At 51.5% G+C, this 140,075-nt stretch overlaps 4 protein-coding genes and 1 pseudogene across 6 annotated transcripts; 2 read left to right on the top strand and 3 right to left on the bottom strand.

The window, feature by feature from the left end:
- Positions 1-1,833: 1,833 nt before the first annotated feature.
- On the top strand, positions 1,834-14,993 carry Uqcc2 (ubiquinol-cytochrome c reductase complex assembly factor 2). Its single transcript, XM_027943750.2, has 4 exons — positions 1,834-2,009; positions 11,404-11,478; positions 12,282-12,351; positions 14,815-14,993. The coding sequence occupies exons 1-4, from the start codon at positions 1,872-1,874 to the stop codon at positions 14,940-14,942; spliced, it is 411 nt and encodes a 136-aa protein (XP_027799551.1). The 5' UTR covers positions 1,834-1,871; the 3' UTR covers positions 14,943-14,993.
- A 900-nt stretch (positions 14,994-15,893) lies between these two features.
- Positions 15,894-78,991, bottom strand: Itpr3 (inositol 1,4,5-trisphosphate receptor type 3). Of its 3 annotated transcripts, none has more exons than XM_027943674.2 (58): positions 78,669-78,980; positions 63,621-63,691; positions 52,343-52,464; positions 50,595-50,681; positions 49,903-50,061; positions 49,638-49,736; positions 49,254-49,337; positions 46,728-46,874; positions 46,448-46,543; positions 45,911-45,961; positions 45,620-45,762; positions 44,520-44,619; positions 44,278-44,438; positions 43,905-44,046; positions 42,615-42,776; positions 41,856-42,028; positions 41,287-41,406; positions 40,787-40,969; positions 39,403-39,654; positions 39,172-39,316; positions 38,674-38,815; positions 38,261-38,460; positions 37,081-37,210; positions 36,588-36,645; positions 35,317-35,482; positions 34,255-34,419; positions 34,099-34,173; positions 33,568-33,693; positions 32,640-32,762; positions 32,360-32,560; positions 31,385-31,636; positions 31,136-31,261; positions 30,919-31,044; positions 30,057-30,177; positions 29,429-29,619; positions 28,836-28,984; positions 28,596-28,704; positions 28,396-28,486; positions 28,117-28,286; positions 27,081-27,255; positions 26,772-26,956; positions 26,354-26,554; positions 26,093-26,203; positions 25,569-25,664; positions 25,384-25,485; positions 25,219-25,305; positions 24,375-24,485; positions 24,106-24,298; positions 23,762-23,887; positions 23,145-23,317; positions 22,332-22,496; positions 21,500-21,692; positions 20,904-21,008; positions 20,693-20,820; positions 19,564-19,729; positions 18,765-18,925; positions 17,264-17,425; positions 15,894-16,729 (listed from the first exon to the last, which is right to left on the bottom strand). In XM_027943674.2, exons 1-58 carry the CDS (start codon positions 78,755-78,757, stop codon positions 16,661-16,663), a joined length of 8,016 nt encoding a protein of 2,671 aa, XP_027799475.2. In that variant the 5' UTR covers positions 78,758-78,980; the 3' UTR covers positions 15,894-16,660. The 3 variants fall into 3 exon arrangements, with proteins under 3 accessions (XP_027799475.2, XP_027799474.2, XP_027799476.2); XM_027943673.2 differs by having other exon boundaries at positions 20,895-21,008; XM_027943675.2 differs by lacking the exons at positions 15,894-16,729; positions 17,264-17,425; positions 18,765-18,925; ... (1 more) ...; positions 20,693-20,820; positions 21,500-21,692 and having other exon boundaries at positions 20,910-21,008; positions 78,669-78,991.
- A 21,058-nt stretch (positions 78,992-100,049) lies between these two features.
- On the bottom strand, positions 100,050-107,321 carry LOC114099306 (gametogenetin-binding protein 1-like). Its single transcript, XM_027943563.2, has 6 exons — positions 106,828-107,321; positions 105,596-105,726; positions 105,141-105,232; positions 104,801-104,918; positions 101,929-102,068; positions 100,050-100,274 (listed from the first exon to the last, which is right to left on the bottom strand). The coding sequence occupies exons 1-6, from the start codon at positions 107,319-107,321 to the stop codon at positions 100,221-100,223; spliced, it is 1,029 nt and encodes a 342-aa protein (XP_027799364.2). The 3' UTR covers positions 100,050-100,220.
- A 1,100-nt stretch (positions 107,322-108,421) lies between these two features.
- Bak1 (BCL2 antagonist/killer 1) lies at positions 108,422-115,626 on the top strand. Its single transcript, XM_027943651.2, has 6 exons — positions 108,422-108,663; positions 110,712-110,806; positions 111,770-111,905; positions 112,216-112,359; positions 113,991-114,171; positions 114,267-115,626. The coding sequence occupies exons 2-6, from the start codon at positions 110,743-110,745 to the stop codon at positions 114,369-114,371; spliced, it is 630 nt and encodes a 209-aa protein (XP_027799452.1). The 5' UTR covers positions 108,422-108,663; positions 110,712-110,742; the 3' UTR covers positions 114,372-115,626.
- An 8,001-nt stretch (positions 115,627-123,627) lies between these two features.
- On the bottom strand, positions 123,628-123,714 carry LOC114099440 (U6 spliceosomal RNA; annotated as a pseudogene).
- Between the last annotated feature and the right edge of the window lie 16,361 nt (positions 123,715-140,075).

The raw sequence follows: 140,075 nt of genomic DNA on the forward strand, positions 1-140,075 counted from the left end.
GCCTATAAACTCAGTTGCTTAGGAGGCTGAGGCAAGAGAATGGTAAGTTTGAGGCTACCCTGGGCAATTAAGTGAGATCCTGTCTCAGACGAAAAAAATAAAATGGGATGGGAATGCAGCTCAGTGATAGAACACCCCTAGATTCCATCTCCAGTACCACAACAAACAAACAAAAAAATGGACAAAGGACTTGAATAGACATTTCTCCAAAGAAGATGCACGAATGACTAATAAGCATATGAAATCATGCTCAATATCACTAATCATTATAGAAATACAAATCAAAGCTACAATAAGATACCAACTCAGGGCTGGGATTGTGGCTCAGTGGTACAGCGCTTGCCTGACATGTGTGAGGCACTGGCTTCGATTCTCAGCACTACATATAAATAAATGAATAAAATATGCATTTATCAACAATCAAAAAATTTTTTAAAAAAAGATACCAACTCATACCCAAAAGGATGGCTACTACCCAAAACAAACAAACAAACCCAAAATAAACAATGTTGGTAAGGATGTGGAGAAATTGGAACCTTTGTGGACTATTGCTGGTGACAATGTAAAAGGGTGAAACCACTGTGGAAAACAACACAGAAGTTTCTCAACAAATAAAAAAATAGAACTACTATATCATCCAGCAAATCCACTTCTGGATATATTCTCAAAAGAAGTGAAAGTAGGAACTCCACAAGATATTCGTAGATCTACATTCACAATAGTATAATTCACAACAGCTAAAATATGAAAGCAATCCAGGTATCTATGGACAAATGAATTATCCAAGCAATATGACAAGCACACACATATCCACATCTACAAATGAAATATTATTCAGCCTTAAAAATGAGGGGAATTCTGACATATGATACATCATAGATGAACTTTGAGGGCATTATGCTAAATGAAATAATCCTGACACACACAAAAAAGACAAATAATACATGATTCCATTTACATAAGGTACCCAGGGTGGTCAGAATCATAGACACAAAATAGAATGGTAGCTGCCAGGGGCCGGGTGGGGTGGGGGGAAGGGAGGAAATATAGAGAGTTATTGTTTAATCAGTATAGGGCTTCAACTCACAAGATAAAGAATTGTGGAGATGGACGGTGTAATGGTTGCACAATATTAGGAATCTACTTAATACCGTTGAACTATATATTTAAAAATGGATAAGATGGTAAATTTTATGTTATAGGTATTTCACCACAATCAAAATAATAGATTATTTAAAAAAAAAAAAAAAAGTTTGTCCAGACCTAAGCAACCTAGCTTACATTGCTCAGTTAGGAAACTTGTTCATTCCAGGAAAAAGCGCCTGGCTTGGGAGATGGGGCTGGCGGCGTTTTACAAAGGATACTAATGGGGCGGTGTGGGGGCGGTAGCTGAGATTCGCAGAAGAAGGAACTATGGCAGAGTTCCAAGTGGTATTGACCGATGAGGGGGCAGTGAGGAGAAGGGAAGGGGGACCAACAGCATGTGTGCGCTACGAGATTAAGTTCAAACACATCTTCATCCAATAACAACCTGTATTTACATGCAAATGTATTCGCTTATGCAAAACAGCAGAGGTCTCTGAGGACAGTTCTTTAGTCTCAAGCTTGTGCAGTCATTGAAAAAGAAAAGAAAAGCTGTCCCTAGGGTACTCCGCGTCTGCCTCGCCCCTGGGAGCTGGGCGAGTTCCAGGAGAACGAAGACTGAATTGGTTGAGTTTGCAGATAACAGGGAAGCAGCGCCCCTTCCCGGAGAGCGGCGGACCACCGCAGAGCTGCGCATGCCCACCGGGGCAGACCGGCGAGTTTTAGTGCGCAAGCGCCAGCCGGCCTGCTGACTCCTCCCCTAGGGGCGGGGACAAGCGGCACCCAAAATGGCGGCTAGCCGCTACCGCCGTTTCCTTAAGCTCTGTGAGGAATGGCCAGTGGACGAGACCAAACGGGGCCGGGACTTGGGCGCTTACCTGCGGCAACGGGTAGCACAGGCCTTTCGGGAGGGAGAAAACACTCAGGTGACCGGTCGGGAGACGGTTGGGGCGAGGGGAGGAAAGGACGAGCCAGGGGCGGGAGAGTGGCGGTCCTGCGCATGCGCGTTCCTCCCACTGAGCACACGTGCGGTCCACTGAAGCCCTGGAATTAGGAGCAAAGCGCCCCCTCTTTCCACTCAGCGCTCCCACCTAGCTGCACTTTGGAATTACCGAGGGAGGATTTTAAAAATTCCGATGCCCTTATTGAATCAGAATAGTTGGGGGTAAGGCCTTGGTATTTTTCAAAAGCCCACCACGTGATTCAAGATGCTATCAGCTTTGAAACTCCATAGCACCTGTCTCAGGTGGTGATGCAGTTTTCATAATATGGTGCGGTTACTTCGTAATGTGTACATTTTTTAGCCGATCCCCAATGATCTCCACTAGACCTTTGCTGCCTTCCTGAGCCCTTGTACACCTGTGCAGCAGGTTTGGGTCCTCTACTCAGGATCTTGTCTGTGAGTAGTAGGCCTTCTTGCTCTCATCCAGGTTGGTGCTGTGCTCTGGATTTCATTCATTCGTTCATTAATACAGCATTGAGCACCTACCATGTGCCAGAAACTATCCTGAGTGCTGGGGAGACAACAGTGAATTAGGTAGGATCTTACCCTCATGATTTTACAATCTAGTTCAGCACACAGTGAACAAGTAGACCTAAATAAAACAGTTCAGACAAGTACTGTGATGGATATAAAATAGGGTAGCATGATAAAGGTAATATTAGCCTCCATAGGCCTTTCTGAGGAGGTGGCACACGGGTGAGACCTAAGGAAGGAGGATGAGCCATGGTGTGCACTTGGGAGGGAATGCCGTTCTAGGCACTGGGAAGAAGGAAAGATTAGACGGACATGTTAACAGAAAGAAAGCCCAGATGACTGGAGAGTGGTGAGTGAGGTGGACTTTGGTAAAATTTTGAGGTCCAAAGTGATCAGGAGCCAGGCACTAGAGCTACTTAAAGGCTCTGATTAGGAGTTAGGTCTTATCACAGGGAAGAGAAAATCATTGGGGACATTTAGTCTGGAATTGATTTGACCTAATTTACTTTTTTTTCTTCCAGTACTGGGGATTGAACCAGGGGTGCTCTACCACCAAGCTACATACATCCCCTAGTCCAGCGCCCCCCGCCCTGCTTTTTTTTTTTTTTTTTTTTTTTTTGTAATCTTTTGAGCCATGCCCTGGCTAACTTGATGAATCTGACCTTGAATTTGGCAGTATTCCTGCCTCAGTCTCCCAAGTTGCTGGATTGTGGACGTATACCACCATACCTGGATCTTAATTTACTCATTTTTTTAAAAGGTCGATTTGGTTGTATGGGATTATAGAGAGCAAGGACTGAAACACTGAGGCTGGAGGGAAACCCACTTTGGGACTCTAGGCAAGAGATGGAGGTGGCTTAGATGAAGATGGCAGCCCAGGAAATGGAAGTAGGAGGATTCGGGTTGTAATGTGCAAATCATGTCAATGGGACTTATTCACTTGTTTATCTTATCCCATGTGAGGTAAAAGGAAAGAGAGGACAAGGGTCAACACCTAGATGATTTTTTTTTTTTTTTGGACTGAGCATCTGGGTGTCGTTTACTAAAGTGGGAAAGACTAGAAGAGGAACATGTGGGGTGTGGCAAGAACATCACCAGTTTGACGTTAGAACATAAAACTTGAGATGCCAAGTGGATTGACTTCCAATTGGAAATGTCAAGTAGGCCATGGGATACTTGAGCCTGGACTCAGGCAAGAGGTCAGAGGTATGAAGTGAGATATATAACACATATAATTGGAAGAAATGACTTGTGGAGCTTGGCCTGTCAAAACAGGACATGATTTTCTGCACCTTAGACCTATACAGATCCAAACCAGCCACCTAATGAAGCAAGAGCACACTGATTGAATTGTGGCATGGATGGAACATTTAGCCCAGGACTTCTGGGAGGTGGGGAGGGTCATGCTACACTCAGGATCCTTACACCATCTAGGTTTCACTGGCTCCCTATATATTTTTTGTTTGAACTTCCTGAGAATAGAAAGGATGCCATTTTTTTTAATGTTTGTTTTTTAGTTTTGGGTGTACCCAATATCTTTATTTTTATGTGGTGCTGAGGATCAAACCCGGTGCCTCACACATACCAGGCCAGCGCGCTACCACTTGAGCCACATCCCGAGCCCCAGGATGCCATTTTTATCTCCCTTACCCTCAATGGTTTGGTTTTTGGTACATTAAAAAAAAAATCATTAAATGTCTGAATAAATAAATAATTGATTATGGCTCAAAACTAGATGGAAAGAAATAGTGAAGAGTGAGAAGGAATATTTATTTCTATGTCATGAGTATTAAGAATCAGTTTGGGCTGGGTGTGGTGGTGCACACCTGTGATCCCAGTAGCAGGGGAGGGTGAGGTAAGAGGATTGTGAGTTCAAAGCCAGCCTCAGCAAAAGCAAGGCAACTCAGTGAGACCCTGTCGTTAAATAAAATACAAAATAGTGCTGGGGATGTGGCTCAGTGCTTGAGTGCCCCTGAGTTCAATTCCTGTTACACCCCCCCCCCCAAAAAAAAAAGAATCAGTTTGGAACTTTCATGTGGAACTGCAGGAACTACATAAGAGGGACAGCCTAATCCTTAGGAACAAAGATCTTATAGATGGGCAGTCAGAGGCTAGATTCCTGGGGAAGCAAGAGTATAACAGTCGTCTGTTTGATTGTTAGTGTAAGAGCAGCCAGCAAGGAGGGGAGAGCTTTCTCTTCAGGAGTTAAACATCACCCAGGAAGACAGTTCCTGATCAGTTGAAGGCCCACACAGATTTGAGTCATAGCTCCAGATGCAAGTCATGGCTCCGCTGATAGTTCCTTAGCAGTTGATGGATGCGTTCCTGGTAGAGTGAACCAGTGCATCATGATGGCAGCAGGCACATTACTCAGAACTGCTGTCATAGTACCTCATCCTGATGTCACCTGAAAAATGCGCCTGGGCTTAGTAAATCTTTGTGATCATTTTTGGAGAAAACAGCCCCTTGCTGGAGTTGAGAACAGTACTGTGAGACACACTCACTGACACCCCCCAGGTCGTATATAAAGACCTTGAGAAAGAAAGGTGGTTCTGGTTGACTCTTCATGAAACTGGCAGGAAGTGGAGGTATGTGTCCCCCCCACCTTGGTTATGCCACTTGCCAGGAAGAAGGCTTCAGCTGGGAGGGCAGCTCTGTTGAAGCAATCTTTTTGAGGAAAGAATCAGGCAGGCCTCTTCTTGGTGCCCTGACTTCCTGCGTAACTCAGAGGTGCAGACATGGAAAGAGATTTAATTTAATCCTTCGTGTAGCCATCTGAGGTAGCTACTACTATTCCCATTCTATAGAGAAGGGAACAAAATCAGAAAAATAAACCACTTGGGGTCCCCCTGTAGCTGGTCAAATAAGAAACGGGCCAGGTGTCCTAGCACTGGTCTGGCAGTGTCTCCGTTGAGCTTGGCCATTCTTCAGCTGCCACTTCTCCTGAGTTATATCTTACTAGAACAGTCTCTTGTTCCATGAGCAGCAGGCCTCTGCCTTCCCCTCATTCCCTGCTCAAATCATTTTGGTCCACGGTTAGTTTAGACAAAAAAAATTCAACATCTCCCTGCTCTTGCCCACCTGCTTTTCTTTACCACACCTACTACCTCCCCAATGTGGATGAGAAGAAAGATGGACCTCAGTGGGACACCAGTGAAGAAAAGACAGGCCTACTAGAATACAATAATTCACGAATACCACTGCCTCCATTTATTCCACCTCAGATTGCCCTTTGGGGAGTCTCATGGTCCACCCTGACCCACCAGGAAGGGAGGTAGCAGTGGGAAGCAGGAGCACATGTAACACCTCTTACACCCTTTATCTTATTGTTCAGTTTTTAAAGTGCATGCTTATGGGTTTTGCCCCCTTTAAATACAATTTCCTTAAGATAATACATGTTCCCTGTAGCACTGAGAGCATCATAAAAGAATCACAACATGGGGGAAGGTGGCAGAACAACTGTGATTGTTGACTTAACAACAGGGAAAGGAGCAGATCTTTCTAATGAGTTTATTATGTGCACAAGCAGCTTCCTGAAAGATCTTGACTGCACACCAACCTCAGCACGGGCCAGCTCTGGGGACAGCCCGGAAATACTGCTGTCCAGAGAGGGTGTGCCTGCTAGGTGAGCCATTGCAGTTGTATTGTATCCAGGATTAAATAATTGGTGCTGTTTGAAAGAAGTTAAACTTTGTCTTGAGTTTCTAGCAAAATAAATGATACTTCCACCTTTTCAAAGGAGAATTTAAAGGTTTTTCTGTAACTATCCAATGGAAGCCCAGTCTTTGACATCTCAAAGTGGCAGGGAACTTATCCCCCAGCTGCTTGGCACGTGCTGGCTGTAGTGAAGCCATCTCAGTGTTGCTCACTCCTATATATTGGCCCCTGAAGTCAGGTTTTTGAGGAGTGGCCTAAGAACAGGTTATGCTGTTTGTAGTTAGATCTTGAGCCCACTACAAAGTAGGATTGTGAGAAGAATCATCTCTAGGAATGAATGGAACCATTTCCGTCATTTTTCTCTTCCAACTCTGGGGGCAGAATGAGTAAGATAATATTCAGACCAAGAAGCTCTGTTCATCTGTGCATCTTTAAAGATGCAGGTGCTCCTCCTAAAGGGGTGAATTCTTGACCGCTTCTAGTGGTCACTGCTTTACTCAAAAGAGCTTTAGAATCTGCTTGCTGCCTCCCAGACAAGTGGCAGGCAACTTTGTGAGCCTTCAGTGCCCTCTGATCCTTAATGTCCAAGGGTCCAGACTGTTTCCAGCCCTGCTTCTCACCACCCCACCAGAAGCCCCAACAAAGGTGTCCTCATTGTCTCCTAAACTGGCTGTAACACAAGTGGTTCTTAACCTTGGAGACTCGTACCTGTGAGCCACTCTACCCCACACGCCAAAAACCCAAACACACAAAGTTTAAGAAGAATTTTGTGGCATCTCAGGCCCTTGAAGTCCTCCCTGGATTCCACTTAAGAGCCCTGCTTACCTTGGCCCTTGTCCTGAGCCTCTTTGTGCCTTGTCTTCCCAGTCACTTCTCTGATCCACAGGTCACTCAGGCTGAAGTCCAGAGATAAGGACTGCATACCCCTTATTCTATGCTGTGATCAAACTCCATCCCTCCCACCCACCTGCCCAGTCAGTCTGGCCTGGCGACAGCTCCTGTCCCACCCCCAGATATGCAGTGCCAGTGTTGTATAGCTGTACCACTTAGTTCCACATAACCAGGGCATGGCTGATTTTTTTATGTATATGCATCTTCTATCCTCAACTTGACTCTCAGCTTTCTCTAGAGCCAAGGCTAGGTCTTTTTTGTGTCCCCTACAGTCCCCAAGCAGAATATTTTCTCCATAGTAGGTACTCAAGAAATAGATAATACAATTGAATTGAAAGGAGTAAGCTCCATAACAGAATGAACTCATTTCAGAAGTTCATTACCAAGTCATGAAAACCTTTTTTTCATAGATCCTCCTGGACCAAATCCAGCTCTACCTTAATTAGCAAAGCAATTTGCAACACCCTTTCCCAAAAGTGCTTATGTGTCCCTTTGTGTGACTAGAATAGGGTCTGCTGTACCAATTGCTGTCACCACCCAAAATTCAATTTTGAAAATCGAAATCAGTGCCTGCGGCACTGATGTAGATTTGTATGTATAAAAGTTTAATATGGTAAAGAGAAATTTACTGACGACTGAGCAGGGGAAATGCAAAAGGAGCAAAAATAGAGCTATAAAGGACACTTTGTCAGTTGAACATCTATTTTATTCACATTTAGGGAGCAGTGCTGAATTTTTCATAATGTTCCTACTGCTGCCTTTTTCAGACCCAGCACTGCTATTAGTCCTAAAAATGTCTGTAATCTCATTAGGTGTGAATGCAAAACCAGGTAATTTAAACCTTGTCAATAAGACTACTTCTAAGAGTACAGAATATATCAGAAAACTGTATATTTCGAAATTCAGGAGTGTTTGTGCTAGAGTCTGAATAAAGTGTAAAATGTGTGTGTGTGGCAAGGCTTCTGGAATCTGGTGTCTCCATTGATAGCCTTTTAAGTAGGAAACGAGACTTGTTTAGTTGCTGACCTGGGGCTAGTGTGACTGTGGACCCATGGCCATGGCTCCATCTCTCCTTAGGCAACAAGAACTTCTAGAAATTGGTATACCTCAAAGTCCCATCATCTCCTCTGAGCATCTTTTAAAGCTTCATGTAGGCACTTTCTGACCTCAAATGGTACATTGGATGACAAGTCCATTTTTAGGACTCGGAGGTGTTTAGCTCCTTCTCAGATAATGAGTTGAGCTCCAGGCATTATGTCAACTGTCAAGAAGATACTGATGGCCTTTAAGAGGTTGAGGGAGTCCAGAGGGTCTTCTATTTTTGCACTTAGGCCTTGCAGTTTTCTCTCACAGGAACAGCTATCTGTAAGGGTGCACCCCCTCCCCCCTTGCGTCCCTCTTGTCTGCACTGCCACCAGTTAGAAGTGGGAAGGATGACACCTTCTTCAGCATCCTGAAAGTGTGGAGGGAAGGAGCTAGGCAGCCCTCTGGCACCTCACCAGCAGAGCAGTTGAAGGAGGAGCAGAGGGGCACCTCCGCGGTCAAGATTGCTGAGGCACAGATCTGGTGGAACATGAGTTTGATCAGGAAGCGGGGGATGGGAACCCCGGAAGTGCTGGAAGAAGGCAGGCAGCGAGGGATGCCTTTCCTGAGTGCTGGGCTGGGACAGTGATAGGAAGGTGCATATGAGTAGCCATCAGAGAGCAGCTGACAGTTGCTCATTCAGACAACAGGGGTCATGAGCCTCTCGGGTCTGACCATGGAGTACCCAGTGGCCCACCAGGAGTTGTCTGGGTCAGGTCCAGACGAGGCCTCCATGGTTCCTCCATCTTCACTCCCTCCTCCAGCGCAGTACTCTAGTGTGCACCAGCCACTCTGACCCACGCCCTGCTGCCTTGACCCATGACTGCTGCCTCCTGTTTCACCTGGTCCCTGCCTGGAGTGCACCCTTTCTTCTTGGTACCTTTTGGCCATTCTCTAGTACCTCTCCCTTGGCTCTCCAGCAGGATTGGTGCCCCCCTGCACAGGCTCACGGCACCCCATACACCCCCCTTTATGCACCACCACCAGGGTTGTTCTGAACAGCCTCTTTCCCCTTTTAGTTTGTGAGGTAGGGACCTGTGTCTGCTACTACAGCTGTTTACTGCTAATGATGGTAACAAACACTACCCCATCACCAGTGTTCCAGGCCTGGAATTCGGAACAGTCCAGGCATTACCTCATTTACCCTCACACCACCCTGGAAAGAAGGTGCTATTATTATCTTTTCTTTAAAAAGAAAGGTTAAGTCAACCAGCCTACCTCAAAAATGGCAACGTATGGGGACAAAGGAGGACTGAGGACCTGTCCCAGATGAAAGGAGGCTGGAGGCGCATGACAGTGGAATGCAGTAGGGGGCCCTCTGCTCTGCAAGAGGTGGATGGAGTTGTTGGCCACAATTGGAATGTGGACAGAGGATTAGATAATAGTGTCAGGTGTCCTCAGTATGATCATCCAGCTGTGGTCACATAAGAGAATGTCCTTGTTCTTAGAAGATATCATGGGGCCAATTGGCCTTATGCTTTTACTCTTAATGGATTTGCCAAAGAAAAATACATGTATTCAGATAGAGAGCAATAAAGGAAATGTGGCAATTATTATTTTTAAAGTACGTGTTGGTGTTGAGGAAGTGGTGCTAGTGATTGAACCCAGGTCCTGCCATGCCAGGCAAGCGCGTTCCACTGAGCTACAGTACCAGCGCTGTTTTAAATTTTGAGACAGGGCTGTTAAATTGCCCTGTCTAGCCTCAAACTTGCAACCTCGTCTGCTTGTACTTCCCAAGCAGCTGGCTACAGGTGTGCACCAAACCTGGAGTTCTGTTGTCTGTAGAGGCCCTTGGCTGTGTGTGCTTCCTGAAGAATTAATGTGCCAAAGGTGTTCCTCCAAGGTGTGGCTGCCCACTTCTGTCTTCTTGGCCCTTCCCACCCAGATGCCTACTGGCAGACACTGGCCTCACACCTCGCAAAGTTTTGTACACCCAGATCCTGCCTTTGATTGTTATTCAATAGACACTGTCCAGTGCGCAGCCATCATCCTTCTTCTTGTCATGCAACTTCCTGGGCTTTCTCCTGACTGAGTAGCCTGAACCAAGGGTGGGTCGGGCGGAACGAAATGATGGGCTGTCTTTATTTGCTGTAAAGTGGAACCTCATTTGACATGCACACAGAGGCAGAAGCAGAGCGGCCTTATTAAAACACTTAATTCCTGACTTATTCATATACTGTCTTCTTCAAGAAAGAATGCAAGTTAGGAAAAATCCATCATTTGAATTCTGGGAAAAAATATAAAAGAAAGTTTTATTTTAGGGAGTTTTCACAATTCTTGACCAAAAAAAAAAAAATGTAAGGAACTATATAGATAAATAGGAGCAAAGATAGAGGAATGGGAAGATTAAAAGAGGTATGAGGGGAGAACCCTCTTTTTCCTGAGTACATTGCCTATCTTTCCAGGAATTTCCAGCAGGGGCACCGCTGCCTCAGGCACCCAGAGGACCTGTAATTTCTCCCCTCTGTCCTCAAGGCCTTTGTCCTGGACCATCTCCTTTCTGGCAGGGCCCAGCTGGAGTCTCCATCTTGGGCCCCCTCAGCTCAACTGTCCCATCTGAAATCCTGCCTCCTGCAGGTTTCCCTCATAGTTTCAGGAGCTCCACTTACCACCAATGGAAGTGAAGGTGATTTTTTTTTTGTCTTTCATTAAAGAATCTCTATTTTCTTTATTAAAGAATCTCTGTTTACTACATTTCATATTGAAGGTTTAATGCAAAAAGCTTTCTTTTTTCAGCCTAGACCTCAGGTAGACTGGACTGGTCTGCGGTATACCCAGCATCCTGCCTCCCTAACCTCCTCCCCTCCATCAATGAGGCCTCCCTCATTCCTGCTAGGCTCTCTTCAGGATTCCCGGAGTCCACACTGCCCCTGGCATTCCCTTTGTTAAGTTTGTCTTTCCAAGCCTAGGGTTTTTGTTGTGCTGGCCTAGGGGGTCACTAGCCACAGATGTTCAGCACATGTTTGTTTGCTGGTCGATTGATGGGGGTCTTCTGAGGTTGGGAAGTTGATGAGGTGGAGCCCTTCTTCCAGAAAGGTGACTCCAAACAACAGGAGCTATAGGCCAGGTGTGCTCCCCACAGAGCAGAGAGGCTGTGCCGACTGCAAGCAGCTTCCTATGAATACCTCATTACCTATGGCCCTCCTTCCAGGTACGGACCTGTGTGGGGCTGGACTCCTGTGCTCACTTCTCTGGGCCTCTTTGTCTTTCAGATTGCAGAGCCTGAGGCCTGTGATCAGATGTACGAGAGCTTAGCACGACTCCATTCAAACTACTACAAACACAAGGTGAGTAGGCTGCGGGCTTTTACATCCCAGCCTCTGTTGGTGGGCCAAGAACATTGAAAATCTGATTATACAATGTTTTGTAAAGAATGGTGGTTTCCCTACTTTCAAATGTAACCAGCAATTTCAACCAGGCTAACAAAGGTGCCTAGTAGAGGTTTTAGGTCACCTAAATAAAAGCTTTTTAAAATTATGAATAACAGCCATATATTTTATATGCCATTGTGTGCTCCTGGGAGTGTGTGACAGCCATTGGATCTCTTACGTATTTTCCCATCCACGTTGATGGAACTGATACTTCACACTCTATGATGAAGATGGGGTGGCTGGGAAAGCCCCAGCAGACAGAGCTGTGCTTTTGCTCAGCCCTGATGTGACTACTGTCGAATTCTACTTAGTACGGTTTTCCCAGACTTGAAAAATATGTTCAGTAACTCCACAAATAGACATGGCCAAATGGAAAGCCTACATTCTTCTCTAAATCCTCTCTACTCAAAATGTGATCCGTGAGCAGCAACTTGAGCATCACCTGGGAATGAGTTAGAAAAGCAGATTCAGGGGCCCCACCCAGAACCCTGGGCCTCACCCAAGGAGTTGAATGCATTTTCTAGGGGATTTGTTTGTACATTCAAGCTGCCTGCTCAGGACCCTGCTGGTTCTAGCAAGAACTAGTGTTGACCTCAAGATGGCGCTGCTCTTCTTGCCTCTGGATGTCCAGGGCCCTGATGAACTGTGGTCAGAGAGCAAAGCTGGTGTGCTGCAGAACTAATCTTCTCCCTCCATTCTTTCTCCTGCCCCTGTGCCAGTACCCCCGCCCCAGAGACACTACCTTCAGTGGCCTGTCCGTGGAAGAGTACAAACTGATCCTGTCCACAGGTATTGAAAGCACAGTTACCCTTTTTGGTTGGTTTATAAGTGATTCTTTTGAGTTTGAGACGCCTAGAGGAATTATTTATAAGACAAAGCCAAGGTGATGGAAAGCCTTTGTGGAATAGCCCAGAGGAAATTCTGAAGCTACAGGGCCCACGCTTTTTGGCTATAGAATGTAAAGAAGGTCAAAGACATGATTTGGAAAAGAAAATCTATCTTTAGTGCTGTTAATTTCAAAGCTGGGCAGCAGAGAGCAGGGGAATACTTATTTGCCAAATGGAAGTCATTGAAATCAGGATGGAAGGAAAATAATTTTATTTTTATGGTCCTAAGGGGGTCTTATAAACAATGAGGGTTTTAATTAAAACAAAAAGCCATTCAATAAACGTGTATGGGGATATCCGCTTATGAGTTATCTGACCCAGGGGACACAATCTGTGGGTTAGATAGGGGTCTGACTATATGTTTTGGAGTTATTGATAGACCCCAGTTAACAAGAAAGGAAACCCCCTGCCCAGCCCAGCCCCTCCCTACTTCCCCATATCCATTGTCACTGAAAGGAGGTGGGGGCGGGGGAGCCAGGGTCAAAGTAGGCAGGTACTGGGAAATTACTATTTTTATTGCCAAGGGTATTATATACAAAAATAGGCTAACCTTTTCTGGGAGGGCATGGCCCTGAAACATTTGCCATCTGGTACTCCAGAAATTTCTTTTTCCTTCTCTTCTGGCAGCTTTCAGAAACTAAGTTTTGGGGATTTGACCTTCTAGAAAACTCTTACCCTTTGCAGCAGATTAAAATTTGGCGGTGTCACCTGCTGTTTGTTGTGTGTTGACTCTCAGAAAAATCAGGATAATTTTGACCAGGCAGAATCTCTTTATTGGCGTTTTTTCCCCTAATTTCTAAATTTACTTCTATGTGTCTGTCCATATAATTACCAGGTGCCCACTGTCACTGTGAAGGCCCGGAGAGCTTAAGCAAAGTTTGAGCTTGAAATTAGGATGGGAATAAGTTCCAGAGGCCCTGCCTCTGCCCCTTAGCCTTCAGGAGGCCTCCGAGTGGGTCACAGGCAGAAACAAGGCCTGGGAGATGCCGCTTGCCGCTGAGCTACAGCCTTTTCTGGCAGGGAATTCGGCCCTAGGAAATTTGCTGATAATTTGTTTTCAGGCAAGCCTCATATTTTTGTTGCAACTTTTTAGAGTAAGCTTATCAGATGTTTCTTCTGATGGGACAAGAAGAGACCTGTAGCACCAAATAGTGATAGACTTTGAGGGCCCAGCAGCCATGTAGGTGGACAGGGATCCTGCAGTGTCACCAAAAGTCCCCGGGGGAGAGGCTGTACTCACAGCTGAAGTATAGTGCATGTCCCAAGTATAGTGCATGTCCCAAGAGCCCACTGACCACAAATGGTAATGAATATTTATGTTGCCTCTTTTGTTCAAAAAAGAAATTATTCTTCTCTGGAAGCTTTGTTAACAGATGAAAATTTGGACTATGAGAGTCAAAGCATACTATGGGAATTAGGTTACCTAAATCTAAAATACAGGTGAAACTAGTTATCATGAAACAGTCCTGAAGACACCATAGACCAGGGACCTTCTGCTGGGGGAGAATAGTTGTCACAGCTGGTGAGAGCAGGGATACAATGGCGTCTAGTGAGTAGAGGTCAGGATGCTGCTACACATCTTACAACATACAGGACAGCCAGCCACAAAAAAAAATTACCTGGTTCAAAAAGTCAACAGTGTGAAGGCCGAGACCCTGCTAGGTGTGAGTGTGGGGGTGTCTTCTCAAACAAGGGTCCCCCCAGCTCTCGCCAGCCCTCCTGCTTTTAGAATCGTTGCCTCCAGTATTTCTTTAATCCTTACAACTTTTGATGTTTGTGCTTTGTCCTCATTTTATAGATCAGGAACCCGAGCCTCAGAGGGTTCAGGAATTTGCTTGAGGGCAGTGACAGTCAGGGATTCGGGTCCAAGTCCACTTCCCTCCCCATGTTGCTCACTCCGCAGCATGCAGTGGACCCACACCTCCAGGGCTGGATTCAGCTGCCCAACTTCCTAGCTGTGTGACCTGAACGAGTTACTTATCCTCCCTCTGCCTCAGTTTCCAATCTGAAGTATGGCGATAGCAAGGTCTATGTGGAGTGGGCAGGTGTGGCAATAAAGTCACGGGCTGCATAGCTGACACTACGGTACCATTTCTTTGCCTTCTGTGGAACAGGCATGCCCTGCTTAGATTCTGAGGGTGAAGAGGCACAGGTGGCCACTGTGTGTGCTATGCTCAGTCACCATGAGCAGTCATTTCCTTATTAATCCCATGTAACCTGGCCTTCAGAGGCTGGTCCACACTTCTCTTTTTAGGAACACACTCTGGAAACAGTGTGTGCTTGTCGGGGAAAGCACGAGGGGCCATCCACATAGTCAAGTTGTAGATTTCAGCATCTCTCTCTCTCTCTTTGCCTCCTTGTGCAGACACTTTGGAAGAGTTTAAGGAGATGAATAAGGGCATGTGGAAGAAACTGCAGGAGAAGTTTGCCCCCAAGAGTCCTGAGGAGAAGCACAAGACCTGGGCCCGGGTCTTATCTCGCCCACGTACCTAAGTGGAGTTTCATATGTCGCCATTGTTAATAAAACCACCCGACTTCCCCCGACCCACAATTTGGAAATCTCACTCAGCTGTCACGAAAAGGAAGACCCCTCCATAGTAAGGCAGGTTTCTGCCCAAGCAGAGATGCTGTGTGAGTGTCCACCAGAAGGGGACGGGGAGGGAGGGCTCCTGGGGAGAGGAAGTGCAGGTCCCTCGTGGGCCTGGGAGGGGGTTGGCAAGGCCTCCACATAGGTGCTTCTTGACAGCCCTGGGAGCTGCACCTTGCCAGCAGAGTCTGGTGGCCCCAGTGGGGTTCTCAGTTTCCCTGTTGTTATAGGAGCTGCTGGGAGGAAGCCAAAACCAGCAGCAAATATCTAAAAGGGCATCGTGCTGCAGACACAGCAGCTGGGAGAGGGACAGCCAAGAGATGTGAATCCTGTGTGTACCCGCTGCTGTGTGTACGCACTGGCTCAGAGAAGGACGGAGCACAAACCTCTGCCCCTGGCCCGCATACTCAGTCGTCATAAGGGACAGCAAAGTCTCGACACGCCGTGGCCAGGTGGAGCCTCAGGTTGTGATTCAGTATAGGACAGGTTCCGTGGAAGGCCACAGGAAGAGGCCCTGCAGGCTGTGGACAGAAGGCTGTACTACCCCAGGGTATCTTGGCTTGTACTAGTAGACATTCTCATTCCCACTGCTAAGAGGAGGGGCGAGGCAGGGAGTAGCACCCCTCTAGGTACAAAACAGGACTGGGCTCCTAGAGACCTTGGGGTGTTTTGAAATATACAGAGTAAGTTACAAAGAATCCCAGTGGAAACCAGAAATATAGTTTTGTCCAGGGAGCCCTTTTAGAAATCACAGATGTCGCTCAGAGCATCTCCTAGAAGCCCAAGAGAACAGATCATGTTCCTGTCCTCTGCCAGTTAATCCCCATAGTCCCCAAGTGAGTACAACAAACACATCCTTTTCAATGGACTAGATTTCTATTAATTTATTTAAGGAAATTAACATATTAGTTCTTGGGATAAAGGCTTTGTAAAACATTACACCAAAAGGAGAAAAAACAAGCAGTCAAAAAACAGCGACTCTCACACAGGTCCGACCTTGTCCCCTGCACACAACTTCCCCAGGAAGCTCAGGGTGAGGCCCAGGAGGAAGGCCGTCCATTCTTGAGTCATCAGGCCGCCCAGACAGGGTTGTGAGGTCTGCACACTGTCCCAGCAAATCAAGGCACAGGGGGAGCCGTGCAGCCACTTGGGCTGGACACACACCTGGAATAAGTTAAATAACAAAGCCCTAAAATTGCTAGGAACAGCATTGCTACCACCGCCCGCTCAGGCAGGCAGCAACCAAAATGTAGTGCTTGGAGATAAAGAGGTGACCCCACTGCTAACCCGCAAAGAAGACTACAAAGGAATGTCAGTTATTGCTTTGAGGAACAGAGGTCTCAAGGACTTCCCCTAAGGCATTAAGGTAAACTGAGTCCCGGTGAATTTCCGAGTCTCTTATGGGCTCTAGGCAGGACTGTCAGCTCTAGGCTCCCCTCCTGCTGGTCAAAGCCTGGGCTAGAGAGGGGGCAACTGGCGGAGAAGGAGCAGGAGGCTGGGTGGGCACCTCGCCTTGAGAGGCTGGCGGGCCCATCAGGCACCTGACCCAAGGGAAGGGGCAGTGTTGTTCCCAGTCACAGTCTCCAGTGACAAAGATCCCCTGTTGGGGCTTCCATGGCTTTCCTCAGCGGCTCATGCAGTTCTGGACGTCCACGAAGCCCAGGCGCTGCCTGCGTTTCCGCTGCTCTGTCATCTGGGGTTAAACAGATGCCTGGTCAGGCCGCCCAGCGCCCCTCCCACTGTGGGCCCAGCTGCTGTTCAACACTGGTGACAGGCCAGGGCCGCTCAGGGTGCTGCACAGATGTCAGCTTTCAAACCCTCGTTCTCAATTAGTGTGTCACAAACCCCTGATTTGGTGCAGCTGGGAGACCACCCCACACTGGAGGAGGCGTTGCCTTATCGTGCAGTCACTGCCAGGTGCAGAGGAGAAAGCTCTGGGCGAGGGGACATCTAAGGTGCTTCAGACCCCTTCACCAGCTGACCCTGGGAGGAACTGGCTGCTGGAGGAGGAGGACGGACCAGGAAGGGCCCCAAGCTTCCACTTGGCTTTGTCTTCCAGGGGCGTGGGGCAGGGGTGATCCCAAGCCAATTCACAAAGGAATATTTGGGATCTACCTTCACATCCCAAGTTGGGGAGGCGCTGCGACACTTCGCTTCCCACCCACTTTATAGCTGGGCTTCCATCAGACCCCAGAGCTGGGCAGGGCAGGGCAGGGCAGATACACACCTGCTCCTTGAGCTCATTGAGCTGGGCTGTGAGGTGGGACACCAGTTTCATGGTGGAGGTGAGCTTGTCCTGGAGAATCCGGATCTCATTCTGCTCCCCCTCACCCTCATTGCTCACCAAGGACATGGCCCGCATCCGTGGGAACCAGTCCAAGTTCTTGTTCTGGAAGAGACCACCAGTGGGGTGAGCAGGCTTGAGCCTGGTGCCGAGGCCTCGCCTAGGAAAACAGTGTTTCCACAGGAGGCTTTTGCCACACCCTGGACAAATTGTTTGCCAGGGATGTGTCACGGGAAAATATGAATTGACCTCGGTCCTCCCCAGCCAGAGGGAGCCAGCAGTGAACCTCTGCCACCATGACAGTCGGCCTTCCATTAGCCTTGTTGACAGTCTGAGTCCTTTGCTGATATCAGTGCCATCTGTTACCCGAGGGTACAGCAAAGGCCTCTGCACCCAGAGCCCGAATCTCCTTCCTTCCTTCCTGACATACACACCCCAGGCCCCAGGAAGACTCGAGTCAGACAAATGGCCAACTAAGGGAGCAAACGGCTCTGCTGAGGAGGGCTGGCATCAGACACGTGCCAGGCAAAGCCACATTTCCAGGACAGGAGAAAGGGGAGGGAGGGGAGCAAGCCAGTTTTCTGGCTCTTGTTGCGAGCTGTGAATTCTCAGCCTAACAAATAAACCTGTACTCCAAGCCCCCTTCAAACCATGGACGCAAGAGACAAATAGAACTCCCATCTTTGCTGTCTGCACTCCCCCGTGACTGTGGAAATTGAACAATATTGGATTCCTCCAAGCCTGCTATTTTGAGCTTTTCCCCTACTCCTTCATGACCTGGGGCCAAGGAAGCTGCCCTCCCTCTTGCCAAGCTAGAAAAGGCCCACTCATAATCCCAGCAACTCCCAATGGCTGAAGCAGAATCACAAATTTGAGGCCAGCCTAGGCAACTTAGCAAAATCCTATCTCAAAAAAGAAAAAAAGGGCTGGGGATGAATCTCAGTGATAGAGCACCTCTGGGTTCAGCCTCCAGGACCACCCATAAAAAAAAGAAAAAAGTCCCCCTCAGAGTGACCCACAAAGCAGCAGCCCCAGGAAGTCTTCCCACTCCCACAGCTGCTCAATATCACCAAACCCCGGGCCTAGGGCAACACTTGTCCTTGTTTGGGTGGACAGGTTTGCCATGGAGTGCTTTCTCCTGACACCAGAGAGTGAGAAGGTCCCTCACAGCAGTGGGCAGCTGGCAGGGCTCTGTGCAGCCAAGGGCTGGCTCCAGCTGCTCCTTGCTCCCTGCTGGCCTTCCAACAAGTGTCTACAGCTGTCACCCTCCAGGCCTCCCAGCACAGTGCAATCAGATGTGGCCACTCCTCTCCAGGGCCTGGGGGCCATGGGAAGCCGTGCGTGGCCAGGAGGGCCTCTGGTGCACAGCCATTTTGACTCTAGAAAGCCTGGCTTGGAGCCCTGGGACAGAGACCCCTCGGCCCCACACAGCCTTCCTTCTCACCTTGATCATCTGGGCCACATAGCTCTCAGGGCCCGTGTAGTCCGTCCTGTTCTTCACACGGACCAGCACGATGAAGTACAGGTAGTTCCACATGTTGTGCTCCAGCTTGATGTGCTCCTCAAAGGACACTGTCTTATTGTCAAACTTGTCCCTCTCCAGACCTGAGGGAGGGTGCAGAGAGTGAGAATGAAGCCATCATCCTCCAAGAGCCATGGTGGGGCCACCTTGTGGAGGGGACAGGGCCTCTCGAGGTAGTGGGGACATTAGTTCTTTCGATAAACACTTCCAGCAGCCCACTCTGGACTATTTAGGTCACTCTATTTAAAGCACGAGCCACTTATCCATGGAGATCCTCTCCTGCCCAGCTGCAGCCCTCCAGCAGTGGCCGCTGGAGATTCAGAGCCAATGCCAGAATCCCTGAGCCCAGGGGAAGCAGAAATAGCTGGGTAAGGGATGTGTCCTGCAGGTGTTTTGCCCCTCAGTCTCAGGTGGCTGGTGAGGGGAAAAGCACTGGACTGAAATCAGAAGCTCAAGGTCACTGATGGCTTCAGGTTCCTCATCTGTTAACTAAGGTTTAAAGCAATGGCTCCTGGGGCCCCTTTTCATTCCTGTCTGACTCCTAATGCAGACAAGGCCAGCTCTCAGTTTCAGGATTAGCAGGCAGCCTCAGGCCATCCGCTCGTGATAAGCTCTCCAGTGGATACAGGAGGGGTAGAACTGAGGCTGCCAGCAGCCTTAGAAGACAACCCAGCCCCTGGGCCACCAGCTGCGCAACACCGCAGCAGGAAGCAGGCCTCACCACAGATGAAGCATGTGGTCTTGAGAATCTCCTCCTTCTTCTGTTTCTCGCTGCGCAGGTCAGCAAATGTGTCAATGATCACCCCAAAGATGAGGTTCAGCACGATGATGATGACAATGAAGAAAAACAGGAGGTCGTACACCACCCGGGCTGGGAAGAGAGACTCCTGCAGAGGCGAGACAGCGAGGCTGGGGCAGTAGTCCCCAAGTTCACCAGGTCAGGGCTGTGGTAGTGGGGGACCGACAGGGGAAATGAAGGCCTCTGGCTCCAGAGGCTGGACGGATGGCAGTGGACCCCCATCCTGCTCTGTGGAGTGAGAACTGCAAGTAGAAGCCCTGAGTTTGGAGTTGGGAAGAGCGGGCCCAGACAGGACAGCAGGAGGGAGCCCTGCAGAAGGAGGCTGGCATAGGGAGCGGGGGCTGCAGGTCTAGGCTTGTTTCTGCCCCTAACTTTTAGTGAGGGGAAGAAGCAGCTCCGCAGGGCTGGGGCTGGGGCTGGGGCTGGGGCTCAGTGATAAAGTGCTTGCCTACATGTGCAGGGCCCTGGGTTCCATCCCCAGCACTGCAAAAAAGAAAAATATCAGCTCTGCACTTCTCTGCCCCACCCTCAGGATGCATGGCCTCACACATTCTAGAAAGCTCTTTCTGGCTGGGAGGTAGCTTCTCACTCCCAAGCAGCTGGGGGTGGACTGCATTCAGGGCTGACTGCCTGAGCCAAATCATGAGGCCTCCTGATGAAGCCGACTCAGCTTCCCTGTGTCCCCACCCGCCCCCACCCCAGCTGCTGGCCTGCAGTGTGCCCAGCAGAGGCCACAGCCTGACTCACACCTTCCCTAGCCCTGGGGCGAAGTTTGTTTGCCAAGGTCTTTCCTTGTGGCATCTACAGTGAGCTGGGGGCGGGGCAGAGGTGGGAACTGGACAGCTCAGGAACAGCGTAGCTGGAGTTGGCGGCCACAGAAAGCAGAGAAACTGGCACAGAACTGGGCGGGGTTGGGGGGCAGCCACCACTGGCGGTTCCAGCAGAGCCGGGCTGCTGACTGGCTGTAACCCAAAGGCAGGACTCTTCACAGATGCTGATCTGGACAGGATTTGGGCCTCATGGATTCTGGAGTGGGGCAGAGGGTACTCACATCTTTGGAGGGCTTGCGGAGAATGTCACCCACGCCACCACCATTGCGTAGCCCGTGGTTCATGACAGTGACAATGCACATCAGCAGAGTGTCACAGGCCCGCTCCGTGCTATCCAGCTCCTCATCCTCTGTGAGTGGAGAGCATGCTCAGACCCAGGCCACCTGCCTCTGCCCAGCCCCCACCCAGACTCCACAAACATACCTCCCTCACCTTTGAGGGCCTCAGGCATTGCCACCCCAGAGACACAGTCCACCTGGTCCGCATGACACGTGCCCATAAATGCAGCCGCTCCATGTGGCATCCCTAGGGGACTGGCTATAGGGGATAAGGACAACGTCATAAGGAAGTCCAAATGCCCAGCCTTATCAGCCCCTTGGGTCTGTCCCCAGCATTACTTCCTCCAGAAGACCTCCCTTGTTTCTGTGTGCTCCCTACTGTGTCTGGCCACGCTGCAGGGTCCTCATGCCTCTGCCCCGACTGGGCTGTTCACTAAGGGCAGGGAGGCATCTCTGTACCCCTGAGCCTGGCACACAGGGAGCCCCTGCATACAGGCCTAACACAAATGACAGGTCATAAGGGGCTTCAGCACTCAACCAAGTGCCTCCCAAGGCTATCCCCCGCCTCCATCGATCAGATTGGTGTGAGCTAGACCAGTTGGGAGGCTGACTGGTGTGAGCTAGACCTTCCCAGAATCCATCAGCAGGAAAAGGCAGGGAGCCTGGTGGGCATAAGCACCTCAGGTCTGTCCTTCCCTGGATGGCCCAGTCCCTTCACACATCCCTGCCCTCAGAGGAAGCCCCTGAGACCTCTGGAGTGGTTGCCTGGCAGCCGGTCCACCTCGAGGATGAAGTCATCCTTGAGGAAGAGGAAGCCCACAATGGAGAAGAGGTAGACAAGGATGAGGGCCAGCAGGGCAGTCAACAGGATGGAGCGGCCATTACGGGTCACACTCTTGATGACGTTGAACAGTGTCTCCTCTCGGTAGATGAGGTCAAAGAGCTGCAGGGCAGGGAGAATCTCCCTGGGGACCTTGCCAGACCCCCAAGGGCTGCCTGGGCTCTGGATGATTTCCCACTGGCTCTGCCAGTGGGGCCTGGGCTCAGGCAGGAGTAACTGAGCTGAGTGGCCTTGTCAGGGGAGACTTCTGGAAGGAACCTGGAGTCCTAAGACCATGAAAGTATAGTGGCCCAAGGACACTGTGAAGGTGGCACAGGCAGGCAGATGCCAGCCAGAGAGGGAGAAGGACAGCCACACAGAATACATTCGCCATGCACCAGGAAATACTCTAAGTGCTTTTCAAGGATTAATTTGTTTCCGTGCATTCTCACAGTAATTCTAGAAAGTAGAGGCTGTCACCTCCATTTTACAGATAGGGAAACTGAGCTATGGGCAGATAAGAAACTGGCATGCAGACACATGGTCTGGCTCCCAAGTCCAGGCTTGACCCTCCTTGTCCAGGAGAGTGGGGGCAGATGGGGGCCAGGCTGGAGTCGGGTGCAGAAGACTCTGAAAATCCTCCCAGCCCAGAAGCAAAACGGCTGACAGAGAGATGAGTGCTGGGGACCCCCTAGCAGCTCATGAGAAGCCCCTCAACTGCTCCCCACCGCTGTCCAGCTCCCGCCCACCCAGCAGGCTCACCAGGATGCTATAGAAGAGCTCATGGGCGAAGAGGCCAAGGACACTAGTCAGGATGTAGCCCACGTGGTAGAGGAACTCCATGTCCATGACCATGGCCTTATAGCCCCGGATGAAGGTGCCACGGTTGCCCACGAAGCTCACCACAAACACGATCTTGTTGGTCAGCTGGGGACAAGTGCAGGGGACAAAGATCAGTGCCCACCACCTACCTGAACTCTCTACCCCTGCCTCCAGCTCACCCCATGCTCAAATCAAAGGCTGGGCCTCCAGCGTGGTGAACGGGAGCTGACCCTGCTCAGCATGGGAGGCGTGGCATTAATGGAACTGTTTCCAAAAATGCATGGGATCCTGGGACTCAGAGCAGAAGACAAGCCCCTGGGTGCTCCAGCTCCAGGAAGAAACTGAGGTTCAGGTAAAGGAGGACAGGGGCAGAGAAGATCTCCCTGGCCTTTACAGGGACTGGGTTAGTGCCTTGCTTAAGACACTTTATTTATTTATTTATGTCAAGAAATTGACATAATATATAAATTTTGATGGCTATCTGTGAGCAGTGGCTTTGGGCTGTGCAGAGCCAGCACAATGCATGACAGCCCTGAAGCCACTGCTCCAAAGTGCTTCCTGTCTGTCTGTCTGTCTCTGAGTACCAGATTCCCCCAGCTGCAGAGGGAGAGAGAAAAGGTACAGAATGGACCTAACCACTGGTCTGCAGTGAGCCTGGGACTCCAACAGAGAAGGGATGTGGAGCAGAGCAGGCCTGGGAACAGCAAGCCAGCCCCGGGTCTGACTGAGGGAGGGGCTCCCTCGGGCACTCACGTTGAGGGCACCCAGGATGTTGAGCGTGGGCCCAATGCCCAGATAGTAGATGGAGCGCAGGATGAGCGCCACAATCAGGGGACGGACGCTGTAGCGCTTGGTGAACAGAGCCGCGATGGAGAAGCAGATGAGGATCCAGAAGAGCAGCGAGATGAGCGGGGAACCCAGCACACCTGGGGGCGCAGCAGGGGTGAACAGGGCTCGTGCACCCCCACCCCGGCCCGACGCAGGTCCCAGGAACCCAAGGCTCTCCCGGTTCTGAAAACCTTTCCTTTTAAGTTCCCGTTGCCTGGTTTTAGCCTCCTTTACTCCTGCATCTCTGGGCCCAGGGGAGGTGCCCTATCCAGCTGCAGCCTCCACATCAGGCTCTGGCTCACATGGTTGTGTGTATGCCTGCATGTCCATGTGCCACCTCCCAGGAGACCAAAGATGCTGCCTGTCCCTCGGGCCACACCTGACTCCCCAGGATGGCCCACGAGCCCAGAGGGCAGTGCAGGGCGTTTCCTCCCGGTCTGCACCTGGTCCCCTCAGAGCCTGGCTGGCCCTGAGGCTCTGGCCTAGCCCGAGGAGGGCCACAGTGGACTCCCAGGCCCTGCTGACTGACCCCTGGTCCTCACCTGTGGATGCCCCCTCCACATAAGGGTAGAAGAAGGCGATGATGATGTTGATGAACACCGCCAGGTTAAAGGAAATGCTGCCCCACAGGGTCATGCGGCGGGAGAACCAGTAGATCAGCGGCATGCCTGGGGAGGGTGTAGCACGCTGGTGGAAGGGGGTCTCTCGCTGACACCTGCCCACCCCACTCCACGGGGGGCCCTCCAAGCTCCAGACCCCACTCTGGAGAGAGCTGTGATTGGAAGAGCCCCTCTCCAGGGTGGGGGTGGGGTGCCAGGGGGGCCTAGGGAGCCTCAGCGAGGGGCGCGGGGGCCGCCTGCCCTGCTCTGCCCCGCCAGGTCCTTACTGCGGAGTTTGCGCTGCCACTCCATCTCGTTGTGCAGGAAGGAGGACTGGTCGAAGAAGTCGCTCACTTTGCTGCCCTGCTCGTCCTGCTCCGTAGTGGTGAAGAGCCGATGCTTGGTCTCCTCCGTCAGGAACTGGCAGATGCCGGGCACTGGGAACACGATCTGCTCCATGCTGCGGTCCTGTCTCACGATCTGGGTGCACACAGGCCCCGAGTCACACCTGGGCGAGGCCCTCCCTCAGCCCAGCCCCAGTGCCCTCTGGGCTCACCTCAATCTGTGAGGTATGGTTCTCGTAATAGGCCAGGGGGTCCTCCTCCTCCTCCTGAGCAGGCGCTGAGGACTTGAGCATCTGTGACAGCTGCTTGTTGTTGAGGCTGAGCTGAGGTCAGGGAGGGTGCCCTGGTCAGGCCCCACAGCTCCCACAGCCAGGCCTGGCACCGACCCCAACCTGCTAGGCCTGAGTCCCAGTTCCAACTAAACCCCAAGGAATGCCCCCTGCCCCTGCAGCAGCCCAGACCAGGCCTTCCCAACTAGGATCCAGCTCAGAGCATCTAGAGGTAAAAGAACCACAGCCAGAGACTCCTACAGGACAATGGGCACCTTCAGTCATGTCCAGGTGTGACCAGACCCACCCCAGATCCACCCTGGTATTACGTGCAAATTTTTTTTTCCAGCTCTGGGATTGAACCTAGGGGTGCTATTCCACTGAGCTACATCTCCAGACATTTCTATTTTTTATTTATAAATTTCTGAGGCTGGCCTTGATCTTGCAATCCTCCTGCCTCAGCCTTCCAAGTCACTGGATTACACTGGTGCTCCACAGTGTCAGCTTGCTTCTACTTTTAAATCCAGGTTTTATCTGGCCAACTCCCATCCCAAGCCTTGACCCCAAGTTGTAGCCCAACTCGGCTCCAAGCTCCTCCCTAGTACCAAGCCTCTCCTCTTGGTTCCAGGCCCTATACCTTGCTCTTCCCAAATTCCCACCTCAGCCCTCACCCCAACCAGGCCCCCAGATAGAGGCCATCCAATCTCCCGCCAGGCCAACCTGCTAGGCCTGAGTCCCAGTTCCTAGGTCTAAGCCCCACCCACCCCTACTTTCCCAGTACACCCACCATTGAAGAGATGCCCTCAGCCTCCTCCTCTTGGATGCGCCTCACGGGTCTCAGCAGGTGCTGCAGCTGTTTGTTGTGCCTGGAAAGCTAAGAAGAGGGCAGCGTGGTTATTGGCAGGGTCTATGGGGGCATAGCCGCAGGGGTGGGGCCAGGTGGGGTCAGTACCTGTAGGGCCAGGATGTAGATGTTGTGGCCCACTTCACGCGGGCTCACCTCCGAATTCTCCCGCTCCTCTTCCTGCAGGTAGGCCTTCTTGATGACGTCCACCTGGAGGGGCAGCGCCTGCTTGAAGGCCCTCCTCCTGCCCAGCACACCCTGCCCAGGGCTGTCATCCCACCTGCCCCCCTCACCAGCTCCTGGGGCCGCAGGCTGATGAGGATGCGCTCGGCATTTTCACTGTCATGGCGGCTCTCCATCAGAGCCAGGAGCAGCTTGGACGCATTGTCCTGGGTGGGAAAGGCCAGGGAAGCAGGCCCCAGTCTGAGAGCACCCTCCACACCCCCAACAACCTTTCCTCACACTAGCCAGTCCCCAAGATGTGCCATGCCCTTCCCATCCCCCACCCAGGCCTGTGCTCACCCCACCCTGTGAAAAATGCACACCAACCCCCAAACAGCCAGCACACAGGAAGTCCTTGGGTGAACCCAGAATGCACCTGCCTCTTCAGTGTGAACCCAGCATGTTTGCTCACATGTACTCTTGAGGAATGTAAATGTGCACATATTATAGGCATGTGTGTGCACATCATGACACACTCACACACACACACAATGCCCCCACTCCACTCCACTATGCACACTCAATGCTAAGCCACACACACATGTGCACAGGCATCCGCCTGGGCATGCTCACGTGAGCCTGCCACGGGCCTCACCTTGAGTTGCAGCACCAGATCCATCCGGTACTTGCACAGGGGGCTGATGTCATTGAGAATCAGTGCTGTGATGATGTCTATGCCATTGGACTCGTGCGTCACGATGCAGGTCTAAAGGAAGCAGTGGGAGACACAGGGTCCAGACCCCTAGGAACTGTGGTGGCTTCAGCGGCCTCAGCCTCTTTCCCTACCCCACCGGCTCCGCCCACCTACACGGTCACCTGCCACCCCAACTGCCGCCCACCCGGCCAGGCAGCTCACTTGGTTCTCGTGGCAGGGGCCCTGGCAGTACTCAGTGAGGGTCTCCAAGGTCTGGATGACAAGGCCCACATTGTCCTCATTGATGTAGAGCCCCAGCAGCCCCAGGCCCCCAGTGGTGCTGCCGCACATGATGTCCAGGAACTGCAGCGTCTCGCACACCAGGTTGTAGTTGGTCTTGTTGTTCTGACAGCGCAGGAAATTCTGCAGAACACAGATGGGCACGGCGGGGCTCCAGCTGCTGGGGGAGGCCCATCTGAGGACCATGGTCCTGTGTGCCACAGGGGCAGGGGAATTGCCAGCATAGAGCATGGTGGCCAGCCAGACGATGGGCACCAGCCACAGGGCACGGCCAGGGAGCAGGCAGGGCCCAGGGGCTGGCTGGACAGAGGGCCGGGGCAGGTGTAGGTCAGGTGCTCACCTGCAGGTCGCGGTTGTGGTTCTCGCACAGCAGCTGCAGAAAGCGCAGGATGGGCTGCATGATGAGCACAGACAGGCCCATCTCGCTGCTCTGCACGCGCTCACCCGCCTCGTGCCCCCGGCCCAGGCTGGGGCCCAGGGAATAGCGGTACGAGGAGCCAGGCATGGAGAAGGAGGCCACTCGGCCTGCGGGGGAGACCAGGTGGGGCTGGGCCTCTGGGAGCTGCCAACCCCTCACCCTCACCTTGCCTGTCCCTTGCCTGAGCCCCCCGCCACCATGTACCCTGTGCCCCTGCTTTGCACCCCTGACCTTTGGCAGTGGGGTCTGTCGGCTCACGGTCCTCACGGGACTGGCTGCCCAGGTCATTCATGTTGACGGCTACTGTGGATTTGGTCTCCTGCTGGGCCCGCTTCATGCGGTCATGCAGGACCTTGAAGAAGCGCTCTGATTTCTTGTCGCTTGTCATCAGGTTGTAGAAGGACTTCTGGAGGTGGACAGTGGAGGGGAACAGCCTCAGCACTGGGCCTGGCTCTCAGAGGCCAGACCCAGGGCCACTGAGAGCCAGGCCCAGTTCCAGCACACTGAAGCGGGGGAAGCAGAGACACTCCTGCCCTGGGACTGAGGCCCGCAGAGCAGGTAGGGGCATCAGAGGGGGACAGGGAAGGCCCCTAAGAAAAGTCATGGCCTCCCCCATGTGATGGCCCCACCCTCCTCCTCCTCTTCCACCCTTGCACAGGTGCCCATTCACCCAGAGTCTCCCCAGGTATTCCCAGGCTCACCTCAGGTCCCCATTCCTGTGCCCTCTGGGGCCTGGCCTGCCACTCCCTTTAACATAACCCCATGCCTGCACCCCAGAGCCCCTGGCCTGAGCCACGCCCTCCATCCTGCATGCAGTTAACTCATCACCCGTGTCCTCTCTAGGACTTGAGCACCAAGAGAATGCAGATTTTGTCTCTTGCTGGTAAACCCTCATTGTCTAGACCACTGTCAGGCACACAGATGGCGCTCACCAGTTATTTATCAAATGGTGAGTGTTGGGATGGTGAGGCTAAGTGGGGAGGGCCTGTGGAGGAGCCAGACCTGGAGGCTGTGGGAGAGGAGGGAGGCAAGGAGGCCTGGGAGAGGCTGAGAGGCCAGGATGGGGGGACACCGTGGGGGTGGGCAGTGAGGAGAGTGCTCAGGCCTGGTTCAGGGAGAAAGGGGTGCACATGGGGGAGGTGGAGACATCCTGGGTGGCCACCAGCACCCAGGCCTGCAGCCAAGCCCCCAAGCCTCAGTGACCCGCCTCCTCAATTGCACATGCCACCCAGAGGAGGTAGAGGTGCGGTCCCCGCCCACTGCACACCTGGATCTCGGTGTTGCCCCCATCCAGCAGGCGGATGGCCAGACCAATGCTCTCCTGGAAGATCTTCTCATTCTTGGTGCTGGTGATGAGGTCACACACCAGCTTGGTGGCCCCCTCCTTGTCCAGCCGGCACTGGGTGGCAGCGATTGCTGACCAGTCTTGGTCCAGACCTGGGGTGGGGACTCACTTGAGGGAAAGCTGGTGGGCAGGGGTGTGGGGGGAAGGGCCCAGGACTGGGAGAACAGGCCACCCAGAGACACAGGAGAAGGCAGCACTGACCAGTGCCCATGGGGTCTGGAAGGTCCCCCCGAGAGCTGGACTTCCGGTTCTGGAGGTAGTTTTGTAGCAGCATCTTGCGTAGCTGGTTGCCCTGGGGGAGGACGGGAGTGAGGTTGCCCGAGGGTCCTCCCGCACCCCTGCACCCTGGGCCTGGCCTGCCGGTGTCCAGCCCCCCTGGTGCGCCCCAGCCCAGCACTCACCCGGTCCCCGTACTTGCTCTTCTTGAGCAGCATCTGCTGCAGGGTCCGCAGCACCTTGATGCACAGCTTCTCCTCGGGCTCCATGAGGTCCTTCGTGTGCTGGATCAGCCTGGACCAGTGAGGGCGGCTCAGGGGGCCTCCCTCTCTCCAGCCACCTCCCCAACCAGGGCCCATCCGGTCCCCACCAGACCCTCCCCTGGCCCAGGCCACCATGCCACGGTGTCCCAGAGTCCCACTCACTTGGACAGGAAGCCCCCGCTCTCACAGCGCTGATAGGCCTCACTGCCCTCCAGGAAGAGCAGCTCGGGCCAGTGCAGGACGTCGACCAGCACAGACAGCTCTGCCTGCACCAGCGGCTTCAGCCTCTCCTCCAGGGCCGTGATGATGTCCTGGAAGGGCCAGGCAGGGTCACCGTCGCTCAAGAGAGGGTCAGGGCCTGACCACCCCTCCCCCACCTAAACACCAAACAGCCCTGCAGACGGGCCTGCGCCTGTCGGAGGGCCCTGCACCTCCAGACTCCCTGAGAGCCTGGCTGAGATCCCCAAGACCCGACTTATCTCCTTCTAGTTCCGTGTGGCCTTGCATCAACTCCTTGCCCTCTCTGAGCCTCAGTCTCCCTCCATGTGGAAACAATAGCCACCCCCACCCCACTCCCCATGCTCCCTCCACAGACAACAAGAGAGAACCGTGGACACACAGGAAGGTGCTGTTGAGAGGTGGTCCCGACCCTCCAGGAGCTCCGGCCCTACCCACTCGCCTCTGGGCTCTGCTGACACCTCAGTCCCTGGCCACAGGGTGCGGCCCTTCATAGGAGGCCAGGCACCCACTCCCACCTGCAGCTTCTCGATGATGTTCTTGTAGTCCCACTGGTTGGCGGTGGGGGTGACCCGGGGGAAGGCCCGTGTGGCCGACTTGTAGTTGGAGGCGTTCCGCTGGGCGGCGGCGGCACAGCTGGCTCCGCTGCTGAGCAGGGAGCTGATGTGGGCGTCCAGGTCCATGGGCAGCAAGATGGCCCGGCCCTTAGCTGGGGGAGGGGAGGGACTGGAGGCCAGGCTCAGGCTGCCAGGAGCTGCCACATGGTGGGACAGGACAAACCAAACCAAGGTGCGAGGATCCCGCCCTGGCTCCCACCCGAGTGTCTCTGATTCTGCCCACTACTGCCTCTTCTCCACCTATTCCTAACCACAGACTGGCTCCCTCTGCCTGAGATCATTTGCACATGCGCACACACACACAACTCGAGTTGGGGAATGTCACTGCGCTGTTCCTCTGGGGAGCTGACTCAAGGAGAAAACAGCTTCTCTTAATTGCTGGGATGCCAGGTAGACATCCAGAAGGACTTACAGAATCACCTGGGAGCAGGTGATGGGAGTGGTTAGGGTGAGGTGCTGTGAGGCAGGTGCCCCTGTGGTGAAAGGAGGGAACAGTGGCCTGGAGCTGGCCCGCGCCTGGCACACTCACCCACCATGGCGAGGGTGCGGATGCAGGCCTCCACGGAGCCTTTGTGTTGCTGCTGCAGCCATGGGCACTCAAGCAGCCGCGTGGTGGACTGCAGCAGCTGCACCACGATCGTCTGGTGTGTCTACAAGAGGCCACACGACCCCTCGCTCAGCCACCCTCCCCTGGGAAGGCCCCGGCCCAGTGGCCAGGGTCCAAGGACTGAGCCTTCATTAGCCACCACCTACATCTGCACCCAACAGAGTCATCCCCAATTCCCAAACCCCAATCCCTAAATGTTCTGGCCAACGTACACAGCAGCTGAGTTACTCCATAAGGTCCAAATCTGGGCTCACAGTCACATCACTTACTCTTTTGTACCTTTTTTTTTTTTACTAATTTTTACTAACTTAACTTCTTTTTTGGTGGTGCTGAGGACTGAACTCAGGGCTTTGCACATGTTAGGCAAGCACTGTACCACTGAGCTATATCCCCAGCCCCACCCCAAAATTCTTAAATAAGTTAATTAAAGGGGAAAAATGATGTATTTACATAGTTCAAAAGCCAAAAGTCGTTAGAAGGTACACTTTCTTTTTCTTTTTTTCTTTTCTTTTTTGTTTTTCTTTTTTGGTACTGGGGATTGAACCCAAGGGCACTAAACCACTGAGCCACATCCCCAGCCGTATTTTATATTTTATTTGGAAACAGGGTCTCCCTGAGTTGCTTAAGGCCTCACTAAGTTGCTGAGGCTGGCTTTGAACTCGGGATCCTCCTGCCTCAGCCTCCCGAGTCACGAGGATTACAGGCCTGTGCTCCAAACCCTCCATTCTCATCCCCACTTCCCTACACCCCAGCCAGCCCCGTCCACTGGCACTAAGAGGCTCACCTGCAGCGAGGTGCTGTTCTCCGAGAACGGGGAGCTGAAGAAGGCGTTGATGGTATCCAGCACCACGGTCAGCACGTACTTCTCCAGGGTGGGGTCTGCCAGGCGCTTCTCACGCTTGCTGCAGACCTGGGAGAGGAGAGAGGGGTCCCAGCGGTCCTCACGGGGATCCCTTCACTCCCTGGTGGGAGGCTGCCCCGGCCCCCCAGCCCCCACTCACCCGTGCCATGTCCAGGGTGAAGCTCTCAAAGAGTGTCCAGATGTGGTTGCTGGTATAGATCTCCTTCATCTCCACCTCCGTGTCCACATAGCAGTGGTTCACGAAGTTCACATAGGCCATCTTCACCTGGGCAGTGGGTGGGCAAGGGTCAGGAGCCAGTGGGGCTGGGCCCAGGACCTCCCGCTTATGCGATGCCCACTCCACCCCTGGCCTCGTGGTGGCTGTCTACCTCACCCCCTTCCTCCCCACCTCGGTGATGCAGTCCTCATGGGTCACCACGGACACCACGTCCTCCAGCGGCAGCAAGGAGGTGCACTTGATCTCAGTGTAGACGTTCTTGCCCTCGGCGCAGGCGGCCAGCAGGTCCACCAGGGAGATGTGGTACATGAGGGGGCTGTGGTCCTCCACGCCATCTCGGGCGGCCTTCATCATGTCCAGCAGGTGGGCCAGTGAGGCCTTGTCATTGTAGAACACGACCACGTCGTCGCCTGCATTCGTCAGCTGCAGGTGGGAGGTGGGCAGGCATCAGACCCCTCAGTCCAGCAGGCCCTGGCCCTGCCCCGCTCTGCGCTTTCCAGGGAGAAAACCCAGCGGTTTTCCAGGGACCCAGACCCAGCGTTTGCCCAGCACCAGGAAAACCCTCCCCTGCCTGCATTCTGGAAGCTCTGACTGACAGCTCAGGCCCTCGGTCATCAGAAACACTCACCAGGACCCGGAAAGCCCCCCTCCCCACTGTGGGAAAGATGCCCCACCCATGCTGGTCTCAGAGACCACCCCTCTACTCTCACCCTGGGCTGACCCCTCCCTCCCCTGGGCTCCCACAGCGGGTAATCAAAACCCTCACAGAGCACACACTGTGTCCCTCTGTGGCAGCAATTATGTGAAATAGTAATGGCAATTAGCAGTTAGCACTGCAAACACTTCCAGCCCCCCAGCCTCATTTCTGACGTCTCTACTCTTGCTGCGGTGACTCCCTTCTTCCCTGTCCCACACTGCAAGATGCTCCAGGGCAGAGACCACGGCTGTCCCAGATGTAGACTCAGCCCCGCAGGCTGCAAGCCTTCAGTGAGCAGGTATTTGTTGAGTACCCACTGTGCATCAAACGCCTGAGTTCTACCAGACACGCAGCCTTAGTTCTCCCTCCAGCGCCTCCCAACCCTGTCGGACTCCTAACTCTGCAGCCCGCCGCCCCATTTCCCGGCACCTCCCCGCGCCCGCCCTCACCTCGGTCATGATCATGTCCTGGCACTTCTTGACGTACTTGCCCTCGGCCTTGATGACGGTGTGCAGGAAGTCCAGGTACTGCACGTGGCGCCCGTGGGTGGCCAGTAGGTGCACGAAGTGCTGCAGCACGGGCTCGCTGATCTCAGAGCACAGCTGGTAGTTGTTGAGGAAGATGTGCTGCATGGTCTCCGCCTCCAGGAGCTGTGCCAGGATGGTCAGGGGTCAGGAAGGGTCTGGACACCGTGCCCCACCTGCCCCCGTGCTCCCCCCGTGCCCTCACCCCCGGCGTGAGGAAGAGGTGCAGGTTCTTGTGCAGCAGGGCCTGGTTGCCGGGGTTCCCCGCGCAGAACTTCTGCAGGAACTGGTGTGTGTAGCGCAGGATCTCCAGCATCTTGGTGTCGCTCTGGGCGTGGGAAGGGGAGAGCGTGCTGGGCCCACCAAGGAGCAAGGGAGCCTGGGCCCAAGCTGGACAGGCACGGTGTGGTCAGGGTTTGGGATGGGGCTCACGAGGAGGCCAGAGTGGGAGCTGGGCCTCGAGGCCAGGATGGAAAAGAGTGAGGGGCTGAGGAACAGAGGGGGAGGTGCCGCTGGAGGGCAGGGAGAGGGCAAAGGGGTCAGGGTCAAGAAGAGCCGGTGATGTCACACTCAGAGTCAGGATGGATCTAGGAACCTATCAAGATCAACAGCAGCTAAGGTGAGGGTCAGAACTCAGGATGAGGCTAAGACTGGGGTCAGGGGCCCAGTGGGCCTGGGGACAGATCAGGGGAAGATGTCCAGATGATGCTGGGGTAGGAAATCAAAAGCAGGGTTTGGGACAAGATCAGAGCTGATATCACAGGTCAAGGAGAGGATGGGTCAAACCAGGGTCAATATAGTGAAGTTAAGGAGCTAAAGGTCAAAGGTTGAGATGGAACTGTGATAATCAGGGTTAGCCTAGAAGAGGGGAAGGAAATCGGGGTCAGATTATGAAGTGGGATGAGGCTGGGTCAAATCAACATCAAGGTGGATCAGGATGAGGGGTGGAAGGGCAAAGGTGAGAGGATACTAAGAGTGGACTCAGGGTCAAGGTAAGTCGGGGCACAGGACAGAGTCAAAGGTCAGGGTGAGGCTGAGTTAGGTCAGCAGTGGGGACCAGTGCACAACTTGGACTGGGTCAGGGTTCAGGATGGAGCTGGGCCCTGGAGCCAGAGGTCAGAGGTCAGGGTCACCTTGTCATAGGGGATCTGCAGCAGGTCCAGCATGACCTTGTGGGCATCCATGTTCTTGAGGAGCCGCTGCTGCTTCTTCCTCATCTGCTCCCCGACCCCACACATCTTGTTCAGCCTCTCCAGGATCTGGGGTAGGGGGAGACAAGTGGGCCCAAAGCCCTTCTCCCCTCCCCAGGACCCGTCTGCCCAGGCCTCCATGACCAAGTCCCAGCCTCATCCAGGACAGGAAGGGGGAAGGAGGTCACAGCTGTTGAATCAGTCCATCACAACAAGCCAGGGAAGCACTAAAAACCCCAATTCCACCCATAAAATAAATAGAACAATATGACTGTGAAATGGAATTTCATTAAATTCCTTCGGCTTTAAAATAATTCCATCTGGACCTTGGCAGGGTTGTTTTGAACATGCCAGAAAAGCTGGAAGCTATCTATCTGGAGGGCCAGGAGGGCGAGGCTGAAGAGCCAACCAGCTGAAGCCTTGGGGCACAGAGGTCTGCAGAGCCCAGATCCTCAGGGACCCTCTGCCACTCACGCCCTTGACGATCCGATAGTTCTCACTGCTCTTCTCCCCTGGTGGATGCAGAAAGCCCTCCTCGTCCGTGGGCCGCTGGGGACACAGACAGGATCGGGGTCAGCCAGGCCCGGCTCTCCCGGGCTCCCCACCCCAGCTTCCCGCCACCAGGCTCACCTCCTTCTTGTCCTTGGCGGTGCCTGCCTCCCCCTCCTCGCCCTTGCCACTGCCCTTCTTGTCCACCCATAGCTCCGATTTCTCCACCATCGTCCGCAGCCGGTCCAGCTCTGATTTGATCACCTTGTAGTTCTCCACGTCCTGGGCCGAGATCAGCAGCTGCACCTGAAGGTGGGGGATGGTCTTGGCTGGTGGATGGGCACCTCCAGGTCCACCTGGAGAACCCCAGGGCCTTCCCTAGTGTCACCCACCTAGTGATGCCTCTCCCAGTGCCACCCACCACCACCTGTTCTTCTCCATCAAGCCAAATCCTGCTCCCATTTGCCATCCTGCCACAAGCCCACCACCTCCAGGAAGCCTTCTCTGGAGCCAAGGGCACTCTGCCTGCACTGCCACGTCACCTGGCTTCAGCTGCTCTGACTCATGTCACTATTACTGTGGCCTGTCATTAGCTCACCAGACCTTCCACAGGCCCGGCAAAGTGTATCCGTATCGATGATCACTGGCTGAAAGAGGGGGGCCTGCGTCTAACTCCCGCCCCTCTCACTCTGGGCCAGGAGGCCAGGATGAAAGACTCCCTGAGCCTCGACTTCCACCCCCCTCAAAAAAAGGAATGACAGTGGTGCCATACTGTCAGGCTACTGTGAGAATTCCAGGACAGAATGAGACGTCAAGTGAGCGCTTGTCAACCACCAACCCCACCTGGCACAGGTCTCTCACAGGGAGCTGTCAAGGGGCCGTGACGTCAGTCACAAACACCAGGCACTCGGCTAGGGCTGCCTGCGAGCCAGGCAGGGTTCGGCATCAGCACTGATGTGCGTAATAGAGTTTGCACACTATCAAGGGCTGCCCGCAGCATAAGAAGGGGCAGGCACTGAGCCAGGCCGGGAGGGACAAAGGTGGCCACAACTCAGTCCTTGTGTTGAAGGAGCTCAGCAAGGCTGGAAACCCAAATATGTACCCCAAGTTCCCCTGAGCTGTGAGCTCCTTAATCACTGAACCCCCAGTTGCCCAGGTAGGCCCAGGACGCAGTGCAGGCAGGGCCAGGGGATCCTCCGTCACCTGCTTAAAGGTGTGCATGGCCTCCTGTCGCTGGCTGAAGTGCTTGAAGAGCAGCTGGAGGGCTCCCGAGACCAGCGGTGCGTAGTCGTGCATGGTCAGGTGGATGAGCACACGCAGGAACATGCGGCCACCCTCGTCGTCCACCTCCAGCATGCTGCTGGTCTTCCTGCGGACACCAGGGTGCCGGGGCGTCGGTGTGCTGGCACACACCTGCCTCCCGAGGGACCCAGGCCTGGCACAAGCACGCTTTCTACCCCCATTCAGCAGACGCAGCACCCAGTGTGACATTTGTTCAAGATACTGATGTTTTTCCCACCTGTGTGCAAACAGCCCCTGGCCTGAGGCCCTCGAGGGATCTGTGTCCCCTGGGCTCCCTCAGGACCTCCCTGGATTAAGCAGGGAACCCTTCTAATGGGACCCACAGACCTCACCACCCCACCCAAGAGGATTTAGATGGAACAGAAGTGGGAAAACATGATCTTTATTTTTACCAATCTCTAACCAAAATGGAACACTTCCTTCCATGAGGAAATACTAGCCGTATTTCATGAGTTTGTCACCAATGAAAATCAACAGATGTTTTCACATCACCTCAGAGTTGTTAACAGAAATTGTGAAATATTGTTTACATTCACCACTGCTTCGAAGTGACGGCGCTAATTACACCCACCGGCGCAGCGTGCTATTTAATGTGTTAATAAAGAGGCCCATATATAACTGTCACTTCAACTTGGTTTGCTTCAATATTTTGATAACTGCTTCTCAACTGCCATAGGTTTCCTTTGTAATTTAATGTGCTTTATTTTATGAATGTAAAACACTGTCCTGAGAAGGGGCCCGCGGGCTACACTAGACCTCAAGGAGGGTAGAGCTCACAAATGGCAGGAGCTCCCCGTGTCCCGGCCCATCCCAGACCACCAGCATGGGGGTGGGGCAGGTTGCAAAACCCCCAGAGGCCCTCCCTGCTAAGGGACAGGAGGACATTTGCCAGTCACCCGACCCAATTCCTGATGCACAAGTAGAGGCACAGCAGCCCTGATGGGAGGCAGGGGAATGACCAGGATGACTGAGACCCAGGTGGTCCCTACATGGCTGGGGCTGGGCAGGCAGGGGAGGGTCAGAGGGTGCACACTGGTGAGGGTCTGCAAAGGAAGAGGGAGCAGCCAGCACCCAGCCCCAGAAACCCTGACTGCCCCAGGAGCAGGCATCAGGCCTGAGTCCTCATCACCCACCCAACTCCCACCCAGCCCCCCACTCAACCCTCGCCTCACCCTACTCCAAACATGGCCTCCGCCTGCTCCCCAATGCGGTCCAGGTTCATGTTGGCAGCTGAGGGGAGTAAGAGGAGCAGGTGGGGCACAAGTCACAGGGGTGGGGAGCAGAATCACCCCCTGGCTGCACTGGCTGGCTGGCGGCCCCCCGCCTGCCCCTTCCCAGGCCAGGTGCAGTTCCAGGGTTGGAAATCACGCAGGGGAGGACCACAGCAGCTTGTCACCCAGGGAGTGAGGAGACTGGGATCTGACCGGGCTCAGTCCGATCGGCTGTGACTTTAGGCAAATCCTGCCCCCCACAGCCCTCGTTTCCCCACCTAGGAGTAGGGAAGGATCCCTGCCCTTCCCCTCATGTGGCAATCAAATGGGACAATGGAGAGGAACCACCTGTTTAGGCTGGGAAAGGGCGGGGAAGGGAAGCTTCCCAGTGTCTGCGCTACCCCGTGTGTCCCTGGGCCACTGCCTGCAGGTGGGGCGGAAGCCAGGTACGCACTGGTGGAGTCGAAGGCTGGTGCTGTGCCATCGGCGCCACTGTCCTGCATGGGAAATACCTCCACGAACTCCTTCTTGAAGACCGACAGCAGGTAGGAGATGCGGTAATCCAGGCGCACGTTGAGGATGAACTGGAGAAGGGCAGAGGACGGAGGGAGGGCCGGCCTGGGGTCAGGAGGCCTGCCTGCTCCGTGAGGGGTGAGGGCGACCCTGACTGGCTTCTAGCACTCCAGGGCTTCTCGGATGTCACAACAAAAAAATCAAGATCCCTCTCCCAGGGATGCTCTTGCCCAAGTGCACAGGCATGTGAGACGGTTGGTGCCTCCCCAGCACGAGGCAGTGAGTGCCCGACCAGCCCACCCAGGCCCTCCTGCCAGGCTGGACACTGATGGGAAAGCGAATGAAGCTCCCCAAGTCCAGGGCCGACTCCTGCACTCCCATCCTGCTCAGCCAAGCAGACCTGGGGCTCCCTAGCAGAGGAGAAACTGAGGCACGAAGACAAGATTTGAAGGTTCACCTGACTGGACTCTATCCCCAAGATGAAGAGTCTCTGGCCACACCCCTGATACAGACAGCCCCAGCTTCCAGAATGAGTCAGAAGCCCCTCCTCTGACTCCCCCAGTCAGATCCTGGCCAGAATAGGTCCCCCATGCCGATGACTGCATTACCCTCCTGTCCTCTGGGGGCCACAAGACCTCAGAAACCCATAAGCCCCTTCCCCTGGGGTGGTTAGGGAGTCTCAGGCAAGACCCAGAATAGACATGACCATATCTACCTCACAGAGAAATGGGCTCTCCCACCTCTACTCTGCTCCAAAAATCCCTGTGACCTTGGGAAGGTCGCCTTCCCCTTTACTTTCCTCATCCATAAAATGGGAGGATTGACCTAGATTTAGGCCCATTGGAGTCGCCTGAAGGGCTTTTCACAATAGACCAGGGCCACACCTCCAGTGTCCCTGATTCAGTAGGTCTGGAGTGGAGCCTAAGAACGTGCACTTCTAGCAAGTCCCCTGCTGATGGTGATGCTGCTGGTCCAGGGCACTAACCCTGAGGACCACTAGGCTAGACAGCAATCACTGTAGAACCTTCCAGCATGAAATACTGAGATCAAAAGGGTTCCTCTGCATCTCCTTGCATCTGTCCTATTCCCAACACCTCCCACCATGGTCTTGGCTCAGCCACCTGCAGGATTTCCAGAATCTTCAGCTTGGTCTCCATCACCACAATGTCTTCATTCTCCTCAAACTTGCTTCTGTCCAGAGGTTCAGTGGCTCCGGCCCCAGCAGGCAGGTTGGGAGTGCCAAAGACAGACTGCTTCCGGCTCAGCACCATGGTGGACATCATGTGTCCCACGCCCTGAATGGACCTCCGCACATTCTTGCCTGTGGGTTACAGAGGGTGCCCAGGAGGGAGTCACAGGGTGTGCACAGCAGGGTCCCCATGTGACAGGAGAGGCAGAGCACACACACTGTTTATGACACCCCTCGAAAAGACAGGAAGCAGGTGGCAGCTGAGGGTGATTGGAGAGAACTTCCCACGCTCAGAGGGGGCTGAGGAACCCAAGGGCAGCGGGTAGCCCGCAGGCAAAGCCTCACCGCCTGAGTCCTCGTAGGCCTGCAGCATGGCCGGGGGCCCCTGCACACAGTCGATGATGCCGAGCAGCGTGCGCGTGAGCCTCAGCAGCTCGCTGAAGCTATAGAAGCCGAAGTAGATGAGATTGTGCGCCAGGCTGACCACCTGTGAAGGGGCGGGGCTGAGGTGAGGGTGGGTGGGGCCAATGCATGCAGAGGCGTGGTTTCACGGAGGGTGTGGCCAAGACAGAAAAAGGGTATAATGAGGATGGGGTTCCCAGGAGAATGGGTTCTTGGGAAAGGCAGACCCTAAGCTGATGAGGTGAGTGGACCAGGAAGAGACAGCCCTCCCCCAGGCATCAGAGCGGAAGGCTCCCGCTGTGGGAGTCCCAGCCATCTACTGGGGCACTGAGGAAAGTGGGATCAAAGATTCTACAACCCACCTCTGGGTGCAGACTGAGACCCAGTGAGGATGCAAGCCAGAGCCCCAGTAACCCCCAACCCTGGGCGCCCCCAGCGCACCTCATAGGTCAGCTTGTTCTTCTCCTCGTTGGCAAAGGGCACAGCCTCGCTGACCACATTGTTGAGGTAGTCCTCCACGAACTCCATGGTGCTGGCGAACTTGTTCTTCTTGTCGTCCCGGGAAGCGTTGAGGTTGGAATCATAGCTGGGGATGGAGGGGCAGAGGCATCAGGATCCCTGACCCACCCACCCCAGCCTCTGCCCTTGTCTGCCCCAACCACTCTCTCTCACTCCTTGATGGTGATGGCTGTGGGGATCTCGGTCCAGAGGCGAGCGAACTTGACAGGCGTGACCAGCTCCTGGGGGTCCCGGTCCACGTGCACGTGCAGCATCAGATGACAGAAGGAGGCACGCAGGTCGAAGGGCAGCATCTCATCAGCCATGCACAGGAAGATCAGGTCCACACCCAGCTGCTGGGAGATCTCGTCAATGGCCAGGTACTGCCGGTCCAGGCACATGCGAGCAAAGAGCTTCAGCTGGTACCTACAGGACAAAGAGATGGTGAGGACAGCGGGGACCAGGGCTGCTAGCACTTGGGCTTGGTGAGGACTCCGTAAAGTGGCTAAGGGACATTGGCCACTGTATAGAAAGGACACAACTTAAGATGGAAGGAACCCCATCTGTGATGATGAGGATTGCAATTCCTTCTTGGCTAAGGAGGAAAAGGACTTTCTGGCTCAGCCAGGAGAGGTGCTTACAGGAAGTGAGTGGCTGAGAGATGGGGGAAGGCTGGAGAGCGTGGGGAAGTGCGGTGGGAGGAACCAGCTGGGGAGAGATCAGGGCAGCACTGTAGGAGGCTTGGCTCTGCCCTGCAGTGGGTGAGGTCATGGCCTCTGCATCCTCCTCAGAGACCACACTGCCTCCCATGGAGGCAGCAGCCTGGTGTGAACCGAGGCTCCCCACTTAACATCTATGTAAGCTCTGGAGAGTTCCTTTACCTCTCCGCTCTTTCATTTCCCCATTGTACACTGAGCACAATGACGGCACCTACTTCCTGTGCTGTGAGGCATAAATGTGTGCTCAGGGAAGTGCTCAGAACAGTGCCTGGGCTACAAACAGCCACTCAGAGGGCCACCAGCACCATGCCTTAAAGTCCATATGTATGGGCTGGGGATGTGGCTCAGTGGCAGAGCAACTGCCTAGCATGTGTGAGGCACTGGGTTTGATAAAATAAATAAAAGAAAGGTATTGTGTCCATCTACAACTAAAAATATTTTTAAAAAATAATGAAGTACATGGGCCGGGGCTGTAGCTGGGTGGTAGAGCGCTTGCCTAGCGTGAACGTGAGGCACTGGTTTCGATCCTCAGCACAAATAAAATAAAGGCATGCTGTCCATCTACAACTACAAAAAAAATTATAAATAATAATAATGAAGTGCATATGTTTGGAGACAGATGTGGTTTCCCTGAAGTCTGGCCGCTGTGCCAAGCCTGGCCTCGAGGCCACCCAGGGCTACTCAAGAAGACAGCGGTCCTTCTGTCACCATCCTGGGAAGAAGGCTGTGTGCAGGGCAGGGGCGTGAGGGTAGGGAGGCACTGCTGTGGAGGCAGGAGAACCCCACCACCTCCCGCAGCCATCGCCCACGGGTGCAGGACAAGCAGAGGGGCAGAGCACCTGTAGTAACTGAGCACGTTCTCGTCGTGGGCGTTGCCGGCCCGCGCCTCCTGCGCCAGCTGCCTCACGCTCTTCTCGTGGTGCTCGTTGTTCTTGTCGGTCCACGTGAGCCACACTTCCTCCTCAGAGTACTCGATGCTCAGGTACTCGTGCGACTGGGCCATCTCCTTCACCGGCCGGAGCCTGCAGACCAACAGCACCGTCATGCGGAGCCAAGCGGGGCTCCTGAGCCACACGGAGCTCTCTCCCCTGAGTACCAGCTCAGGCGCCCATTGCCACCTCCGTGCCCAGCACAGCCTGTGAGCTCCTCGAGGGCAGGGACTGTGGCTCGTTCGCCTCTGTGCCCGAATTCTACCTCCCACAGTGCCAGGCACAGAGCTGGGTGTGGCAGAGCCACAGAGAGCAAGGGGCCAGCTCTCGCCTGCACCCCAGCGGGGCCCAAGCTCTAAGGCCGCTGGGTGGGCTGCAAGGGCTGTGGACAGGGCAGCGCAGCCACTCACTCAGTCTGGATGAGAATGTCGCTGTTCTTGGGGTCCAGCACGCACTTACAGATGAGCTCCTGGGTGACGGGGATAGCGATGTGGTTGGACACACACAGGTCTGAGAGGTAGTCCAGGAACCTGGGGTGGTGACATCAGGGCGAGGGAGGGGGCTCAGTGGCCACAGAGAGAAAACCTTCCCCTTCCCCAGCTGGAAGCAGCAGCCTCTTTGGAGCCAGCTGACCACAGCCCATGAGCATCACCCTGGGGCAGAGGGAAGATGACATGGGGGTCTAGAGGGGCAGGGGGAAGCACAAAGGCAGTGGCAATATTCAAAATGTTTAAGCATTAGCTCAGTATAGGCACTGGTGTCACTGGAGAAGGTATGGGGCCTCCTGCTGCACCAGGAGGCACTCCTCCTGTGGCTAGATTGGGCCAAATTTGGGAGGATCCCAGAGAGGGGCTGGGGAGGTCATGATTTACCAACAGTGCAGGAGTGTTTCAGTATTTTAACAACCAGCACCAGCCGACTTTCCACACTGGGCGGGGAAGGGAGAGAGGGCAGCAGGGGTGGAGGGGAGGAGTCCCACCTGGGCTCCCGGTTCTTCCGCACAAGGCTGACAAAGGTCTCCACCTCGGTCTTGGTGATGTGCTTCTCCAGCAGCTTGCGGTTGTTGTGCAGCAGGGCCGTGATGGTGTCCTCCGCCAGGATGTCATAGCCAATCTGGGACTGCATCATCCCAAACTGCTTGGCGATGTGCTCCTGGGGACAGATGAGCTAGGGGTCATGGGGAGCCACCAACAAGGCATGGGGTAAGAACACTGCCTGGACCCAGAGATAGGGACCCAACAGGCAGGGGGCCTGTACCTTAGAAGGGGGAGGTGTGACAGAAATAGCCAGCCCAGGCAGAAGGGTGGCTTTCTACTATATCATTATTCAGCTCATCGTCTGTCTCCCAGCCAGAGGGAAACCTCCGGGAGGGCAGGACCAGCACACAATTTGTGGAGCCCAGTGCAAAATGAAATAGTAAATACTCTGTTCAAAAATTAAGAATCTCAAGATGGGAGTTGTAGCTCAGTGGTAGAGTGCTTGCCTGGCATGCATGAGGCCCTGGGTTCAATCCTCAGCGATGCATATAAATAAGTGAACAAAATAAGAGAGCCACTGGCAACTTAAAAATTTTTTTAAAAAAGAAGAAGAATTTCAAGGCAACATATCACTAAAGCCAGAGCAAGGCCCTTTGATCACCTGCCAAGTCATATGCCCATGAAGCCAGCCCTGCCTGGCACACAAGTGTGCACCAGGTGAACACAGAGTGAATGAGCACCCAGGTGGGGGCAGGGCGCACCTGGTTCTTGCGGTAGTCCTCCTGGGAGTGCCGCAGCACGCGGTAGCAGAGGCGGAACATGTGCTGGTAGGGGGCATTCTTCTGGTCTGACAGCTCCTCCAGCCGCACCAGGGGGCCCTCACCCCCCTTGTCCCGGAAAGGGGCCTTCAGGATGCCAAAGATCTGGGGGACACAGAAGATGAGGAAGGATTCTCCCACATGGGCTCACACCCCTAGTCACCCCAAGAACGCCGAACCCCAACAGACAGTCCTCAAAGGCACCCTTGACGTTAACCCCAAATGATTCCAAGCTGAACCACAATCCCAAACCCTCTCCATCACCCCCATTTTCACCCTAACTCTCCCTACTCCTGGCCAGATCCCACTGCCAACCTCAGCCCCCCCGCCTCCTTGCCAAAAAGAAAACTAATGCAATTATTTAAAAATTTAAAAGTTGGGGGCTGGGTGGATGAAAACCATTTCTAGAAGAGAAATGAAGGAGACAACGCAGCTAAAGGGAATGCAAAAGGCCATAGTTGGATCCTGGGTAAAACAACACGCTTTCGAGGAAAGACAAGACATTTGATGTGGACTAGAAATCGTTGCTAACTGTCTCAGGAGTGATGATGGTTCTGTGATAGAGAACCAAGTCCTCATCAGGAGATGCACGGTGCGCAATTTTGGGGTAAAGAGCAATCTATCTGGAAATGCATGGATGGAAAGGGGGCAGGATGCACAGCAGAGGCACATAAAGTCAAACTGGAAATGCAACGAGAGCCAGGAGTGGACGTACCGTGCTCATAGTACTATGTACTATATACTCATTATATTGTACGTTGTACTATACTTCCTCAGTATTTAAAAATTCTCATAGTAAAAATTTAGAAAAATATTTTAAAGCACAAGTTCTGGATCCAACATCCATTAAGTTCAAATCCTGGCCCTGCTGCCAAGCTGTGTGCTCAGATCAAGTTACAGCCTGTGTGCTTCAAGTTCCTTATCAGTAAAATGGGGGTAATGAAAATAGCGCCTCCTCCAGGCAGGGAGGACCAAGTGAGTCCATACAGGAGGGCACTTGGGGAAGCACCTGGCATGTGCCTGGTGCCTCCTGCAGGCCCCAAGCCTTGTGCATGTCAGGCAAGTGCTCCACCACTGAGCCACATCTCCGGCCTGATAATCAGTTTTAAAAGTGGGTGCTGAGAAACCACAGGTGGAAACAGGAAAAGGCACACTCAGCATGTGTGAAGGCATGAAGCAGGCATCCTGTCCCCACCACCCAGCCCCTCCCTGTCGGTCGCATGCACACAGCACCTGTTTGAGGATGTTCTGCTCTCTCATCAGCTTCTGCCGTTCCCGGTTGGGCTTGGTGACCATGATGTCCAGGACATTCTGCCCATTGTTGGGGACGTCGCTAACAAAAAACACCAGGTCCTCCAGCAGCTGGATGACAAACCTGGTGAGAGACAAGAGGGATGACAAGTGCTGTGGAGAGTCTAGGCAGCTTTCCCAGGGCCCACCTGCAGGCAACCAGCCCTGCCCAAGGCCTGCAGTCACCTGCCAGCCCTGCTGCCCCAAGTACAGAGCCCTCACCAGCCTGCAGCCCCTCTCCCCGGCTCTCCCCAACACCCCAGGCCCCACACACCCTGGACTCCCAGCTGCTCCCAGACCCTTCCCTGCAGCCCACCTGCGGTCGTTCTGGCTGATGAAGCCCTCGTTGAGCTTCTCCACGGCGCTGGCCAGCATGGAGCTGGCGTCATTGGCAAAGTCCAGGTCTCGGATCTCAGAAACGGGCACTGACACGATGGCAAAAGCCTCCTTGTCCTCCTTGGTGGGGCAGGTGCCAAGCTGCAAGAACAGGGATCAGCAGGGCAGCTGGGGACAAGCTCCAGCCCTGTCCCCATCCCCCCAGCCCCGGGCGGCCCACACCATGAGCCTGATGGGCCGCTCCTCCTCGATGTCAATGGGCACGTTGGTGCTCTGGATCCACGTGTTGGTGCAGAGGTGCCGCAGGCGCACGTAGGAGTTCCTGCAGGCAGGGGGGAGGGCGGGAGTGTGTGACAGTCACCTCCCACCTCACTCCACACCTCAACAGCCATGGGGCAGGGCCCACCAGTGACACTGGGGGCGCCTGAGGCCCAGGGAGAGAGGAGCAGGCTGACAGCCCCTCCTGCCCCTGTCCACCCCCAGGCCCACAGGCCTCACTGCACTCCCCAACCAAAGCCTTCTGGTAAACCTGGGACTGGAACTCACTTGGACAAATGAGGCTATTGAGACTATTTATCCCATTTATTGTAAGATGCATTTGATTCATATAACTACTCATGTCTCTGATTATGAAATGTAAGGTCATGCTTCTGAGATGAAAAATAATTTGAATTTCAAAATGCACCAAGCCCCAAAAGTTTCAGGTAAAGGATGTGAGTCTACTTAATTGTGACTTGATTAATTAAGTGATTAATTAATTAATTAATCACTTAATTAATTAAGTGACTTAATTAATTCTCTCAGCAGCCTGGTTGACAGGTAGACCTGATAGTCCCACTTCACAGATGAGAAGACTGAGGCAGAGTGATGTGTCAGCTGCCTGGGGGCATAGAGCTAGGAAATACTAAGGCCTGAACTGGTGCTCTGGAAGTTTCTTAATGTTATGTCCTGTCATCTCAGGGGTGGCAGAATCTTGCAGGTCGGAAGCCTGACCTCCCCAGACAGTGTTTGGGTTTCCAGTGCTTCTGGGCCTCGGATGAACTATGGTGCAGCCTGTGATTGATCACCCAGACTGGCTGGAGCAGGCCATGGATAAGTGACACTGGAGAGGAGGCTTGGTGATAATGGAACCAGCCCAGGGCAGCACCCACTGTGTGCAGAGCCATAGGGTTGGGCACATGGCAAGCAATGGCGGTCAGAGCTGCACCCCCAGAGAGGCACGACCTGCCGGGACCCCAGAGGCCCCAAAGACCTCAGGACATTCAGAGAGTCCTAGGGACAGGATGGCCCAGCCAGCCCCCAAGCACATGGCGGGCACCCACCGGGGCACAAAGGAGTCAGTTTTCTGCAACGTGGTGGGGTCCAGCTCAAAGAGCGAGGCGATGTCGTTGCCGTGGGGGACAGCTACCAGGCGGTACTTGATCTTCTCCCCCGCATTCCTGCGGCCTGCACGACCCTGGGGCCCCTGGGGTGAGAACTCCGTGTCACCTGGGAACCCAGCTGAGAGACCTCCCTGCAGCCTGTCGCCCAGGCTCCATGGCCTCTCCTGCCCCCGTCCACCCCCAGGACAGGCTCACGCTTGCCGGGCTCGGCAGCCCCGTCTTGGTCCTCACCATTCCTGCTGCCTTGGGGTCTGAGGCATCGCCTTTGTAGCTGGGGTTCTCCTGGACACAAGTACAAGATCGGGGAGCTACTGGTCACCAGGCTATACTCCCAGGACCTCACCCAAAACAAGGTCATCCCCAGAGGGCAGACAATGCCCACCGCAGCCCCAAAGCCCATGTCACTCCCGAGGAGCCACCCTGGGATCTCTTCATGGCCCCTCTCCACAGACACATGTGAAAACACACACAGACAACCAGCACACACCAGTGTCCCCTACACACAAGCATATGGACAGACAGTTACTTTTGCTCCCTGCAGTAGCCCCAGGGTCTAGAATGGTGCCTGGTTCGTGGCCGGCATACACCGGCTCACCTGTAGTTGTACATCTCTTTGATCATATTTGATAAATAAATGCATGATGCAGCCAAGCCAGGACCCACAGGCACAGGCGTCTGGGCACACAGAGGTGTGCACATGCACTCCCGCATGCACCCGGGGCACACACACAGCCAGAGCTCCCAGAATGCCCCTGCCTCCCCGCTCACCTCAGCAGCCAGGTAGTTGCCCGTGGCCAGATGCTTGAAGCGATACAGGCCGTTCCAGTGGCCAGCTCCTCCTCGGCAGGGGTCGTGGTGGACCACCTGGGGACATGCAGGGATGAGAGGCTGACCAGGGAGCGGAGCCCAGACCCCAGGAGGCCTGGAGGTTGCTGGGCAAGTGGGTGCCTCTTGCTCCAGAGGGGCTCAGAGGAGGGGTGGGGTGAGCAGCCCAGCCTCCAGCATGCGGAGGGGAGGGGAGGGGAGGGTCCGGGTGCAGGGCTCTGACCTCCACCTCCCAGAGGGCGTTGGAGCTGGTGGCCGAGGTGGCGGACTGGCGCAGGGTGGTGCGCAGGAACACCTGTAGCTTGCCCTTGTACTCGTCACACGTCAGGAACTTCTCCTGCTCTGCGTGGAACAGCCGCACCACGTCTCCCTGCAGGCGGAGCGGTGTGGCTTTAGGATAGACACTGTCCCTGCCTTCTCAGTGACTCAGGGCCCTTCTTCCTGCTTCCAGGGCCAGCGTCAGACCGCCCGAGCCCAGCGCCACACAGCCAGCACTGTCCACAGCCCCCACAGACCCCCAAGCCATGTTCAAACTCACCCCTGACCACATCCCTCCCTATCTGTCCCCCTAGACGCTCTGGCTCGCCTCTAACAGCCATCTCCAGTCACCTCTCCAAGAAGGCAGGCGGAATCCCACCCCCTGGTGACCCCAGGCCATGGCTGCCCTCTCCTAGGGACTTTGCTGCCCTAGGAGAGGGCAGCCATGTCATCAGAGAGGCTCTGGGGAGAGGGGGGCAGGGGACGGGCTCTGACTGAAGTGTGGACTGTGTGCAGACTCAAGGGAGGGAGAGAGGGAAGGAGGGAGGCGGCATCTGGGCAGTTCATGCCCATTGTTTCCTCCTCCCCTGAGCAGCTAGAAGGCAGGGGGTGTGGCCTGTCCATCTCAATAGCTTTGGAAAGAGACCAAAGCTTAGATCCTGGCTCTGTTTTTATAAAAGCTGTGTGACCTCCTTAAACCTCTCTGTTTTGGTTTTTTTTGTTTGTTTGTTTGTTTTTCCTAAGTACTGAGGATTGAACCCAGGGTGCTCTATCTCTGAGCTACATCCCCAATACTTTTTATTTTTTATTTTGAGACAGGGTCTCACTAAGTTGCCCAGGCTGGCCTCAAACTTGTGATCCTCCTGCCTCAGCCTCCCTGAGTTGCTGGGATTTCACGCGTGTACCAACTGTACCCAGCAGCTTAACCTCTCTGAACCTCACCTGCCTCTTGTGTAAAATGGGATTATTCTGCTCTCCTTGCAGAAATTGTGAGGATTAGATGTTTAATGAAATAGTACTGTCCCTTACCATGCAGTCCCTGTGCAAACACTGTTGAGGACTTCCGTGCCTGAGTCTATACAACTACTGGGTAGTAGGACATCATTCTCCCCATTTTATGGGTAGGGAAATTCGGTTCAGAGAAGATAAATGCCCTGCCAAGGGCCCCCTAGCTAGTGGCAAATGAGACATGATTTTCCCTCCTGGGTTCCCGGGCTCACATCTCCATCCTCCTGCACACTTCCTCTTCCCGTGAGCCTGCCACCCAAGGTTCTGGATGATGGCCACCATGGCATTAGCAGCCTCCCCTCCACTGAAGGTGGCACTAAACACAAAATACTCAGTAAAACCCTGTGAGTGGCCACGGGAGGGTGGGGTGAGTGAATGGTGACAGTCACTGGGGCAGAATCTAGTGACCCTTGCCCAGGCAGTGCAGGGTGAGTGCAGGGGCGGGAAAGTCTCTGAGTTGCCTGGAATCTAGTCACAGGGTCCTGACGAGACTCCCCGCCCAAAGCTGCTCGGGAGGAGCCGCCTGGTGAGGCTGAGCGCTGCTCCACCTCCTGAGGCTATGGTCAGGGCTGGCGCTGGCGGGGTCAGTAGAGGGGCTCTGGGGAGAGGGGTGCAGGGGGCGGGCTCTGAAGGGCAGACTGTGTACAGACTCAAGGGAGGGAGGGAGGGAGGCGGCATCTGGGCAGACCACAGGTGGACAGGGACAGCCTGGGAGGGTGAGGAGAGCGGGCAAGTGGCTGCAGTGCCAGGAAGTCCAAAAGAGCATCCCGGCCGAGGAGGGCGAGGGGAGCCACCATGGGCATGCTCTCAAGACTGTCACTTGTCCCTTTAACAGGTGTCAGCCAGGAGTACCTGCCTGATTCCCTAGCTGGGCCCCCACACCCTGCTGTTCCCCAAATCAGCTCCTCCCATCTGCCGCCCACAGGTTGGCTGCACCCCTGCAGTTACTGAGACCCTGTGCACTCCCCTCCTTCCCCAAGTCTCATTTTCAGGGTTTCTCCGCCCTCAGAGCTGGCCTTTGTATGCTGAATGTCCCAGGTCGCCCTGACCCTGCAGGCCCATCCCCCTTGGGCCTGGCAAGCCCCTCCTCTCCTAGAGCCCAACCAGCCTGTCTGGGACCAGGGGACCAGCAGCCCCTCCTCCTTGCCAAAGAGGGACACAGGTGGGAACCCGAAGGAATAGTGGAGCAAGGAAAGAGGAGGGGACAAAGATCTGGGCTGCCCCAAGGTGGGGGAGAGAGACTGCAGTCCACTGACTCAGCCTTAACGGAAGACTGAGGTCAGCCAGGGAGGAGAGGAGGGGAGGAGAGCTGTGGCCAGAGACCAGGGAAGGGATTCAGCTAGGCGCTGTGTGGGTGCAGGGAGGCTGGAGGGGTGCAGAGTCAGGGTGGCCAGGGGCCTGGGGCCTGGGGGTACAGGAAGAAGGAAGAAGAGGACAGACAGGGAGGGGCCGGGCAGCAGGATGTGGGGGTCCGCATCCTTACCCCCTTCAACACCTCCTCCAGGTGGTCCCGGAACTGCATAAACAGGTTGATCTTCCAGCTGGTGTTGCAGTTCACAGAGTTGACCTGGGGAGCACAGAGGCGCATGACAGCAGGCCGGACCCCGCCGCCAGCAGTGGCCAATGCTGAGGACCCAGCCAGGCTGCAGGGAGGAACAAGCCAGCCCCCTCTACAGCACAAGGACAGGTGGCTTCTCCAGCCAGAGTCCCCCAGGGCCCAGCCTGTGGTGTAGAGGACAGAGCCAAGACTGGGAGACAGGTGGGGGCGCAGTGAGGCCCCTCCAGCGGCCAGCCAGGAGGCAGAGTGGAGGTGGGAGGGGTGGATAGCCCAGGGTTGTGGGGTCCCTCCCCGCTCTGCCCCACTCACCTCCTTGCAGCCTGCATTGTCACTGAGCTCATAATTGCTGGCGTGCAGAGGTTGCCCGGCGTTGACAGGATTCAGGATCACCTTATCCCCCACGACCACCTTGGGGGACAGGCAGAGGGTGAGGGTGGAAAGGGCAGGGGCATCTCTCAATGCCAGGCCCCCAGACCTCCCTCGGGACTTCAGTCTGTCCGTCTAAGAAATGGGCACAGCCTCCTCAGCCTCTCTGGGGTGGCCCAGGATCCTGCTGTCCCAGCCCTATGCTCACATTGTCCCCATTGCTCCGCAGCTTCCAGAAGGGCTGGATGAAGAGCCAGGAGCCCTCGTTGCCCGTGGCGTCCAGGGTCACGCGCATGGCATTCTTCTCCAGCAGGGCGGGCAGCCGCTTGTTCACGGTCAGGTACTTGTTGCTCTTCATGTGCAGGAGCTGGGGGCAGGTGAGGCAGCAGTGAGGCCACCAGGCCCCAGGAGGCCAGCCCCTCAGAAAGGAGGGCGCTGGGGGGCCACTGGACCCTGGGTCACAGCCTCAATGCATGTAGAGTCAGACACACTGTCACTAACACAGACCGAGGCCAGAAACGTGCGCATCCCGCAGGGCAGCCAGGTGTGCACAGAAAAGCCGCTGTTCTGGAAAGCCGACAGGCAATAGCACATGCAGTCTTACGGCAGCCCCAGGCAGACGGGGAAACAGAGGCACCAGGAGGGTAAGCCACTTGCATGAGGTCACACCATTAAGGTGGCAGAGCCAAGATTTGAGAGCAGACAAGGGAGCCCCAGATGTGTTCCCTGGGCACAGAGCTCAGGCCACACACAGCCTCAGGTGCAGTCCCGGAGCCACCCACTAGGGCACACACACACCCAGAGGACACTGTCTGCTGGCTGGCACCAGTCCCCAGCCCCAGCCCTGCCTCTTGAGCTCGGAGGGAGGGAGGGAGGAGGGAGGCCCCCCCGCAGCCGCACCTGGATCACGCTGCCGTACTTCACCACGTCCCCGTGCACCTTCTTGTTCTCAGTGTCGTTTTGCTTCTGCTCCATCTGGGCCGCGTGCTGGACAGACACACAGGGAGGTGAAGGGGGCACGTTCACCCAGGTCCCGGGGCCCCTTGAGACTCCTCCCCTAACTCGCAGTTGATGAGGACTTGGGCTCAGAGGGCAGAGGGGCAGCCCGAGGCCCCAGAGCACACCCAGCTCAAGGAGCCACAGCCCTCACCTGCGCCAGCCCTGAAGGGGTCACGCCAGCAGGCCCTTGATCCCCTGATGTCCCCTAACACCCCCAGCAACTTAAACTATACCTCACCACCACCCCCATCTCACCAGACTTGACCCTGGCAGGGGCATGTTTGGTGCCATTTCCTGCCCCCCCCCATTTCCACTCCACCAAGGCCCTGAAGGCTGAGTGGCTCCCAGGCCATTGCCTCTAGGGAGAGTCCTGGACTGGCCACATGCAACTCCAATGCGTTCAGCTCTGGTGGCCGGAGGGATTTGTCTGGCCTTCCATTAGAGATGCCTTTTTTGTTCTTTTTTTCTTTTTTCTTTCTTTCTTTCTTTCTTTTTTTTTTTTTTTCTTCTTTGTGGTGCCTGGAGTGAACCCAGCCCTGTGCATGGGAGGGAGCTCTCTACCAGCTGAGCCGTGTCCCCAGCCCTAGGGATGCCTTTTTAAGCACTTCTATCCCATTAAAGGGAAAGCTGCCTGAGGATAGGTGCTCGTCTCCATCAGACTGGCACTCTCTGAGAGCAGAGTCCCTCTGTCCCCTCCTCCCATCAGTGGGAGCCACGCCACACACCCTGTGACATTGCACATAGCCGCAGTGTGTCTGCGAGCACGTGTGACTGAGTATGTGGCTGTGCAGGTTTAAATGCCCTGCCCTGGCCAGACCCCGGGGCCAGCCCCAGCCTGCACCAGCGTCTGTGACAGTCCTGCTCCCAGAAGAGAGATGGGTCACTTGGGCCAGAGCTCAGGCAGCCCCTCTATGGCCCTCTTGCCAGCCCAGGTCACAGAAGGGCTGCTTGAGGAGCCAGGAGCAGGGGCCTCAGGAGAAGGGGACAGAGGAAAACAAGGTGTACGTGACGCCAGGCCAAGGGAGGGTCTCAGGAGAGCCACAAAGCTCCAATCACAGCCATCAGCACTTGGGGGACTGGGGACTGAGCACTGTCCCAAGAAGCCTGCCCAGGGTGTGAACTGAGCCCATCAGGACCCAGCAGCACGCTGATACTGTCCATGCGTCCAAGAAACCCAAGGTGAGTCAGAGACCTGGAGACACTCTTGGATCTACTGAAAATTCATAGATGGCTGAGGACAGACAGGTCCCATCTAAGGGCCAGGATCCAGCTCTATAAAACATAGTGGGAGGTTAAGACCAGACACAGGATTCTCTGGAACTACATCTCCAGGAGCCACTGATAAGTCCATGTACAGCTGTACACGTTGCTCACTGCGCTGTGGTCTCCGCACCCACTACCTGAGCCATGTGCCCTGGCATAGGACTACACCAGCCCAGAGGAAAGGGCACCTTCTAATTGGTACAAAGGAGCTATACACACTACTGGTCACCAGAAGGGCACTCCGCTCCCCAGCCTTCCCTCATTCACACCAGTCTCTTTCACTGGGGTTTTAAAAGCCACTCTGCATCCCGGGGCCCCCACTGGCTCTGACAATCAAAGGCCCTACGTGCGCACCCAGACTCCTGGTGCCACAGGGGCGCACACACCTGCAGCTTCTGCAGCAACACCACGTCGGCGATCTTCTCCTTGTCCTGCTTGGTCTGCTTGGCCTTCCAGTACTGCTTCTGGGCCGAGTAGCGGTTCATGGGGCACACCTTGAAGAGGCAGTCTGCGGGGATGGGGGGTCACTGGGTTCATCTGGGGCTCCAAGCCTCCCTGAAGAACCCACAGCCTGAAGCCCTGTTCTCCCAGCCCTTCCCACCCTCCTGCCCCCTGGGACTAGAGAAGTGGTTGGGAGAATCCCATAGAATATGGAGCATCCTGGATTCTGCTGAATATAACAGCCCAGCCCCTGGAGGGGACTCTCTGAAGGACAGGTCACACTCCAGAGCTCCCTGTGGCGTCAGGCTGGGCTTGTCCTCCCCTGAAACCAGATCCCGGCCTGAGCCTACATGAGGGAGTAAGACGCTTCCCACTCTGGTCTCCAGACCCCGCAGCAACTCAGCTTCTTTGGCTCTTGACCACAGCAGGGCAAATCAAAATTCCATAAACTCATTCACTCTGACAACTTTTATTTTGGCCAAGAGATGAAATGCATATCATTTTCATAATCCCAACCTCCAGAAAGGATGTCAGATTTTCCTGCTCATCAAAAGGAAGCACAGTTGGACAATCCCCAAGTGTGGTGGGAGAGAGGAAAGACTCTGGGTGCTGGTGACGAGCTGGCCCAGGCCATACGCAGACCTGACGAAGCCCGGCTCGGCTGTGAGCAGATCCCTGGTACTTGTGCAGAGGAATTTTGGTTGTCCTAACAATGATCACAGCTGGCACCTTACGGGCAGGACAAGGATGCTGGACACCTACGCCACGAGGTTGTCCTGCCTGTGAATGTCCTGCCCCAGACACCTGCAGGCGGGTACCAGTGGGCGAGGCTCTGGGCTGGAGTGATACACAGAAACAAACACTGAATTTTCCAGGAAGGTGGCTTGGCTATAAACGAGGGGAGACTGTCCTTTGCGTTGTTTGAACTTTACCAGTCGTTTTTTGCTGTTTAGAACATTTTTACACATGTGCATTTGTGGGTGCCACCCACATTCATGACTCAGGCAGGGGTGTAACTGCTTCGCTGGGGCTTCTAGTTGTGCCCAACATTTACTTCTTTGGTTTTGTTTCCCCTCCAATGATGGGGATTGAACCCAGGGCTCTCACCCATGCCAGGCAAGCCACTGTGCAGTAGCCCTAGCCCTTCAACATTTATTTTTTAAATAAATATTATCCTACCAGGCACCATGGCAGGAAGATGGCAAGTTCAAGGTCAGCCTGGGCAAGGTCAGCCTGAGCAACTTAGCCAGACCCTCGGCAACTTAGTGAAACCCTGGGAATGTGGTAGAGTGCCCCTGGGTTCAATCCCCAGTACCTGGGATGGGGGGAATGTTATCTTATTATAAATTGCTTTTTCTTTATTTTATTTTTCCTCCTCTTTTGTCACATCTAGGGCATTATTCTGGCCTCATTTCTCCTCTGGCTCTAAGCTCACTGGCCCTGGGCTGATATCATTTCATATTACATAAGCATGGACATCTTTTATCGTTTATGAATTCCACTCCATGATTTTAAAGGGAGCTCTGGTTCTGACAGGCTGATCTGTGTTCTTTGATGCCCTCACCAGACTCAGGGGCAGCCAGACAGGTCCTTACTGAACTGCTGAGCCTGGGGCTCAGTAAATGTCTGCCAGATTAAATAGATAAATCTAGAAACGATGCCCTCATATGGATGAGGCAAGCCTGAAGTAAGCTTTTTTTTTTTTTTTTTTTTTTTTTGTACTGGGAATTGAACCAAGGGGCACTTAACCACTGAGCCACATCCCCAGCCCTTTTTTTTTTTTACATTTTATTTAGAGACAGGGTCTTGCTTAGTTGCTTAGGGCCTCATTAAGTAGCTGAGGCTAGGTTTGAACTCGAGATCTTCCTGCCTCACCTCCCAAGGTGCTGGGATTACAGATGTGTACACTGGACCTGGCTTGAAGTTAGCTTTTAAGAGAGAAAGATGGGTTGGGCACAGTGGTACATGCCTGTAATCCCAGAAGCTGAGGAGGCTGAGACAGGAGGATTGTCAAAGCCAGACTCAGCAAGTTAGCAAGGTCCTAAACAACTCAGTGAGACCCTGTCTCTAAATAAAATATACAAAAGGGCCGGGCATGTGGCTCAGCAGTCAAGTGCCACTGGGTTCAATCCCCGGTACTAAAAAAAAAAAAAAAGAGAGAGAGAGAGAGAGAGAGGCAGGAAGAGGGATGGATTCTACAACTGGAATAAGGGCCAAAGGTAGGGAAGAACATGGCGTGTCTAGGAACAGGACAGGGCCCTCCTGGCAGGAACGGGAGCACATATGGGAACAGGGGTCAGGCAGGGGAAGTGGCAGAAACTGTAAACCTCCTTCTGGTCATCCATCAGATTGATGACCTGGGCTAAGGCGGTGGGAGAGGTCCAGGCCCTGAGTCTGGGAGAACCTGGAGCCAGGGGAAGGCAGAGCCAGGAGCCCAAGGCCTTGACCATCAATCATCCCTCCTTGGTCTGCACACATGCATCCTCCCATCACCTCTGATCCAGAGAGGAGAGAAGGGGCAGAGACAGGTGAGGCTCCACAGCAGGGGTCTCAAGCTCTTTGACTTTGTCCCACCTAAGAAACACACTTAAGATCACTGTGCCACAGAACAGCGTGCAGATTCCCTGTCCTGGTTGCATGGGGTCCGAGTCTGAAAGGGCTAAGATCCATGTTCACGATCTGTCTGGACCAACCCAACCAGATCACTAAAACCACTGGATTTTTCAAATATATGTTATCTTAAGAATTCCTGGATTGACAAGTTAGTGGGGAACTCTCCAGACAGAAGTGATGATCAAAAGGGAACCAAAACTAGGAGCAGTGGCGCACACCCAAATCCAGCCACTCCAGAGCTGAGGCAGGAGAATTCCAAGTCCAAGGCCAGCCTGGAAAACTTAGCAAGACCCTGTCTCAAAATAAAAGTAAAAAGGGCTGGGGATGTAGCTCAGTGGGGGGGCGCCCCTGGGTTCAATCCTCAGTATGGAGGGCAGTGGGTGGAAGTAGGAAACCAGACAGAGAAAACACCCTGAGGATACTTGCAGATTCCAGAAAACATACTTTTTTTTTGGTACCAGGGATTGAACTCAGGGGCACTCAACCACTGAGCCACATCCCCAGCCCTATTTTGTATTTTATTTAGAGACAGGGTCTCACTGAGTTGCTTAGCGCCTCACCCTTGCTGATCATGATCCTCCTGCCTCAGCCTCCCAGGACCCTGCCAGAAAACATACATTTTGACAGCTTTCCTCAGGGAGAAGGACCAGGTTCTAACAGGAGACCGAGACCCTAGGGGGCTGTGCTCACAAGCAAGGCTGAACCCAGAGTCCAACAGCCTCTACCAGCCCAGGTGGAATCTCCTGGATGGCTCAAGAAACCCCACACTGGAGCTGGGTTTCAGGTGGGCTTAGATCCGTGATGCCTCCAGGTGTGTGGCAGTGGGCGGCCTGACAGACCTCTCTGGAGGACAGCTCCCTTGTCCTGGTCCACCACCACCCACAGCCGACTTCAAATGCAATAACAACAATCAGACAACCAGAGCCCCTGGAAGCCGACTCCATCAGGGAGACAATCCGCAAAGTAGACCCAGAAACAGACGTGCAGAGACTTCAGACAAGACGTCCTGTAGAGCAGAGAGGCCTTCTCCACTCCATCAATAAATGAAGAGCTTGAAGATCCCTGCAGAGCACAGGGCACTGTAAAAGCAACACCACAGACTAAAAAAGAACCAAATGGAGTTTCTAGAAATAAAAAAGCTCCAATAACCAAGATTGAAAACTCACTGGACATATTTAAGGAGAATAGCCAGAGATGAAGAGAACAATTAATGAAGCAACAGCAACGAACGCCGAGTATGATCTGCACATTCTAAATCCATCCTACCCGATTCTTTAAAGGCCAGTTGAGCCCCGTTAAAGGGACTTTATAAGCCACTGAAGGGTCAGAGCCTGTATTTGCACGCAGAGACTTGCCCCACAGCATGCCAGGGAGAGGGCTGAGGCCAGAAGGGACCCCTCCTGCTCCCCACCTCTCTGCACTCGCATGGAAATTCACTGCCTGAAAGCTGTCAGCTCCATCTTGGCCTCTGCACAGGTCCTCGCTCAGAGCCCTGCCCACCCACGGTACATGTCAGAAGATGCTTATGGAATAAATAAGCAAACGAATATCTCCACTCTTCTACTGGGCTGTGTGCTTTGCCCACAGGCAGCTCTGTCAGAACCCCAGAAGCTTCTTTCTCATCAAACTGCAGGGCTGAAGGGCAGACAGAGGAAAGGGGGAAGGGAAGCCAGGAGACTGGGCAGGCAGGAGCCGCAGCATCAGGCCAAGAGAAACGGCTGAGGACTGCATGTGCCTGTGAGTGAGAGGCACAGCTTGTGAGGCTGCGGCAGGATCCACAATCACCCGAAACTGAACAAGACGCGTTCTACCCCAAAAGCCCATGCCTACCACACAGAACCATCCCTGGGCTGGGGAGCAGCAAACAACACAAACTCCCTAGTCTGAGGGACAGGCTAGGGGTAGCTGAGGGGTGGCTAGGCATGTACTTCTCTCTTCCTGTGCTGGGATTGAAGCCAGGGCCTTGGGCATGCCACAGGCACTCGAACACAGAGCTACATTCCCAGCCTTTGGGAACGGGCCATTTTAAAGGGGGGTAAATGGGATACTTGGATTTATAAAGGTGATAAGGACGAATCAGGATACTTTTGAGAGGATGCAGGAGTGGGGACGGAGAAGTGGGCCACACAAGCTAAATCTTCATCTGTCTTAGAAGGACACAAACAGGCCAGGCATGCTGGTGCACACCTGTAATCCCAGCCACTCAGAAGGCTGAGGCAGGACGATCGAGAGTTCAAAGCCAGCCTCAGGCTCTTAGCAAGGCCCTAAGCAACTTAGTGAGACCGTGATTCAAATATATATATATTGGGGCCTGCTGGAGATGTAGTTAAGCACTCCTGGGTTCAATTCCTGGTACCAAAAAAAAAAAAAAAAAAAAGACAAGAATGGATGGATGCTATTTAAAATTGATAAATCAAGAAATAGTGGAATGAGTGTAACATTTGAAGATATGGGGTTAGCTAGCAGAACAATGAAAAGAGTTCAGAGGGGTTGTTCTGTTGCAAAGCTGTCAGGGGATAAGATGGCACAACTCTTTAGGCGGAGGTGGGGGCAGCTAGTGGTGGTACTGATGGGAATCTTGAATCTCCGCTCCCACCCTCTAGCCATAGTATGACAGACAAAGGAAAAGCAGTGAAGAACCGGACAGTGATACAGAACAGGGCCTTTGTGCGAGAAAGAGAAGAAATGTGAAATACGGAAGCGGGGCACGGTGGCACGAAGCTGTAATCCCAGCAACTCGGGAGGCTGAGGCAAGAAGATTGCAAGTTCAAGACCAGCCTCCACAATTTATCAAGGCCCTAAACAACTTAGTGAAACCCTGTTTCAAAATTTAAAAAGAAATAAAAAAGGGTTGGGGATGTAGCTCAGTGGAAGCACCTCTGTTTTCAATCCCCAGTACCAAAAAGGGAAAATAAACACTAGAAGACACATAAGAAACTAAAATAATTCCCTGAAGGGGCAGTGGGGGTGGGCAGGGACAGAGCGGGAACAAGATTTTCAATGTATATTTATATAAATGCTTTTGTTCTTTTGTGGTATTGGGGATTGGAACTAGGACCTCACATATGCAGGGCAAGTACTCTACCATGAAGCCACATCCCCAGCCATTTTTATTTTTTTATTGTTTTATTTCAAGACAAGAGCTCACTAAGTTTCCCAGGCTGGCCTTGAACCTGTGATCCTCCTGCCTCAGCTTCCTGAGTCGCTGGAATTATAGGCATGCACCACTATGCCTGGCTGCATAACATTTTGATGTTTTAATCATATAAATAAATTACCTAGTCACATTTTCTAATAGGGGGCCCCTGAGGATGGGAACAGGTTGAGGTTGGGGACAATGCTTTCATCTTGATCTTACAGCATATGTTAATATGGTTTTTATAAAATAAATCAAAATAGGGCTTTTGTTTTGTTTTTCTGTTTTTGTCTTGCAGAGCTGGGATCACATATGCAAAGCATATGCTCTACCACTGAGCCTACAATCCCAACCAGAGAACAAAAATTTAAGTGGCCAGTACCCGTGTAAAAAGATGCTCAACCTCACTATTGGCCTCATAAATTCAAATTAAACCACAACAGGAATTATATTTGACTGGGCACCATGGCGCACACCTGTAATCCCAGCAACTTGAAGTCTGAGGCAGGAGAATCCAAAGTTGGAAGCCAGCCTTAGCAACTTAGCAGGACCCTGTATTAAAATGAAAACAGCTGGGGCTGGGGCTAGAACTGGGGCTCAGTGGTAAAGCACTTGCCTAGCATGTGTGAGGCACTGGGTTCTATCCTCAGCACTGCAAATAAATAAATTAAATAAAGGTCCATTGACAATATATATATATATTAATATATATATATTAATATATATATATATAATTTTTTTAAGGGGAAGGGCTGGAGATATAGCTCAGTGGTAAAGTGCCCCTGGGTTCAATCTCCAGCAACAACAATAACAAAAAAGAATGCACTATCAGACCGGAGGTGTGGCCCAGTGGTAGAGTTCTTGCTTAGCAAGTGTGAAGCCCTGGGTTCAATTCCCAATACACACACAAAAATTCACTATGATGGGAAATATTTCATTCTCAAAAAATTAACAAATTCTCTTCTTGCTCTTCTTGATAGTTCTGAACATTAGATTAATAGCCCCCCACCCCCCGCCACTCCATGGAGCCTAAAGATACCTAAATGTATGATGTGAGTGAACAAATCAGTGACAGAAAACAGGTATTGGCGGGGACTGGGGTTGCAGCCCAGTGGTAGAGCACTCGCCTTGCACGTGCAAGGCCCTAGGTTCAATCCTCAGCACCACATAAAAATTTAAAAAAGAAAATAAATAAATCTATTGTGTCCAACTACAACTGAAAAATAAATATTTTTTAAAATTCAGGTGTTGGCATTTTTTCCATTTTCATTCATGGGTGAATTTTTTTTGGGGGGTGGGGTAGGGGTGAGACAGGTCTCACTGTATTGCCCAGGCTGTCCTCAAACTCCTGGGCTCAAATGATCCTCCTGCCTCAAAGTAGCTTGGAGCACAGGCCACTACCACCCCCCTGGACGACCACATGTGAATTTTTAAAAACTATAAATGCAGGGATATAAACCATTCATGCAAGCCAAAATGTTTCCATGAACAAGTTTCAGCAGTTCAACTTTATAACAACTGTAAATTAATCTGTTAGATTTTTCTGGACAATGCCAGTGCCTGGATTTTTTTTTTTTTTAAACAAGTAAATTTCTTATTGATGGCAACTGGAGGGCATCTGCAGCACTTTTACCCCACAGGAGATTCCATCCACGCTACAGATTTTTCTGCCTTGTCTTAAGGACAAGTACTTGTTTTGTCTGATTTCTGGGTTATTCCCATAAGTTAGCCATTAAAACTAACTTATGGGAAACTTCCATCCCCAACACTGAAAAAAAATTAAACTATTTTTTAAAAAACCCACAATAAGATGCCATTTCACACCCAGCAGGTTGAAAGAAAGTCAGGTGGGACGAAAGCAATCCTGCCGAGGATGCAGGTGGAGCCTGGGAGCTGCACCCACGGCCTGCGGGGTGTGAAGGTGACAGCCCCTGCAGAAGGCAATGGGGTCATTTCTCACTAGATGGAGGGGCCTTCCTCCCACCCAGCACGACCCTCATGGGAACATACCAGAGAAACAAGCCTAAGGAGCCTCGTACAAGAACACTCCATGCAGCAATGTGGGTGATTGCCAAGAACTGGAAATGTGCTAAATGTCCATCATCACCAGGAGCACCTATCCATGGACTGAAGTTGACTCACCCAGTGGAGAGTCACCCAGCAATTAAACAGATGAACCACAGCTGCATGTATCAACATGATAAATCTCAAAAACCAGTGTAGAAAGAAGACTATCTTTAACAGGCAGAGTTCGAAAAACGGAAACTACCCTACATTGTTCATGGGTATTTCCCTCTGTGCTGATGGCAAATGCCTTGAAACAGGCCCACGATCCCTGAGCATTACTTTCCTCTGGAGAGGGTGGGGGAGAAGGGGAAGGAGGAAGGCACGGTGCACTTCCACTATAGCTATGTTATTTCTTTAAAAGTAAAAAGATCTGAAATAAATGTGGCAAAAAAAAGGTTTACGTGGCTCAGTAGTGGGGCCATGGGGTGTGTGTTATTTTTCTCTTTACTTTTTTTTTTCAAATATTTTTTAGTTGTAGATGGACACGATACCTTTATTTCATCTATTTATTTTTATGTGGTGCTCAGGATCGAACCCAATGCTTCCCACATGCTAGGCAAGTGCTCTAGCATTGAGCTACAACCCCAGTCCCTCTTTACTTTTGTATGCAGTTGGAATGTGTCTTAATAATAATTATAACAGCAATAAGCTGGGTTTGGAAGATGCTCTGTTAAGCAGAGGAGGAGGCTGGAGAAGAGGTGCCCATTTGTACAAACAGAGGGAGGCCACCTCATCACCTTCCCCAAGGTACATTTGGAGGTGAGGGCTGCCAAGTCCCTCCACACTGGGTCTCCCCTTGCCCCAGCATGGAGGGAAGAGAAAGGGCCAAGGAAGGCAGTGTGCCCCCACCCCAGGCCCAGTCAGCATGCAGGACTCATAGCAGCCATACCCCAAAACCTGCAGCAGAGCAGAGTTAGGAGGCTGGGCTGGCATGGGGTGCCACACACTCAGGTACCAGCAGCCTGGGCTTCCCAGGGCCTTGCCAGGTCTGGAAAGAACTCCCTGAACATGCTGGGGCTTGGGGTGGCATCAGAAGGGGACAGAACTGAAACCACATGCCAGAAACTAAATAGGAGCTGATGGAGGCTTTGCCAGCCCTGCTGGGGACCTCCAGGGACATCAGGTACAGGGGGAGCTGGCAGAGCATTGAATGGTGAGCTGTGGAGTCCCCTGCAATGGCAGACTTACCCCCAAGACAGCAGGGACAGAACTTCTGGGGGGGGTCTCAGGGCAAGGCCATCTTTGATGACCACCAGCCAACTTCTAAAATTCCTGGCCCAGCCCCCTCAATCTTTCTGGGTCCTCCCCTCCAAGTCAGGGTGTTTATGGGAAAGACGCGCAAACAATGAAAGTGAGGCCTCCAGGCTCGGAACAGGAGGTTGGGATCCGTGTCTCTCTCTGGCCCCAAGTTCAGGCACTAGAACTTGTACCCACCAGCTGCAAGGGCTAGGACAGGAACCTGCCCAACCTCAGCTCCTCTCAGGACCAAAGGGGACCACAGGGAGTCTGGAGTGGCCACTGCACCTCATCAAAACACCAAAGCCTGGGGCAGACAAGAGGGAAGCGGGGACAGTGTAAATCCATCTCGTCTACCTTACTCTGAGGGATGGGCCCCCAGAGGCCACGGAGACCTTGACACGGCCCAGGGATCCTTGGCAGGGGCTGGGCGTGGGGAGAACCTCACAGGCTTTGAGAAAATGGAGAGGAAGAGACAGGGGGTGTGGGAAGAAGCAATAAGGGAGGAAAGCAAGAAATCAAAGGAGCATTTGTTCTGCTAAGTGGCTTTTTGTTGTCAAAAATTGGCCCCAAACTCTGCCCACTGGAAGCCTAGGGCAAATCTTCCCCTGCCACACCCACCTCCCTGCCGCCAGCCTGTCACTCCTCAACTCATGCACCACCTGCCCCTCTCAGCCCCATTCCCCTCCAGACTGGCAGAGGCCCCCTGGGGACCCTCACCACACAGCCTCTGAGTTCTTCAGAGAGAACGAGGCAGCAGCCCCTGAATGAAACTGGGAACAAGAAAAGCACAGAGAGATCCCTGCCCCATGGAGCTCCACTCCAGCGAGGAAGACCCCTGACTTAAAAATTAGTCAAATACATGCAGCATGTCAGACTCAAGCTATGGACCAAAACAAAGGAGGTGAAAAAGACAGGTTGGGGCGCAGCCTCCTGCGGCTGGTCGGGGAAGGCCTCGCTGAAGCCATGAGACCTGAGGAGGCTGACAGAGCCCGTGGGAGAGGTGGGGAACGGAGTGCAAGGCTGCAGGAGGCTGGCACAGCTGGAGGGACAGGGGGAGGTGCAGGGGGTGAGGCAGAAGGCAGTGGAGCCAGATGTGGGGGGCAGTGGGGCCGGATGGTGAGGACTGAGCCGAGCCCGCAGCAATTCCCACATTCCCAGTCCAGCCACATCTCGACCCAGGACCCCACCCCGAGGCACAGCCCCCCCGCTCAGAATCCCATGATAGTAGGAACAGAAGAGCAGATATGGGGGCCCACTGCAAGCTGGAGGAACCCCTCCATCTGTCCGTACACCCCAACAGAAAGGCAAAGCCCCCAGCAGACGCCAGCCAAGGCTGCAGCACGACTGTCTCACCCCTGTCCCCTCCATCCCCTGCAGTCCCCTTGAAGGCATCCCAGCTAGCCTCCCCCAAGGGGAGAGGAGCAACCACATGGCAGACTGGTGGCAGCAATCGGCAGGCGTGTTCTTGCCTGCTCCCACCCTGCCCAACACGCCCAGGATTTGTCTGTCTGTCTCTCTGTCTGTCCCAACTCACAGGTAATCACAACAATAAGAATTTGGCACGAGGACAGCCAGGACCTCCTTCCATCTTCACAAAGCCCTGAGGCCTGCTGGGCTGGCCTGAGAAGACCACTGAGGGTGAAGGACATGGAGGCCCCAGGCAGTCACAGCACTGAGCCAGGTCTGGGTTCTGGAGGCCCCTCCAGCAGGAGTCACCCACAGAGCTCAGGGCCAAGGCCCGAGGATACAATCAGGGTCAGAATTTCCTGGAAACCATCAGGTCTAATCCCTTTACCACACAGATGGGAAACTGAGGCACAGGGAAGGGCTGTCTCCCGGATCTCCTACTGCCTGAGGCGACTCTCTTCCACCTCTAATCCCTCAGAAAAAGTTCACTCACATAGACAAAGAAAGCCCTGTGGCTGGCAGGGACTTAGGGAAAGAATGGGCCCCTGTCCAGAAGTGGGTGTGCCTGAGAAGGGGGCGTGGCCGCAGAAACGGAGAAGGTACTGGGCCAAGCTGGCAGCACGCAGGCCGAGGGGGACTCCCCAGAGCAAAGGGTCCAGTCTAATCTGGCCACTGAGGCCAAATAAGGCTGAATAAATTCAAACCCAGGTCCAGGACTCAGGAGCCTGGAGGGACAAGGACAGTGGGAAAGGTGGTCTTACCTCGGAACTTCTTAGGGGGGTTGTCCAGGTCCCCAGCTGCAGGTTCCACCACACAGCGGTCATCCACCAGCCTGGGGGACAAGGCAGCTCAGTCAGTGGGAAAGAAGAGGTTCCATAGCACCCTTCCCTTGGGAATGGGGGATTCCAGGGCAACAGTGAGGGCTCCTTGAAACTCCCTCCACCCCTGACAAGCCTTGTCCCTGCACCACGTCATTCCCTGTCTGGAACCACTGTAAAAGGCAAGATCCCCTGGGTTGGAACAGAGACCCTCCAGGAAGCACTCAGAGACCCCAGCCCACCCCAACTCCCTGACTGGCACTGGAGCTTTCCTGTGAGGATCTGCCACCTGTCTGGGCTGTCACACACTGCAGACCTTATCCCTGAGACCCTACTGCCCTGATAGAAAGGCAGGGAGACAAAGGCGAAGGGAGACAAAGAGAGACAGGAAGGAAAATTAGAGCAAGACAGAGAGAAACAGAGACAAGACCCAGGAGCTGCAAGGGACCGGAGACAACCAATGAGAGAAGTCTAGGAGACTCCAAGCCAGGGGCGTGAGCCTTGCAGTCTCCAAGACACGACAAGAAGCCTCATGCCTCCCCAGCCCAGGGTCCCATTCCAGACTGTCCTCTTCTATCTACCCTAAGGCCAGAAATTTCCCCCTTACAGCTGTGGCTGGGGTTAATCCCACAGCCCCTGAGGGCACCCATCCATCTAAGAACTTATCCATCCCTCTATCCGTCCATCCACGCACCCACCTCTGCATCCTTCTATCCATCCTTCCCTCCATCTACCCATTCATCTACTCCACTTCTGCATTTAAAATTCTTCAATGCATCTCCAGGATAATAAGATAGTCATCTCCAAGGCCCACTCTATCTCAGCACTTCATATCCATTGCCCCTACATTCTCAGCAACTTCCCAGCAAGGGGCTAGTCATTAGCACCATTTTACTTAAAGGCCTTGTAGGGTGCCAGGACGGCCTGTATTGGGTTCAATCCCCAGTACCAAAAAAAAAAATTATATATATATATAAAATAATTTGCCTGAAATCACAGAGCTGAGACCAGGCTGATAGCCCATGTTCCTCCCACACCTCCCCCCTTGGGCTGGCTAACAAGGTCTTTTCTGATCTAACCTCCTTCCACTTCTTAGCTGGTCTTATTAGCTCTACTTCCTGAGGCAGCTGTACTAAACCTTCAGGTCATCCCAAGTCCCCTTCCTGGGAGCTCTCATGTCTCCACAGGCAGTTCTGACAGCCTACAAAGCCTTCATGCCCACCTCAACCCTCTAACCCCAGAGACTAAGCCTAGAAGATCTCCTTCCTTCCCCCTCAATTCCTCCCTCCTACTATGTGAAGGTGTCCTTTCCCCTCCCGGGGGGCACCACTCGCTCCCCTGTTCCCTCGGCACTTGGTCCTGGCCTCTCTACTTTTCTACACTGGCTACTGAGTTCCATGCAGCTGGGACCACTGTATTTTTCCATCTGGAATCTTTTGCACAATACAGTCCTGGGGAATAATGATACAATAAAAAATAGACATTTGGGCTTCATCCCAGCTCCTGGCCACAGCTCCTAAGACCCTTTTAACTTCTTAAGTGATAAGTCAGATAAGATTATCTTTTGTTATAATATTTGGATTTTCTGTTTCCCATTCTTGGAATAGTTCTAGAGCAGTAAGGGTGAAATGGTATGAATTTTGTTCATCTCAAGTGCCTTTCAACTACACCTAAATTTATGTTAATGAGGGGCCTTTTGGAAAGCCCCTAAGGATGGGGGTGAGGTGCTGACTGCCAGTGGAACTAACCACATGATTGGAGAGGTGGAAACTTTAGCCCCACCAGCCATCACAACCTCCTCTGAAGTGGAAGAAGGAGCTGGAGATTGACAGGAGGTTGACTTCATCACCAACGGGCAATGAAGCTCCAGGAAAATCCAAAAGACAAGTTCAGAGCACTTCCCAATGACCACAGAGAGATGCTAGAGGGTGGTAAGGCCCAGAAGGGGTGGAAGCTCTACCCTGCCCCTTGCCTCATCCTAGGCACCTCCTCCATCTGGCTGACCTGAGTGGCATCCTGGGATGCAGTTGGGATCTGGCACCAACTCCTGGCAGACAGTGTCAGAATTAAATTGAATGTGGAACATCCAGTTGGTGTCTGCAGAGAACTGGAAAGTTACCTAATGTTTTCATATATTGCTGTTTAATTTTCCAAATCTACTTAGTTATTACCTACATTTTAAAGGCAGGGAAAGTAGAGCATGGAGAGGTGAAAGGATAGACTGCAGAGCTGGGCTCTGAAGCCAGGCCAGCCGGCGACAGCAGGTACTGTGGGGACCTCATGATGAGGGGTGGGAGGTGAGGGTCCTCAACCTCCTTTCCCCTTCCAGCACTCTTCCCTTCATCTGCACTCACATTCCAGCACATTTGGCCACACTCATGGGCTCAGAAGTATTACTAATATTCCCATTGATGACTCCCAAGTCCATCGTCCCCTAAACTGCCTACTGGACATCTCTGCTCAGGAATCCACTAGCAGCTCAAAACCAAACTCCTAATCTTCCACCTAAAAGTGTTTCTCCTGAAGATGCCCCCATCTCTGTCTGGCAACTCCATCCCTCCAAGGGCTTGGGTCAGAAACCTCAGACCAATCCTCTACCACCCACACCTCACGTTCAACTTGCTGGGAAACCCTGTGGGCTCTGGCTTCAAAATACATGAGAACAACTTCTCGTCACTTCCACCACCCTCCTGGGCCAGGCCCCACACTCTCACCTGCACTGCAGTAACTGCCTCCTCACTGGTCTCTGGGCTTCCTCTTTGCCCTCTAACCCTGAACCCTACAAAGTAACACAAGGATCCCTTTAAAAGGCAAATTTTTAAGTGGCACACGCCTGTAATCCCAGCAATTCAGGAGGCTGAGGCAGGAGGATCACAAAATCAAGAACAGTCTCAGTAATGTAGTGAGGCCCTAAACAAATTAGTGAGACCCTGTCTCAAAATAAAAATAAATAAATAAAAAGGGCTGGGGATGTAGCTCAGTGTTAAAGAACCCCTGGGTTTAATTCCCAGGACCAAAAAATAAAAATAAAAAATGATAAGTCATAGTAAGCACTCGGTGGTGAAGCACTTGCCTAACAAGTGCAAAGACTGGGATTTGATCCCCAGCTCCAAAAAATAAAAATAAAAATAAATAAGGACAGCACTCTGCTCAGAATCCACCCATCTGAGAGTGACACCAAAGATGGCACATGATCCTCCCACTCATCTCAGTGACCTCATCTCCTCCCCTCCCCAGTCCACCGTGCCCTAGCCCCACAGCTTCCCCCAGGCTCCTCAAACCTCCCAGGTGGCTTGGACTGGCTCTTTCCTCTGCTTGGAACCTCTTCCTCTAGACCCCCTCACTTCCTGCACATCTCAGCTCAGATACCCCTACCCATGTGGACACTCCCTCTCCATCCCTTTTAAAATTGTGCTCTCCTTCCTCCACACTCCTCAGGCCCCTCTTGCTCTCTTGTTCTCCCACCGCATCTACATCACCACTCAGCCAGCTCGATAGAATTGTCCTTATTTTGCTTACTGTCCCTCACTCCCGCCCCATGGGATGTAAGTTCCACAAGGACAGGGATGTGTGTTTTGCTTCCTGCTGTATCCACAGCACCCAGACCAGCAGAGCCGAGCGGCCAACACGAAATACATATTGAGTGAGTAAATTAATTCATTTTATTAGCTGTGGAGGGAAGTACATGAGAAGCAAAAGATAAGGTCCCTGCCTCAGGGAGCCGAAAATCTCATTGGGAAGACAAGTCACATACTCAGAAGAATAATGATATCAGGAATATGCATTGGTGCCAACTGGCAGTACCGCTGTAGGTTTTGTCCAGATTTGGGGATGGGAGAGGTCAGAGTATGACCAATCAGACAAGGCACAGAGGCAGCAGCAGCTCAGGGCCTTGAATAATGCATAGAATTTCCTGTAAGACATTAGTGAATCAGTTTTCTCTTGGCAAAATCTAAGAGGAGAGGACACAAGATGAATCCATCTTGGTGGGGAGGAAAGAAAGCACTGACCAGGGTCTGGGACTGAGTCCTGCCAGGGGTGGAAATCCTGTCTCTGAGGGGAGACGGGGGTAACCCCACAAGCCCCCCACCTGGCCAGTGCACTAGGTCTTGTGGAGGAGGAAAGAGAAAGAGGCCGTAGTCCTCTTCCACAGAGATGTTCTGTCTTTGGAAAACCCATCCTAATCCAGGACCCCTCCATGCCTGCTCCTGTTGCCCTTTGTCTGGATCACTCCTCCTGGGAAAAAAGACATGCAAATGTGGATATTCACCTGCTTTTCCTACCTCCCTGGCACAAACCCACCTGGTGGTTAGGTGGATGTTCATCAGCCACTGCCCAGATTGGCAGAGCTTCTGAAGTCCCCCTCTTCTATATCCAGTGCCAGAGTGCAAAGTGAACTCACTTAGAGAAGGGGAAGGTGTGGAAAGAGGAGTGAGGCCTCCAGAGTGTGCAGACAAGGCTTGGAAGAAAAATGCCAAGCTTGCAGCTGCAAGAGTCAGGCATGGCTGTATGAGGGAGCAGGGTCAAAAAGCAAAGCAAGCTGCAAGCAATGCGCAGGGGTAGATAGGACCCCGAGAGTATGGAGGTCAGTAGTGAAGACTTGATTTCTTGATTCTTTTTTTTTTTTTTCTTCTTCTTCTTCTTTGCAGTGCCAGGGCTGGAACCCAGGGTCTCATACATGCTGGGAAAGCATTCTACCCTGAGCCCAGAAGTGAAGACTTGAGAGGCCAGAGAAAGGACCACCTAACCATCAGAGCTGCCTTCTGAGCAAAGTCACTACCACCTGGCCACACGGGGCTCCAATCTGTACTCCTCCCAAGACCCTCTCAGAGTGGCACCTTGCCTTCCTATTTTTATTCTCCACGTGGGACTTGGCACAGTCCTCCTACCCCCACCTAGTTGTGGCCAAAGAAGGTGGCCATTCAAGAGATGCTTGCAGGGTCCCAGAGTGGCCCTCCACAAGCCTTGCACCCATTCTTCTGTGCACTCATTAAGACCAATGCATACCCTGTAGGTGCGCCCTGGTGAGCGAGGGTGGAAAGGGACTAGCATAAAGCCAAAGGCAGATAAACAGGGAAGCCCCCATCAGTTGGGCTGCCAGACCCCGGACCAGGAGGCCCGAAGACTCCAGATAGGTGAGTTCTGATGCAGGGGAGCCTGGGAGGACAAGGTCGCGGTCAGAGCGGCCAGGGACCCGCCGGTGGCGGAGCCCTAATCGGGCCGGGCGTCCCTCCCGCCCGCGCCCCGGCGCTGCCCTCGCGCGCTCTTCCCGGCCCGCCCTCGCCCCCGCGGCGGAGCGAAACTCGCCGCCCCACGTGTAGCCGCCGCCGAGGGAGGGCAAGCGCGGCCTCGCCCCGGCCTGCCTCTGACTGCCAGCAGCCGCCGGGACGCTGCGCCTCCGCCAGGCGCGCCCCGGGAGGGGCGGTGTCAAGCTGCCCGCGCCCGCGCTTTCCTCGGATACCCGGATACTCGCGGAGGGAGGCCCCAGGGGACCCCTCCCCACGGGGTGGCACAACCCCTCCCGTCGTAATCCCCCCGACATTTCGCCTCCTAGGGAGCATCTGTGTTTATTAAAATAGCCCTGCCACAGGCGCGCACCTGGCGCTGGGGCTGTAACCAGAGCCGAGATCTCCAGGGTGAAGTGGCACATGCTTTATTCACTCCTGCAGGGTCCCTAGGCTCAAAGTCCCAGAGAAGGCCAACGCCCATCAGTCTCACCCTCTGCCTCTCGCCTTTCACTCATGCTGGGAACCCCAGATGCATCCTGCTCTCTTCAAGGACTCCCGCTAGGTTCCTGCAGGGTTTTCTGGCCATTCCCTCCACAGGTATGCTCCTGTTTACTGGCCACAGGCACCCCACCAAGATCGCTTAGGAAAAACCCACGCCCTTATGTGTGGAACCCTATAAATCAATTTTACATCCAATATCTCATTCTATTCTTACTATAGTCCCATGTGAATCCCACAAAGTGGAAGGATCCACCTAGGCCACACAGAGGTCTGGATGATGACACTTAAACAACCCAGACTCCATCTATTCAATAAAACCTTATTCCAAGTCAGCGATCCTGGGGCGCTGGGTGAGGTTCCCATCCTCAGAAAGCTAATGCCCACCAGGCTGAGTGCTCAGAGAACATGAGCCACAGGTCTATATCTGTGCATCAGGTTTTCCCAACTCGGGAACATCAGCCACTCAGAATCCTGAGGATAGTCCCTATTGTGAGTCCTTCATCTACTGGGAGGCACAAGACCAGTTGGAGTCTGACCTGTCCAGGCCCTGCTAGGGCATGGAGGTGGGGTGTGAGTGAGGTCCTGGAAGATCACCTGGGAGCAGGACCAGTCTAATGGTAAGGAGAGGAGCTGGCTGATAGCATGCTCTAGAAGGATGTGGAAGAGGGTGCTGTCCCTGAAATGGTCCACTCCCCAAGACCTTGATCTGAAGGAAGAAAGGAAGACAAATGCATCCCAGAACCTGGGCGGCCCCATTCCACCCAGGGTGGACTTTGATATCCAGGTAAAAGCCTGGGAAAGGAAGTGGGGCAGGTCAGTGTGTCTGGAAAGATTAGATAAGGAGGAGGAAGAAGGGAGCCATATAGAAGTGGGATAGGTGACTATAACAGAGCCTGACTCAAAACCTGCACCTACCAGCTTGGCCACCATCACAGCAGCCAAGGGAGGGGAAATCACAGACTGGGGAAATCCAGAGGGACCCTGAAAAGCCCCCTCCTCCATCTAGCTGTAGAAACTGGGACACGGAGGTACTGACCAGCTGTGGTCCTATGGGTTGATGGAATAGCTATTCCAGATCCAGGTCTCCTGACTACCAGCCTGGGCCACTGGCCACTTCCCAGAGATACCAGCCACCTCCCACACATCTAGACCAGCCCTGAGGAAGGCCACTTCCAACAGAAGTGCACTAATGGGCTGGTGGTAGATAGGGGGGGCCCAAGGGACTCTCTCCAGATACTCAGAATATTGGGAAAAGGAAACATACGCACTGGCTGGTGTCTCTCTCTGGATCACAAGAGAAAAGAAATTAATTTCTACATCCCAATAAAAGCACCCTTTACCTCTACAAATCTTTACCCATCATCCACCCTGTGCCACCAGAGGGAATATATGGAATTTAAACAAAGGCATGGCTCATGCTTTCAGAAAGCTTAAAGCTCAGAAGGGCCAGGCATGGTGGTGCATGCTGTAATCCCAGCGACTCAGGAGGCTGAGGCAGGGGGAATCACAAGTTCAAAGACTACCTCAGCAACTTAGTAAGCCCTAAGCAACTCAGTGAGCCCTGTCTCTAAATAAAATACAAAAAGGACTGGGGACGTGGCTCAGTGGTTAAGCACCCCATTGGTTCATTCCCTGGTACTGAAAAAAAAAAAAAGAAAGAAAAAGAAAAATGCTTAAAGCCCAGAAGATACAGTAAAATGCATACCAGAGAACCCCAAGAGTCTCTCCAGAAGGACAGCAACAACAACCAAATTTGGCCCAACAGAAATAAAGGTCCCCAGCAAGTGTATCAGCCAAGTATGGGCCTCTGGCTCAGGTGGGCTATGGCAACTCCTAGGGTTTCCACAGTGCTGCTAGGGGCACAGGAAGACATATCCATAAGGGCAAAGGAGAAGGAACAGGAGGCAAGAGGGAATGCTGAGAAGAGACAGGAAAAAGAAGTGACCATGGGCCACTCAGCCTGCCCTTGCCTCACATACTGGCCTACGAGGCCCAGGTCTCTCCACCCAGAACTGGACACTCAACCTGTGCCACTTGATGGATGAACCAAGACTGTATGAGCCTCAGCAGGGCAGACCCTCTGGCCCAGGCCACCTGGCTCTAGACCTCCACAGAGCTCTCTGGGAAGCAGAGCAGCAAAGTGACCTGACAGATCCAGAGAGTGAAGCAGCCTGGGTAGTTCCCACCTCATCAGGAACTCAGAATCATGGTGGGGGAGCTGGTGGGGGGAGCTGTTTTATATGAAAGGAGACTCTAGAGGTTTTAAGTGTCAAATGTAACAAATGGACCTTGACAGGGCGCTGATTTAAAGAAACCAGTGATCAAAAACAGGCTGGGGACAATTTTACCATGGATTGTGCACCAGATGCTATTAGGAAATGACTGGTATGGTCACAGCACTGTGGTTACATAGGAGCATACCTTTGAATGAAATATTTGGAGGTGAAAAAATGGAACGTATATAATTTACTATAAAATACTTCAGCAAAAAAAAGTATAACAATCACGGTGGTGCACGCATAGTGCCAAAAGGATCACAAGTCTGAGCAACTTAGCAACTGATTTTGTCTCAAAATTGAAAATATAAAGGGCTAGTGATAAAGCTCAGTGGTAGAATATTCTGGGTTCAATCCCCAGTACTACAAAAAAAAAAATGTAGCAACTATGGGGAAATGGGGAAAATTATTAAGACTAGGTGGTGGAAAAATGAGTGTTCTAAATGGTTCTCCGTCCTTTTCCTGAATTACACTTAGGCCTCAGCTGGTGGTAAGAAGTCCAAGGGACAGCATAGGTGAAGGCCAGAGCCACCTGTAAATGATCTGTAAACTCCAACGGCAGTCACCATCATCATCATTGTCATCTTCTCTGAGATGGACTTAATTCTCCTTGCCATGACCCATATCACTCCTGTCATCAAGGTCTGGACTCAGATGCTGGAGACTCAGATGCTGGCTCTCCTGCAGGCTGGAGGAAGGGCCATGGGCTGGCTGACGGAGGCTAGGAAAGGTATTTGCTAACCAAATATGCACAGGTGTCTGCCTCCAGCACCTGCAGCTGGTCCTGAGCTGAGATTTGTGTTTGCTGCCCATTCTGGCTCTGCCCACCTGCTGGCCAAAAAAAAAAAAAAGCACCGTGCTCCCTGTGACCATCTGATTTCCTCAATGAAGCACCTGCAATGAGTTCTTCCTGCCTGTCTCCCCAAAGAGAAACCCCTCTGCAATGTGGTACCACCTGATCCCATCCCCACCCCACATCTGGGGCTAGCTGTGGTGAAGCCCAGTCTCATTTCTGCTCAGACCATTTCTCTCCCACCTGCCCTGATCTGAAAGACCCTACAACCTCCTCTCCCTGAACCCCTGCTGTGTAACCCCAGGGGTCCTGACTGCAGGGAAGTGTGACTTCAAGCACTGATGCTGGGTACCATTGACCCCAGAAAGCTTAAAGCTCAGAAGGGCCAGGCATGGTGGTGCATGCTGTAATCCCAGCAACTCAGGAGGCTGAGGCAGGAGGAATCACGAGTTCAAAGACAGCCTCAGCAACTTAATAAGACCCTAAGCAACTCAGTGAGCCCCTGTCTCTAAATAAAATACAAAAAAGGGCTGAGTATATGGCTCAGTGGTTAAGCATCCCTGGGTGCTTAATCAGCCTGATACTGGGGGCTGGCGGGAGGGAGGGGGGCTCAGAGCTCCATATTCAGAGGCTTGAGATGAACTTAGTGAAGAGTCGGGCTTTGCTCTGCTCCCTTCCCCAGGACTCCTCCCCTCCCCTCTCAGCCCCACTCCCACCCTAACCCTAACCTGCGATAAGGTATAGAGAGCATGGCTGGAGGTGGCCATGCAAGGATTCCAGAGTGTGCAAGAGCACTGTGAAACCCAGAAACCTCCCCTCAAGCTGAGCGCCAAAAGCTGGTGTGTCCCCACCCTAACCCAGCATGTTTCTCCCCACCCCCAACCCAAGCCACAGCCCCATGGGCCAAACCAGGGAAGGGATGTGGGGTCAGGAATGTAGGGCAGGGCAGAGTGTGGGCAAGTGACTAGAACAGGATTCTTTAAGGCAAGGAGTCCAAGGTGGAAGCTTGGGACCATTTTTATCCTCAGCCAACCCCATGCCCTCCTTCTCCCCATCTCTCCATCCTGCTGTCTGGAACCTCCACCACACCCAACCCCTAGGGCGAAGGCTGGTCTCTCTCCCCACCCCCTAGTGCAACACTCATAAACGCTGACATGAAATGGGTCAGACCCTCAGTGGCAAGAGTTCCTTCTCCGCCCCCCACCACCACCAGAGAAACACGCAGCTTGGGAGCCTGTGAGGCAAAAGATGTGCCTCCTCCTTGATCTCCATCCTGAGATGTTACCCTCAGAGGATAACTGAACAGTGTCTAGACACATGTGCACCAGGATGTTCAGGGCGAATTGTCTACAACAACGCAAACCTACTCTGAATGCGAGAGTTGCTTAAATCAATTAAGGAACGCCATATCATGGATGCTACCTATGCAGCCATACAATGGTGAGTTGGCATGGGAAGAGACAGATTGCCGTATCCAAAAAAAGCCAGGATACGAAGCCGTATGTGCAGCTTGATATGTTTGCAAATGTTTATTTGGGTATATAAAAGACTAGAAGATCTATATAGGATATTAATTACTGTAAGTCACAGTGGTATTCTAGGTAATTTTTTTTATTTGAGCTTTTCAAGTTTTCTCCATGAAACATGAATTATTTTTTTAACCAGAAAATAAATACATATTTTCATAAAACGAGTTGCATGGATCAGGCTAGCCAAGGCCAAGCCCCTGCCTCGAGCTATAGAACAGAAGTCTAACATCTTGTTCCAGTGAAATCACAATTAAATGAAAGCCAAGGCAGGTCTGAAATCTGCCTGGGGGATGCGGTCAGCTTGGGAGGGGCAGTCTCTCCTCGTGGAATTAGATGTGTCTCAGAGACTTTAGGCTCAAAGACCCTTGTGAATCCTCTAACTCTCCCCACTGCACTGAATGCAACAATCTGGCACTCAGGTTGATTACTACTGATTCCCCAGTGCCTAAAACAATGTCTGGCAATAGTAGGTGCTCCATAACTGATCACTGAATAGCTTAATGAAGTCTGATGAGGACAGAAGTGGCTCTCTGGACTCAAAGGGCAGGAGACCCAGCAGGCTGGCTTCGTCATAGCCTGTCAGTCTGGGAAGACTTTCCATTCAGGGATCCAAGACCTGGGTACACATTAAAATCACCTGGGGAATTTTTAAAGAATCCAACACCCAGATCCTACCCCTAGAGATGCTGATACAGCTGATATGGCATGGGACTTGGAAGCTAAAATTTTCTGAAAGATCCCCAGCAGTTTCTCAGGTACAGCCGGAGCACCTTAGAGGATATACAGGATGACAGAAACATACTCTGAGGAGGCAGGGCCTTGTCAAAAACATCCAGCAAGTTAGTGATAGAACTGAAATAGACCCCCTTGCTGAGAGCCAAGCCCTGGGGCCCCCTATGTGAGTATCCTAACCCTGGGGACCCTGGGGCTTCTCCACATTTACTCCCACATTTCTTGGGTCCTGATCTCCAGCACCCACCTTCGTAGGAAGCAGGTCAGGATGGAAGAGGGACAGGGAACCCCATGGAGGAGGCAGGGACCCTTCTGACCCTACGCATTAGTCTCCCAGTCTAGGTGATCCAGGTCCAGAGGCCCTGAGAGTGCCCCAGTGGTGCTCCAGGCCAGCCCTGGGTGGGCAGAAGCTCCTTGATAAGTGCTGGGCACTTACCTTCAAGACCAAGTTCACCTGCACTCCCCCAGCTCACTCCTTGAGGGTCTGGGGCTACCCCTCTAGCCACTCAACAGAGATCTTCAGGGGACTGGACATGAGATACTGAAGGGTCCACTCTATATTCCTATGACCAGTTCTCCTTAGCTGCTGGCCTGGAGCCACATCAAATCCTCCACCACTTGCTGGACCTGATTAGCTGTTCCAGCCCTGCCTCCACTGCCTCCACCTAGGTGAGGGACGAGGCAGAGCCCTGACCACACGTTCCTGCCAAGAACAGGTGTGGGCCTGCTTTCCCTGCCGGCCAGCAGTATCAGCCCACTGAAGGATCCACTCCCCAGACTCCTCCCATCCTCCCTCCAGAGTTAATGTACAATCTTCACGGAGCTCAAATTATCCAGGAGAATGTAACTAGTCACCTTCACTTTGCCCTGAAGAGTTCTGGTGGGAATCTGAAGGCTGCCTCAGCCTCCCTACCCCACCGAAGGTCACCAATTGACCCAGCCCTCTACCCACTAAGGTCACCCTTGTCCTCAACAAATCCATCTCACCTAACTCTTATGCAGTCTCCCAGACAGCAGGCACTGGGCACTGCACCAGCCCAAGACCTCAGTCATATCAGTCTCCCGGGTTCAAGACCCATGAATAGCCCCAGAAAAGGCAGCAGGGACCAGAGTTAGGAATGGAGGCAGAAAGATTGTGGAGAGAACGGAGCAAAGAATCATCTACAGCATGCTCCTCACACTTTGGCCTACCAGTCCCCTGGGAATCTTATTAAAATGCAGGCTTTGATTCAGTAGGACTGAGCGCAGGGTCTGAGATTCAGTATTTCCCCCAAGTTTCTCAGTGATGGTAAAACTGCAAGGTATCCATGATTTACACCACTTACAAACCATTCCTTCATTGACTCTAAGTTTGAAAAAGGTGGGAAGCACAGCTTCCTATTCACCACCAAGTCTCTGGCACCCAGTACTCTGCCTGTCCCATAACAGGTGCCAAATGGATGGTATAATTAATAAGTTAATTCTGGCAAAGTGCCCATCATTAGATGAGCCTACAGGGAACCCTCAGACAAAATCTGAATAACACCAGAGAATAGTTTGTACAGAACAGTTTGAAAACATAGAGGAAAAAGGGTTAATTCTTCCCTGGAATGGGTGAGGAAGCTGATCTTTCAAGAGGCCACTTTGCAGTAGGTCTTAGAGGGTGGGACAGACTTACTCAGGTGGAAACTAGCAGCTGAATGGCATGGCAGAGCATCACAGGAGCAAAGGTAAAGAGAAGAGTACAGGGACAGGTTCCAGGATCTTCACCTGGACTCTCAGGTATATGCAGAGGGAGAAGAGGAAAAACCCAGAGTAAGTTGGGGCCTGCACGTTCTGGTGATAGAGGGCCAGGCTGGTAGAGTGGATGTCCATCAATGTTGGAGGTGTTTGCAGAGGGAGGGGTCCTGGGGTAGAAGGGCTCTCAGGTCACAGTACCTGCCTTGGGATAGAGGCGGACTGGAAAAAGCTGTTCCTGGTGCATGAAGGGTCACGGTAGGAGGAAGTTAAATCAGGAGGTAACAGAGGGTAAGAGAGATAACAGAGGGAACCCCATATTAGAGGAAAATAAGATGTTTTCTTGGTCTCTGTTAAGTCTCATGGGTATTGGGCTCAGTGGTGCACAGGTAATCCCTCAGGAGGCTGAGGCAAGAGGATTGTGAATTCACGCCCAACCTGAACAACTTGGTGAGACCCTGTCTCAAAATAAAAAGAGTTGGGGAATGTAGCTCAATGGTAGAGCTCCTACCCAGCATGCATGAGCCTGTGGATTCATGTACTGTTCATGCAGGCCCCAGTACTGCAAAATACATAAGGGGAGGGTATCCTCAAGAAACTTAAAAAACACCCACTGTGTGGGTCCGCCCTGAGTCAGGCACTAAGCAACAGAAGAGACAGTGAATTCCCAAAAGTCTCCAGAGGTCCCCAGAGTCCTTCAGATGCTAGGAGGGGGGAGTCTTCCACCTCTGGCGACCACTCTCCCCCTCACCTCCCATGCACTGTCCTTCCCTCAGCATTCTCTGAGGTGTTGACTCTGTACCTAATATGTGTAGGCCCTGGCCTAGGGGCAGCCAGGGCCTGGTCATGCTCTTTGGGGGAGGCCTGCACAAATGCTGGCCCAGATGTGGCTCCACCCCTATTCTCCATGGAATTGAACAGGAGGAATCCAACTGAGTGGGAAGTGGGTAGATCACACCTGACCCAGGAGGGGACTAGGAGAGCCTGGGTAATGCAGAGATAAAGGAGCAGGATGTGCTGGAATTCTCAGTCGGAATTCACTGCGGGCAGAGCAGGCCCTGGAGGATTCCCTTTCCAGCAGCTAAAGCTAAACTCCCAACAACCCTGGAAAATACCAAGGGAGCTAGGTGCAACCCACCTCCCAACATCAGGTTGACCCAACCCAGTCCAGAGCCAGCCCTGGACTGAGGGTGCCAGCACTGACTTCAAAGCCCCCAAAGAGGAGGCACCTCCTGGGAGGCTGGCTGGTGTCCAGCAGAGTGGGGTCAGCAGAGTAGAATGGGTTGACTGTAAAGGATAGGTGGGTGTGGCTGGTAGGATGAGAGAATTGAACACAGGTCCCCAGACTGCAAATGGGACAAAAGAAGCAGGCCCTGCCCTGGAGCCTGGCAGGAGAGGGGGACAAACTGCTCTACCCCACCCAAGGCTACAGTGGACCAACTGCTCTAAAGATAAACCCATTCTCTCTGCCTAATTCTGCCCCTGCATCATCCCTGCTACAGGTCTCCAGGGGCAAGAATTGATTCCCTGTTTATCCGGGACCCTAGGGGGTGTTGACCAGAATTAATTAATGTTTGTAAAGCGCTCTAGAGAACCTGGGATCAGGGACCCAGGGGCGCCAGATGAGCCGAACAGGAAATTGACGAGTAGAGGCGGGGAGAAGGTGGGCAGCCGGCCAGAACCTGGGTCGCCTGGAAGGGGAGGGCTGAGAACGGTCCTACAGAAAGAGGCGGGACGGGAGAGCGCGGGGAGGAGAAGGTGCGACCCCTCAAAGGCGCCACTGGATGGGTAGCTAGAGGATTCCGGTTTCCAGGGGGAGCCTGCGCACCCCCCACAGCTTGGCCCCACCCCCGAGCCGAGCACTCCAGGCCCGATGCCTTCCCCACCTCCCGTCCCAGCCACCCACCTGCTCGCCAGCGGGTCCACCTGAGAGCAAACCTTGGCCCCTCGGAAGAAAGGCGTGCGCCCGCGGGTGGAAGCTCCGCCGACCGGCCGCCTCCTGCCAACTCCCGCCGGGCGCCCGACTCCTACCTGAACAAACATTTCACTTCCTTTCTGTAAAAGGAGGCGAGCCCTTCCCTCGCTCCTTAAGGCTGGAGGAGTCCAGGTCCTCTGTTGAGAGGTAGCGGGCCGCGGCGGCAGGACACTCGCAGCTGGCACCCGGGCCCTCGGCGTCCCCTCCCTGCCCGCGCCCCACTTCAGCTCAGCTCACTCACCCCAAAGTGCTGATGAAGCCATTGACCGAGCCCTCGGCGTACAGAGAGACGATGTCCCCGATGTGGAGAAAGCTGGACATTTCGCTCATGGCTGCGGCCCTCCGGGGCCCGGGGCAGCAGGACTGCCCAGGGGCGTGCGGCCAGACTGGGTGCCGAGGACGGAGGCGTCCGGGGAGCTACCAGGGGCGCACTCCCACCTCAGAGCCCGGCACTCCGGGCGGCCGGGGCGGGCTGGGGGCCACGGGAGCGGGAGGAGGCGCCGCGCGGCCCCGGGTCCGGGTGAGGAGGTGCCCGCGTCTTGGCGCGCCCGCCGCCCGCCAGCCCGGCCCGGCCCGCTCGTACCTGCGGCGTAGAAGGAGCAGGAAGTCTAGGGCCGTCACACACACATGCAAATCCCGCCCGGGAGGCGGGGAGGCCACACCCCGGCCCCCCCGCGCCCCGCCGCGGCCCGCCCGCCAGCACCCATGTGCACCGGCCCGCCTCCCGGGCTCCGCGTCCCTCGCGCGTCCGGGCCCGGCCTCCAGGACCGCACCGCCTGCCTCCTGACCCCCAAAGACGCTCCAGAGACTCTGGGGAGTCCCGGAGCTCCTGCTGGCTCGAGGAACGTCCGTCCCCGGGAAGCCCAGCAGTTGTAGGGGGCTCTCCGCCCTCGGAGTTTCCCGAACTGACTACTCTTCGGCCCGCGGGTCGCGGAGAACCCGTGCAGGCGCCCCCAGGAGGGGGAGTTCAGCGCCCCCGCGGGCGCTGCCACGAGCGGCTCGCAGAGGACGCGCCGCAGAGCGCCCAGCTGAGGGGCTCTAGCGCCTACGGGTGCGCTCATCCCTTTGCAGCGCAAATCGGGATTCGTTTTTCTCAACGTGAAAAGACTTTTCATTGCACAATAGAAAGTGCTCGGACTTGGAGGGGAAATGAAGCAATGGGGTGGGTTTTGTTTTTTTCTCTCCGCATTCCTGTGTACAAAGGGATCCAACTTCCGAATCAGTTCAGCCGCTCCCTCTCCAGGAGTTGGCTCCAAAACTGTTGGCTTCTTCTGTCTTTCCTTTAAAAAAAAAAAAAAAAAATGGAGTTGAGGGGGAGAAAATTACCTTGGCTAGTTAATAGCGCACCCAAGCGCTGAACTGACAAGTCCGGCTGCCGGCCCTCTGGAAGTGACCGGCTGCGGCGCCTCCACCAGAGGTCCTGCCCTCAAACTGTCGTCCCCAGCTCGCCTACTTTCTGTTCTGTGGTGCGGATGCTGGGGTGTTTGCTTCCTAGTGCTTTTATCTGAACTCCCAAGATAGAGTGCCCACTGCCACCCCCATTCGATCACATTTACTCTCTTCCGACCCCCCCCCATTTCCTGAGGGGGGGGGGCGTTTGTCCCTGGGAGAAAGGGAGGTGGGAACTCGAGACTGAAGCAGGAAGAACTGAGACCCAGGGAGGGGTGGAGACAACTCTGAGCCAAGAGCCCGCTGCTGACCCCGGCTGGAGGAGAAAAGCCCCTTGGGTGTGTATTTTTTCTAATAAAAAACTTAAAATGTAGGCAGGCAGCACACCTCCAGAATCGCTGAGTCCGGTGTTTCATAGCTTTTCCACCAGGGCCCACAATAACAAATCTATGTATATGAAAAACAATAGTTTCACAAAACAATAGTTACCCTTATGACCTGTGATGCAGTCCGATATTTTCTACTCTTTTTCGATTGTTTTAAATGTTGGTTGTAATCCGCTAAATTGCTTTTTTTTAAAAAAAATGTATCAAAGAAGCAGGCCAAGTGTCCCAGGCCTGTAATCCCAATGATTCTGGAGGCTGAGTAAGGAGAACAGCAGGTTTGAGGCCAGCCTGAGCAACTTAGGGAGACCCTGTCTCAACATGAAAAATAAAAAGTGCTGGGGATAAGACTCAGTGGTAGAGCACCACTGGGTTCAATCCCCAATAGGGCAAAAACTTACTTAGAAAATAAAATGTTTCAAAGAGCTGCAAACTGCAGTTTGAAAAACTTTACACATTCTACTCTACCAAAAAGGGATGACCAAAGCCCAGAGAAGGAGTGTCAACTATGGAGTTCACAGAAGGTTCCTCCCAACTGGAGGCAGAAGCCAAGTTCCTCTCTTGGCCCAGGACTCTCCACTACCCAACACTGATTGAGCTGCCTCACCTGCCCCTATTCATCTTTGGAGCCTCACTGAGAAGGTGGTTTCCCTTGCTCCCAGGATTCAAGCCATCCCTTCTTTCCCTGGGGTTAGAAAGGGAAGGTATGCATTCACTCCTGTCAGCATCTATTGAAGGCCTTCCACGTGTCAGACCTCTCTTGGGCACCAGGCTCTAATCAAGCTGCCAGCCTGGGCCTAACTGCCTTTTCTCCTTCACAGTGAGATGAAGAGAGATGAGTCAAAAATACTCTATTCAGTGGCCATACTCAGACTTGTGCCACCTTTGTGTCCCCATGTCTCCTGGGTCCATGTCCTTTCTCTCCTGAGATTCAAGTAGATGTTTCCATATTCAGCCAAGGTCTCAAGCCAGGAAGCAGAGGTCACTCCACTCTGGGTGTATGTGCCCCAAGCACCTCCCCTGGTTCTTCCCACCCCAGCCTCTGTGTTTGTGCCCACCAGGCCCATCAGAAGGACTCAGAGATGGAGAGCATGGCTTCCCTCCTCCCCGACTGAGAAGCCAGCCTCCTTCTTCTAGGAATTTTTCAGAAACACAAGAAGCCACCCCTGTGTTCTAGGCCCCAGTCACCTACTTCTGCCAAGTCAACTCCACTGTAAGCTCTTTATATATCTGGGTTCTGAGTTAGAGTTTGTTTAAAGAAAAGTTTAGTTGTTTAAAAGAAAAAAAGTTTAAGAAACAGATGGTAAGTCTGGGGGTGTAGTGTGTGCTTAGCATGTGTGAAGCCCTAGGTTCAATCCCAAAACCAAAAGGATTTTTAAAAGAAACAGATGGTACAACTCTAGTGAGTTCATTCTCTTGCTCTGCTACTTGAAGATCTCCTGCATCTCCTTGCTGCCCACAGAAGGAGTCTCCAGGCCCTACCCCAGCAGGCCAGACCCTCACAGTCTGCCTGTCTGTCCCCACCCCTCCCACCCCTCTCCCCTCTGCAGATAATAAGTCTTTCCCTCAGGAGAAACCATGCTGTGGGCAGATCAAGAGTGCAGGCATGAAGCCAGGCGCAGTGGCACACGCCTGTAATCCCAGCTCTTCAGGAAGCTGAAGCGAGGATCTCAAGTTCAAGGCCAACCCGTACAACTTAGTAAGAGTCTGTTTCAAAATAAAAAGGGCTGGACATGTAGCTCAGTGGTGGAGTGCCCTGGGTTTGATCCCCAATAATGCACAGTTAAAAAAGCAAAACAAAAAAGTGCAGGCAAGTCCTGCTGTGTTCTAGTGGTAGTTCTTTGAACCCAGGCTTCCCCCCCTGTTGAATGGGGAGAGCATCACACCAACACTTAGGAGGTTCTAGAGATCAGCACAACAGCCCCAGGAAGGAACAGCTCAAGTTGCACACATACCTCTGCCCTGGAGCTCCTGTTCACTCTCTACCATCACCCCTTTCTACTCCCCATGGTCAGAACAAAGCCTCCTTTCCTGAAGCGCTGGACACCAATCTGTAAGTATTATCATGAATATTTTAAGATACAATACATTGGGGGCTGGGAATGTACCTCAGTGGCAGAGCACTTGCCTAGCATCTATGACATCTTGGGTCCAGTCCCCAGGATGGGTACAGTAGGAAAAAAAAAAAAATATATATATATATATATATGTATGTATATATATATATTGGGCTGAAGGTGTAACTCACCGGTAGAGCACTTGCCTAATATGTGTGAGACCCCGGGTTCAACTCCCCAAAACCTCAAAAATAAATAAATAAATAAATATTATATATATGTATAGCCATATATGTAAATATGTATGTGCATATGTATATGTGTTGCATGAATATATATTCTTGTACCTTTCCTCCAACTTTGTCCAAATGCTTGCATTTTGCAGAATTTAGTTCCAATGTTTTGTTTTTTTTTTTAAGAACTAAACCTTTGCAGTTCAGCTGCAGTTCCTTGCGTACCCTTCTCCAGCTACATTCCCTCCCCTCCGTCTTCCCCCAGAGATAGCCATTGTCCTGATTTGGCTGAGTAGCAGTTGGTGTAGGTTTTTATGCTTGTCCCGCATACCAATGTACTAGAAACAATGCTTGCTATCACTTGTAGAGGCTACATTTCACATAAACACTATCACCCTGTGTACGGCCTTTGATACGTGTCTCTCCATGTGATAGTCCCTTTCCTGACCACATTACTGTTTATTAGTTCCACTGGTGATAAAGACTTATTTAAGGGCTGCAGATGTATCTCAGTGGTAGAGCATTTGCCCAGCATGCTCAAGGCCCTGGGTTCAGTCCTCAGCACCCCAAAAGAAAAAAGACCTATTCAAGTTTTTGCTACTCAACAATGTTGGAGTAAACATTCTTTTGTCCTTGTGTACATTCATAAGTGTCCCAAGGGTCCTTTTGTTCAAATTGTGGACTGAAGCCTAGTTTATGAGTTATGAAATTAATTGAGTGGGTGAAGATCAGCATTTTTAAAACTCAAAATTGATTAGAAAATATCAGCATATGTCAGGCATTGTTAGAGTCACTATTAAGGTGAAAGTTGTCTGTCGTGGGTGTATTGTGTGTATATTCTGGGTCACAGTTATTATATCTTACCGAGGATACCTGTCAAAAAGTTCAAAAGCCCCTAATCTAGAGTAAAATCTTAGAGAACGGAACTGTTGGGTCATAAGGACAGAGTATTGTCAACTACCTTGATGGCAAATTTGAAGCTGGCCTCAAACTTGCAATCCTCCTTCTCAGCCTTCCTAGTTTCTGGGATGACAGTGTCCACCACTGTACCTGGATATTTTCCAATTTTTGAACATGCAATTTCTTTTTTTCTTTTTATGTTTTTTCCCCTGGTACCAGAGATTTGAATCCACTTAACCACTGAGCCACATCCCCAGCCCTTTTTATATTTTATTTAGAGACAGGGTCTTGCTAAATTGCTGGGGCTGGCTTTGAACTTAAGATCCTCCTGTTTCAGCCTCCTGAGCCACTGGGGTTATAGACATGTGCCACTGTGACCAGCTGAACATGCAATTTCTTTATTCCCCCACTATTAGAGTACAAGTCGTGGATCATCATGATCTATCTTCTTTCACACACTTCGGTTGACGGTGAGCTCCTGGATGAAGGAGGTTGAGTCTACTTCACTGTATCCCCAGGCCAGGCCAGGCACATAGTAAGTGTTTAGTAAATCTATGTGAAATTAAACTGTGGAGAAGAAAGAGTGGGAAAGTATATACATTCCACCAGGAAATAAATACACAGGGAGACTGCGGGAGCCCCAGCTTGAGGTGTCAGGTGCCTGAGTCCCCCAGGTAGGAAGTGAAGAGCTTCTGAGGATGCTCTAAGGAGTTGGAAGGGGAACCAATAGGACCCACCTCTCCTGAGTGGCTTGAATGGGACACTGTTAGGCTGAGGCCAAGTTCAGGCCCAGGAAGGAGGTCACCACCCTTCCTGTAGCAACTGGTGTGCCTGGCCCAGGCCCTAACCTCAATGGGTGGGTGTATCCTAGCACCCACTAACCCCATCTCCAGGGAAGCCTCTCCCAGAGAGAGAACAGAGAGGATGGAAAGCTCAGACCAGAAACCCCCAACTCAAGATCCCCCACAAAACAGAGGCTTCAGGGACTTCTCAGTAGCGGAACTGAGGAGCAGTGACTGGGTGAGGAGATTACTGTTCACTCTCTCTCTCTCCTTCTCACTCAATCCTAGGGGTTAAACCCAAGGATTTCCACATGCTAGGCAAGCAGTCTAGACTAACCAGCCCTTTTTATTTCGAGACACTCAATTTCCCAGGCTAGCCTCCAAGTCAGAATCCTCCTGCCTCAGCCTCCCAAGTAGCTAGGATAACTGGTGTGGGTCACCATGCCCAGCTCACCATATCTTTATTCAAATTTTGAATTCAGACAATGTGATATATAACTATAAAAATAAAGATGTTCAAAGCATCAACCCCAAGCTCTAAATACCATCAGAAAGACCCCCAAGAAACCAGCCCCTGCACTCTGCACCCAGCCTAGGCCTGGGGAGGCAAGGGAAGGAGGAGTGGTGGTGCTCAGACTTCTCCCTGGACTTGGAAGGGTACACGGGGATGGAAGGGGATATATGTAGAAGGGCCACCAGCTCTGAACCCTAGGCTTCCTCTACTGCCTCAGCCTCAACCTGGGGACAGGTCTGCTGTGTGACTTGCACAAAGCACAGACCTCTCTGGGTCTCAGGGTCCTCCTTATAAGTGGGGTTCACATCACAGTCCTAGTTCACCATTGGCTCTGAGTGTTCTTTAGGCTCTGACTGACCCTCTTCACGGACCCTCTCGGACTGGGACTGGGGAGGGCAGGAACACTTCCTCATGATAGCTGTGACAGTCTGTGCTTGGGGGCTGAGGAGAGAGAGAGAGTTCCCAAGGGCTTCCTCTGCCCCTCACTCCTGATGACAACAGGGCCAGGATGGGTGGGGTGGAGTCAGGCAGAAAGGCTGACTCAGTGCCACCGCCACCCAGCCGGGTCACTACTGTGGGTGGGGTGCCAGCCCAGGCCCGCTGGGGTTCCCAGTGAATTCCTTCCCCATGCCATCAGCTGCCCTGGGCGGGCACCCCAGCCCACAGCAGCCACTTAGCCTCAGCCAGGAAGGCTGCAGGGATGCCTGGCCCAGGAGCCCTCTCACACCCTCCTCACACACACACGCCCGGCTCAACGCAGACACTTTCCCTCATCCTCTTACCACACACTGAGACGCCCTCTCAGCCTCTGGGAAGCCTAAAAAGGAGCCGGAACTGCCATGTTTTCTTTGAGGCCCGCACCCACACCCACCCATCGGCGATGCCGTATCTATCTATTTCAGACATTTGTTGACCACCTACCATATGCAAGGAGGGGAAACAGACTGTTGGAAAGCAGCCAGACAACCAGACCACATGGTCCTGGTCTAGTAAAGCAAGAGATGAAAGCAATCTGCCACTGAGATTCCATGGCTCACAGAAAAAGGCCTGGCTTCCTCGCCTTCAAACGTGGGCCTTCTTGGAGTGAAGCCCCTGGTTCTGGAAACAAGGGGCTTGAAACCAAGGGGACTCTACCCCGGGGCTTCTCCAGATGACATCCCATCACCTCCTCCCCTCCGCTGAGGTGCTGGTGGGTACCCTGTGACTTTTCCCACCCAGAACACCTTCTCAAGTCCCGGAGCAGAACCTCTGGAGACCCGGCTCTGACCACTTACTGATTGGATGGAAAAGCTCCCAACCTCTCTGGGTCTCAGTTTTATTATGTGTGAAATGAGAATACAGAGCAGCCCTGTCAGGTCCTGGCAGGAAACTGGCCACACCTCCCTAGTGAGTGACTGAAGAGGGGCAGGCCAAGGACCGGCCCAAATTGGAGTGGTGTGGGCAGGGTCAGAACTAGCAAGGATGATGCAGTGCCCAGAGCTGGCAACTGTAGGGAGATGTCCCCACTCAGGCCTGGAAAGGTCAAAAAGGGCAGTAAGGTCTCCAAAGAGCAAGCCCCACCCACTGCCACCCTGGTGAGGACACTCATGGAACCAACATCACTACCTCTCTCCTCCAGCCCTCTGGTTTCTTGCCAGTGCCTCTGGTTGGCAAAATCTAATGGGAAACCCATGGCAAAGGAGCTCTGTGACTCAGGCCACACAGGCCAGCCTCCTGAGGTACAGAGCAAGAACAGAAGAGGGCAGTGGGTCTGCAGGGCAGAATGGAAACATGTAGCCTAAGGAACTACTTTGCAAAGCACTTGGCTCGGTCAGTAAATATTCTCCATGATTGTCCTTATTGCCTGGTCCTGAGTACTTCTGAAAAAGTACTAAGTACTTCTGAAAAAGTACTAAGTACTAGTAGATCTGAAGAAATGGCAATCTAATGGTGGGATTTTGGTTTATATGGATGACCAAGGATAGGGCATGTATAACAAGATTTTTTTTTAAGATGGGGTCTCGAGATATTACTCATTCTGGCCTTGAACCCTTGGGCTCAAGCAATCCGCCCAGGCAGAAGATTATCAAGTTTTTCCACAAATCAGTCCTCCAAGTCCCCTCCCCACCATCAGTTCCTGAGAGGCTTTCCCATCACTGGCTGGGAGGATGGGTTGAGCTGAATCCCTGCCCCCAATATCCAGAGGCGGAGGGGCATAGGCTGCAGTGAAGGCTGAATGCTGTTCTGTCCCCCTCTGAGGTCACCTCAGCCAGATGCCCAGGTCAGCAGCTTGGCAGGAGCTGCAGGACAGGGGGTTCCCGACAAAGGGAGGCCTTGCCCCTGGAGGAAAGCTGTGCAGGCCTCTGCGTGTGTGCCCAGGCCGGTGCCTCACCCATTAACAAGAAGGATGGGTTAGAAGGTGGGGAGCACAACCCCACAATTTTGTGGGAAAGAGGGAGAGTGTGAAAAACCTCCCCGGGGCAGGGCCAGGCGGGAGCCGGCTGTCTGATGGGAGATGAAGAGGATGACGTCAAGTCTACCTGGGTGGGACCTTGGCCTCCAGTCACACCCACACCCACCTTGGCAGGCCTGAAGCCTGGTCAGCCAGTCCTTGCCCAGGCTGCCTGGCCGGAGCTTGGAACAGCTAAAACATGGGGGTTCACCCACCAAGCGTGACCGGCTCTCACGCTGGGTGGGTCAGGCTGTTTCTGGATCATTCAGAAGGAAGAGGTTGTGCATGGATGGGTGTGCCATGCCCTTCTAAGGGGGCAGGACGGGGTCACAGCTAAGGCACTCTGGAGCAGGGAGGGAGAGAAAGGACTGCTGTTTGCACAGGAGTGGAGCAGACACTGGGGCCCTTGTCCTGGGGCAGCGGGGGAGGCTGCTGGCCAGATGGAGAGCAGCCGGCCTGGATTGAGAGTCTGCTTCTTCCTCCCACACCCCCACCGGCTCTTGGGACAATCTAAGAGGAACAGAGGGGGCCTTCCTGAGGCCTGGTGGAGCGCAGCCCCCACCTCAGCCTACCAGGACGGCTGGGGCAGCCAGGTGCTCAGGCATCTATCTCTATGTGCTCAGCCAAGTGCTGCCTTGCTGAGGCCCAGACACTGCAAAACCTCTCCAGGTCTGCACCAGCTTTTTTTTAGAAGGTACTGTCTGGCCTCAGACTTTGGGGGCTGGGCATGGTGGTGCAAACCTGTAACCCCAGTTACTTGGGAGACTGAGGCAGGAAGATGGGAAGTCGAGGCCAACCTGGGCAACTTAGCAAGACCCTGTCTCAAAATAAAATAAACAGGGCCTGGGATATAGTTCAGTGATAGACGGATTTGCCTAGAACATGTGAGGCATTGATCCCTAGCACTACAAAAAAGAAAAGAAGAAAGAGAAGAAACAAGACACCGTTGAGGGCTTTCCCTGGGAGGGCTAGCTGACTGACTGGCACCTGGGTTTTGAAACCCACCGCTCAGCATCTGAATGCAGCACTGCTTACAGGAGCTGCAGTGGGGTCCAGGCAGGAGGTGCTGGGCGCTGGGTGGGAGGGAGGGAAACAGGAGTAGAGAGAAACAGCAGCAAGAGTCCAGAGCAAGTGACAGCTATCCTTGGAGATAACAAGATGTGGAAGATGAGGATGACTTCTCTGCTCTCAGGGTCCCCCAACCTGAGGGTGTTGCGGGACATGTCACAACATGGGAGCTGACAACCAGACAGGCTATTGTGAGTGGGGGAGGGAGCTTCCATCCCCTTCCACATTCGCTTTCCCTCCTCCAGCCTCCAGGGGCCTGGGATCTCACAGGGTGTCCACCTGCTTCACAGGAAGATTCTAAGCTTCTGGGTCCCTGTTTTGGCCCAACTGGACTCTTCTGGAATCCTGAGCCCCGGGGGTGGGGAGAGTCCAGGGGTTGAATCATTGCCCTGCTGACGTCCTCTCAGTCCTGACCTCATCCCACGGTGGGTGGAGCCCTGGGCGGGCAATTCCACAGAAAGTTCCAGCTCTGCTTTCTAGCCCATAGGTTGCTCCTTTTCTTTTTCCACTAATGGACTTCATTTTGGGAGAACGGTTTGTTTATAGAATAATTGAGCAGATAATGTATATACCTCAGCTCTTGGTTTTCCCTATTGTTGTTATCCTGCATGTGTGTGGCACATTGGTTACAGTGATGAACCAATACTGATAGATTACTAACTCACTGAAGCTCATAATTTACATCAGGTGCTCCTCTTTTTTTTTTTCAGGATTAGAGTTTTATTCCATTACATGCATGGGAAAAGTCAATTGCTTATTATATATATTACTTCTACAGATTACCCTTGCTTTGGGGCTGGGATTGTGGCTCAGCGGTAGAGCACTCACCTAGCACAGGCAGGACCTGGGTTCGATCCTCAGCACCACATAAAAATAAAGGCATTGTGTAGATTACTCTTGCTTTAAATTTTTAAATTCTTATTTTTTAGTTGTTGATGGACCTTTGTTTTATTTATTTATATGTGGTGCTGAGAATCGAAGCCAGTGCCTCGCACAGGCTAGGCAAGCACTCTGCCACTGAGCCACAACCCCAGCCCCTCTTGTCTTAATTTTTTGAAAATAAAATAAAACTAAAATCCTAGATTTGGACTTCATCCATCCTCAGGCTCCCCTCTGAATGGTGCACATTTCCAGGGGTGGGGACGAATGCTGAAGGCCATGCGTTCCGCCATCACAGTGTCCCACAGAAGGCTTTCACCACCCTGGGAGAGCGACTCCAAATCAAGTTCCAGCCAGTGCTCTCCAGCCCCCAGAGCGCTCTTCACCTCTTGGGAGATGTCATCCTCACCACCATTGAGAATGGTCACCATGGAGACGCTTGATGGATGAGGAAATCAAGTCTCAGAGAGATTAGTCATTTAATCTGCTCAAGGTCACATGACGGTAGTGACCAAGCTGAGACCCTGGCTTCCTTTGGGTTTCCTTAAAGCAGACCCTGAGGCCAGGGCTTAGGGGAAGATCCCAGCAAGTGAAAGCCCCACGGGTACCTGTGACTTACCTGCTGGCGACACTCTGTGGGGAGCAGGTATTTACCCACTAACTCCTGACCATCCTAGGGATTTTACTCCCAGTCTGTTTATCTCCCTGTGGAGAGTGAGGAGGCCCAGAGCACAGAACGCTGGAAGGGCCTGTAGAAGTCAGAGGTAGGCTGAGGGCAGCCTAGGTCCTCTGCTTTTTCCTCGAGGTGTCTCCTATCAGTCATTCATCCTTCAAACCCTTTTGGGTGCTTGCTGGGTGCCAGCCCAGTGTGTGACAGGCAACATGCTGTTACAGAAAACTCTAGAGCATGGAACCCCAGGGTCCCCAGAAGGAGAGTCCTGAGGCTGGGAGGACCTGTGATCTGCCTCCTCGAGGCCCAAGGGGTATGTTCCTGGAGGTGGATTGCCACGAGTACTGCCCTGCTCAGCCTATGACCAGGGATGAACCAATCCCTAAAGGACATTGGGACCCTCTTGCCACATCTCCCCACTTCTTCCCAGCTAAAGCAAAGGCGTGAAGATGAGGTCTTCCCAAGGACCTACGTGCCCCTGGTTGCTTGGACCCCAGTCCCCACTCAGTTCCTGACCCCCTGAAGGCCTTTCACAGACCTGGGGTGGGCACCCAGTGAACCTCAGTGGCTCCTTCCTTTGGGTGGCACTGCCCTGGTCCTGTGCTCTATTGCTAAGCATAGCTACTCCCAGGAGTGGACCCAGGCACATCAGTGGGCCCTCTGGAGTTGTCCAGGGTTGCCTGGGGAGCAGAGGGAGGCTGCCCAAGGCCAGGTGCCTGCAGGGATTCAGAAAGGAGGAACCACCCATGGCCAACCCTGTGGCCACTCCTATGGCTATGTTAGAGCACCAGTCTTCACTCACCCTAGTCCCATTTTACAGATGAGGAAACTGAGGCACTCAGAGTCACTCGGAATTGCAAGCAAACCAGCTAATGAATCATTACATTCCATAGATGGGGGTGGGAACTCAGATACTTAACGGGTTGGTGAAGTTTGGGCAGCTCGTAAGGTGTTCTTGCTTTTCACATAAGGAAAGCTCACTGAGGTAAAGGGATTCATTCAATGTTTCAAATTAATTAGTGACAGAAGTGGGAATCAAACTTGGATCCGCCTGATGGCGGAGCCCGCAGGTTTCACCTCCACATTGCAGAAGGGTGGCAGACAGGAAATCAAGGAGACAGTCTCACACACTCAGGGGTTATACCCAAAGACAAGGCAGAGCATGGTTCTCCTGCCCTTCAAGATCCTGCTCCAAACACCTCCTTAGCAGTGGCTGGGAGGAGCCCCAAAGTTGGGACAGGGATTCAGTCAAGGCCTGTGTCTCTACCCTCCAGCTACAGCCATCTAGATTTTTCCTTGGGCTCCACCTCCTAGCGGGGTGCCTGGCACACTCCCTCCGTCTTGGCCTCTGCACTCGGCGGTGGGCTCTCTGGGCACAGTCTGGGAACCACACACAGGTTCTACCTGCACGATTCCAGCAGATTCCAACACCAATCCCTGCAGTTTATATCTCTTCTTTTATCCCCAGAGACAAAATGCACAGCAGTAGGAAAGGAGGTTAGACAGCAAGAAGTTCTTTCAAGTTGTCAGAAACGGAGATGAAGGCTTGGGTGGCAGAAGTTGTGCAGTTCTTTAAAAGAGGACTATGCCCAGCTGCCTGTGTAAAATCCCAAATTTAGGGGCTCCAGACTGTAACTTTTGCTTTTTCCAGATCTCTGCTTTCAGAGCCTTGGTGTGGGAACACAAGCTGCAAGGTCACCTGTAGAACTTGTTTAGACCTCCAATCAGGACCACACCCCACAGCTCATGCTGTTCCCATTCAAGGTCAATAACAATTACTTTGTTTTGTTTTTGGTTTCTTTTTTTTTTAGAGATCAGTTCTAAATTACCCAGGCTGGCCTTAACTCACAATCCAAGTTGCTGGGAATATAGATGCACCACCATGCCCAGCAACAATGAGCATTTATTGAACACTCACCACAGGCTCTTTATGTCTGTATCAACTCAGTTACTCCCCAAAAGCCCTATGGGAAGGGTGCTGTTATACCCACTTCACAGATGAGAAAACTGAGGCCCAAGAGTCTTCCAAGACTCTCCATCTCCCTGATGTTTGTTCATTCTTCAAGGCTTGGCTTAATGCCCCACATCCTGAGAGGTCAAGGACCTCTGGCCTACCTCTTTTCTGTTCCCCACAAGATGGTTAGCACATGGACCAACAGGCCACCCTGCCACTTCCTACCTCCTAATCTTGAACACACAACTTCCCTAAACCTCAGCTTCCTTATCTACCAAGTGGGGAGAGGAAGTAGCAAGTGTGGAGATGTGGTGCATATTCAGTGAGACAGCAGACATCAAACCCCACCATTGCACAGGGCTGGCCCTTAACAGAGGGTCATCACTGCTAATTTCTTACATATATTCTTTTTTAAAAAAATATTTTTTTATTTATACATGGGCCTAGTATCTTTATTTATTTTTATGCAAGGCAAGTGCTCTGTCTCTAAGCCTCAGCCCCAGCCCCTTACATATACTTTCATGGGTCCTTCCTTATCATAGCTGCATGGATTTCCCCTCCCCACTTGATTATAAGTGCACTGAAGACTTAACCTCATTAGCTTGGTCTTGGTTTAAGTTTCCCCAGATGCAAAGGTGGAGGACTCGGAGGGAAGACACCAGAACAGGCTTGCTGTCTAAGCTGTCATCATGGTGGTCAAGAAAGCCCGCTTCTCTGGGACCTGGTAGCAGGGTTACGACAGCCAGCCAGCCCAGGTGTTTGTTCACCAACTCCTGGTGACCAGTCACTGCTCGAGGGCTGCTTCTAGAGATTTAACTCATCCCTCGTCCCTCATCAAGGCTAATGGCTGTGACCAATGGACTAGCCATAGCCAGATCAAAGGCCTTCAGGCAGAGATTGCCAAACATCTTGGCAAACAGCCTTCCTGGTGGCTTAGAGAACACTAAGAGACCTTAGGTCTCCCTCCAAGGTCCTTCCAGTTTCCAATTTGGGTGCCAGAGCACACAGGGCCAAGCCTGGCCCCAGCACCTGTCCCTGCCCTGCCCTACCTGTTGGGGACAGTGAGGGCCATGGAGAATCGGAAGTGAGGGGAGGGACTGGGACTCTGCACCTGGTCTCGGGTTCAAGAGAGGCCAAGCCACAGCCAATCTTCAGGAACACTGGCAGCTTCCTGGCAGCCCGTGGTGGGCATGGAAGCACCCTCAGAGACTTCCCGTGGGGGACTTGGAGGACCAGAAAGGCCTGGTAACACATGGTCTGCAGTCCCCTCCTTGAGGTCCGGGGGCATTTTGCAAGCCCTTCACAGAATTCAGCCTGCCCAGCTGTCTCCCAACTGCTCTAACCTCCCAGCCAGCCCAACCCCCAACCACATTAGCCCAGGGCCAAAGAGCCCAAGGCAGGCCAGTGTCCCAGTTAGCGGCAGCCAGTCACTCCTGACCCTCCAGCCCTCCCACAAGCAGTGACCTGTTCAGGTACACACAAGAGCTCTCAAAAAAGATTTGTTTATGAATGGGGGGCGGGGGCAGGATGTGTTCCAGCCCCTGCCCCTGGCTTCCCTGTGACTGGCCTCCATACAGAGTAGCTGCCAAGGTGACAAATGCCCAGGTCCAAGCCCATGCCCGAGGCCCGCCCAGGCCCTCTGGGTACTTCCTGAGCAGCAGAACACATCCTGTCCTTCAAGCCCCTGAAAGGAGCAACTTATCAAAGAGAAAAGGACACTTTGTTCAGGCCCGGCCACTGCCTCTGGTGGAGGTGCCATGTCCAGGCCCTGGCAAGGGAACCCCAGGGAACAGAGCCCCTGGGGGGGGGGGAGATGAGAAAGGCTGTGCCCCAGGCCACATGAGGACCCTGCCCCTCCTTTCTACAATCCCACCTTCTCCGTCCCCCTCCCACCTGGGACTCCTGGTGGAGCTTCTCAAGACACATAAACATGCATTATCCCAAACTTGTCATCCTCCTGCCTCAACCTCCTGACTAGGCGGGTTTACAGGCATGCCCCACTATGCGCAGCCATTCAAGCAATATTTAAGGAATGCCTTGTAGGTGCCAGGTAAAGCTCTTGGCTCTGGGCCCACGGTAGCAAACAAAGCAGGGCACAACACTTGCCCCCAGGAAGCTTTTGTTCCAGTTGAGAGAGACAGAAAGAAAGCACATGAGTAACAAACACCATGTGAGATAACAAAAGTGATCCAAGGAACAATAAAGCAGGGGAAGAAAATACAAAAATAAAAATTGCAGGGCACAGTGGAGCTCCTCTGGTTACCCCAGGAACTCAGGAGGCCAAGGCAGGAGGATGGCAAGTTCGAGGCCAGCCTGGGCAACTTAGTGAGACCCTGTCTCAAAAAAAAAAAAAAATTTAAAGGGCTTGGGATCTAACTCATCGGTAGAGTGCCCCTGGATTCCAAAATGAATCGCCAATACCTCAAAAATAAATTAATTAAAATTAAATTAAAAATAGAGCAGAAAAAACAGGTGCTTGCTTGCTTTCCTTCCTCAAAAGTGATTAAGAAATATCCTAGCTGGGCGTGGTGAGCACACCTGTAATCCCAGCAATTGAGGAGGCTAAGGCAAGGGAATCGCAGGTTCCAGGTCAGCCCCAGCAACATAGCAAGACCCTGTCTCAAAATAAAAAACAACAAGGGCTGGCAATATAGCTCAGTGATAAAGCACCCCTGGGATCAATCCTCAGTACCAAAAAAAAAGGAAAGAAAGAATAAAGAAAAGAAATATCCTCCTGAGAAGGTGACAGTGAGAAGTCCAGGGGGGTGGTAGTGGGTGACACTGATTCCTACAGGAAGAGTCTCCAAGGCAGAGGGAAGAGCAAGTGCAAAGGCCCAGAGGCAGGAGTGAGCGAAGTATGCCCAGAGGACAGCCCAGAAACCAGGGTGCACAGAGCACGTGGAGTAAGAAGGAGTGCAACAGGAGACAGGGTTGAAGGGGTAGGGAGAGTCAGAGGACCAGGTTTCCTCCAGGGCGGCATGTCTCAGCACTGTTGACATGTTGAGCTAGATGACCCTTTGTGGGGGGGTGGGGGGACTGTCCTGTGCATTGTAGGATGGTGAGCCACATCCCAGGCCTCTACCAGTAAATGTCAGCAGGACTCTCCCAGCTGTGACCCCAAACATGTCCCTAGACAATGATAAATGTTTCCCAAGAGACAAAGTGTCCCTCCCCCACCATTTGAAAACCACTGCTCAAGTGTCCTGTCCACCCCATCTGCCACTGTCCCAAGTCAGGCTCCTCCGTCCTCCACTGTACACCTTACTCTGCCATGCTCCGATTGACAGCCCTCTGTGGCTCCCACTGCCCCAAGGGTAACTGCCAAGCCACTTAGATGGGCGGAAGTGGCCCCATGAAATCCAGTCCCTGCCTAATTCTCACCACTCGCCCTTTTCCTTGAGCCCCCTCCTCCTGCTAGCCACTCTGCTCACTCATTCTAGTACCATCCATTGGACCTGCCACTGCGCTGGACAGGGCTATGCACTATGGAGCAAACCTGCCTTCCTGCTGTTTGTCCACACCGGGGGAGAGCAAGTAAACACATGCTGTGGGTCCTGTTAGCCCTGGTGCCAGGGAGCTTAAGGACACCCAGGGTGTCCTGAGCTGCACAGGATGGGGTGATGGAGGGGGAGCCCGGAAGAGAGCAAAGGGCATCCTGGCACCGGGCAGGGCGGATGTATGGGAGGACAGGGAAGCTCTGCAGGTGATTTAAGGCCCCAGCGAGGGCACGGAGTGGGGTGTGGAGCAGGATTGGTAAACATAAATAGGTGGACCAAGAAGGAGGCCCGGGTTGAGAGCCGACTCAGGGCTGGCTCTGCCTTGGCCAAGAAGGTGCGAAGTGGGGTCCTGGTGCAGCCTGGGCGCTTTCTCCTAACATACGGCTCCCCTGGCAGGCAGGCCCTGCTGCCCTGGGCTTCGCCTGTCAAAGGTTCTGCTGCAAGTCCTCATGGCAAAGGCGCCTCCTCCTGGAAGCCGTCTGGATTCCCCCCTGCTCCCTCCTCTGCGCTCCCCCAACTTGGGCTCTAGCAATATCCCCGGCTGGTGTCCCCTGCACGGTCCCTCCCGGATCTCCTCCTTGGGATCCCGGCAGGTTCCATTAAGCCGCGGAGGCGCGGAGTCCCGCCACGGGCAGAGAGCGAGGCCGGGGGAGCGGAAACTGCGCACAGTTCAGCGAGTCCCAGGTGCGCACGCTCCGTGGGAGCCTCGTGGCCCGACTGGAGTGGCCAGGACTCATTTGCTGCGCTTGGGCGCACACATACCCAGCCCGCCTGCGGGTGCCAACAGCCTGGTCCCGGCCTCCCACCGCGGGCACCCACGCGTGACCCGGCAGCCCACAGGCCTTGAACCAGTCCTTCCTGGACTCCACGCTCCGGACCTCCCCGCCCCACCCTCTGGGTGGGAGGTACCACCACGAGGGGACCAGATCGTCACTTGAGAGGTGCGGACCCAGGGCTGCCCCCTAGCGATGAAGACCTCAGGGACAGCCCTGCACCCCCAACCCCTTTCCATACAGTAGCAACCACAAAGGAGCGGGCCAGCCATGCCACCCTAACTGGCTTCCCTATCCAGGCCCCGCCTCTGGCAAGGGAGGCTTTCAAAGTGTAAACCACATCGCCCTACTCTGATAAAATAAACCCCCAAATCACTGATTAGCAAAGTACATCAATCATCTCCTCACTTTCCTTCCAACCTCACCCCTGATTCCTCCCTCTCCCATTCACTCCCTTTTAGCCACAGGGATCTCCTTCAGGCTTCTCAAAGACATCCATTCCCCCCTCCTGCCTCAGGGCATTTGCACTTGCTTTCCCCCCCCCCCCCTTTACCTGTAATGCCCTTCTCCTGGATATTCCCAGGGCTCCCTCCATTGCTTCCTGCAGATCCCTCCCTATATACAACCTCCTCCAAGAGACCCTCTCATCCCATCACCCTCTCTAAAACACCATCTCTAAAGTCCTATCCCACTACCCCACCTCATCTTTCCTCCTAGTCACCTGTCTTTCCTCCTAGTCACCCCCTGACATATTAGTTTATTGTTTGTCCCACCAGCAATAACTGAAGGCCCTGAAAAGTGGAGGTTCCCCCCACCACAGGGCTGGGGACCCAACTCAGGGGTGCTAGGCAAGCTTTTTGCCACGAAGCTAAATCTCCAACCTCAAAAGTAGAGTTTTCTTATGCTTTGTTTAGTGCCCAGAATAAGATCAGATATAGCAGACGCTTAAGGAAAAACATTTTTTTTTTTTTTTTTTTTGGTTCCATGGATTCTTTGGGAACATTCTGAGCCAAGCAGCAATTTTTGTTTGTTTTGTTTTTGATTTGTTTGGTTTTGGTGCTGGGGGATTAAAGAGCCAAGAACTCTTCATTCAGCCCACATGAGAAGCCTGTGATTCACCCATTTCACAGATGTGGAAACAGATTCAGTGACTGGTCTAGAGCCTCCACTGAGTCTCTCCCCTGCCTTTCTACTCTCCATCTAACTCATTGTCCAGCTGTGGAATAGTGCAAGTGGCTTTGCCCTCCCTCACTCCAGGACAGGCAAGGCTGACCGTTGGCTGGGCTCCCACACAGGGCAGGAGGCACCGTCTCCCTTGTAGATCCTGGGTCCACAAAGAGAGGTCTCAGGCATCTCCTGGGGTGAACAGGCCCACCTTTGATCCCACCCATATTTCCCCAGTAAGACCCACCCTGGCCCTCGCTTCCAAATGCGTTCCAAAATATCCTTTCAGCCTTTCTTTCAGCTTCCACTGAGTCCCAAAAATATCCTCTGAGCAGACTGGGGTGGGGGGCGGCTTTTCTGCCCTCATTCCATAATATGTCAGGGGGGGTGAGGCAGTGAGAGAGGGCGACATTTGGCAACAGAGAGAAACAGACAGGAACACACAGATTCACGTAGACCAACAGAGAGAGGTGGGGGACGATGGGAGAGAAGGGAGGAACCAGGAGAGCGAGGAGGACACTCCTGTCCTCATGGACCTGACCAGGGCCACTGCCAACCCAGTTGGCCCTGGTGAGCAAATCAGAAAGGCACCACTCTGGAGGACACAGCCCTGTGCCAGGGAGCAGGACGTGGTGAGCTGAGCCTGGTGGACTGGGTTTCAGAGCCCCCTGGACCTTCAGCCAAGACCCTGGCACAGGGCCCAACCTACATGGTGTGCCTGGAAGACATCCCTGCTATCTGCACACCGGGGGAAGGCAACTTTGAAACTGACCTTGAACCTCTGCACTCACCCATGGGGTCTTCCCCCAGAGTAAGTCCTTGCACCAGGTCACCCCTGCCATGGTCCCCACGAGTGCCAAGCCAGGTCATTCACAGAAAACTGCCCAGGACCTGTGGGGCTGGGAGGAGGCCCTCGTTCCTGCACCAGCACACAGATCCTTGTCCTGCAGCAGAGACAGCACCAGCGTGCCACAAGGCCCAGCCCACAGCTGGGAATCCCAGGAACTGAGAGGACGTGCCACAGTCTGCACCACAGACTGGGAGACAAGGAGCAGAGAGGAAAAGGGCTTCAAGGTTCCAGAGGACCCACCATCTGCCCTCCAGGCCCCCACCCTTCCCGAGAGCCTACACTCTGGGAGGAAATGATTAGCAGGGCCATTAGGGCACAGGTGAGTCATCTGGTCACAAGGCAGCCTCCTGGCTGACTCAGAGGCTGCAGATGCCCTTCCACCAGCCCTGCTCCACTCTGAGTCAAGGGCTCCAGGGTTCCTGGCCAGGAAGCCCAGGAGAAAGACCCCCACACACTGCAACCCATGAGAAACTAACCCTGGCTAACATCCCCAGCCCCCTGCAGGCTGCGGATGGGAAGTGGGATTTTGGACCCTCAGCAGGCTGGGTTGGGCCAGGACATCAGCTGCTGCAGTTTCCTTCCCTCCACCCTAACATGTGGCCACAGGGCCAGTCACCTAACAGCTGTTGTTCTCAATCACAGTGATTATTAAGGGTGGCCTGAAGCAGTGGCACAGGCCTATAATCCCAGCAACTCAGGAGGCTGAGTCAGGAGGATGACAAATTCAAGGCCAGCCACAGCAATTTAGTGAATGCGGTCCCCAAAATAAAAAGGACTGGGGATACAGCTCGGTGGTAGAACATCCCTGGACTCAATCTCCAGTACAAAAAAAAAAAAAGAATGGTCACCTCGTTCTGTGTTGAACTTCAGTTCCACACCAGGCCCCAGATTGGACACAGAGGGGACACACGGGAAACATCAGACCAGCTTCCTTGGATAACTGTAACTCTGGGAAGAATGGAGGCAACTGAGCTTTCTTATACATATATTGGGGTTGCTCAGAGCCTGGGACTGTGGAAAAGGAAGAGTTGGGGCCCCTCTGGGATCAGCAAGACCTCCTGGAGAACAGCACCCCCTGGTGTCCAAAAAAGGCCTGGCCTTCCTGCCCATGGGATCCTGGGAAGCCAGCCTGACCCTTCCATAGACCATTAGGACGCATGATTATGCACCCTCATCCCAAGCCTCCCCTCACTTCTGGAATCAGACAGCACTGGACCCTCCAGCAATCTGGACCTCTCCTGAGGCCATGCCACACCCCTTTGACCTGTCCTGCCTGGAATACCCAGAGGTGCCCAGCCGTGAGCATGGCACAGCGTGGGCCCTGCCCTAACCCCATACCATGGGCTTGCAGGGGATGGGTATCCCAGCCTGAGGAGTCACCCCTCCTACATCAAACCCAGGGACTAGCCAGGTGCAGTGGGGGCACGCCTGTAATCCCAGAAGCTCACGAGGTGGAGGCAGGAGGATCGCGAGTTCAAAGCCAACCTTGGCAACTTAGCGAGGCCCTAAGCAACTCAGTGAGACCTTGTCTGTAAATGAAACACAAAAAGGGGCTGCAGACATGGCTCAGTGGTTAAGTGCCCCTGGGTTCAATCCCCAGGACAAAAAAAAAAAAACCCAAAAAAATAAACCCAGGGACCCCCTCCCTCGCCTGCCCCCCAGCCCAGTCCTCCTAAGGCTGGTCCCCACAGTTCCAGGGCCCCTTTCCTGGCTTTGTCCCTGAGCTGGCTGGGCAGGAACTTCCTGTTGGAGAATTCCCGGATCCTCCCTGTGAGGCCACAGCATGGCTGGGAGCAGCGAGGGAGGGAATTCAGAGATGTTCCTCCTAACCGGGCAGAACTTGCAGGCAGCGGGGAGCCCAGGGCTAGGGGTCCTTCCCCACCCCGGGTCAGGCCTCCCTGCTCTCCCCACTCAGATGCTCTGCAGCCAGCACTGTGCTAGCATCTCTGGGCACAGACTGGGGACTCAAGTGAGACCCCAATAGACTGGTCAGGGATGAGGGGGCAAGGTCCAAAGACAAAAGCCACGGAGGCCAAAGGCAAACCAGGTTTTTATTAATAACATCATAGGCCCGAGTCTTATGGGTGGGGACAGTATGTTGGGCCACCCTCCAGATGCGTGGACACTGTTCATTCCAAAGCCCCCCCAGGCTCTAGGGGCTTCTTGGATGTGTCCTGGAAGAGCAACGTGTTCCTACTACAAGTGGGCCCAGGGGTGTGGGACAGGACAGACTCTGGCCAGCAGGGGCCTCACTCCGGAGGAGGCCAGTTTCCCATCTCATCCATCTCCTCAAGGAGCAGAAGCTGAGGGGCAGAAACGGAGAAAAGGAGATGCCTCCGCACCTGTGGGCTCCTTCCCTTCCCTGCTCTGCACACCAAGACCCTCCCCTGCTCAGGAAAGAAGCACCCCAGAGCCACCTGTTCCAGAATCCCAAGGCTGGCTGGGTGCCACCAACCCGAGCTATACCTCCTTGCCATAAAATGGAGACTCCATTCTCTCTTCAACTTGGGGGGGAGGGGTTCCCTGCAAATCCCAGGACCCAGGTACTCCAGCCAACCCCTTCCCTCCCTCACCTCTGCCCTGGAATCCACACCTAGGGGACTCTGCACCCTTCCCTCCCCCAAGCCCCCAGCATTCTCCAAAGGCCAGGAGGTGGGACCCTGAAACATTGTGGATGCAACTCTGGCCCCAAAGCAAGGACTGGATAGGACCCCACTTGTATCACCCAGAATCTCCTCGGGGCCCTTCCATGCTGCTCTGCTGCTCAGGCTGCCCCAGGACCGGGAGCCCTGGGACAGGACAGCCTGGCTCAAAGCACAGTTCAGAAGAAGAGGGAAGGAAGGTGAGGGGGAGTCCCAAGATTAGAGCCTTTTAGCATGAAAGGGAAAAAAAAATGAGGGGCCTGCCCCTTAAAAGGGGAACTTGTGTGTTGTTCTTTTTTTTTTTGGGGGGGGGCGGTACCAGGGATTGAACCCAGGGCACTCAAGCACTGAGCCCCATCCCCAGCCCTATTTGTATTTTATTTAGAGACAGGGTCTTACTGAGTTGGTTAGCGCCTCACCATTGCTGAGGCTGGCTTTGAACTTGTGATCCTCCTGCCTCAGCCTCCCAAGCCACTGGGATTACAGGCGTAAGCCACCGCTCCTGGCAAACTTGTATGTTATGGATGAGAGGACACAGGGCCTCCCATGACCTAGGCATTCAGGGAGGTTCAGGACAATGGGAGAGTACCCCAGTGCCCAGTGTTTATAGTAATCACTACCTCAGGAGGTGAGGCATATGCCACTGTCCCCAGTGTGGCAGGGCCTTTAACTGTAGACCCTTGAAGGCTTAGAGGCAATGTCATAGAGCAAGTAAATGCCAGAGTTGAGACTTTGCTTAGAGATGTTGGCCTCTCAACCTTGGGCTCATTCTTTCTGGAAGCCACATGGACATGGCAGGGGAGAAATCAACTCAAAAGGGCGCTGACGCGTGTTCCAACAAGAGATCCATCCAGGCTCGCAGAGGGGCTGAGACAGGCCTAAGCTTCATGGTGGGTGTCAAGGAGGGAGAGCAGTGGCTGGTCCTTGGTCTGCCCGGTGGGGTTGCTCTCTAGAGCCTCCGGGTGCTTGTGAGAATGGGTGAGAACAGGGGAGAGAATAGAAGAAGAGCAATATCGCGCTCTAACATGATTTCAGCCTGTCTAGACAAATCCCCTCATTGTTCATGACTCTGGTTCAAGTGAGAGATGACTGAGGAAGTGTGGGGGGGGTGGGTGAGGATGCACACATATGTGTGTCTGTGCCTGTGCATGTGAGTTCAGGGTCGAAGGGTCCTGAATTCAGAAATGCTACAACTAAAAAGGGGTCTTCCCCAACCCTACCCAGGCAGTGGGGGCTGAGCCCCGAGGAGGTGGGAAGCCTCTTTCACCAACGCCCTCAGGCAGGGGCCTTGGTGGTCTGGGGTGGCCAGACATACCTGGCCATCCACCATGCCAGCCTCCTCCAGGGTGATCTCTGGCCAGGTCAGCAGCTCCCGGCCCTCTAGGCTGCCCATCTTCCAGAGGCGAGCCTCTCGCTGTACTGCCAGAAGTTTCTTCAACTCCGACTCCACAAAACCTGAGAGCCAGAGAGATGGGCATATGTGAGATTGTGAAATATATATTTGGTCTTCATCCTGTTTCCTGGCATGCAACTCCTGAAATCCTTGGCATCTTCAAAGTGGTAAGTGTCTTTGGGTATGTGGATGGATGACTGAGAGCTGACAGCCCTTCTGCAGCTTGGGGATGCCAGCTGTCACCTGAGAGACCAAGGTGGCTTCAGAGGGTTGGGACTTTGACCTCTGCAAATCCAGCCTCCAGGGAGGGGAGAGGGGATGAAGGTGAAATGGATCACCAGTGGCCAAAGATTTAGTCAATCATACCTATGAGAAAGCAAAAGGATGGATCTTGGAGAACTTCCGGGTGGCTGAATTGCTGGGTAGCTGGGGTGCAGTGGCCGGTGGCCAGGAGAGGGTGTGAAACCCCCAGGCCCTGCCCTAGGCTTCATCTGTACCCTTTGTGATATCCTTCATAATAAACGGGTAAAGGTAAGTCAAATGTCTCCTCTGTTCTGTGAGCTGCTCAAGCAAGTTGAGCTTGGGGAGGGGGTCACAGGAACCCTGACTGGTAGCTGGTTGGTCAGAAGCACAGATAAAACAACCTGGCCCTTGAGATTGGCATTTAAAGTGGGGGACATGCCAGGTACGGTGGCCTGTGCCTATAATTCTAGCAACCCAGGAGCCTAAGGCAGGAGGATCAGATGTTCCAGGCCAGCCTTGGCAATTTAGCCAGTGGCTGAAGTAAAAAATCAAAAGAGCTGGGGGTATAGTGCAGTAGTAGAGTACCCCTGGGTTCGATCTCCAGTATCGCAAATAAATAATGTGGAGGACAGTCTTGTGACACTAAGTCCTCAACCCGTGGGATCTGATGCTCTCTCTAGGTAAACAGCGTCAGAGCCAAATAGACTGGAGGACCCTGGGTGGTTTCCTCTGCAGAACCTGGGGAGCTGCTAGATGGCTTCGAGCGTGGGGATGTACTGCCACACATCTGTATCACAGTATTTTGTGTTATGACAGCGTAGGAGAAACCGAGTTTGCTATTCCAATATTCCCAGAGCATGAGAACACAGGAGCAGAGTGGAACCAGGTGCTGGGGACCCAAGGACCAAGAGAGGGAGGCTGCTCTTCCAACCTCACTCCAGCTGGGCCACCCAAGAACGCCCCCTCAAAGCTCTTCAGTTACTGGGAGCCAGCCAGGCCCTCCTACCCCAGGAAGGGGGGCTCCCTCTTGCAAAACAGAGATGTGCGGCTGCTCCTGGGCAGAGCATGGGGGGGTAGATCTCTTCACCCACATACTAAAGAGCTTGGACCCAGCCCCTGTGACAGGAGCCTGTAATCCCAGAGGCTCAGGAGGCTGAGGCAGAAGGATCCCAAGTTCAAAGCCAGTCTCAGCAACTTAATAAGGCCCTAAGCTATTTAGTGAGACCCTATCTCTAAATAAAATATTAAAAAGGGCTTGGGGGGCTGGGAATGTGGCTCAAGCGGTAGCGCGCTCGCCTGGCATGCATGTGGCCCGGGTTCGATCCTCAGCACCACATACAAACAAAGATGTTGTGTCCACCGAAAACTAAGAAATAATAAATATTAAAATTCTCTCTCTCTCTTTAAAAATAAATAAATAAAAATAAAATAAAAAGGGCCGGGGATGTGGCTCAGTGGTCAAGTGCCCAGGTACCACACACACACACACACAAAAAAAAAAGCCTGGATCTGTTAGTTCAATTCCAGCTCTGCTCATTATTAGCTGTGTGACCTTGGACATATTATCTAATGTCTCTGTGCTTCCCTGCTATAAGTGGTGATGATAACAGGACCTACTTCAGAGTTGTAATCTACCATTTTATGAAAAGTGCTTATGTGAGGGTCTGGTCACCCAGTGATGGCTAAGTAAATGTCAACAATGACTTTTTGGGTTTTGGGGGGGGTTTGGGAGGTGAACGTTGGTGCTGGAAATTGAACCCAGGGGCCTCATACATGCTAAGTACTCCCTCTACCACTGAGCTACACCCTGGCTCAACAATTTTTTCTTTCATTTGTTTTCTTTTTGTGGTCCCGGGTGTTGAACACAGGGCTTCATGCATGCTAGATAAGCCCTCTACCATTGAGCTGTATCTCTAATCCCAGTGCTTTGTTTAAATTTTATTTTGAGAAAGGGGCTCCATAAGTTGTCCAGGATGGCCTTGAACTTGTGGTCAATCCTTCTTTCAGTCGATTCTCCTACCTCAGGCTTCCAAGCAGCTGGGATTACAGGCCAACAGTGATTTCTGTCATATATTCTTTTTTGGTTTTGGTGCTGGGGATTGAACCCAGGGCCTTGGGCATGCAAGGCAAGTACTCTTCCAACTGAGTAGATCCCTAGCCCCTGTCATACATTCTTACCAATTCTGATCCAACTGTCCTTCATGTTTGGGGCTGTATTAGGAGAGAGGACTCTCCAGGGCTCTGACACAGCAGTGCATGAACCAGGGACTCCTCCCAAAGAAATAAAACCTCTGGGCTGGAGAAAGTACGGTTCTCGAGTGGCCCCACCCCAACCCTGCAGCCTCAGAAACCCTGAGGGACCCTTGCTGGACCTAGAGACCTCCAGCCCCATAACACACAGGTCCCCCCATCCCTGTTGGTCATCTTAGGTCCTCTGATGCCATCTGGTGGTCAATGCTTATATTGTACTCTTGGACTGAGTGCAATATAAGGGGGGCTTCTTGGGTCTGGGAACAATCTGGGAGGTGAGGGGTGGGGTGGAGAGTCTTACCCACTGTATCTTTGGACCTAAAAGTCTTGTGCAGTGGTGACTGGAAGCCAATAATTCTTGGGACACAGAGCTTGAATGAATTGTCCTCTTCCTTCATTTCCTCTTCCTCCCCTTTCTCCTGGAGGGGCAAGCCTTCCTTGAGAGGAAACTGATGGCCTGCCAAGTCTCTGAGCAGGTGCGGAGGGCCAGGACCCCGAGCCTGCAGCACCCACCCTCCCTCAAGAAAACAGAAAGTAGGAGAGAACAACAGTCCCCGAAGGTGAAGAAAGGGGACTGTTCCCAAGGGACCAAGCCACATAGCCTGGGCTCAGCCAGGACCCCACCCCCCACCCCCACAGACCTTGACAATGGCTGATTTCTGGAGCTGCTTGTACAAACCAAGGAGGCGGTTCCAGGGAGTTCCTGCCTTGGAAGAGGCCAGCCTGAGGTCTCCTGTGAAAGGACAGCAGTCACTGATGAGCAGGAGGCTGGGAGGAAGGAGGGGTCCCGGGGCAAGGAGGTGGGGCAGGCTGAGCTGAGGGCAGGGTTACCAAAGGGTTCTTTACCAAACCCTTGTTGTGTGCCAGGCCCAGTTTTAGGCACCCGAGGAAGCCACCTTGGTCAATCCTTGCAACTGATTTATTCTCATTTTATAGATGAGGAAACTGCTGAGGTTAACAACACGCCACCATCCCACAGCCTGACGGAAGTGGGCTTCGAACCCAAGCAGTCTGACTTCAGCATTCCTCAGAATGGGTCCTGTGGGCTGCCAGGCCTTCCCCCTGCACCCCTCGGCCTAGGGCCACCATTACTCACCATCAAGTAGGCACGCCTCCTCCTCCTCCTCCTCCTCCTCCTCCCTGCTGAAGGCCTCTGGGCTGACTTCCAGCAGCTCCGTGTACCTCAGGCATTCTTGCTCCTCCTCCAGGGCCTGGGCACAGTGGCTCCTAATCCCAAAGCACAGTCAGCTAGGGGAGGCAGGTGGGCCCAGAGAAGTGGCAGTGACCTTCCCACCCCAAACCTCCTGGGCCTGCCTGGGCCCCTCCATTAGCCCTCTCCTTTGGGCCCCCTGGGGTCTTCGTCATGGAAGGAGCTATCCCCCCACCCCAAGAAAGTCAGTGTTGAGGAAAGGAGACTGAGAGAGGCGGTCCCCCTTTCTCACACAGAAGGCCCAGGCCCAGGGGGAGTGGGGAACCAGAAGGAGAGAGTCTGGAGGGCAGGCAGCAGGGAGGAGGGCCTGAATAGGAGAGGGAGGCGGAGGGAGCTGAGCCCACCCTGTGCACTCCCTCCAGCCCTTAGCCCATCCCCCTCTCTCATGGTTTCCCTAGCAATGCTGGGGTCCAAATCCAGGCCTCAAGTGCTAGGCAAGCCCTCCACCACAAAGCCACACCCCCAACCGCACCCTTCATCACCCTTTCATCCACAACCCTGTACTTGTGAAGGACCCCATGGGTCTCCCCTCCAAACCGTCATCTATAGACCTCCCCACTCTTTCTTTCTTTTGGTACCAGGGATTGAACTCATTTACCACTGAGTTCATCCTCAGCCCCTTTTATTTTTTATTTTGAGACAGGGTCTCACTAAGTTACTTAGGGCCTCCGTACACTTCTGAGGCTGGTCTCAAACTGGCGATCCTCCCTCCTCAGTCTCCTGAGTGGCTGGAATCACAGGCATGTGCCTCTGAAGCCAGATTTAAAGTTAGGTAGTCAGTGTAGTTAGGTAAATCGGGTCTAATATCGAGTGAAATCTAAAATGGAGGCCATGTTGAGAATGAATTTCCAGAAGAGTTGAGCAACTCTGGAAATGTTAATGAAGTCCCGAGAAAAGCCCTAGGCCCAAAGTCCATCCCAAAGAAATATTAATGAACGGCCCCAGCAGATTTGAAGATAGCCCATCCCAAAGAAGTGTTAATGAAGTCCTTCCTGCCCAGATTACTTCTTTGGCCCACCTGTGTCCCATGTTCAGGCCTCTTCCCAGTACCTCTACCTTAGGCTCCCGCCCCATCCGGGTCCCCAACACAACCACCCTCCTTGACCCCAGCACCTCACCTATCTAAATCCCCTGAATCCCCCGAGGCCTCCCCTGCTGGCTCCTCTTCCTTCTCTCGGTTCTCTTTCTTCTCTGACATGTTGCCCAGCACCTCCAGGCTTCTTCCGGGAAGGAATGGCTTCACTTCTACGCACTGGGCTGTAAGCCTCAGGACCTCCTTGGGGTTAGTGGTCTGGGAGCCCATGTCCCCCATGCCCAGCCCAAAGGCCTCGTGCTGTAACAGGTGTGCGGAGCCCCTGGGCACGGCCACTGAGAAGGTACAGGGCAGCGAGGCAAGGGGCCCTGGCTCCCTCCACCCGGAGTCCCCCTGGAGGCCCGTCTTCAGGGAGGTGGTATCCTGTTCTTGTAGCAGGCACAACTGGCCCCTGGCCAGGGCCTTGTCCGAGCTCTTTGGGTTGCCCTTGCTGCCCACCAAGCTTCGGAAAAAGCGGAACATAGGAGAACGGCCCAAAATCCGTGACCGTGATCTCGAGGTTCGATCTGGGGCCTCCATCCTGAGAGGGACCCTGACTCAAGGAAGAGTCGCAGCAGCCCAGGACCAACTGCTTAAGAACAGGGAGTTTTCAAATTAAAACCTCCAGTTGGAGACTTCCAGGAGTTCTAGAAGGCAAAGATGAGGCGGGGGTGGGGGCTCAGTATGGGGTGGGGGACATAGAGGGGGATGTGTTAACTGGAGACAGAGAGGACGGAGTGGACGAAGCAGAGGAGAGGGCGCAGTCTAGCTGGGCTCCAGGTTGACGAGGCTCCAGGGAGCATGGGGGACAAGCTGGGGGTGGCAATGGGGCTGGAGTCCAGGTCAAGACTGGACGGAGAAGAGGTTTTTGAGAGCCCAGAAGGCCTGGCAGGGGATAGACAGGAAGACTGTGAGGGAAGGGACCCTAAGAAGGAGGCGGGGGCTGTTGGGGACTCTGCACACACTTCTGTCCTTCTGTAGTTTATTCTGTGCTTGGGAACATTCCTGAAGCCACACAGTTTCTGTCCTCCCTCTTGTCCCCACTGGCCTGCCCAGGTCTAGGTGGTAGCACAGACTCCAGGGTCTACATCTCTGCTTCCCTGCCGGTCACCTTCAAGATTTGGGATCCCAGAGACTTCCAAGGTGCCTTGTTGCCCAGATTTGAATGTATATTGAATCCCAGTTTAGTAGTAGTATTCCTCGTAGCACCCACGACTCTGACCATGAACCCAGGTCAGTGACCTTGGGAGAGTTCCTCAAACCAGTAGAGCCAGCCTCACTTTGTCCATTTGTAAAATGGGCCTAGTCAACCATCCCGACTTCCAAAGGTGCAGAGAAGATACAAGGAAAGAATGGTTTCTAAACTGCATTGCTAAGTTGAGGTGCTTAAGAAACTTCTCAATCGTGTTTTTTTTTTATTAGTGTTAACTGAGGGAAGAGAGGGAAAATCAAGGAGGACTGGAATAAGGGATGGGAAAAGCAGTGAGCCCCAGGAAGCCTCTCAGCCTGGCTGGGAAGTGGGTGGGGGGAGGGGGGAGAGGAGGGGGAGAGGGGGAGGACCAGCTTCCCCCTACAGCCCGCCCAGCCCGTGCCTCCAGGCTATAGGCCTGTGCATCCGCATCCGGTGGCCACCAAGCAACTTCCTCTAGAGGGAGCTGATTGCAGCTGGGTGCTGCCGGCACCTCTAGGATCGGTGGAGCCGCGCGGGTCCCTGGGGCCGCACCACGACAAGCAAGAGCTGCATCCTGACACCAGGAATGCACTGACGCTGGTTCCTGGAAGCTGAGCCCAAAACCCTGCCGCTGGGAGCAGCCACCAGCCCTTGGGTATCTTCGGCCTTGGCCCTGCCGAGCTTTCGGGCTCTGGACCAGAGACTGGACAGGTAAGCCGGCAGTTCCCTCCATCTTCCCTAATCCTGCAAGTTTCAGCCCCAGCGTGAGGCAGAGAGCCCACCGAGAGCCAGGTAGGGAGGAGAAGTCTCGAGACTTGCCCAGGCAGGTCCCCATGCCCCGCTGGGGGTCTGGTCGCGACAGGCTACCTCTGGCTCCCCTCTCCCAGATAGCTCCCCCTCTAGCCTCGGCCCTGGATGGCCCTGAATGCCAGAGAACCAGGCAATTTAGCAATCTGGGGGGTTGGGAGAGGAGGTCAGAGCCAAGGTCAAGGGTAGGGAATAATACTTTCACAGAGCTTTCTGCTGCCCCGGGATCTCTAGACTGGGTCTGGGGCCAGGCCAGGCGTATCTTCCTGGGGAACATCTTTCATAGGCCCAGCAAGCCAAGGAGATGGGGGTGGAATGGGAAGTTAGGCCACTGGGATGGTGGGGGTAGGCGGAGGCCCTGGTGAGCATAGGCCGCCGGCTTTGGGGGCTGTTCTGAGACTCTGTCTGCTCTCCAGCAGTGAGCCCCTGGGGAGGAAGGAGTTAAAGGGATCTGGTGATTCCGTCAGCATCCCCTGGCAGTGCTGTCCCAGGGGGACCAGATTTTGGAGACCAGAGAAGAGGAAAGAGCATCTTAGGAAGAGGCTAGGGGGTGAGGTGTGCAGGCAAAGAGCTGTACAAGGCCTGGCGCCCAGGGGTGGGGGAGGGGAGGGTCTGCCTTTGCCTCATCCTTGTCCCTAAGAGGGTAGAGGTAGGAAAAACTGAGTGTACAGGTGGGTCAGTGCTCCGCTACCTCTTCTCAGGGAGCACTTAGGTAACTCAAAAATGATCCCAGGCCTAAGCAGAAGGAGGGTGAGTGAGGGAATGTGGGCCTGGGGCCAGGTAGGGGTCTGCAGCCCTTGTACAGGGTGGGGCTGAGTCCTCTTCAAGGACAGGAGGAGGGGCGCTTCCTGCCAGGGTGATGGAGGACACTTGGAAAGAAGTGGGGCTCTGGAAGGGGCGCAAACTGAAAGTGAAACCGTTGAAATCAGGAAATACTCCCTCAGCCGGAATCGAGGCCATGCTCGGACTGGGCAAAGAGGAAAACTGGGGCTGGGAACCAGAGCACAGGTGTGTGGCAGAGTTGCGTGGTGTGAGGCAGGTTGGGGGCTGTGTCACGCTGACTCCTGAGGTCCTTCTGAGGGCAGGAGTGGGGAGGGCACAGACAGGGAGTTGCCGGATGGAGAGAGCTGCCCCGGGAAAAAGGACACCCTCTGAAATCCCAAATCCACAAACTGGAAGAGAAGATAAACGGTGTGTGCACTCCTGGAGATCAGATAACCGTCCTGACCTGCCCCGACTAGCTGTATGGCCTCAGGCACTAACCTCACCTCGCCTTCCTTTTCCCACCTGTCCATGAGGGTGGTGATGCTTTATCTCACTGGGGTAGGTGGGTTTTCAGTACTTCAGTGGTAGGAGTACACAGCAGGCTCTCAGGAGGTGTTTGCTGAAAGGCCTGAGTTGGAAAAAAAGTATGTTTCTGCCAGCCAGGGGGAAGTGGGCCCTTGAGGAGGGCCTTCAAGGGTCACCGGCTGGGAGGGGTCAAATGTGGTAGTGTGGGCTGGAGAGCCTGCAGGTAGCCCTAGGAGTAACTGAAAGAAACCTCAACCTCTGAAACTAGTGATGTGAAATGGGACACAAGAGCCACCAGGGCATGGCTGTGACCTTACCCCTCCAAAAGGTCCTGATTGCCAGTACAGATACCTAGATACCTTGGTCTCTCCCTAACTGCCTCACCTTTCTTTTCTTTTCTTTTCTTTTTTCCTTGGTGGTGCTGGAGGTGGGACCCTGGGCTTGTGCATGTGAGGCAGGCACTCTACCAGTTGAGCTGTATTCCCAGCCCCAACTGCCTCACCTTTCTGACCCCATCTCCTTAGAAAGATGGCCAGTGAGTCATTCAGTGAATTCTCTTTCCTCTTGGAAGATACCGCTGGGACCCAAGGTAGAGGCAGCCTCTCTCGGGTCCCTGGTCAGAGCCCATACCTATCTCTGCTTTTTCTCACCCATTCCCACAGGCTGACACTGTCCTCTACTAAGACCTGAAAAATGGCATCCGGGCAAGGCCCAGGTCCTCCCAGTGAGGAAGGTGGAGAGCCAACCTCCGATTCTGGTAAGGGTCTTCTTGACCATGAACTCCCGTAGACACAAGGGTTATCTGGAGGCTGGAGGGAGCCGATGTGGGTAGGGCCGAGAGGACTAAGGGCTGAGGTCCTACCTCAGCTCAGCTCCTTGAATAAAGGAGGAAAGTATCTCCCAGCCCAAGGCTGGTGGCCCCTTGGGCTCAAAAGCGGGAGCTGGAGTTGGAGCTTGAGTCAAGCTTGAGTGGGCGGAGCCTGGGCTGGGAAGGTCCAGAGGTTGGGAGAGGCCCAGGAGCCAGCATGCAAGAGGGCACAGTGCCCTCCCTGCGCAGAGGGCGGGATTGAAGGTGAGGGAGGAGGGCAGGAGGATGGGGCCTGGCTGTTGTATCCCTGTAGTAGGAGAAATAAGGAAGTGAACTGGCTTATCACTGAGCGGAGTCCACCGAAAACGCAATTGTTGTGACTTGGGGGAGGAAGTAAGATGGCCGCCTGCCTTCTCTCTTCCAAGTGGATGGCAGGGAGGCCAAGCTTAAGGCTCACTAGAGGCTGTTCCTTGGACTTGGGGTTCAGGTCTCATGTCTCTATCTCCCTTTGTGACTTTTCTTGGCCCAAAGCTACCACTTGGAATTCTGTTTCTCCCCAAGGCCTGGGTGCCTCATGCACACAGAGGTAAACTCGGGAGCCCACGTGCCTGGAATTACTCCCTGGCTCCACTGCTTGTTCCAGTTGTGTGACCTTGTATACATTACTTGGTCACCCTCTGCTGTGGTTTCTATAAACTGGAACTCTCCCCCTTCCCAGCTGATTGTGAGGACTGAGTGAATATACCAGCAGAGGACCCCAGAGTGAGCACTAGGTGTCCACCACGGGGCCGGGGTGGGAACATTTCTATCTCGGGTGAGGACAGTCATGGCTTTGAGGAACACAGAGCCCCCCACAAAGGATGCACTGCTAGGGTCCAGTCTTCCCTTGCTGACTCCCAGCTTTGATCTCAGAGCAGCAGGTAGCCCGGGACACGGAGGAGGTTTTCCGTAGCTACGTTTATTACCGTCACCGGCAGGAGCAGGAGGCTGAGGGGGCAGCTGCCCCTGCTGACCCAGAGATGGTTGCCTTGGCCCTAGAACCTACCAGGTAAGCCCTAGCCCCGTAGGGACATCTTTAAGGGGACAGAGGCTCATATGGGGCTATGTGTGGGTCCTGGGAGCCAGAAAGGCCTGGGGGGCTTCTCTCCTCCCATTACCACTCCTTTCTCATTTGGGTTCCCACTCCCATATAAGATCATGCACCCTTTTTGACACATGCCTTCTCCTTATCCCTAAGCCCCGCCTTCACGTCAGCTAACACTGTCAGGGACCTCCAAGGAGAGGTACACAAGGCCAGGGCCCCTTGGGCGGAACCCCTCTGCTATAAGCCCATTTTCCACTGCCTCCTACTCCTGCAGTACCATGGGGCAGGTGGGTCGGCAGCTCGCTGTGATTGGTGACGACATCAACCGGCGCTACGACTCTGAGTTCCAGAGCATGCTTGAACAACTACAACCTACAGCTGCAAATGCCTATGAACTCTTCACCAAGATCGCCTCCAGGTACCCGGCTGTCACTCTGTTCTGCCGTCTCGTCACCACTGTGCTGCACCCTGCTTATGTGATGGTCTCCCCAGCATGGTCAGGCACACTCTTTCTTGTCAGTGTCAGGGGACATGTGTACAGTCCCTGGTGTCTGTTAGCTCACATGTGGTCTTGGCCTCTCTCTCTCTCTCTCTCTCTCTCTCTCTCAGTTCCAGATTTGTCTTTTGGGCATAAGCTCACAGCTCTTATGAGTTCTGACACCAAGGACTTGACCGGTTAGATCAGGACACTGTGGGGGGCCCTGGGTTGGGAGGGTAAGATGGGCCATCTAAGGATGGCCCAGAGATGCTAAAGGTACTAAACCCCCCCAGGACCTGGAAATGGCTCCCAATAATCTGGTACCTAAGAGGCAATCTCACATAGGGAGCAAAGCCACCAAAAACTCAGTGGAAGAGTGCTTGCTTAGTATGTGTGAGGCCCTGGGTTCAATTCTTAGAACCTCAAAAAAAGAAAAAAATCCTGATTCAACTCTCAGTTTTTTTGTTGTTGGTGGTGGTTTTTTGTTTGTTTGTTTTGGTTTGGTTTGGTTTTGGTACTGGGGATTGAACCCAGGAAGCTTTACCACTGAGCCACATCCCAGCCCTTTTTTATTTTTTATTTTGAAGCAGGGTCTTGCTAAGTTGCTGAGGGCCTCACTAAATTGCTAAGTCTGGCCTTGAACTTGTGATTCTCCAACATCAGCCTCCTGAGTTGAAAGGATCACAGGCATGTGCCACCACACCCAGCCTCATTCTAGCTTTGTCTCTAACTGCAGTTGTGAAACTTCTACCCCTCAGTCTCTTGATCTTTGAAGTAGGAAAAATACACTTAGAACAGTGTCCTCTTTTGCAAAGTGTTAGCCATCATTTCCACATAAGTTAGGGAAACAGTGTCAGGGAAATTTGGTTTTTTGTTTTGTTTTGGTTTGGTTTGGTTTTAGGGGAAACTCAACCACTGAGCCATATCCCCAGCCCTACTTTATATTTTATTTAGAGACAGGGTCTCACTGAGTTGCTTAGAACCTCACTGTTGCCGAAGCTGGCTTTGAACTTGCAATCCTTCTGTCCCAGCTTCCCAAGCCGCTGGGATTACAGGAGTGCACCACCGCACCTGGAGTGTCAGGAAAATGTAAAGGTGGTAAAGGTGCGAGTAGGTCATAGACTTACAATTAGTGCTCAGAGCTAAAATGTCTAGCCACCATGCCCCCATGCTGCTGTAATTCTGGGACCTGTCCTAATCTCTCTTCTGTCGTTTTCTCTCTGCTGTCCCCTCGGGCTGCCAGGCCAGCAGCAACACCCACAGGTAATCTCCCTACTTCCTCTGTCCGCTCATCTACCCTCTGCCCTTTCTGTGCCTTGTTGGCCTGTAGCCTTGGGAAGCTACACCCCAGTAGTAGCTCCTATGCCCTCTGAGATTTCTCCTTTCACAGAGACCCAGGCCCTTCCCAAATCAAGGCCAGACTAAGGCAGCCTCTGCGGCCCTGATTCGCAGCTAAGCCATTTAGCTTCCCATCTGGGAGAGGGGTGGGGTACCAGGAGGCAGGAGAGGGAGGGCAGGTGGAAGGGGCCCTCAGGAGCTCTCCACTGACCTGTGGCATGCTCTGCTCACAGCCTGTTTGAGAGTGGCATCAACTGGGGCCGTGTGGTGGCTCTCCTGGGCTTTGGCTATCGCCTGGCCTTACACGTCTACCGGCATGGCCTGACAGGCTTCCTGGGCCAGGTGACCCACTTCGTGGCCGACTTCATGTTGCATCGCTGCATTGCCCGGTGGATCGCACAGAGAGGAGGTTGGGTGAGTGCCTGGGGGTCACCCAATCCTTCCTGCTGCTGGGGTTGCCCTGGGGCCCGGTATCAGCCTCTCTTTGACCACCTTGTCTCTTCTGGCAGGTGGCCGCCCTGGACTTGGGCAACGGCCCAATCCGGAATGTGCTGGTGGTTCTGGCTGTGGTTCTGCTGGGCCAGTTTGTGGTACGAAGATTCTTCAAGTCATGACTCCTGGGGGGCCCTTTGGGGTTCAAGTGGGGACCCCTGACTGGATTTTAGCCAAAACTCCCTCCCCTCTCCCCTGTAGGGGTTCCCCCCCAAGAGTACAGAAGCTTTAGCAAGTGGGCATTCCAGCAGTGGACCCTGTCCAGAGGTCATTCAGGCTACACAGGTGCCCCAACATTGCATGGTGCTAATGGGCCCCTTCTCTGGGCACTATCCTGTCAGAGAGAGGCTGTAGCCTCTTTCCTCAGTTCTCTGGGACCCCCTTAGTCCTGTCTTTAGGGGGCTGCGGAGATTGATACCTTAGGGAGGCAAGAGGCTAGGAACCACTTCTTCCCAGGAAGTTCTAATGGTTTTAGCTTTTTATATACCCTTGGGAGGACCCATCCCCTTTCCCACCACTCTGTCCAGGGTCAGGATATCTAGGGTATGCTGGTCAGTGGATCAATCCTGTGCCCCCAGGACTCAGCTATTCTGGAAAATCAGAGCCTGAGAGGTGGGACTTGAGCACAGTCCTGGCCCTCCCTAAACATGGCTCCCAGGAACAGGACTGGCTGGTGTAGGGGGTCAAGGACCTGCTCAGCTCCCCTCCTGCTCCCACTCCCCCACTCCATGTTGGCCTTGTGGTTGGACTCTCAGGGATTCTGGGCCTGGGGTGTGAGGCAGAGGTGGGATTGGAGGTGGCAGTGCAGACTAGAATGTTCTGAACATATCCATCAGGACCCTCCAAGCCTGCCACCCACTCACCCCCAGGTCCTCTCAGTTCTTCCCCTTCCCCTCACCTGAAACTACTTGCTTCCAATCCAGTCACTACACGTAAAGACCCTCCCTTGGGTTCCTGGGTAAGCAGGTGTGCTGAGGCCCCTGCTTGCCAGTTGCAGGGCCTAGGGCTTGGTTTATTTTAAGAAAAAGGAGAGCTCAGAGGCAGTGTCTGAGTGGGAGAGGGTCTTTATCATCAGGAGCCATCCTGAAGCTGGAATTGCCTCATGGCCTGGGCATAGTGTAATCTGAATGGGAGAACTGTGAATACTTGAACTCCACCCCCACCCCACACTCCATGCTCCTCGCCTGCCTAGGCTCCTCCTGGAGGCAGTGGCAGTACCTTCTCTATCTTGCACAGCCTAGGGACTTGGGGACAAGGGGAGGGAAGTTGTTGATTAAGCCAAATGCAGAGAGGGGATGCAGATGCAGACTGCTGGCCACCTAACACCCTGTCCTCTGACTGTGTTTGGAAATAAACTGTGCAATCCCCCACCTGGTATTTCTGTATCCTCTGCTACCTCTCTCCATCAGGCTGGGGTGCAGGAAGCTGAGCATGCTGACAGGTACCTGTCTTATTATTGAAAAAGATCTCAGTAAGCCTCCAGAATTCTGAGATTTGGTGTTATTCTCCACCCCGTGGACTAGAAGACCTTGGTCCCTCCCCACCAACTCTAGGCCCTTCTCCATGGACTTCCCATTCCTTTGGGTTCCAGGTCATTTCTCACCCCTTTAAGAAGCCAGGGACCCTTTGACTACTGAGTAGGTATAGCAGCTACACAAGACTGAGGACTCCCTAGGCCACCCCAAGTCTGGCCTGAATTCCTCTCCCTCCCTGGGCCTGCTGCCTATGCTGGCTCAAAAGGCTTTTCTCCCCCACGTTAGTTCTGCCTGGGACACAATGTCCCAGCTCCCCCTTCCTGATGTCGCCACAGACACACCACACACACACACAGAGCTTTTTTTCATTCTAGGAGTCTGATTCTGCATGGGAGTCCCTAAAGGGAGGCAGTCAGAGGTGATAAAAATAACAAGCATGGGGGCGTTGAAATGTTCCAAAATCTACCAAGTCTTTTCAGTCCTGGGCACCCTGGTCTGTGTTTCTGACACCCTTCCAAAACTGTCACATGTGAGTCCAAGAGGACCCATGACCTTCACTTGCTTCTCTTTGCCTCTTGGCGCTGGCTTGCCAAGCCCCTTTCCTCTCCATGAGGGCTTAAATAGTCTGTACGATCAGTGGTGAAAGGAAAAAGCAGAGGCTGGGGCAGTAGTGGCTGGACGGATGGTTGCTGCAAGACCTGCTACAACCAGGAAGAGCTTATACACAACATGTTACTATGTGCCAGGCTTTATGCTGAGAATTTATTATCAATGCCCAAAATTAAAGTTATGGGGGGTAGGGGGTCTGGGGTTGTGACTCAGTGGTAGAGCGCTTGCCTAGCATGTGCAAGGCACTGGGTTGGATTCTCGGCACCACATATAAATAAATAAAGGTGCATCAATAATTAATAAAAATATATTTTTAAAAAGGTATGGGGCAGGTTGCACACGTATGTTCTCAAGTGTCCACAGATCAGGAAACAGGTGCCTCCCCAGAGTCACCCAGGAGGGAAAGGACAGGCAGCTAGCATAGGCCATCTGAATAATGGCTATAGATTTTACTTGGAGACAGAAGGGCAAGGAAGCCCATGGTCTCGCGGGCATGCACCCGCCGTGGCAAAGGGTGCCAGGTGGCCTAGCTATCCCTGTGCAGCCGCGGAGCCACACTCAATCTCACAGAGTGAGGCTCAAGGTGCGCGGCTGCCCGAGGCCAAAATGGCCGCCGCGGCGTCGAGCACGCAAGCGTACCCTTTTGTGGGCGGGGTCTCCGAAGACGAGTCCCTTTCCGCTGGCTTTTGCGTTTTGGGGGATGATAACAGCGTGAGGCACTGAAGGAACAGCTGCGGATGACTTCCTGTGGGAATGTAGCCAGGTGGGCAGTGGCAGGAACTATGTGGTCTTCTCTGCTTCTTTAAGAAAGGACTTGGAACACTATCCTGGCCTTTTGGCCTTCACCTAATTGGGTTGGATTTTTTTTCCTGTGGTGCTGGTGAGCGGAAACCATGTTCATGCTTCTTGGGACTCTTCCTCTGAGTTCCATCTCTAACCCCCACCCTACCATTTTATTTATTTATTTATTTATTTATTTATTTATGTATGTATTTTTATTTTTTATTTTTTTGCTTTTGTCTTTGCCTAGCCTGGCACCCTCCATACCCTTTATTCTGCTACCAAGAAAAAGTTTCAAAAACCTAAATCCAATGCATTCTGGAGTTGTGAAAACCAAGGGGGTTAAAGTTAGGTTAGCCAGAATAAGCCAAGGGCTAGGGGACAGAAGGGAGCAGGAATTAAGGCTATTGAATCAACGAAACTTGTGGGTCGGGAACCCAGTGAGGCACGACTGTGATCTGAGTGACTCAGGAGACTGAGGCAGGAAAATCACAAGTTTGAGACCAGCTGGGTAGCTTAGCGAGACCTGTCTCCAAATTAAAAATGAAAAAAATCTGGGGATGTTCAATCAACATTGCAACAATAACCCCCCACCCCCCTCAAAAAAAAAAACCAAGTGAACTTACTTTATTCCTCAAAAGTTGTAGTTGTTCTGAAATTGGGACTTATTTCCACCAATATGTCTGATTCCTTGAAGTTTGGTACCCTTGAGCTCACAGGGAAGCCATGGGAAAGGAGCAGTGTTCAGCTGTCATCTGCTCAGTTCTACAGTTTCAGTATAAATACCTCTCCTTGTTGACAGCAGCCTTGCATTTTCCTAACCCCCACACCCAAAGTTTCACCTTCATGTGTTTTTTTTTTTTTGTTTATTTTTGTTTTTTGTACCAGGGATTGAACCCAGGGGTGCTTAACCACTGAGCAACATCTCCAGCTTTTTAAATATTTTATTTAGAAACAGTCTTGCTGAGTTGCTTAGAGCCTCACTAAACTGCTAAGGCTGGCTTTGAACTTGGGATCCTCATGCCACTGCACCAGGCATGTATTTGTTTTATCTGCTCTGAAGAAAGTAGATTTTAGGTCACTGAATGTCCATTCAAATCCTTTAATTTGAAAAAATCCTTTTTCTAAAACCACTCAGTTTATTTGAACAAGTTTTTATCCTAGCCACCTGGATACCATAAAAATAAACTAAAATGAATTATTTAGTTAATTAAAATAAATGGAAACACCATATCCTGTTCCAATTATACACACATCAAATGCAAAGGCCCCTGATTCCAGACACTTGTAAAATGCATATTTAATTCAGTTTGAGCAAAACAGATACTCATCATCTGGTGTGTGTGTGTGTGTGTGTGTGTGTGTGTGATGTGTGTGTATGGAGTTACCAAAGATTGCTGGAGGTGTTCAAAGTCAGGGATCAGAAGATCAGCAAAATCCAGTTTCTGGGGTGTGCTCACCAACTGCTGGGACATGTTAAAAATAAACATAAGGGGGAAAGATGAACACAAGGCTCCTGGGATATAAAAGTAAGATGTGGACACCAGGAGGATTCAGTTCACCGGGTAATAGAACAAAAAGTAATGAACTGGGGCTGGGGATGTGGCTCAAGCGGTAGCATGCTCGCCTGGCATGCGTGTGGCCCGGGTTCAATCCTCAGCACCACATACAAACAAAGATGTTGTGTCCGCCAAATAAATAAATAATTAAATATTAAAAAAAAAAAGTAATGAACTAACCTACTGAGAGAGCTGTGAGTAGAAGCAGATCCCCTGGAAATTTTGATGAATGATGCATTAGAGGGGGGATTTCGCATGACCAAGATCAGGTGATGGAGTATAACAGGCAAAACCCAGACTTGAGAGAAAAGTCCCTTCATAACTATGAGGACTGGCCTCAGAGTGCTCTGAGACCAAGAAAGGCAGACAGTTCCTGGATTGCATAGTTCTTGGGGGACTTACTGATGAAAGTGTGGCCTTGGGCAGCAGAGAGACTAGTTGGAGCCACACAATTTGGGTTAGAAAGAGAGGCATATTTGCATTAGGACAAAAGGTAACTTCATCTAGGTTGGAATGAACCTGGTGTATCTTAAGCAGTCTCATACCAAGAGTTAGGGTCCGATTATCAAGTCCCACATATGACCCTAATGGTTTTATCTATTTATGGTTTGCTGAGAAACTATGCAGGAAAAACCAGGTAGGGTTACTTGGGGGATTGATGGCTATGACTCAAGATGGCTGCAGTCATGTCAAGATGAAGTCATATAATGGTTGACACAAATATTGAAACCACAGAATCTCCCTATACCTGGAGTATGTGACTTTGCAATGGATGGGGTAGGCACCAAGTGTATGCATGTGAGGGTGTGAAAGTTAGTGTGTGACATTTGGTGAGTAACAGGAGTAGGGATTGATGGTTAGAATCAACGTAGGAATCAATTCAACTCTTAGCCCCATTTTTCTCAACACTTTCTTTGCAATCTTGGAACTATCCTTGGTTCCCAGTGCCTCAACCTTTTCCAGTCAGCTTTGGCTAAGGACACAGCATAAAGACAGCTCAAAGCTGTGTGCTCCAAGACATCACCAGGTGAACCTATTCTGTGAAGTTCATGGCACAGACTTATGTGATAACTGGCTACATGGAAGCTGGACTCACCAACCTTCTCATGTTTTGACTTAATTCTCTCTAACCTGACCTCTGATCCCATTGAAGGCTGTGGGAGACCAAACTTTAACGTGACTGAGTCACTCCCTGCCTGGGTGATGAGGCTTCAGGCAGCAGCTGCTGCTAGACTGCCCTGTCCTTCTTGGGTTCCAGTGACAGTGTCTTGTGCATGGTGGGCGTGCCTTCCTACAGCCCCATGGGTGGAGCTACGCTCACCTGTTCCTTTGTAATATCACCCCTTTCCCTGTTTGGGATAGAATGTTCCATGAAAACACCCTTTGAGTGTCCCCTTCTCTTACTGTGCCCTTGGGTGTGGCCTACCTAGATGTCAGTCAACCTGCTGACAGTGGACATCATCTAGACTCAGCCCCCTGAAACCTGACCCCTTGCCTCATTTGAATGGCTTCTGCTCAATAAAAGGGGTCAGCACTTACAGGCTCTCTCTCTTTCTGAGGACCCTTAAGGTCAGAGGAGCCGTTACAGCAACCCCAAAGAAACAGGTATTTCTGTCTCTTGTGTGGTTATTTCATGCAGCCCAGTTAGCCCAGTTCCCCTGGAGTAACCCCTGCGTGTTTTAGTCACGAAGAAAACCCAGCAGAAGGCATCTTTTCCAATTTATTTCTAGTGGATGGTTGGGCTTCCTTAAGAATATGAACAGTGGGCTGGGCATGTAGCTCTGTGGTAGAGCACTTACCTAACATTCACAAGGCCCTGGGTTCAATCCCCATCTCTCTCTCTCATACACAAACACAAGAGCCCGGTGTTGTGGCACATACCTGTAATCCCAGCAACTCCAGAGGCTGAGGCAAGGAAGATCTCAAGTTTGAAACCAATTTGGCAATTTAGGATAACCTCAACATAAAAAAAAAAGGACTAGGGTTGTAGCTCAGTGGTAATTCACCCCTCAGTTCAATCCCCAGTACTGCAAAAAGAAAACAACAACAAAATTTAAAGAAGGGCTATAGGTAGCACTAAAACCCAAGTGATACCCTAGTAAGGGACTATGAGAATTCCCCTGGTGATATGTGTAGTAAAATGTGTAATGGGAAAGATTTTTTTTTTTTTTTTTTTTTTTGGTACTAGGGACTGAAGCCAAGGGCATTTAACCACTTAACCACATCCCCAGCCCTTTTAATTTTTTTTATTTTGAACTAAGTTGCTTAGGGCCTTGCTTAATGTGTGAGGCTGGCCTTGAATTTACAATCCTCCTGCCTCAGCCTCCTGAGCCACTGGAATTACAGGTGTGCACCATCACACCCAGCAAGACTGTCTTAACATGACCTTGGACTTTCATTCTGGGTGGCCTGAACAAGGGCCTAACTCTCCTGGTGAGAGGAGCCACACCTAGGCTCCCAAACTCAGCTTACCACAGGACTGGGAACTGTTCTGAGTATCCCACACATGGCTTTGCCTTCTCTGAGCATCATCCCTACCCTCATGGAACACTATAATATGCACAGGCCTACAGTGTCCAGGCTGGCATGGAAATCAGCTGAGGCCTAGACACATTTGACATAAATTCCTTCAATAACAAAGTTCTTAAGCTGTCTTCCAGGAAAAGCCTCCAGGCTCTTACTAAGGATTCTTAGGGTTTGGGGCTAGGAATGTAGCACAGTGATAGAGTGCTTACCTAGCAAGTACAAGGTTCTGCGTTAAGTCTCCAGCACTGCAAAGGGAAAAAAAAAAAAAAAGATTCTTAGGGGTTTGAAATTAGCCTTTCAAAAATGGACACGAGCAGATGCCAGTTTGTCCTATTTAATGACATCACAAACTCAAAATCCCTCGTGCAGGGTTGAGGATACAGCTCAGTTGGTAGAGTGCTTGCCTTGCATGCACAAGGCCTTGGGTTCAATCCCCAGCACCACAAAAAGGTGAAAAAATAAAAAAAGAAATCCTTCATGCTAAACATAACCTTCCCAAGAAATATGTACCTTCTTGTCATTCAACCAATAAGCTGCTTATCCTCCCTCCCTTCCTATAAATTCCCCCACTACCGACTAATCCAATCTAGGAGGGAGAGTTGAGTTTATAGCTCCTGCTCTCCTTGCCAGTAAGCCACACAATCCCTCTTTGGGCTGGACATATAGCACCTACCTAGTATGTACAAGGCCCTGGATTCAATCCCCAGCACTGTAAAAACTTAAAAGGAAAAAAAAAATTTTTTTTGCAAAAAAGAAAAACCAGTGTGCCATGGTATTGATTCCTGTGTGCATCTGACAGTGAGCCTTGCTCAATGACAGTAGCCTCAGACAGTTCTTGTAGTGGGCTGGCACCCTACCCCAGACTGTGTGGGGGGGTGCCAAGCAGCCTGATGTTCCTAGGTTTACAAGGTCACTCTCTCAGGCTGGCCCTATGCACAGGTAGAGGGATGGTAGGAAGGCCCTTTGTGGACCCAGCTGCTGCTGTGTTGGTGGCCTCCCACAGGAAGAGAGCAGGGTCAGGGACCCATGCACCATGCAGCCCCCCTTCCTCCTGACACCATGTGTGTGTGTGTGTGTGTGTGTGTGTGTGTGTGTGTGTGTGTGTGTGTATCTCAGAGGATTAAACCCAGGGGCACTTTTGTGTGTGTATATGTGTATGTGTGTGTGAGAGAGAGGATTAAACCCAGGGGCACTGTACCACTAAGCTACATTCCCAGCCCTTTTTCTTCTTTATTTTGAGATGGGTCTCACCAAATTGCTGAAGCTGGTGTGAACTTGTGATCCTCCTGCCTCAGCCTCCAGAGTTGCTGGGATTGCAGGCATGCACCACCACGCTTGGCTGACCACTTGTTTTCTCTTTACCCAATATAGCCTATTACCAGGTTGTGTGATGCTGCATAATTTGTCTCAAATCCAGTGTGTGACAGGGAGAGACCTAGAACAGTTTATTATAAGTGAAAAGTAACTTGTAGAAGATGATGGAGAGAGCTGGAGCAAAGGGGGTCAGGGGGTGGATGGGATCTCCTATTACATTGGACTCCTAGCTTCTCAGGGGCCACCCTGGCACCAAGGTTTCTTGTCATTGTGCCTCTTATGCTTCTGGCCTCCCTGAGGCAGATGTACGTTCCTTACTCATCTTTCTATCTCTGACTTCTCATTTCCACTTTTTTTTACTGCAAAGGCCTTGGGGTGTATTCTCTGTTTTATTTTATTTTATTTTATTTTTTGGAGAAGGGGATTTTGCTCTGTTGCCCCAGCTGATCTTAGACCTGTAGACTCAAATGATCCTCCTGAGTAGCTGGAACCACAGGCATGTTTAGCATGTGCCACCACACCTGGCTTTTAAGTTAAATGTTTTATGCCTGTTTTTGCCAGGTGTGGTGGAGCATACCTGTAATCCCAGCTATGCAGGAGGCTGAGACAGGAGGGTCACTTGAAACCATGAGTTCAATCCCAGCCTGGGCTGGGGATGTAGCTCAATGGTAGAGCTCTTGCCTAACATCCACCAGACCCTGGTTAAACCCTAGGTTCAATCCTCTGTACTACAAAATAAGGTATACCTGACTGGGTGCAGTGGCACACAATTCTAATACCAGCTACTGACAAGGCTGAGGTAGGAGGATTGCAAGTTCAAGGCCAGCCTCAGCAATTTAGTGAGATGTGTATCAAAACAGAAAATAAAAAGGATGTAATTCGGTGTTCAAGTACCCCTGGGTTCAATCCTCAGCAGCAAAAAAAAAAAAAAAAGCTTTTTTTTTTTTTAAATTTTTTTAAAAAATAATACTAGGAATAGAACCCAGGTCCTCACACATGCTAAGCAAATGCTCTACTACTAAACTATACCCCAATACCCCAACCCAGAGGTGTATTTTCAGTGTTCCAGATTTTGGTAATGGGCCCACCCAACTCAGCTCACCCCACCAGACCAGTAGAATTTGCATGTCATCCTTGGGCAGGGGCTATGCTAATCGTCTCTGTATCATTCCAATTTTAGTATATGTTCTGCTGGAGGGAACACTTATTTTTTATTTTGAGATAAGGTCTTGCTAACTTGTTTAGGGCCTTGCTAAATTGCTGAGGCTACCCTTGAATTTGCAGTCCTCGTGCCTCAGCTTCCAGAATTCATAGGATTACAGGCATGCACCACCATGACCCAGCTTAAGGTGTCTATTTCTTAATTTGCTATAATACTTAAGAGAATCTGGTATATTGAAGAATCTGACAGTTGAGTCTTGTGATATCAAATTGAATTTAGTAATTTATTTTAGACTTGTGACTGGAAGCTGAACGTTGGAGATATTTTGATTATGTTTGTAAACAATATTGGAATCTTTAAGATGACTTGATTTGCCACATTTGAAAGCTTGAATTATTAGGTTTATGAGAATTATTTACACGTTTAACATTTTTTTGTTTCTCGTTTGACTTGTAAATCTGTCCTTTGAGGAATTTGAAGTGCTTGGGAAAAAAATCAAGTATGTTAAATTTGTAAGTGTAGTTTAAATATTTAAGAGAATTTAATTAACTAGGTTTGTAAATAGTATGAAAAATGTTCAGCCAAATTTAATATGTCAAGCCCATGGGCTAATTGAACATTAATCAGGGAACAAGTTATTGCTCTTATTTTTATACAAAATTTATAAGATTTCTAAATAAATCAGGGTATGCAAATTAACCTTAAGAATTTAGGAAAATCTGGGCTGGGGATGTGGCTCAAGCTGTAGCGCACTCACCTGGCATGCGTGCGGCCCGGGTTCGATCCTCAGCACCACATACAAAGATGTTGTGTCCGCCGAAAACTAAAAAAATAAATATTAAAAATTCTCTCTCTCTCTCTCTAAAAAAAAAAAAAGAATTTAGGAAAATCCGCTTTAAAATTTACAAACTTAAGAAATTGAAAATTAATTTCAACATAAGCAACTGTGAATAGTCCTTTTTGCTCTCAAATATCTGTCCTAGGATGTTCACCCACCTAGACATGAGTATTCTGTTATCAAATATTTTCCTTCCTGAGAACTCTTTTTATCATGTTAAATAACATTTCAGGAAAAATTGGTTTTGGACTGGGCTCCTGCACAGGGCCCTATAAACTAGGCTGAAAATCAAAATGGAGTCACTCCTGCTAAAATTTCCTGTCCCTATAACTGAAAGCTGGGTTCCTGTCCCCAATGAGACTCAATGACAATTTAATAATGAGGATACAGATTTGAGAAAAAGGAAAAAAGAAAATTTGTTGCTTTGCTAGCAAAGGAGAAACACAGGGGACTCCAGTCCCAAAGGCTGTGACTCTCCCAATCTGGAGGGACTGGGGGGGGCGGGTGGAGTGTTTAAAGGAACTCTTTCAAAGTTTACATTCCAGGTGTGCTCTGGTAGGGGGTCCCAGGGCACCTTGGTGGCGTGTTAGAATTCACTTGTTAATTTGGGAGAAATTCACTTCTTCTGCAGGCTTCTCCTTCTCATAGTGGGTGTTTATCAAGGGCAATAAACTTGGGAAGAAAAGATAACATGATAAGATTGTCTTCCTAATCTTGTTAGGGAGGAAAAAAGGGAGAAGAGAGGGAAAAAAAATTAAAAAAAATAAATAAATAAACCTTAGAGCAATGAGGTTATATTCAGAAGGCAAAGAGTCCACTGTCACAACCCCAAACCTAAACTAAGGTTTTTGTTTGTTTGTTTTGGTTATGGGGACTGAACTCAACGTTTACAGCCTCGGTAAATTGCTGATGCTGTCATTGAACTTGTGATCCTCCTGCCTTAGTTTTCGGACCGCTGGGATTACCTGTGTGCTCCACTGCCACCGTGCCAAGCACTCTAAATTCTTATTTGACCTTAAGGAAATCAGGAGTGATAACAGCCAAAGTTCGTCAAAAGGCTAGTTTCAATTGACATGATGATGAAGTTTCCTCTGCCTTAATCCTTACCAAAAAAGCTAACCTGAAGTAATCTGATGTTAACCATTTTGCTATTTTTTGTTGTTTTCTCTGTTCCCGCCTTCAAAGGAAAGTAACTTTGAAAATACCCATCTGCTTTGTGTTTATGTTTCTGCTTTCATTTTATTTATTTAGTTTATTTTATTTAGCCTTCTGTCTTATAAAATAACCTCAGCTGGACTCATTAGAACATTTCTATGCGATGAGGGTTTTGCCCCATTCTAAAACGGATAATAAAGCCCAGTAGCCAATTTAAATGTGTCATTTTTTCCTTTGACACTGGAAGAAGATTCACTAAACTGTAGAAGTAATGATTTCCATTCTACTGGAAGAATTGCTTTCTTTTCTTTTGACGCCTGACAGAAAACACTGGGAGATGTTTGGGGAAAAGGTATTTTGACAGTTCACATGTAACCTGAGCACCGAGGAGATGGCGCTTCCTCAGCCGCAGAGAAGGTGCTCATTTTGGTCGGGGACTGGGGCCCGAGGTCCGGGGGCCCCCCCGCGTTCCATGCGCCTAGACGGCTATACCCAGCTTCGCTGGGAGCGGCGCACAGAGACGCAGGTCCTCCGCGCGCCTAGAGGGGACGCGGACGGCGGCGGGGGCGGGGCCTGGGGCTCTGGGGCGGAGTTGGCAGCTACCGCAAAGTTTCACCGCTCCAGAGCAATTGGTGGGAAGCTGTGCAGCGGAGCGTGGTTGTCCGGCGCTGTACCTCCTGCCAGTCCCTTCCTCCTCTCCTAGCTGTGTCGCTCGCGCCCGAGCGCCAGCCGCCGGTGCTTCTCCCGACGCTCGGTGCCGTCCGGGCCCTGAGAGCCTCGGTGCCGCTTGACCGCTTCTGTTCAGACCTTGTGTACCGCGCTAAGCCCCCAGCCCTGTGTGTCTTTGGAAGAGCAAGGGGGCGTGACACCAATCATAGCGGACAAGCCTCGTGTCCCAGGGGCCCGTTACCTTAGAGTCTGCACCTTGGGCTTCAGATACGAAGGGTGGAAGCTTCGGTACGGGTCCCGGCAGGGATCGGTGCTGTAGAATTGTGGAAATGTCATCGCACCGAGGGATGATGACCCCGAGCGGCTCGGACCGGAAGGCTCACCATTTCTTACTAACTGAGGAGGGGGTTCTCCCATACCCCATCTCGCTTTTGGTGAGGAGTGTCAGGATCTGGAGAACTTCCAGAGTGTCAGAATAGATCCTGAGCTGTCTATCGTAGTAAGCAGTTTGTCTCCACCTTGTATTTTCTTTCTTTTTTTTTTTTTTTTTTTGTGGTGCTGGGGGTTGAACCCAGGGCCGTGTGCCTGCGAGGCAAGCACTCAATGAGCTGTATCCCCAGCTCTACTCCTCCACCTTCTCAGTATTTATTTGTTATTTAAAACTATTTTTATGTCATACAAAAGGCTTGGAATTTGCCCGTGTCCCCTATTGATAGGGCAAGTCCTCTTGACAGGGCACTGCTGAGTAGAGCTGGAATTGCAGATCCCCTCGAGGTCTAGCGGACTCTGAGGCAAGATACTTCTGCGCTCAGACTCATCCTGATTTTTTTTTTTTTTTTTTTTTGCATCGGCTATTGAACTCGGGGGCAATCGACCACTGAGCCACTTCCCTAGCCCTATTTTGTATTTTATTAGAGACAAGGTCTCACTGAGTTGCTTAGCGCCTCGATAATTGCTGAGCCTGGCTTTGAACTCGCGATCCTCCTGCCTCGGTCTCCCCAGCCGCTGGTATTATAGGCGTGTGCCACCGCGCCCTGCTAGAACTGGGTATTTTGATAAGAATCAGGATGAGTCCCTGCGCGGTGGTGGCGCAAGCCTGTAATCCCAGTGGCTAGGAAGGCGGAGGCAGGAGGATCCCGAGTTCAAAGCCAGCCTCAGCAATTTAGGGAGGCGCTAAGCAACTCAGTGAGCCTTTGTCTCTAGTAAAATACAAAATAGAGCTAGGGATGTGGCTCAGTGGTTGAATGCCCCTGAGTTCAATCCCTGGCAGGAAAAAAAAAAAAAGTCAGTTCTAAGGGTTTGTACAGCTGGAGTTCTCTGGAGCTGGTCCCACAGCAGGATTCCAGACCTGGGGCTGATCTATAGTTCTAGGGTGGCCAGCCCATGACCAACACACAGGAGGAGTTCTACCAGGACCATATTACTTTCCAGGCCTCAGAGTATACACCGACCCCAGAGAAAGCATATTTCTCTAACTTCCTCAAATATGTGAAATGTGATTTTTTTTTGCTCTTTTATCATGATAATCTTGTGTTAGAATGACTTAGTTAGATTTAAATGGGGGGGGGGGGACATTGGGGTGGCAAACTTCCACTTAGTGTTTGCTAGTTCTTTGTACTCTTATAGTTACAAAAAGGAAGTCCCCTTCTCTCCAAGCCACACCAGGTGGAGCATACCTGTGGTCCTGTAAGCTGGTCCACTTCATGCTCTGAGTACAAACCTTGCTGCTCCACTGCAAGTGACTGACTTGTTTATGTACTGAGGATTTAACTTGGGGGCTCTACTGCTGGACTGCAGCCCATCCTTTGTATTTTTTACATTAAGACAATGTCTCACTAAGTTGCTCACGGTCTCTCTAAATTGCTGAGGCTGGCTTCAAACTTGGTATCCTCCTGCCTCAATCTCCACTGGATTTATAGGTGTGTGCCACCATGCCCAGCCAGATGACTTGTTTTATTTAATTAATTAATTTAGGTATCAGGGATTGAACCCAGGGCACTTAACTACTGAGCCACCCCCAACTCTTCCTTCTGTGGGTGTTTTTTTTGTTTTGTTTTTTTTTGTGGTGCTGGGGATTGAACCCAGGACTTTGTGCATGCAAGGAAAGCACTCTACCAACTGAGCTATATCTCCAGCCCTGAGCATGTGTGGGTTTTTTTTTTAATATTTATTTTTTATATTTTTCAGTGGACACAACATCTTTATTTGTATGTGGTGCTGAGGATCGAACCCAGGCCGCATGCATGCGAGGCGAGCGCGCTACTGCTTGAGCCACATCCCCAGCCCCCTGTGCATATGTGTGTTTTTTTTTTTTTAAATTTAGTTGTAGATGGATACAATACCTTTATTTTATTTATGGGATACTGAGGATCAAACCCAATGTCTCATACATGCGACACAAGCACTCTGCCACTGAGCTACAACCCCAGTCCTCCTTTTGTGTTTTATATACAGACAGGGTCTTGCCAAATTGCTTAGTGCCTGGCTAATTTGCCGAGGCTGGCTTTGAACTTGCCATTCTCCTGCCTCAGCCTCCTGAGCCATTGGGTTTACAGGCATGCACCCAGCCAAGTGACTGATTAAAAAACTGACTTTTTTTCTTCTTCCCTTTTTCCTTCTCCCTCTCAACCAGAGACATGACTGACCTTTATACCATTGCCTGGAAGAGTGTCATTGCCCAACAAAACAAAACAAAACCGGAAACTGGAGCAATGACTGTCTGAAGGACATCCAATGGACACTAATTAATTATATCTACTGATAATATTTGGATTGCAGCCTTTGTATTGCTTTTTTTTTTTTTTTTTTTTGGTACTGGGAATGAATTCAGGGGCACTTGACCACCACATCCCCATCCCCAGCCCTATTTTGTATTTTTATTTTAGAGACAGGGTCTCACTGTTGCTTAGCACCTCCCTGAGTTACTGAAGCTGGCTTTGAACTCCTGCCTCAGCCTCCCCAAGCTGCTGAGATTACAGGTGTGCACCACTGCACTCAGCTGTATTCCTCTCTTCCCCCTGGCAGGGAGAATCACAACCTCTAGGACAGAATTCGCATGTTTCTCTTTTGCTGACAAATCAATAAATATGTTTTTCCTTTTTCTCAAATCCTTTTCCTCTTTACCAAGTTTGGCAATGGAGACAAGAACCAAGCTTTTAGTATCAATCCCACTGACTGGAGGCTGAGACAGGAGGATCTCATGTTCAAGGCCAATTTCAGGCGACTTAGTGAGACCCTCAACAACTTAGCAAGAGCCTGTCTCAAAATAAAAAATTTAAAATGGCTGGGAATATATATAGTTCAGTGATAAAATGCCCTTGGGTTCAATCCCCAGTACCAAAAAAAAAGGTCCCCCAACCAAAGTGACAAATGTTTAAGTGTTGGAGACAATTATGAAAGGATGGCGTACAGTTTAATTCAACACTTGATATGGAAGTGGGTAGAAAGGAGATTCCCAGGAAATACAGACCAGGCTGTAGGTACCCATTAGTGACTAGCAAAAAACCTTAATCTGAAGGGCGGGGGATATAGCTCAGTTGGTAGAGTGCTTACCTTGCATGCATAAGGCCCTGGGTTCAATACCCAGCACCACATATAAATAAATAAATAAATAAACACCTTGACGTGAGAAGCCATTTCAAGTGAGCTTATTAACTCTTAGGAAGAAAATGGAGTGCTGGAGAGTGGGTAAGTAGTCATGGAGAGGGTATGTCACAAGATTATCTACTGGGGGAGCTCTGGTCACAGAAGGAAACAAATTAGGTATCTAAAGCCCCAGGGGTAGGAATCAAGAGGGGCTAGTTTTTGTGGAGCTTTATTAGAGGGATTAATGAGCAGGCAGTTTGCTCAATACCCAATTTGTTAACACTTATAAATGTGGCAGTCAGCTGGTTGGAGAGAGTTCTTATGTATCCATGCTGGACAAAATGGCAACTAGTTGTACCAAGAGAGCCAGGCAGGTGAGTGTAGAAAGGATTTGGGGCTCCTGTTTGCTCTGCTTTCACGTGGAATTTAAAGTGAATAATTCTAGCTGAGTGCACTGGCGCATGCCTATAATCCCAGCAGGTCCAGAGGCTAGGGCAGGAGGATCACAGTTTGAGGCCAATTTAGTGAGACCCTGTCTCAAAAAAAGTAAAAGAGGTGGAGCTGTAAGTCAGTGGTAAAGTGCTCCTGGGTTCCACCACCAGTTCTGGGGGTGGGGAATGAATAATTTTATTTTTTTTAATATTTATTTTTTAGTTGCAGTTGGACATAATACCTTTATTTTATTTATTTTTATGTGATGCTGAGGATTGAACCCAGGGCCTCACATGCGCTAGGCACACATTCTACCACTCAGCCACAAACCCCAGCCGGGAGTGAATAATTCTAAAAGTTCTGAGTTATATATTCATTTGCTAAGATTATAAACTTATTTTCATTATTTTTTTTCCTCTTGATTTTTATCTTAGATCTTGCTCTGATTTGGGATTACTGTGAAGGTCTTCTTTCTTCTTTATTTTTTCAGTGTTGGGGATTTAACCCAGGGTCTCATGTATGCCAAGCAAGGGTTCTACCACTGAGCTACAGAGCTACATCCTCAGTGCCCCCCTCCCATCCCCCCACCTCTTTTTTTTTTTTTTTTTTTTTGGTGGTGCTGGGGATTGAACCCAGGGCCTTGTGCATTGGAGTCAAGTACTCTACCAACTGAGTTACATCCCCTGCCCCACCTTCTTTTTTTGATACTGAGTATTGAATCCATGGGGCACTTTACCTGAACTCTTTCTGCAGTTTTTTTTTTTTTTTTTTTTTTTTTGAGATAGGGTCTTGCTAAGTTGTTGGGAGGGTCTTGCTAAATTTCTGAGGCTAGCTTATTGAACTTGTGATCCTCCTACCTCAGCTTCCTGAGTCTCTAGGATTATAGATGTGCACCACCATGCTTGTCAGTAATAAGTTTTGTTTTATTTTTTGTACCAGGGATTGAACTGAGGGGCACTCGACCACTGAGCCACATCTCCAGCCCCTTTTTTAATGTATGTTTTATAACTTGCTTTTTATTTTCTAACCATAGAAGTAATTATAATTATTGTTCATTATAGAAAATTTGGGAAATATAGAAAAGACATAATTTTTACAGAATTACAAAATGAAACATGTCATCTCTAATACTATCCTGAGCTGTAACCCCATGTTTTATAAGAGTTCTGTCAGTATTTTTTTCCCTAAGCGTATATTTAAACTTAGCTGGGATCACTTGATACATCTGTTTTGCAACCTGATTTTTAAAATGTCTTCTTGTGAGGGCTGGGGTGTAGCTCAATGGTAGAGCACTTGCCTAGCATTTGCAAGGCCCTGGATCCCATTCCTACCTCTGAAAAAAGAAAAGAAAGAAGGAAAAGCCTATTGTGAACATTTTCCCATGGCATTTTCTACTCATTTACATAGTTTTTTAATGGCTGTATAGTCTTACATTATACATGAGCACTATAATGAATTTTGTTCTTAACCGATTCCCTATTGTTGGACATTTATGTAACTTCCAAGCTGTTCTGATTAACCAGCATGCCAATTTACGATCATATATCTGACAAGCAAATAAGACTATTCTGCAAATTTGTCACACTTCTCTTCTCTATGAGAGTATGTAGGAAATCAAAGTGTATAGAATTCAAAAAAGGGGTATTGATTGAGCTCAGCAACTGAAATCAGCAAGCTATATGACAGCGTGTTGATGTATCTGGACTATTTCAATAAGATTGTCTACATTGCAGCTTTCCAAGTTACATTAGAGACAATCCCTGAATCACATGCCAGATCTCCTCAACCATACATCTAGAGATCCCTTGAGGTGAATGGTTCTACAGATGATAATCTTCTCTTCCCTCCCACTTTCAGGGTGCTGAATGCCCTTTACCATCATCCCATGGACTGGCATCTGAGTACATCCCATGGTTGACCTTCCTGAGTACATACTGCCCTGCAGGCTCCTCGCCATGACTTACATCTCATTTCCTTGTGTGGAAAGAATCCCTATCCTGTATCATCTCAGTAGTCAATTGACAAACCGTGTAGTGACATTGTGCACTTGTGGATGAATACATAGCTAAGTGAAAATCTGTTCAGTACTCCTTTTTGGGGAAGACATTTGCAAATTTATTTAACATGTGTTATTTTTTCTTACTTTCATTTTGTTTTGAGATGGAGTCTCACTATGTTGTCCAGGCTGGTCTCCAACTTCTAGGATCAAATGATCCTCCTGTCTCAGCCTCCCAAGTGGCTGGGACTGTAGGTGCATGCTACTGCATGCCCTTGTTATGTGTTATTTTTTTAAAACTATGCACAGTCTTTTTTTTTTTTTTTTTTTTTTTGCTATATATATATATACTCGTTTGTTTAACATTTTTTCTTTGCACACCTGTATGTGCTAGTTACTGTTCTAGATGCTTGGGATCATCAGTGAACAAAACAAAATCTTTTCTCTCATGAGTTTATGTTCTGGTGACATGAGTACTGTTTAATTTTACAGTATAGCATCAATTACTACTATGTACTTATCTCTCTTGTTTCAGATTTAGTGTGAATTCTGCCAGTTTTGTTTTGGGTTTTTTTCAATTGTTGTTGTTGTTTGTGGTACTAGGGATTGAACCCAGGGATGTTCCACCACTGAGCTATATCCCCAGCCCTCTTTCTTCTTCTTTTGGTTTGGGAATTGAACCCAGGGTTACTATACCACTGAACTACATCCCAAGCCCATTTTTTAAATTGTATTTTGAGACAGGTTCTTACTAAATTTCCCAGGCTGGCCCTAAACTTGTGATCTACCTGTCTCTTGAGTTGCTAGGATTACAGGCATGCACCATTGCTCCCAGAAAGTTCTCCTGGTTTAGATAATTTAATAGACATTAACTTAGCTGGTGTGTTGGTCAGCTTTCCATTACTGTAACAAAATACCAAAGACAATCAACTTATGAAGTAAAAAGTTTTATTTTTGGCTTATAGTTTTGGAGGTTCGTCCCATGCTCCTTGGCCCTGTGTTAAGACAGTACATTACAGTGAGGAGCATATAGATGAGCAAAGTTGGTCACCTCGTGGTGAATAAGCAAAAAAGAAAAAAGGGGTTGGAGATATAGCTCAGTGGTAGAGTACTTGCCTGCCATGTCTGAGACCCTGAGTTTAATCCTCAGGACTGCCAAAAAAAGAGAGCGAGATGGCCAGCCAGTGTCCTACTTCAAGGACATAGCTCCAAGGACTGGAACACCTCCTCAAACATTTATTTTTTAGTTTTAGGTGAACATAATGTTTTTATTTTATTTTTATGTAGTGATGAGGATCGAACCAAGTGCCTCACGCACGCTAGGCAAGTGCTCTACCTCTGAGCCACACCTCCAGCCTCAGCCTTAGCAATTTAGCAAGGCCCTAAGCAACTTAGTGAGACCCTATCTCAGAGTAAAAAGGGCTGGAGATGTGCCTCTGTGGTAAAGCACCTCTGAGTTAAATCCCCAGTACCAAAAAAAAAAAAAAAAAAATACGAATTATGATAGCTGGATTCAAAAGATAGTTTAAGCTGGCGGGGGTGACACACACCTGTAATCCCAGCAACTTGTGTAGCTAATGCAGGAGGATCACAAGTTCTAGGCCTACTGGGTATCTTAGTGAGATACTGTTTCAAAATAAAATAATAAGGGCTGGGGACATAGCTCAGTGGTAGAGTGTCATGAGTTCAGTACCCAGTACTGGGTGGTGGGGGAGAGACAGATTAAATAGTGGTGTTTTGTTTTGTTTTACTTAAAATTTTTTTCATATAACATGTGAAGAGTGTGAAAGTAGAGTAAACAGGAAAAGGACAGAGTAGTGTGTTGACAGGCTGCAGCAGTATTTCATAAATATGAGAGAAAACAAATGTGTATTGAACATTTTCCTTTCAAAGATAGGATCCTGGAATCCTATAAACTTGATTGAATTTTGCTGTACTTGTTTAAAATGTTTGCAGAGTTGCCTTTGAAATTGATAAATATATATCAGTTTCTATTGGAACTGCATAGGTTTGGTTGTTTTTTTTTTTTTTTTTTTTTTTTTGAGGAAATTGACATCTTAGAAAGTTGTCCAGCCAAAACATGATATGCCTTCTTCTTTATTTAAGTTCTTTTGTTGTTTTTGTTTTCTTTTATTTTGTGATGCTGAGGATTGAACCCAGGACCTCACACATGTGTTAGGTAAGTATACTACCACTGAGCTCTATCTCCAGTCCTTTTTAATTTTTATTTTGAGACAAGGTCTTGCTAAGTTGCTTAGGGCCTCACTGAGTTGCTGAGCCTGGCCTTGAACTTGCAATCCTCTTGCCCTCAGCCTCCTGAGTTGCTGGGATTACAGGCATGCACCACCATGCCTGGCTACATATATTGTTTTTAAAATTTTTTATTTATTGCTGAACTGGAAAGAAGTGCTATTGGTTGATATTATATCTAGCTTCTTTGATGAAGTCTCTTATTAGCAATAACAGAGTTTTTCTTTAATAGTTTTTTGATTGATTCTAGTTGATTTTTCATGTGGATAATTAAATCATCCGCAAATAGTGAACTTTACCTCTTCCTTCCAAAACTTTATGCCTTTTAGGCAGGAGTTGTGGCTCAGTGGTAGAGCACTTGCCTGGCATGTGTGAGGCCCTGGGTTCGATCGTCAGCACCACATACAAATTAATAAATGAAGTAAAGGTCCATCAACAATTAAAAAAAAACAAAACTTTATACCTTTCATTTGTTTTCTTTCCTTATACTACTGACCAGGATTTCTAGTACTATATTAAGTAGTAACAGTCGTAGAGGTTACCTTTTGTTCCTGATTTTTCCTTTTCTTTTTTTTTGCAGCACTAAGGATTGAACCCAGGGCCTCATCATATTAGGCAAATACATCACCAGCACCTCCTAATCTTTTTTTTTTTTCTGGTATCAGAGATTGAACTCAGGGGCACTTGACCCCTGAACCACATCCCCAGTCCTATTTTGTATTTTATTTAGAGACAGGGTCTCACTGGGTCGCTTAGCACCTCGCTTTTGCTGAGGCTGACTTTGAACTTGATCCTCCTGTCTCAGCTTCCCAAGCCACTGGGATTACAGGTGTGCACCACCATGCCTGGCCAGAAAATATACATTTTGACAGCTTTCACTGCACCTGGCCTGATCTTTTTTAATTTTATTGTTGTGCGTGCATGCCTGTGTGTGTGTGTGTGTGTGTGTGTGTGTTGGGGATGGAATTTAGAGCCTTATGAATGCTAAAATGAGCTGTACTTCTGAGCTGCACCATAACCCTTGTTCCTGATCTTAAAGAAGTATGTCTAGAGTTTTTCCATGAAATATATTTTCTGAAGATTTTTGATAGGTAATCCTTACTAAGTAAAGGAAATTTTCTTCTGATCTTAGTTTGCTAATCTTTGGGAGCATTTCTAAAAATAGAGCAGTACATTGTTTATTCAGTATGTCTGGAATCTGACCTATTGCAGATTACCTCCAGGGCTTAGCTATCTGAACTCCAAAAGGAATGCAGTGATTTAAAAAATTTACATATTTTGGGATATATGTAAAGTTTATAATTTGGGACATAAGGTACTGTTGGAAATAAACAAATTTTAAAAGCATAATGTCTCCAGAAAACTTTATATAAGTATGTGTGACTCATTAGGACATTTTAAATAGCTGACATTCTGTATAGATGAAAAATATGTCCAGGTTTACCTAAAATTAGAAAAAAATAATGTTACATAAAGTGGGAATATTTAATAGTTTAAAAATAATATATTTTACTTAATATCAATTCTCATATTGGGAAACACAGCTGGGAGTAATAAAATGGCATCTGAATTTTCCTTTACTGGCTTATTCACGGGTATGATACAGGAGTGGGAGGAAAGATCATATTTCACATTGGCTACAACCCAAGGAGTAAGTAGAGCCACAGTTAATTCCACAGGATTCTCTTTTGTTGTGTTTTGTTTTTGTGTTTGGTTCTGGGGACTGAACCCAGCGTGCTTTACCACAGAACCACCTCCCCAGTCCTTTTTATTTTAAAGCAGAGTCTTAGTCAGGTGTGGTGACACACACCTGTAATCCCCGCAGCTCTGGAGGCTGAGGCAGGAGAATCTCAGGTTTGAAGCCAGCCTCGGCAACTTAGTGAGGCTATAAGCCATGTAGTGATACCCTGTCTCAAAGTAATAGATAGATAGATAGATAGATAGATAGATAGATAGATAGATAGATAGATAGAAAGATAGAAAGAAAGAAAGAGTTGGGGATGGGGCTCAGTAATTAAGTGACTTTGGGTTGAATCCCTGGTACCAAAAAACAAAAACAGGGTCTTTCTAAATTGCTACAGCTGGCCTCCTGCCTTAGTCTCCAAATCTCTGGAATTACATGTATGTACCATGGTAACCAGCAGGTTCATCAACTCCTGCTTTAGACTTTCTGATTTCTTCCTGAGTCTGTAAATCTGGTAGTAATGGACATGGTAGAAGTTCTCTATTGTTAAAGAACTCTAGAGGTGAGCAGTTCCAAATAGTATAGTGGCTCCAGGCTCCCTCTTTTTTCCCCACTTCCATCCCTATCATGTGTCTTTCTTTTTTTTTTTTTTTTTAAACCCAAGGCCACTTAACCACTAAGCTACATTCCAGCCCTTTTCTCTAATATTTTATTTAGAGACAGGGTCTTGCTGAGTTTCTTACAGCCTTGCTACATTGTTGAGGCTGGCTTTGAACTCTTCATCTTCCTTCTTCCAAGCCACTAGGGTTACAGGTGTGCACCACACCCACAGCATGTGTTCTTCAAGGTCACATCATGGTCAGAAAATGATAACCACACCTCCAGCCATCACATCCCTATTCCAGACCGAAAGAAAGGAAGCAGGAGGCTGGGGTTGTGGCTCAGTGATAGAGCATCTGTCTAGCATGTGTGAGGCACTGGGTTCGATTCTCAGCACCACATAAAATTAAAGTTCATTTACCATAAAAAAAAGGAAGCTATATCAGTTCCCTCGTAAGCAACACTTAACAAATTTTAGTGCATGTGTCAATCAATAGGGCATCTTGTTAAAATACAGGTTTGGATTTACCAGGCAAGGGCTAGAGCCCAAGATTCACATTTATTTCTAAAAAGGTACCCCATACTCTTGAGTAACGAGGCTTTAGAGAACTTTTAGTAAACCGTGTTCAGCAACTTCTGCTTTCATTTCATTGGCCTGAACTATATCATATAACCAGTCCTGGATACAGAAGAGGGTGGGAGATGTGACTGTATTTACTTTATTTATTTACTTTTGTAGTGCTGGGAATTGAACCCAGGGCCTCATGCCTGCCATGGAAGTGGTCTACCGCCTAGTCACAATTCCCAGCCCCCTATTTTATTTATTTATTTATTTATTTATTTATTTATATGCAGTACTGAGGATTGAACCCATATTTTTCAGACAGGGTCTTGCTAAATGCTGAGGCTGTCCTGGAACTTGTGATCCTCCTGCTTCAGCTTCCCAGAGTCACTGGGATTACAGATGTGTGCCACTATGCCTGGCTCAGACGTGATCTTTCTAGCTGAGCTCCAAATGCAGGTAAGTAGCAGCCTCTAATGGAGGGCCCAGGTAACATTTGTCTGTTTGTGTGAATTTGGGGAAGTTTCCTTTCCTTTTTTTCTTTTTTGGAACTGGGGATTGAACGCAGGGGTGCTTAACTGCTGAGTCACATCCCCAGTTCTTTTAATTTTTTTTTTATATTTTTTCTTTTAGTTGTTGATGTAGCTTTATTTTTTATTTATTTATATGTGGTACTGAGTACTGAACCCATACCTCACACATGCTAGGCAAGCACTCTGCCACTGAGCCACAACCCCAGCCCCTTATTTTGTTTTTTTGTTTTTTTTTTTTTGAGACAGGGCCTTGCTAAGTTATTAAGGCTGACTTTGAACTTGAAATCCTCCTGCCTCATCCTCCTCAGGATTTGCCACTGTGCCAGGCTCTGTGGTCTACTTTTTTTTTTAAATATTTTTTTTTTTAGTTGTCGATAGACCTTTATTTTATTTATTTACATGCAGTGCTGAGAATTGAACCCAGTGCCTCACGCATGCCAGGAAGGTGTATTACTGCTGAGCCCCAGGCCCAGCCCCTATGGTCTACTCTTATGGAAATTTTTGTCTGGGAATTGTCTCAGTGAAGCCAAAATACCTGTAATATATATAAATACCTGTAATATATATAAATACCTGTAATATATATATATATATATATATACACACACATATATATATATATACACATATATATATATATATGAATAATACATTCTGTTCTAGTTTTTCCCATTGTGATTTGTAAAAGAAGTGACTATGACATAATAAGAAATATAATATGTATTTGGTCTCTGCTTTCCTTTTCCTTTCTTCTCCTAAAACCCTTGTAATCTCCTGTGATAAATGTCTTATTTTTTTGGCGGGGGTGGGGGGGGTACCAGGGATTGAACTCAGGGACACTCGACCACTGAGCCACATCCACCAAATTGCTGAAGCTGGCTTTGAATTCTCGATCCTCCTGCCTCCACCTCCAGAGCTGCTGGGATTATAGGCATGCGCCACCCACTGGCTGTGATAAAAGTGTTTTGTATGCTAATGAGATGACAGTTTACTGGGCTCCTGGGTAGTTGCAGTGGGTGCTGGTTTTCCAGGGAACCAAAGATTAGATGGTTGCAACTTTCAGCCCATCCTACCCTAGCCTCCTGGTGGGGAAGAGGGGGTGAAAGCTAAGTTGATCACTGGTGGCCATTGATGATTATTAATAAACTATGGCCACATAACGAGGCCTCCATAAAAACACAGTCAGGATTCAGAGCGCTGAGAACTCTGAAAACGTGGGAGTGCAGAAAGAAGAAGACACCGAAGCTCCAGCCCACCCACTCCTGCCCCGGGTGTTTCTTCGTCCAGCTCCTCCCTATTTGTATCCTTTATAGGGAATGGGGACCCATAGGGAAGTACCTCCAAGTTCTGCCAGCCACTCTAGCAGGTGGTCAAACCTAAGGGGGAGTTTGAAACCTTAGATTTATATTCGTTCAGATGCATGGGTAACAATATGAACTTGGATTGGCACCTGAGGTGGGGACAGTTTTGTGGGGTTGAGCCCTAAACCTGTGGGATTGGATGCATCCCATGGTGTAGTTCTGTGAGACACTGCCTCCAGGTAATAGTGTCAGAATTGAGTTAATTGTAGTACACCTAGTTAGTGTTGAAGAGGAGAAAATATAATTTTCCTTCAACCCTCATAAATTCCTGGTTGGAAAAGGTTCCTGCAACAAAGGGCAATTTAACAAGAGCAAAGCAAGCAAGTTTATTAATGCAATGCCCCCTTAGAGGCTGCTTTTGCTGAAAAGCACTGACTATTGGGCGAATAGATGTCTAATGGGTAATGAAAAACAAAATAAAAGCTTGGCACCTCTGCCTCATTTCATCTGACTCCTTTACTACCATAAACTTTGAGTTAAATTCCTGCTCACCTCTGCCTGGAGACTCATTAATCACTTAAGAAGTAAGTGTTCCTCTAAACCTCAAAATCATCCCCCTTCAAGGCTGAAGAGACCAAGATAAGAATAACAAAGATATTTTTAAGATTCTAGGAACAAAACCAGACACAGTAGCACATGCCTGTAATTCTAGAGGCTCCAGAGGCTGAGGCAGGAGGATTGTGAGTTCCAAGCCAGCCTCAGCATATTAATAAGGCCCTAAGCAACTCAGCAAGAC

This window comes from Marmota flaviventris, chromosome 6 (assembly GCF_047511675.1).
Source record: "Marmota flaviventris isolate mMarFla1 chromosome 6, mMarFla1.hap1, whole genome shotgun sequence".
Lineage (NCBI taxonomy): Eukaryota > Metazoa > Chordata > Mammalia > Rodentia > Sciuridae > Marmota > Marmota flaviventris.

Coding starts and splice junctions, on each gene's coding strand:
- LOC114099306 (XM_027943563.2), bottom strand. CDS start 107,321: ATGGAGGCCCCAGATCGAACCTCGAGATCACGGTCACGGATTTTGGGC. Junction 105,727..106,827: donor GATTCAGGGGATTTAGATAG/GTGAGGTGCTGG, acceptor CTTTGGGATTAG/GAGCCACTGTGCCCAGGCCC. Junction 104,919..105,140: donor AGAAATCAGCCATTGTCAAG/GTCTGTGGGGGT, acceptor TTGCCCCTCCAG/GAGAAAGGGGAGGAAGAGGA.
- Bak1 (XM_027943651.2), top strand. CDS start 110,743: ATGGCATCCGGGCAAGGCCCAGGTCCTCCCAGTGAGGAAGGTGGAGAG. Junction 110,807..111,769: donor AGAGCCAACCTCCGATTCTG/GTAAGGGTCTTC, acceptor CTTTGATCTCAG/AGCAGCAGGTAGCCCGGGAC. Junction 111,906..112,215: donor TTGGCCCTAGAACCTACCAG/GTAAGCCCTAGC, acceptor CTACTCCTGCAG/TACCATGGGGCAGGTGGGTC.
- Uqcc2 (XM_027943750.2), top strand. CDS start 1,872: ATGGCGGCTAGCCGCTACCGCCGTTTCCTTAAGCTCTGTGAGGAATGG. Junction 2,010..11,403: donor GGGAGGGAGAAAACACTCAG/GTGACCGGTCGG, acceptor TTTGTCTTTCAG/ATTGCAGAGCCTGAGGCCTG. Junction 11,479..12,281: donor CAAACTACTACAAACACAAG/GTGAGTAGGCTG, acceptor CCCCTGTGCCAG/TACCCCCGCCCCAGAGACAC.
- Itpr3 (XM_027943673.2), bottom strand. CDS start 78,757: ATGAGCGAAATGTCCAGCTTTCTCCACATCGGGGACATCGTCTCTCTG. Junction 52,465..63,620: donor CCCCCCTAAGAAGTTCCGAG/GTAAGACCACCT, acceptor CCATCCCCGCAG/ACTGCCTCTTCAAGGTGTGC. Junction 27,256..28,116: donor GGGGCAACACCGAGATCCAG/GTGTGCAGTGGG, acceptor GTCCACCTCCAG/AAGTCCTTCTACAACCTGAT.